The following is a 116,194-nucleotide window of genomic DNA, read 5'->3' on the forward strand; positions in this document are numbered from 1 at the left end:
TGATTCTAGAATAATCTCCTGAAGAAAAGAGAAGTTGGTTATATCAAACTAAAAGTCGGTGTCACTGCTTCCCACTGCTGTGCTGTTGCCATCCTTTATGTACCAGGAGCCACAAGTACCGAGTCCAATGCTGAGCTGTGAGAAACCCACAGAACAATGTGTTCTTTGATCAGAAACAACTTCTACAAAAAGGGAGGTGTCTGTGACCTCTATTTTAAGCTATGCAGAAAAGAAAGTATTTGTTATAGTAGGAAGCTGTAATACACATCAGAGGAAGATTTTTAGTTAATGATTCCTGCTTGATCACATTTTAGTGCTAGAGTGAAAAAATATTAAAATTTATATTTATAATCTGATTTAATCTCATCATCCTAGTATACTGAGAAATATCCAGCTGAAAAGAATACTGTCTGTTATGAACTATTACATTGATGTTACTGTAATTTTGTTAGTAGCCTGTTTTTTTTCAAAAATACTGAAGATAGCACAAAAATTAAGATTAACAATACATATGTTCTGAGGATTGATGCTGAATGTTAACCTTTAAGAATTTTACTGATAACTTGATTTTAGTCATTTAACTTGGAAGATTGCATTTCTTAGCAATGTGGAGAGATGAAAGTCACAAATTCAATTTGCTTCACCAACAACGTTTGTTTTCACTGATCCTGAAATTATGAGTGGAACAGTAGATAGTCAAGGAAGAACTAATTTTTTTATATTGGAATACTTACTTACCTACTTTTTTAAGCAGTTCTAAAAGTGTTTCATCTGCATAATAAAGCCACATATTTGGTTTAAAGCAACTGAAAACAAATTAATTTCTCAGCTTTGCTATGTAATAGTTCTAAAAAAAATGTAAACCAATTTACAACCTGCTCCAATTATCCCATATAATCCTTGCATTTCAGACACATTAACCAACCCAGCTGAAGCAGTTGTAGTTCTATCTGGATTCCTGTGCCTAAACATTTCAATAGATCACTAAACTGTGATAGTGGCAGAGAATTTCTAACTCTCATTTGAATAGATTATGTACTGCTACACATGTGGAACATGTCATGAACCAAGAGAGAATCTCTGGTGTAGTTCCAATCATATGACTATCAGAAGGATAAGTCAAATTTGGAAGTCAGTGAGGAAGAAGGGAATTAAATATTGCAAAAAATATTGCCTAGATGCGTAAGAAATTTTAAAACTAACTAGAAGTTTTAAGGTGATCCAGAAACATTAAATAGGCATGATCTTCAAATATTATCTACATATTTGCAGGATCACATTTCTGAACTGGGTTACACCTATCTATGTAATTACCATCTCTGTAACAGAATTAGCCAAACTCTTTAACAGAAACCTACTTTTCCTCACTGCTGGTGGCAGCAATGACAGTCAGAAGGTGTCTTGTTCTTTCTGCATCTGTTGGTAAAACTGTGTGTATAGCTTCTTTCTACAATCACCCCTGGTGTAGTCATCTGCAGTCAAGTGGAAAATCAATTAAGGAACAGCACACACTACAAAACTGTACTAGAACGTCACCAAGTTTCACTACTTTACTGCTTAACAATGCTGCGAAAAATGATAAAAACAGTTCCTTAAAGCAAGGGGTTTCCCCCCTCACTTTTCATTTTCCCTGAGTATATTTGTTAGACATGTAAAAAATGCTAAGAAACATGGCTGGTTAAACTGGGCTGCAAACTTCTCAGAGTTATTCTACTGAGAGCAGCCCATTAATCTATTCCAACCCACAGAACATTGCTTTTGTAGCATTCTCTCCTGACCTGTCTTCCATTTTGATGCTGGGACTCAAATCTCACTCCAAGGGAAGGCAGTGCAACTAGGAAAAGCCACCAGACTACAGCCAGATACTAGAGACTAACCAGGAACATTTTTCACCTGTGCTATAAAACAGCTTTCATAAATACTTTTAAAGCCATGTTGAAAACATACCCACAATAGACATACACCAATGTAGGAGTCATCAGAAATGAGCTTGCTTGCCTATCTCCAACAGAAGCCACCTTCCAATTTTTTTGGGATCTGCAAAATCTACACACAGCAGACCAAAGGCCAAAAGTACAAGCAGATTTATATAGTTCTATTCAGGCAAAATTTGCATAATGAATCTACATTACTACTTGGCTAAGCCACTATTATTATTAGATACTATTAAATATAAGTTTCTCTCACCTTCATTTAAAGGTATGGTGCATTTTGTAAAGATTTCTACTAGAAAAGGTAAGAATATAAGTTTAGGTATATGTTACCAGAAGTGAATTTTAAAAGCTAGACTAATCCAAAGTGTTAAACAGATAAAATAAGCATATTTAATAGATTTTCACACTACATTTGTTTTGTAAAGAGTGCCATATCAACTAGAAATGATGTACTATTTTTCCTTCACCACTCTTCATTAACAAACTCTAGGGAGATGTGAAAAGGTCAGATTTCCTTCTTTGGGTTTGTCTAAATTACTGAATGCCTTATAACACACTTAGAGCTGCTCAGTCAGTTCCTCCTGACAGTGCTTAAATAAAACCTAAAGTACACGGACATCACAACAGTCACAGCAAAAATTTGCAGCCACAGTGGGACATTTTAATCCAAACTTTCTGCTTACACAAGATGCTTCTAAGGCTTTTGCTACATCCATTTTTCCCTTAAGTAAAGAGGTACTGAAAAGTGTACAGCAGCAAGTGCCTTCATTAAGCATCAGCAGCTAGAAGTGACTTCTGCATTAAGGGAATAGAAATTTAGCAGAAAAAGCACCCCTTTGCATTCCAGCTGCTCCTCAGAGATCAGAGGGGCTGGGTGTGACCAGGCTTGACTTCTGATTAGAATCAATTCAGCACTATAGGTCTGGTTGAATTCGATAAGAACTTCCACGATTACAGGTTCATAAATAGTACAGTTTATTGAAGCCACAGGAAAGCGGGTTCAGGATTGCCAGTTATAGGGGCATTAACAATGGATTTTGTTTTTTAAAGGTACTGATAACCTGAGTACAAATAATTAAATATAAATAATCCATTTAAATTCTGTATTTATCTAGAAACAGTGTTTTTCCTCAGAAGACGATTAACTAAAAATCTCAAGAGAAATTATCTCCCACTTCTCTGGTATAGCAGCAATACTACAGAGAGAAAAGCAAGAGAAGTTTACTTAACAGAGGGATTGCCATGTTATTTCAGGATATGCTCTTCTGGAAGCAAGTACAGGATGGAGCTATGTGAGAAAAAAGCTATAATCAGATTTGTGTGCTTGTGGTTATTTTGTTTGTTTTTCATAAGAAGCACTTATTAGGCTGGGAGGAATCCTTGTTATGCAGAAGTAGTAACAACTTTAACCCTACAAGACAAGCAGACAACTAAATGCAAACAACCCTCACAGCAGCTGCTGTGAATAGGATCTCAGGCTGAACACACAAATGCCCAAAATGATGGCTGGAAACAACAAGAAATACAGCAAGAAATACAGCATATCCTGGCCAGCCAGCAGTGTACATGACTCAGCATGTAAGGTAAGGACTAGAAAATGGAAAAGCTGAACACATATGGTTCAAGACTGAGCAAGAATCCATATCCTATTTTTTAAAAGTGACAAAAAGGTGAACAAGAATCTGATGAGGGAGTTTCTTGTGCTAAGTGTAAGTAAATTTGGCAGAAAATAAATTCCCTTGCATTCCAGCTGGTCCTCAGTTATCAGAGGGCTGGAGGTGGCTGGGCCTAATTTCTGAGTAAAAGCCAATTCAGCACAGTAAATAAATGCAGAGCCAGTTCAGCACTACAAGTTCAGTCACCTTCCAGGAGAACTGTCATGGCCTGATTCACAAATAGTAAGTCATTGAAGCAGCAGAAATGCAGATTCTTATTGGATTGCTGGCAGTGATTTGATTTCTTGCCCTCAGCCCGGAAACTGATGTGCCTCTTGTGTGACAGATGTGTAAAGAAGAACAATAAGCTAAATAAGAGATTAAGTTATCCTGAACAAAAGAAGCCTGTCTTCTGAAGTGTTAGATAGAAAGAATACGACAGTGAAGTTTTACCACACCTGCTGTAAGTATCTAAAATTATACAAAATCTCATTCCAGTTGCAGAAAAATAGCAGAGGAACACAAACTAGCTTTACAGTCTACCAAAATTCAAACCATTTATAGCACCTCAAGACATAACTTTTCATGTTGAATGTGGCAGAACAAGTTTCATACTACACTTCTAAGAAGTGAAAATCAATCTTCTATTGCATCAAGCTACACACACAAAATCCATATTTCTACACTATACTTACATTGTGTAGAGGTGATCCTCTGGACTTCGTTCAGATGTCTAACAAAAAGGCATTCTCTTTCCTACAGAATATGCATCTATTTGATGAAGCTCATCTTCTAGGATAAACTTCAAAATATTTTCTATAAGCCTGCTACAAAAAAAAAAAAAAAAAAAGTAATGGATGGAGTTTTCTGATCAGATTTTTTTTGTTGTTGTCTATACCAAGAAGTCCTGAGTATGGATCTTCTTACAGAAAACCCCAAGAGTCTCTTGATGAGATTTAATCTGTAATCTTCCAAAATCAACTCAAAAAATGAATATAAAGAATGTAAACACTATCATTGTATCACTAAATGCAAGTTAGGATTATATTTGTCAAACTTACTACAGTAAACAGATTTATAAAAATACAGGATTAATAAATGCAAAAAGACTGAATATGTAACAGTCTTAAACATTACCACAGAATCTCTGAAGTAACATATTGCCTCAAGAGGGAGGGATTGTTCAGAGGAAAATGAGTATGAGAAAGGATATGTAAACTAAAAAATGCAGACGGCTGGAAAAGCAAACTAAGAAACAAGTGACCCATCCTAATTATCTCTGATAGCAGATGCTGCCAACAGATGCTCTCACATCATGCTCCAAGTACAGCTGTGAGAATCAGAAATAGATACCAAAGATGCTAAACTCAGAAAGATGCATTCCTTGCACCTTGAGAAGAGATACTTGAGACAGCACTCTAAACTGACAAAGCATGATTCTTCCAACCACCTCTGCCTTGTGAAGCAATCCAAGTGTACACCCAGTCCTTTTGCTTAGGCTGTTAATTTTCACGCTTCACACGTGTTGGCAGAAAAAGATATCAAGGGTTACTAACAGATGCACTAACCCTAAGAAACTGTTTATTTAAGTCATAGTTGTAGTGCAGTGACAGTTGCATTGTCTTGCCTCATTTATCTTGGCTAGTCAACAGAGTTGTACAGTAGACAGTAAAAGCTATTTGGGGAAAAAATCCCAAACATTTTTAACAGTCCAAGAAGTTTTACATTAGAAACAATAAAGGAATTATAATTTACTTAAGTATCTCAAGAGTTACAGATCTTGGATTTTTTTTCCTGATGTAGGTTCAGCCTCTAAGTGTCACAAATCATTGAAGTTTGAATAAAAACTAGCTTTATGATATCTGTATCTGTTCAGATATAAACCTAATAGCTGGAGCAACGTAAAAGACCAGAGGGGATCTGTACATCAGCAAGCTCACATAAATATAAATAGTTTAATGCAAATAATAACTTTCTGATCCTTTCAGGATGCTAGAAATCCCCAAGGGCTATGCAGAGAACTCACTTTTTCAGAGCAGCATCCCGTTTCCTGGGGTCTGATTAATTTAAGGTTCTACAAACTGCAAGAGTACAGTTGTATAAAGGAAGAAAACATCTACTTCCCATACTTCAGTCTTTGATTCAGTGAAACTCCAATGCTAATATCTGCTATAGTCTTCGTCAAGAGCCAGAACACCACTGAGGTGTTCTGCCTTCCCACATGGAAGACATAATTCCAACCACCACTAGTATTGTGTTTCTTCTGGTTTTTACACTGGCAAAACTGGTATAAACTAACTAGGCAAAACTATAACAAGCTGGACTCATACACTCTTAAGAAAATAAGAGGCCACCATTTACATTCAGCGAGCCATACCAAAGCAAAAGTAATGTATGAATTTCTAGAATACACATTTTTTTGTAATTCTGCTTAAACCAATGAGAGCAAAATTACTATAAATCATATTTTCATGATTTTCTAGGTTCCTTTTAAGAAACAGAGGGAGAGAAATTAGACCTGATCTCAACCCTGAGAGCACTGCAGCGCCTCTGCTTTAAGCAACACAAAATTCTTACTGGACTACAAAATACAATCCAGGCTCCAGTACCAGTTAGCTGAAAACAGATGGCAGCGCAGAGAGCCCGGGTCCCTGGAGAGCTCGCTAATCGAGTCACTCAGTAACTCAGAAAGCTTTCATTTAGCAAACACACCAGTTCAGTTACCTCTGTAGCCCAGCTGGGCTAGCAGCAGGCAGGGCTGTGGGATCACGATGGCTCATCCCTGCATGTCCCATGGGACACTTACAACCGGCGAAGAAACCCAACCTTTCAGCGCTACTTTTGGCTGGCCATTATTTCGGCTGTTGCCATCCAGTACGCGATTGCTACCGCTGCAGCACAGCCGGGCCTGGGCTGGCAGCACAGCCGGGCCACCACCACTGCTGCTGTCCCTGTTACAAACGCCGTCCCTCGGGTGCCACACCGCTCCTGCAGCAACAAGCCCGAGGGATGGAGGGTAAGGGGTGATGTGTGGAAACACCTCACACCCCTTCTAACAGAGATACTGGCCCCACACCCAGAGACAGATGGTCTTCGTGCCCCGGTGCCAGCCTCCTGCACAGAAACCCTGATGAATTGAATTGCCTGTGTAGGATATTCAGCCTACTGCTCGTGCCTGTAGCTTGCAAGAGCTTTGCCTGGCCCTGCTGGGGAGATCCCAGGTCAGTCTTGCTGGACCTGTTTTCAAAAGCAGCCTTTAAATCTGTGCAATGGCTCTCGCAAGCGCCTGGGCGAGCAGCCTGGCCGCGCTGGAGCGCTGCTGGTGACTGCGAGTGGGAGGGTGTAGAAAAGCCCCCGAATGAACAAGTGTAGAGGTTGATCCTGGGCTGTCTTGAAGGAAGAATATTGTATCTTCTCTTCTAGCTTTTCTTTTCTGCCGAGACACGTATATTGAACAGCTGTCTCAAGTGTTGTGAAGATGTTAGGAGGCGTAAAAAGGGAAAAAACGCGACGCTGCTGTTTAATAAATAAAGTTCAACACAGCTGCTCGACAACACGCCCAGAGCCGGCCGGGCCGCGCCCCTTCCCTGCCGGTAGCCAATGCGAGGCGCGCTTGCTGCGGGCGGCGCGGCGGGCGAGTAGCGCGGGGCGTTGTTGCGGGGCCGGGCCGGCGGGGCGGTGCGCGGGGCCGCGGGGAACGGCCCGTGCTCGGTGCTCCGCCCGGTGCGCGCCGCTCCGCCCGCCCGCCCGCCCGCCATGAACTCCCTGGACCAGGCTGAGGGTGAGTGCGGCCGCTCGGAGCGAGCCCGGAGCTGCTTCTTCGGCGCGCCGGGAGCTGCCGGCTCTGCGCCCGGGCTGCCCGAGCGCGCTGCCCCGTCCCTGCGGAGCGGGACGAAGCGGCCGCGGGAGGCCTCGGCTCCCTCTGCACCGCGCTCCCGGCGCTGCTCCTCGGCCCAGACAGGCGAGCTAGGGCGGGGTTCCGGGGCCTCCTCGCTCGGGGCGGGCTGTGCTGCTCCGCGGGCGGCCCGGAGAGCAGCGCCCGCGGGAGGGCCTGTGCTGAGGGCTGCTGCCTGCCCTGGGAGCAGGGAGTGCCCGCGGCTCCCTTTGGGTGCCGCTGCTCGGCTGTAGCTGATGAAAATCCTCTCGTGCTCTGGGAGCTCCTTGCCGCTCACGGCTTTTTGCGTGAGACGCGTTTCTTACGGCTCTTGAGCCCCACTAGGCGTTACACTGAGCCGGGGCTCCGTTTGCATTTGAAGAACGCGACCTCAAGTAGCCCCTTCTTGTCTGGGAACGCTTGATGGTTTGGGTTACAAGTTCTTTGAAGTTACAGCTTACAGAATGTCAAAACCCCGAAAGGAGTTTTTAGTGTCCAAAGACTGGTAGAGATTTTTAAAATGGACCAGTGTTTCGGAATTAGCAGGTAGCTGGCAAAAGTAGGCAGTGTCGACGGAAACCGATAGTCCTGCGTTGTCAGGGCTTTGTTGCTATGCTTGTGCAATCTGAGGGTTCCCAGAAGCGTGTCCTGCTAGTCACAGCTGCCAAAAGGATCAACTCAGAGAAGGTTCTTAGAGCGTGCATAGTTGAAAATAAGTTAAAGCTTCCGTTTTCTTTTTTCTGAAAAAGTTTTTTTTTTTTTCATATTTTATTTCAGCGATGTCTGTATTATGTGAGTGTTTTCTTGAGAGCTTTGTTGTCAATAGCCTGTTTTTGTCCCTTCAGGGTGCTGTTTCTCAAATAGCAGGTTTTCCTGTGGTGCCTTGTGTTCCCCCTCTCGCTTCAGTGACTAGTTGGAGGGGTTTGTGCTAGTCAGGGAACAGTTAATTAGCTGTAATTGCCGGCGGTGGCTTAACTTCCCCAGAAGGGATGTGGAGGACAGGCCATTAACTACCCTGTTCTTAGCAGTAATTAAGACTAGTTAGCTGTTCTGTGGCTGAAGTCAAGATACTGTAATCTTCCCCCATAAATTCACCTGCAAACCACTTAGGAATAAATTCACAGTGTAGAAAACTGCTTTCATAGTGATCATAATAGATTTATTTATTCCAAGCTTATTCTTCAATTCCTTTATTGAGATAACTAATATAGCAATAATTGAAAGTTGAAGTTCCACATTGATGCTGGCAGAGACTTTAGCTGAAAGTTAAGTTGATCCTAATTAAAACTTTACTTCAGGTAGAGTTCTAGCTTCAACTGGAATGTTATCAAATATTGACCTTGTTGAAAGGAAGTGTAAATCTAAAGTGAAACAGCTCCTTGGAGACAATTATGAGTATCAACTTGAAATGGATTTAACAGCAATTTCAGTGGAAAGACCATGGGAGAACAATGGCAATAAAAAAAAGATCTGTTTTAAAAAATAAAGATTGGAATAAGATTATTGGAGTAGTGTCTGCTGTGGGATTTTTTGCATATGTTTGTGTATATATCATGACACTCAAAGTTTCTATAAAACAAAGTCATCAAAGCCACACTGCTACAATAACTCCTTGAACAGTTGGCAAATGGCCAACTTTTTTTTAATTGCCATTATATTGGTAATAGAATGTAATGGTTTTCTGATATACTTAGTACTTCAAAATGTCATATTTTTTTGTTTTGTTTTGAGAGGCAATTTAAGTTACTATAACTCTAAGTCACTATTTCTAAAGATGTCTGAAATAGTGTGATTTCTCAACGGTATTGATTTTTCTTTTTGTAAGTGGGAATGTTTTTTTGCTTTTAGATTCACTCCACCACTTATTTCTTACCTGAAGTTGAGTAAAGCTACTATGGCTGGACTTCTGCTGCATCTAAAGGATCATTGCATTGGTTTTCTCTGCCAGTTTAAGAGCTGGGTGTGCATGGGGGGATTCTTATTATCTTCTACTTTAAAATATGACTAAATAGTTGATCTAATTATGCTTGATACACATCTTCCCCAGATCTCAAAGCTTTTGAAAGAAGACTTACTGAATACATTGCATGTTTGCAACCCGCTACAGGACGTTGGAGAAGTAAGTTTGATGTTCCAAGGAATAATAGTCTGTCTTTCAAGCTTGTTAGATTTACCAGTGTGTATCCTTTATTTAAATTAGCCCAAAGAAAAATTTGTATTTAGACTTGCTTTAAAATTTGTGGCATACATTCAAACACTCTTCAACGAGTTCATATAGGATAATAAACTAATATTTTAGCCAGAGTTATAAAAATTAGGTAAAGATTGAATTGGCTCAAGGCTGAATTATTCTGGAAATACCTGAAACAATGAGTTGTGTTTGTTTCTGTTTTATTTGGCTTTTATTATGTTACTGAAGTTTTTTTTCTTCAAGACTCAGACTTCCAGTCTGTTGCTGTAGTTATTTAAACTAAATATGGTTATGTGAGGTAGTTCCTCTAAAATTGAAGGTGAAAAAGTTACAGCAGTGTGCCATAAAGGCAGCTTTGTTATGACAAGAAGGTTTGAAGGAGGGGGGAAGGCAAAAAATTCCACAGATATGCTGCCAGCTTTGGGATCAGTGGTCTGTGGTGGAACTTTGTTCTGTTTTGTTTTTGAGACTCTGCTGAAGTTTTCTAACTCAAAGGATACAGACTTTTTTTTAGAACACATAAAATAGTATGTTTTCTCCTGAGAGGTCAGTTTTGAATGAAGGAACTGAAGGAATGACTAGTTAGAAAGCAAAACCAAACACCACTACCACCACCTCAAACCCCCTTGTTCCAGAGCAATCAGATACTTACGTGTAGGTCTGCTGAGTTTGTGCACACCTACTTTAGGAATGCATTTGGCTTCCAAAATTTCTGTTTTCTGTCAGTTGTAATTAAAAAAAAATACTGGAAACTTTTAAGCATATTTAAATGAGGTTTGCATAACTAGTATTGTATTGAGTGGCTCATGTTTTTTTCCCAAATTGCTTGTTTTGTAATTCACATAGAAGACGGACTTTCTATTTTAATTATAATGGGGTGTGTGACCAATGTTAACTTTTCTTCCTATTATCCTAAAAAGAAAGTATTTATATGATATAGAGAAGAAGCTCTATGCTTTTGATAGATCTTTTGCAACCTCGTTTTGGAAAGATAACTTTGGTTCCTTCAAAAAACATCCTTCAGGATGTTTTTACTTGGCAGAATTTAGATTTTCAAATGTACTTGTTCTGTCCAGGAAGTTTGTACAGAATCCTTAGGGTTTCACATATTAGAAGTTTCTTTGCATATTTTAATTTCTGCTTTCCAGTTAGGAGCTTTTCCTCCCTCAGAAGTGAGAAAAGAAATAAATGTTTAAGAGTTGCTGCTGAAAAATAAATATATTTAAATTTGAGTGAGGTATACTGTTTATGACTCTTATTCTTTTCTTCATCAGTGATTTTGATAGTGGTATCAGTCTGCACAGCAACTGGGGCTTGGAACTGGTTAATAGACCCAGAGACACAAAAGGTAAGGTCAGGCTAATGCCAAATGTGCTGTGTTCCATAGCTTGGTGCTGCAATTCAGGTATTGAAATGCTGAACGCATTCTCACATGAAACTGGGAGGTGATTTTTAGTCAAGCTATCAAGCTGTCTGGAATTGTTGTGGAATGTGTCCTGGGACATTGCCTGCCAAAATACTGTACCCTGAATGCTTATCTAAAGAATTGTTCCCAAGTACTTGGAAATGGCTAGGAGCAGTATTTTATTTTTGGTTAAGGGATCTAGGCAGCGACTTTCTGTGTGTTTTAGGAAGTATGCAGTTGGAATAACCTGATTTCTTTCCTAGGTATCTTTTTTCACGTCACTTTGGAATCACCCATTTTTCACAATTAGCTGTATTACCCTAATAGGCTTGTTCTTTGCTGGAATACATAAAAGAGTGGTGGCACCATCAATGTATCCTTTGATAATGTTTGTCACGTTAAAAGTGTAGTTCCTGCAGTTGTTGGAGCCTGTGCTAATACTGCTTTTTTAGTTTTTCCTTACTGTGTGTACAAGTGTTAGTTGTTTTCCTTGACACAATCCACTCAGTATAGCAGCCCGATGCCGAACTGTTTTGGCAGAATATAATATGTCCTGTGATGATGTAAGTGCTTCATTACCTAAACCTTCTTTGTTAAAAGAAAAAAAGGGAATAATTCAAAAATACACATAGTCTGTTTTTCTGAACAGCACTTGTATATATCTCAGCAAATTCTGTGTGTCTGTTAAACTGGACTGTGGAATACTTAGTATCGTTTTGTGTGTTGTTTTAAACTCTCACTGTAACATTGAACATGAAATGTAATTGTTGGATTCAACTTTCAGGGTATAAACTTTATTTATTTTGTTTTCTGTCTTGCAGACTGGAAAATTAATTTTGAAACCTAGGCCTCATGTTCAATAAGGGCTGTCTTCCTTCATTTTTTTTCCACTGCCATGGAAACCAAAAATGACCTTTTTTAAGGTAGTATGACAGCAAAAAAATCAAATGGGACTGGTTGTCACTGCCTGGGAGTAAAAGTCTTAACACAGTTGACAGTGAAAGTGTGCAATATTACTTTCTTGAATATTTATCCAAATTCTTTGTTATCACATTATCAGTGCTTTTGCTACTTCTGATTACCTCTTTTTCAGTATTAGTGTCACTTTTTTACTTCAGCTAGAACAGAACATACAGGTGAAGTATGTTAATCGGCAATGAAGTTGAACTTGAAAATGAAACCTCATTTGTGTTACGTGTCTTTCTAAGCTATTGTAAATAGCAGATTGATGCCAATGTTCAGGAAAAAAGTAATATCTGGTGTATGGATTTTCTTGTTCTCATGAAGAGTATTGAAAGGAACGTTTGTCATTCTCCTGATGTTTTATTAGCACACTTCCTTATTACAGCCGTCCTTGTCTCCTGGTCTCTCTTTTGGAACTGGTTTAAAGGCTCGCAGGAAGACAGACTGTTTGTGCGGAGAAAACTGGTCTTACTGTTTAAGAACTTTGCAAATATATCAAGGATTACATTTGTCAAGTTGTGTATATAGTGCACCAGCCACTTTCCTTGTGGTCATATGTAGTTTCTTGTTTGATCTGGTTCAAAACACTTATTTTAAGATTTTATTTTTTTTTAATTGTCTTAAATATGCTTATATCTTCCCAATTGTAAGTTTGTACTGTATCTAAATCCACCTGACCATTCTGAGTGGATTTTTATGCTCTGATAGTCAGAATATGAAACTGGTATTGCAAATGTATAACTTCAGATTTGGTGAAGAAAATCTAAAGAGTGCCACAATAAAATAACAAAATTTGTTATTCAGAGTGTTAACAACAAGGTGTGGATGATATACACATAAAGTGTAACTTTTGAATAGCTAAAACTGTCAAATTTTAAGAGTTTAATTTGTTCAAGGTGCCTTTTTAAATGTTTTGAACTCTTTAAATTGACTCTAACTGCAAAGCTCTTGCAACTTCAGTAACCCCTACTACAGGGTAGACTGGCTTTTAAAGGCAGCCTATTGATGTAACTGTGTCAATTGAAACTTTAGAATTGTCTTCTGGATTTTTTTTCCAGTAAGTCTTCTTGCCCATCCATTATTTTTAACTGCTGTATATTTTGTAGGTAAATGTGTATAAAATAAAATCTTTGTATAAACAGGTGTTATCTTCTTTTGTACTGTGCAAATACAGATCTCCACTGAACACAGAAGAACTTCAGAAAATTTATAGCTGCACTCTCTAACTTTCATACCGGACCGACATTTCCTGTATTTGATGTGGGTCTTATAATCTAAGATACTGACACCAGAGAGGAAACCCCTTCCAGGTTTCCATCCTCCAGGTCAATCCCGCCTCTGTAAGTGCCCTTAGAGGAAATTGTTTCTATTGATAATTTTCTTGTTTGAGCGCAGTAGGTGCGGTGTCCTCACTCGGTGCGAGGTACGGAGGGTGCCGGGCTTGGCGCGGCGGGGGTCGAGCGCGGATGTCCGGCGGCGGGGCTGCGGCAGGGCGGGGTGTGCGGAGCGGGGCGGGCGCGGCGCCTGCGCGGGGCCGCACACGTGGGCGCGCCGGCGCCGAGCGCAGCCATGGGCAAGAGCCGGGCGCGGCGGTTCCGCAGGGCGCCCCGAGCCCCCGCCGGCCCCGCGCAGCAGCGCGACGGCGAGCGCGGCCCCGAGGAGGAGGCGGCGGCGGAGCTGCTGGAGAAGGTGCGGGCGGAGCCGGGCGGCGGGCGCGGCCGAGCTCGGTGGGGGAGCCCCGCTCCGGACCGGGGGAGCGGCGGGGGCTGCGGGGCCGGGCATGGGGGGGGGTGAGGCCTCGGATTCCCCCGCGGCGGTGCCGGGCTCGGGCTCGGGCGCGGTCCTGCCCCCGGCGGGAAGGAGCCGAGCGGTCGCGCGGGGCCGCCCCTCTCTCCCTCCGCTCCGCTCCCCTCCCCTCCCGGCCGTCGCTCCCGCGGCGTCACGGCCGCGCGGGGCGGCCCCGGCTCCGCCCGCGCTCCCGTGCGCGCTGCGGCGGCGGGGCGGGGCCGCTCCGTGCCCCTCGGCCCCGCGGGGGATGCCGAGCAGTTCTTGCGGGGTTTGCGTGCGGTCTCCCCGGCCGGGGACTTCTGCAGGTGGATAGAGCCAAGTGTTCAAGAGCCACATGTAAGGAATAAGGGAGAGAAAATGCTGAGAAAGACTGGGTTTGGCCACTTGTAGGCCATGGTCCTGGCTTAAGTACTGCAGGTGAAAACTGATGTAAATCTCCTTCTCCGGGTGTGACTTTAGAATCAGAAGCAAAAATCCGTTTTCCTTTAAGTAATTAAATCCCATTTGCTCACTTCACCCAACCTAATTCATTGAACAGATACTGATTGATTATTCTTCTGTACTAACCTGTTTAGGAAAGAGATGGGAAGTTAGAGTAAATAATGGCACATATGAGCATGAGCTGAGACACCTTTTTCAATGGAGGCAGGATCTGGTGTTACCACTCTTCTGTTCTGCTCTTCAGCAGATGTTTATCTGCTAGGTTTTCAACAAACTCCGTGGCCTTCCAGGATATGCACTTCTACTGTGTTACTGTTTTTGCAATTTGTAGTTCTTGCATCTCACCTAAAACTGTTACAGCATGTGTGAACATTGTCTTGGGGAACGTAGGGAACACTTGTTTCTTGCTGTTACGCAGATGCTTTTAATTTAAAGGCTATTTTGTTTTGTTTTTATGTTTTTTCAGCTTTTCTTTATGGTGGCATGTTTTATGTCTGTTATGCTTCAATGATGCTATTTTCCCTCTCACTTCAGTCCTTTTTTTAATACACGGTAATTGAGGTCTCACCAGTGCCAGCTAGTGTCAAATCTGTGTCTGGACTATGGCTATCTTGTCAAATACCTAGAATAGCATTTATCTAGTCATAGAGTTAAAGCACGTAGCCCGGGCAAGGATTTATAAGCTTTCATGGAAGTTAAAAGTTCCTGCTTCCATTCAGGAGCAGTAAAACGGGAGCCACAGTGCTGGCCTTGATCAATTTTTTCACTCAGCAGAACCCTGCAGCTCCCTTTTCCTTCACTGTGACGTGCCCTGTCCGTGTCTCCGCAGCTGCAGCATCCAAGTGCTGAAGTGAGGGAGTATGCCTGTGCCAGTATTTCCAAGCTGCTGCAGCAGAAGCACGTCATCCCAGCCTTCGTGCAGCGGGACGTGGTGCGCTGTTTGGGGCCCTTGCTGATGGATCCCAGTTTAGCTGTGAGGGAGACAGCTGCAGGTGCTCTCCGGTAAGCACTTGGCACTGCCCAGGTGGAATCAGGGCATCCTGGCACAGGGGGAAACTGTGGGGTTGTGCTGGTGACAGCTGTGAACTGCAGTGCCAGCCTCTCTTGCTTTAATTCTGGCCTGAGGAACTATACCTACATCAGCTGAAGTCTGAAGAGAGGGGCTTTTCTTGCTCTGTGAGACTTTTAATGTCAGGAGCAGGCTTTGCACTAGAAATGTATGGCTTTGTGAGGAAATAGAACTTGAGTGCAGTTTGGATGGCATTTTGTGTTGTGATGTTTTAGTACAGATAAACTTTCTAATTACGTTTAATGAATAAATAGAAATAGTTTTTTTAAACTCCAAAGTTATTCTCTTGTGGTAGTGAGGTAGAAGACTAAAGCTACTGTTTAAGCAAATTGAGTTTAAAACAAAAAGTACCATAACCTTTAGAGAAGAATATCAAAGGTTTTTGAATTGTTCTTGGAAGGTATTGTATCTCATCCAAAACATTAATTTTTTGTTTTCCCCAGAAATCTGAGTGCTTGTGGAGGATTTGATGTCTGTGATGACATGGTGACAAACGACGTCATGACACCCCTGGTTGTACTTTTGAAAGAGGTGTGCTTATTTTTATTTTGATTTTAAACCTGATCTAGGCATTGAATTGTAACATGTACAAAAACGTTCTATTTTTGTAGCTGTTATTACAGTAAGGCACTTGAAAGATCTTTTAAAATAATGTTTTGATAGGTTTAGTGATACAAAAGTTATTCTAGAGATGTCTAACCACTACCTTCTGGCTCACCGGCCACCATGGTGAGGTTTGCTGCCTAGGATGATTTTTGAGTGAAAGGTCTGGAGATTTTGGGTCTGTAATGTCAGTTAAGACAAGTTTATTCTGTCAGTGAGAATCAAGGTCCTTCGCTTATGTTGCAGCATTATTCTAGTGATTTTTTGGTGAGCAATTTTGTCTCAAAGGGTATTTGGATGTAAAGCTGGGTAGTTACTGTAGAATAGCCTGTACTGAATTTGTATTCTTTATTTGGTCCAGGTGTTGCATTGCAGTTTGGATATTGCATTGATTTCTCTTACCTGCTGTCTTTGTATGAGCAATCTTGAGCAATATCATCATTTTCTGTATATTTCTTGCCCATTTTAAAATACGAGTAATAGCATTACTATAGAGTGCAGTAAGGTATTAGCTGAGTTAATCTTAGTGGTTAGAAACAACTGTTGCCAACTGCATACAGACTATTAGCAAGAAACAGCACTTCAGATTCTAAAATTCCCAGCTATTTTTTTTTAATTAGAACGTGATTCCAAAGGCTAACTGCAAAGCAAGTACTGTAAGAGTTTTTCTACAAGAGAAAAGCTAGCAATGGTTCAAGTTCTCATAACGAAAGCAAACTAGTCAGGTGTTCTGGTAATAAACACTGCATGAGAGGATCTCTCCACTCAGTGCTGATAATACTTTAAAGTTTTGCTTCTCTTTGTGGCTTGATTGTTTCCCAACCCTGGTTCTTATGTTTGGTTGTAGTGCAGCACTGGACTGGATGCTAACCAGCTCTCTCCAAAGAAATGCAAAGGGATGAACAAAAATTATATTGAAGACATAGCCAATGAGGCTATTAATTTGCTGTGGAATATATGGTAAGTACTGTGTAAACACTGCCATTTTAGCTAAATTAAATAGTTCCTGAAAAGGAGTGTGGTAAGTGAGGCAAAAAAGAAATTATTGTCCTGGCGTGTGAAGATGCATTCATTTGCTGATTCTGATTGTGTTGCTCCTACATGTACCTTGCTTTAATAATGATGAGCCCTCATCTCTTCTGAAATAAAAGTTTATCTTCTAGTATAGATTACTTTTTTTAAGTGAAGTATTCTAAAAGTGCATGAAGTTGGTAACTAGTTTTAGAAGAGTAACAAATTCTTTTTTCTACTGGTTCTTCATCCTGAGTTCTGATCCTGTTTTCTGAACATCTTCTGTCATAGTCTGTTGTTTGGGTTGTGGCTTCTTGCATGTATTTCCTGTAGATCCATATCACAATACAAGAAACAGAGAAAATGAAATTCTGATCAGTGGGTCAGTGCTCTAGGAATATGAGGAGTTTTTATACTACTTCCTTCCTCTGCAGGTCATCCCAAAAATTAATATTAACTGTTTGGGGCAACTATCCCTTAGTTACTGAGACACTGATAAAAATTTACTTAATATATGAGAAAATAATGTAAATTGTTCTATTAGTAGTTTACATTGGAAACACCTGTTGAAGGAAGAGTAATGGCAACACTATTAATACAGAAATTACTGTAAACATTGAAGTGATACAAATCTGTTCCAAAAGTTCTCCTTAGACTTTGTGTTGTTTCTCTTAATTTTTTCTCCCATTATACACTTTGCATACAGGATTTTGTTTAGCGCTGTACAGTGGAACTGCCTCTGTGCCTGTCTGTGTGATATGGCTGCTGGCTTGAGGCCTTATTTCTAAGCTGGGATATTTATTTTTTAGGGATTGGAATCTAGAACAGTAGATAAACTCCGTGTTCAGCATCTTGCACAGAATACATGACCCTTTGTAACTGACTCAGCAATGTTGTGTGTTTGTATCTTTTTTTTTACTTCTTAGTCAGAGCTTGAGAACAGGAAGTATGGTCAATAAGTGTGATGTAAATCACTTCTTATTTTGAACTTTGTGGTAGTGAATGTGAGCTGCTTGTTTCCTTGCTAAGTTTGATACTGATAAAATTAGGGCTGACATTGATGCTGAGATAATATTTTGAAAATAATATTTTCAAAATTAAAATTTTGATGACCCTTGTAGCTAGTTAGCTCCTGTGCTTTTTTTAGTTTGAATTAGTCTTGTATCAATATATCAATTTAAAAGAGAGAGTACCTGTGAGAACTTGAAGATACACAAATCCCACTGTTAGGTAATCAAAGTAAATGCATTTCTGAATGGTAAGAGCATTCATTTTGTGGAGTGAGTACTGCTGTGAGAGGCAGCAGCCTGCTCTGCTGGCACTGGGTTTGTGGGTGAAGTCTCCTGTGGCTGCAGGAAGCCCTGGGCTGGCTTGCAGCCCACAGCTCTGAGCTGCCTTCCACACTCCTGCAGGAGCCTGTAGTTAGGCTCCCTGACAAAGTCTGAACACTGGGTGAGGAAGCAGCTGGCACAAGCCAGCTTTCCTCAAAAGTGTCCAGGATTTTGCAGCTTCTCTTTCACCATTTACATGCTGAAATATTTGCATGACTTGATTGTAACCTCAATAATGAAGGATAGCTCTTTGACTAATGCATAATTCTTAGGCGTCTTTTAAAAATGTGAGTAATAACAAGTACGGGGTGCTTAAGATGTTGCTACAGTAACTTTTTTTTTCCTGGAAAAATGTTTGACTGATCTTTTCCATACATTAGTGAATGCAACAATACTGCCCTATGCATATTCAATAAAGAAGGATGTCTGGAGGCTGTGTTACATTACATGAAGAAATTTGCCACAAATGTGGATCTGGCTATTTCAGTAGGTAAGTGGTAAAAAGAGAAGAGAATGGTTTAAAGTTACTTTTTTTTTTAATTGTATGAATGTAACACTGATATTGCACAATGAACCCGCTTTAGCATTGCTTAACTTGGCACTGAATGTAAGATTTTAAATTCATTTTTGACCAGCACGTAATAAAGAAGCTGACATCTCTTGTGCTTCTTTTCAGTCCAAAAGAGAATGGCTTATTTGTGGTTACATGGGAGGAAAAATTTTGTGGGAAGAGGGCTTTAGATGGAGGCTGTGTTTTTCGTTTTGTTTTCATGTTTTGATAATGGAGGGTTTAATTTGTTGAGCAGAGGAGATAGTCCTTCTAAAAAACCCCAAACAATTCCAATCACTTTCAATCTGGTTTTATCAGTATAATTATTATTATAGTTTCATAATTGTCATACAAGTATGTGTGCTTCCAGCATTTTTTTATGCTGTCCATTGTCAGTTATAATGGATAAATTACAACCAGTTCCATGGCTGATGTAGTTTTGCCCTCACCTATTTTATGTATGGGTTTGCCACAGAATGTCTTTTAATCCAAAACGCAGCTTGTGAAGGACAGTGTCAGAACATTACAACATAATGCTGCATGAATTTTTTTTTCCTGTGTCAGCATTTCATTCCTCCAGCTTTCAGGAAGATAATGCTTTCTCATTAGCAGAGCAAAAGCTACTACTGGGTTTGTTAATTATGTTTGCTCTTGTTGTTTGCTGCAGCAAACTGCTTGCAGGCAGTGACAGAAGATAATCCAGATCTTCTTTCTTCATTTAATGCTTCTGCACAACAAATACTGGAAACAGTGATGCTGAGTCCAGAGAGCAGCATGAAGCACCTCCTTCTGAGAACACTGATAGCAGGTACAGTGCTCAAAGGGTTCATTGCTTGGAGATGGGGAGCATGGCAAGTAAAGGAGGCTGGGAAGGACAGAAGGCTTAATCTTCTCTGCTGTGGTCTGGACATCTGGTTGTAAGGCCTATACAGATGGTTTGTGAGGTTATATCTGCCTTTCAGAACTCCAAGCAGATATTTGCAACTAGTTTTAAAACTGATTCTGAATTCAGCCCCTGCTCAGTGTGGTAGCCCACTTTAACTGCTCACATAGTTTTTAACAGTTAAATGAGTGAAACATAAGTGGTACAGGAGTTGTTTTGATCTTACTGGCTGTAAGTTTTTTTTACCTCAAGATTTTTCTACCTTGAATTCTTGTTGCCTCAAATGTTGATTTTTGATACTGGAGTGTAATAAATTAATTTTGAGGCTCCTTAGAAAATGATTCTTGCATGAGGATTTGTTATCTCAGGTACAGAGTGACACCAAGGTCACATAAATATTCTGTAAGTATTTACATGCTGAAATTTACTTGTGCTTAAGATGTGGGCATAAAAATTATTACAGATGAGTATATGAAATGTTATGCAAAAAAAATAAAATCTGTAGAGAAAAGACTTCAATATTTATAGTGAATATAAGCACTGAGTATTTTAAGTAGTGGAGGCTGTGTCCTTACAAAATGGCTATTACAGAGCTGGGAATTGAGCATTTTAATTTATATAATTTGGTTACGTCATATTTAGGCACTATCTGGAATATAAAGGATACCATTCCACCAGGCAGCCTGGGAAGCACAGTTAATGCAATCCTGAAGATATTTTCAGAATCGTTGGCAATTGACGCTGGTGAAACAATTATTCGTATGAATGAAGCTGAAAAAAACAGGTTAAAACTTGCTGTGGAAGCAGAAACTGAGGAAAACATGAGTGATACTACAGAAAACTGTGTTTTGTGTGAAGATGATAACATGGAAGAAATACCAAAAGGAAAACTCAGAAGAGAAAATGACATTTCAGATTTACTTCCAGTGAGTCTGGCTGACTGGCTTTTGGACAATTTTTGGGCAAATGGCATTCCTTCAGAATAGAATTTACTCTGGAATGTCCAGCAAAAAGATGGTAGATAACACTGATTGGGTTTGTGTTTTGTGGGGTTTTTTTTCAAGTTTGGGCGTAGACTGCGAAGAGGAAATGGCTGGGACTGTATCTTTAACTGACAGCTTGGATACTTTAAATGGCACTTAAATGTTGTTTTCCAAAATCAGATTTGATTCATGTTTTTAATTTTTCAGTCTGATAAGTGGGAACTGAAAGAAGTGACAGCTTTACTGACGGCTCAGCAGACTGCTCTGGAAATCATTGTTAATATGTGCTGCAGCGAAGGTTTGTAGGAGTCTCGTTCATTGCTAGTGTTGTGATTTGTTTTGTTTCTGAATAGGTCACCTTTAGTTTGCTGTTTGGTCATCTGGGTTTCTAAGGGCAAACACCCATGGGCATATTGTTCCTGATATCCTCATCTGGTGGCAAAGTAATCTGCCATTTCTATTACTAATTTAAATGTTTTTTTCTTCTTTTAAGTGACTTATGTTGCTTAATTTTTTTTTTTTTTTTTTTGCATGATACTGTATGTGCCAACATTTAAGAGCAAACAAAAAAGCACTCATGCCAGAGAGATATTTCCTAAAGTGTTGCAGCAAAATCTTTGTTCAGTTAGAGCGAGGTCTGACTGTTCTTCTGATGCAAGATGTGTATGAATTGATTGCAGAATGGGGGCATCAATTTTGTTAAAGCAGATAAATCTCATACCTCTGATTTAGTTTTGATACTACAAGTGTTGTAAAATTAGGAGTAGGGACAGCTTTTGCATGCAACTCTGGCAAGCATGTAGATCTTGGCTTCCAGAGTTCTGCCTTTATAAACCTTGAGGAGGAGGAGAAAGAGAGGCTGTTACTTGGAGGAGAGTAGGATATAGATATTCTCTATATTTTATGAATTCTGAAACTCTTTTTTATAGCTTTTCTTCTAATTATCAGGAAAACAAATGAGAGATTATCAAATTCTATTTCATAAAGCCAACAAACAAACAAAACTAATCCCTTAAACCCTCCAAAACCTGAAAACTTTGACTGCTATTGTAGTTTTAGCCTGATGCAGGAGTAATTGTGTAGAAAGTAACTGAGTATAATGTTCAGGTTCTTATAAAATCCACAATAATACCCAGTTACTCCCAACGGTAACTTTTTCTTTCTCTTACAGCACAAGGAAATTCTGCACCTAGTGTATGAAGCTCATTTCATAACTGCCTTTCTCATCTAATGAGCTATAATTTATAAGCTTTCCCCTTTAATTGGAAAATCTCTTGTGGATAAGCTGCATATTCTGCCATTCACTCAGTGTAAAGTAAGATTGATTGTGTTGTATTTTGCTATGGTAGTTTGCCCATTCATGGGCAGACAGTCTCTAGAAATTAGGAGGAATCCAGAGGCAACTGATAATTTAATTTTCTAATTATTTGAGGACTAAAATAGCTTTAGCCATTCTGCTGAGTTCATAAAAACACTCAGCTTGCAACAGAGCTGAGAGAAATAACCAGGCTGGCGAGAGATGTGTTGTACTGAGCACTGGCCAGTGTTTGGAAGGAGCAGAGTGCTTCCTTTTGATGGGCACCTGGGCAAGAAGCCAAGAGACTCCAGCACTGCTGACCAGTCTGTAGTTCTTGGGTCACCATTGCTAGGTAAGATGGGATTGCTGCTGGAAATGCCTCTGTTTCCCAGAACTTTAGAAGAAACCTGATCATAGCTATGGCCCAGTGTTCTAGATCCCAGTTCCTGCTCTGCCCTGGTCACTCACTGTCAACTTATGACAGCTGCTGTCTTTGTTATTGCTGAATTGCATTGTCAACCTGTATCATTATCAATTAGTTTTCAAGGAATGATTTTTTGCTTTCTTTGTTTTCTAAGATGCAAAAGGAATTTTTTAGAAGAGGCAGGAGACTGAAAAGGGGCTGTCTTACTTTGTTTTCATGTTTCTTGCTGCCATGGTTTGGTAAAGCATGAAAGACAACCATTTTCTCATGCAAAAGTTATTAACACCAGCAAGTTATGGCTGTAGAATTAATTAGATATTATCATAAGATGCCTGTGTGGTCAAGTTGCCACACCTTGATAAGTTACTTTACATCAGATAAACCACAACCATCACCTTCAAATAAATTCTTAAACTTGCACAGTACAAGTGAAATGCATTAATTTGGATCTTTTTTTCTGTAATTTTAGTGAATTTACCTTTCGCCACAGAAGTGCATGGCTGTTCCTGTAGTTACTACAGGACTTGCATCTCATGAGAATCTGTGTTGTCAAACAAAAGTACTTGGGGGTGAATATGATAGGTGGTTTTGGTTTTTTTGGGGTTTTTTTTTGGGTTTTTTTTTGGTTTTTTGTTTTTTTTGTCACAATAATTAAATATCCTGACCTATGTACGCAAAGCTTTCATCTGTTGGAAAGGAGGATCAGTCCAACCTGTAGACTTAGGACTTGGGTAAACACTAGTTAAAATGTAACCAGATTTAAAGAAACTTCAGCTAAATGAGTGTGAACTCTGTGGATGTAGATAGACGAGTTCAAATACAAATGAGGGTGATTTTAGATTGTGCTTGTCAGCCAAAGTCCCCCTTCAGCTGTGGACAGATTATTCACACAGTAGCCTGTTAGTCATAGAACTTCGACTCCTCTCACCAGATCTGCCCTTAAAGATCTGCTAGTAGAAAAAGTCATGTAAGTATGACCCAGTTCAAGTTTCAGATTATAAACCTAGTTTAATTTATGTGATATGTGTTGTTTGAAATTACTATCAGAGATTATTTGGCTTCCTTTGCTGTCATCATTTTGTTTCAACTGACCTTGCTGTGGAGACAGTAACATCTTCATCCAGCCCAGTTACTGCCCAGGCAGAGGACATCTGTCTGTGGCTTCAGTATTGCCAGAGGAAACAATTGCCTTAAGCTGATTGCAATTAGTAAACAAGTTAAGTTAAACTGGTGTATTTGCATGCTTGAATCAACCTCAGAAAATGAAGTGGTACAATCCAAGTTAAAATCTTAGTAAATCTTTATGAAATGTTTCTTCCATATCTTTTTTTGATATTTTTAAACAACACATTGTTAATATCAGAGATTGACATGCCCACATATGATGAACCTCTCTCATAAGAATATTTGTGCCTCCGTGAGTATAAAATATTTTTAATAAAATATTTAGAACTGTGGCTTAATGGCACTTGGTTTGTGAGGAGTTTATTAGAGCCTAAGACCTTAAAGATTCCTAAACAAGAAGTTTGGAGGAGCCAGTTTCAGTTGGGAAGTAGGATACCTGTTGCATGAGGGCTGTTACATTTACAAGTCTGTCTTGTGTTCTCAGATCCCTCCGATGATGAGTGGGAAGAACTCTCCAGCAGTGATGAGAGTGACTTGTTCATGGAAAACTCATACAACGAGGGGAGTGGGCTGCTGCTGTCACCCCTGTGCCTCTCTGATGAAGTTAATTCAGCATTTCTGAACAACCTCATTCCAAAGAAGGTATTGTCTTCTGTATTATTTCCAACACATGTTACAGTCTTTCTCTTGTTCCTGCTTGGTATCCCAAGTTAGGCAAACAAATTATTCCAATCCAGCTGGAGGAAGGGAGTATTTTTTTAAATGAGTTTGGCTTCACTTTTTTGACCTAGAGGTGGTGCATCATTGCATGACCTAAATAATTTCCTCATGTAAGTGAGAATAGAAGGGTCATGTGTTTCAGAAATCTGGTAAGTCTTTCTAAATTCCCCCCCCCTCCAAAATACAAAGATTGTTATTCCTTGATTTGGACATGAAAAAGATTACCCGCAGGAAGAAAGGAAACTTGTCTGAATCGTGACAGTCAGATTTCTGTATTAGCTAAATGAGGTGGAAATAACATGAATGAATGGCAACAGTCAGCACTGAAAAAGTGCAAGTTCCTCTCCCTTTGTTTTATACAAAGTGTCTGAAATACAGTATTTGGCACTGACAGGAAATGAAATGTTTTTGTTTCAGAGTTGTTTTGCTCATTTTTATTTGGGGTTGCAAAGGTGAAGTTTGTTATTTAAATCAGTTATTGTGTTAGCTCAGCAGCATTGTAGAATTCTGAGCTAAGACATCAAGGTGTGAGGTGAAAACTTTGAAGGCTTTTTGAGTTTCATGGCAAGGCCTTCCAAACTTGCAGCTATCTGAAATTCCTGTAACAGAATCTATAAGAAGAAAGAATAGCAGAGACCTAGAAAATCACTTGTTAGAAAATCAACTGTTAGTACAGTTGAATACTTAAAATTCTCTATGCTAAACCCAGTGTATAATTGCACCATTTAAGTGATAGAGGAAAATTCTGGCATTCTTAGCAGGCAAGATATTTGCTATCTGGAAAACTTTGAAATACGTAGTTTGAAGTATCTGTTTGACATTAAGCTAAAATTTCAGTCTTCCCTCTGAATGCACTAAAAAAAAAAAAAAAAAAAAAGGCTTTATTGCTAAACCTTTCTTTCTCCCCTCCTCAGATTCTTGAAAAAACTGCTTTTCCGAACAGTGTTGCTCTAGACATCTGTACGCACAATCCGTCTTGGAAACCATTAATTAAAAAGTAGGCATTTCATTGTCTCTCTTGTCTCTTACTATTTTTCATGTATGTTCAGTTGTTTTAGAACTCTTAGAAGGATTGTCCATCTTTGGGCTGCTCTTAAGATCTGGAAACTGGCAGATCTGATACATGATTTTGAAAGAAGAGTTACAAATGTTTTTGTGAACTGCATACTGGATCACAGCCTTATTACAGCCTTATTATATTCAAGATTCCTCTTTATATTCAACAGGTGTTTTCAAAAATACCTGCTCAGTGTGTTTTTTGTTTGTTTCAGACTGAATGCAGTGCAGTGTCGAGCTTTAACGTGTCTTCAGAGCATTTTGTTGGTGTCAGATGTGGATTGTCTTGGGGGAGCTTCAGCACTTCAGTCCCTTGCACAGCATCTCTCACAGCTGATCTTTTCTAAAACAGGTAAAGGGGATTTGCTGACCCCCTTTGCTGATCACCTAGATATCCTTCAAGATGAGGATAGTGAATGTTGGCAATGTACTGACATGACAGTGTATCCTGTTAAGATGTGTTTATCCAAACTGCACCTTGAGCAAGTCTGCTCATAGTGCAAGAATCTGCTTCACGTTTGGGTCTACACAGAAACTCTCTGAGTGGATGAGCACTGCCTTGTTGGGAGACCAGAACTGTTTGCTTAAATGTATTTGTGGTAATAAGTTTTTCAGCAATCAGACAAGCATGAAGAAGATGGGACATTTTCTTTTTAAATGCCCTAACTAGCCTAAGGAGATGTGAAAACTGTCTAGCACAGCCTTTCAAATCATTTTTTCCTAGTAATCTTACCAAATTACGGCAGAAGCAATTGGTGCAAAAATCTCAAGAATGTCCATGTTTATTACAGTAGGAAAGAGAGCAGCCACCTTGTCCCCAGGATGTGCTTTGTGCTTATGACAGTGTAGCATTATTGGAATTATATTTCTAGTAAGAAAGTGTGCAAAGGTATTACAACTAAGTCTTAAAGCTGTTCAGCTTCCTGTTCTGGTTGTGGTTCCATTTCAACAGAGAAGGTAATAAATTTAACTATTCTAAAATTATTACTTTAGAAATATATATATATATATAAAATATCTGTATTTAGACAGTGAAGTGAGCTGCCCAGGGAGACTGTGGAGTCACCATCCATGGAGATGTTTAAGGAGAGACTGGACACAGCACTCAGTGCTAGGGTCTGGTTGGCACAGCAGTGATCAGTCAGATTGGACTGATCTCAGAGGTATTTTCCAGCCTCACAGATTCTGTGATACATCCTGAGAAACACTAGAATGTCTTCACTGTAGTTCCTTCAGGATGCATTATTTCATAGACATACTGTAAAGGTCTCCCCATACACCTGCTAGTACAATGTTATTGGATCATCTCTACAGCAGGTAGCATTTCCAGCTGCTTTCTGTGATCCTATACATGAGAGCAGCATCATTTCCATAATCCTGTTGGATTGTTTATGCTATGACCTCTCTGTTACTGACATGGGAGAAGCTGAACCAATATTGAAAAAAAACAATGGTTTAAGAAAACCCTACCTGTTTCCAAACTGAGGATGTGGGTCCCTGACAGGCTGTTTCCTTCAGATATTCTGATAATCTTTGTTTTAAGGTCGGTGGTGATGGGTTTTCAAAAAAATGAGAGAGATTCTTAGAGCCTAGAAAAGATGCCAATTCTCCAAACTGTCAGAAAACATTTTCACTAAGACAGTTCTGTTGAAGCCTGGCATATGTGTGGCTTTGTCATTTCTCATTTCTCAGAAGCTCAAGAAGCTTAGTTTCCTTCCCTTCCTTCAAGTGTCTCCATTTGTAGCCATAGATGTAGCTTATGTAGTGCTCTACTGTGGTGTATAAAATGATACTGCATTCGTGCTTGAAAATGCATCTGCCTGCAAAACACACTTTTTTCTCAGTGTCTTTAAAGACATGTGATTAGTCTATGGGAACATTATTACTGAGTGCAGTGTGTGGAAAACTAAAATGCAGAAATGAAAATATCTATGAAAATATATCCAAGGAAGTTCACATAAAGTATGTCCCATGCTGGAAGAGAGGACTTCCAGTATTTTGGGTCTACATGTTATGCTTTGTAATAGAAAGCTCTCAGATGAAGCTGGAGAAGTTGCTATCTGAAGACAGCTAAGGATGCTGAAATTAATTAATTGGCACAGGCTCATTTTTTCATGTTTAAATGCTGTGTAATGAAAACTGCTAGATAGAGCTGATAAAATACCAACATGTGGTTAGAAAGAATTCTGTGGTTTACAGAGTTAAAGAGAGGCAAAGAGATCTGATTGTTTACATGAGAAGGGAGGAGATGCACATAAATCAAGAAGTTCTGCATCTGGACTGGTCCAGCAAATACCCCCATTAGAGGAAAATGAAAAGCCTCAAGAAATGCAGAACACAGATTGAAGGCTGCTACTGATGAGTTTGTAGTTAAACAAGAATAATGCAGTGTTTGAGTCATACATTCCTGGAATGTTATTAAACCACCGGAAAACATGCTCTTTATATGAATTGGAAAGAGTCCAGTGTTCTGCGTGTCTGAAAAGCTTGCTTAAGAAGGCAGAAGAAAGGAGGTGAAGTATGCAGTCAGCTTCTGCAGTTTTCTCAGTTCCTGTGTTATGGCCTCCATGTGATGCCAGTTTTCAGCTGCTGTTCTGGTGACAGTGGCTGGCACTGTCCATTAGGTCACACAAGTGTCTCAACCAGGGATGTGCCTGAAAAAGAGGCCCAGCTGTGTTCTAACCTCCAGATGCAGTCAATGCTGAATTCAAACAAATCACTATGGTTACAACCTACAGAGACCAGTCTCTGAAAATCTAGCTTTTCCTCTTGTAGTACCTGGAGGAACAATTAAGGAATTAAGGAATTTGTATTTCTTTGCTTCCTATGCCCCTCCCTATGCCCCTGTTTAACTTCTGGCTCTGGGTTCTGTTCTTTGACAGAACTCCCTACAGACACAGAATTCCTGGAAGCTATAACCAGTGCTTTGAGGGCTCTCCTGCAAACAATGGCATCAAAGAACATCTCCCAGGTAAAAGCTTTCAAACTCAAATGCTCTGGTAGGTTCAAATTCCTTTGAGATTGGGCTGGAAAGTTCTTGAAACAAAGCAATATAAATTTAGTTCAAAATTTTAGTAGTTGTGAATGCTGAAACAGATTAATAGCATTAACTGTGTTTTTCATGGACCTTATGGGAATATTTTTTTATATATCTCCTCCTCAACATGTAAACAGAAGAAAGCTATTTCAAAACCAGAATAGCAATAAGCCACAGGTATCTTTAGAAGATAGTTGTAATGACAAATATTTAGAAAATTAACACCTAGAAATGTGGCTTGTTTATTTCTGGATGTCACCTAGCTGGTGGTCCTTGAATCTTGGTTGGATATGAGTTAGTGAGTTGAATACAGGAATGAAGCATAATGATTTGTTATACAAGACACAATACTAGATAGTCTGCTAGTTCTTTCTGGCCTAAACTGAAAACTGAGCTTTTATACTGTAAGTTGTAATGAGTTGGAAGCAGGTATTGAGCTATTGATGTGAAAATCTCAGAACTTCAACTTTATGTCAGTCTTGGATATGTTCTGGAAGAAACAAGTTGAAAGGAATTGAAATTCCTTGGTAATTGCATTTTCATAATTCTTAAGTTTTCATAATCTAGGACTCTGTGAAGAATTTGCCTGTGTTCTGTAAAAGTACACTGTCTAAATGTCATATTTCAAAATTTTCATGAAAATGTAACTGCGCATGTCTTCCTTCTTTCCCTCCTTTCCCCTTGCTGACCAGTGTATGACTCCTGAGCAGCTCCTGGCTTTATGTGAGGCTGGTATTCAAAGCAACAATGCCAGTGTTAGAGTGAACGTGGTGAGCATCCTTGGAATTTCTGGCAGTGTCCTGGCAAAAGGACAAGATACAGCTGAAACACTGAAGGTGAAAAAGCCAACTTTGCATTGCAAGCTTAAATGAATTTTGATGTTTCTTTCAATTTTCTTCAGCATTGCTAGAAAAATCAATTTTTCTTTCTTATTACAGATGATTGGAAAATTTCTTCTTGAGGTTGCTATGAAGGAGTCTTCTCTTGTGGTAGCAGGGGAAGCCTTGGATGCACTTTTTGATGTATTTGCAGATGGTGAAGAAGCAGAAAGGGCAGCATTACAGATCAAGTTGCTTCCAACACTGAAGGAATTTCAGCCAGTGTTCAGAATGCGGGTAGGCATCGAGGGCAGCCAGCTCAGGGTCTCAGCACACAATGTGGGTTAAAGGTTGAGTTTTGGGCTCCTAGAAGAGATAATTAATTTATAAGATGACAGAAAAAAAGTGTTTCATTTTCTGATAATGCACTTTAGAGGAAAGCAAATACCTTAAAATTCATGGATGTGTCAAGGTAACAGTGCAGCACCTGCATTGCAACATCTGCATTACACCATCAGTATTACTGATGTCCAAATCACTGTATTGTTCTGAAACAGTTGTACAAAAAAATCCTGCAGATGTCTCTGGAGGTGGGAGAGAAGTCCTTTCTGAAGTTACATTGACATCTTTGGTTTTTAACTTGCAGTAGCAGTTGGATGTTTTTGTTCCATTCTTGGTTAATTAAAGCAGTTCATGTATCCTGTATTTTCAAGAATAACAAGGCTGGCATTCTAAACTGTAATTTTAGGTACATCCTGGACTTAAACAGAGAATGACCTTCCACATGTTGTTTCTTTGGTCAGATGCAGCCTGAGGAGTGACTTCCATAGTCTAAAAGCTGAGCACTGTACACACAAAGTACATACCTGATGGTGCTTTAGTTGTTAGGTTAAATGTGCAAGGTTTTCCATATAAAAAGCCACAGAAAAGAAGTGTATGTCTCAGATTTTTGGATGAAATAATGTGCCATTAGTCTAGTTTTAGGCAGTAGTGCATTATAGTAAATTGACTTGCAGAAATAATTGCTAAGCTTCACATGTGCACAAGGGAGCACCTTGGAGTTCTCACAGAACACCTGTATACAGAATTACAGTAAATTTGAGGTGATCTGATAGGAGAAGCTTCTCCAATAGTAAACCATGTGTTCTTTTGGTTTTACAGATGCGAAAAGAAGGCAAAGGACAATATAGTACAGATCAACTGTGTGTTCTTGACAATGTGAAAATGAATTTGAGAAGATTCATTGCATATCAGGAGACACTAGGGAAAACCCCAACTTGAAACACCGAGGAACTTTTAAGGTTTTCCTTATTGAGTAATGTTTTCAAAAAATATAACTGTTTTGAACTTCCAAACTTTACTGAGCAGAGCAGTTTTGCTTTGATGTTAATGCTACATTTTATAACATTCAGTATTTTTATACTTTTGGGTTGATGCAATATGAAGGACATATCAGCATAAAAAGCCCCATAGCATACCCTGAGATTGTTGGAGTGGTAAGAAGGTGCTCTTCAGGTCCTGAGCTCTGTACATAGCACCACGGTCATTGCCTGGATATCTTCATGTACCCTGGCAGGAAACCACACTTGTGTGAGAAAGTAATTCCAAAAATATTCTTGGTTATGTGACAGATTGAAGAAAAAAAAAAAAAAAAAAAAAAAAAAAGCTCAAGGTCTGTTTCAGGGAATGGAGCACTGGGAGAATGTTCATATTTGCTGTTTGCTCTTACCTGTTCCTAGAATTGCACAGGCACTTACGGCAGACTTCCCAAAAGAACTATGTGACAAATGTGTAGATTCCAGTCGGCACTTGGATTTGTTATTTCATGAGGAGAAAGTTTTCAGATTCATTTATGATAAATTCAATATGATAGCTTTTTGCTGTGAAAATCAGTGTAAGCAGGTCCTACACTTAGACACAGCGCCTTGTCTTTATTTTGATTGGTATTTCTGAAAATTAAGTCTCCTATTTTACAGTCTTCCTTGTAATTCTACATCAGCACGAGTTTGAATTCAGGGAAGTAGTAAACCTAACAGAAAGTATTTTTTATACTGAGGTATTACATGAAGTAAATTTATATTTGCTTAAAATACCTTTTGCAAATATTTGTGGTGGAGATTTTTAAGCTGTAAAATACAGAAAATATTTTTTAAAACTACCATTGATTCATGCAAATTGTATTATATATTCCATATATCAAAAGCTTTGGTTTTGTTTCTGTGAATGAGGTCCTCTCATACACATTTTTCAAGAAAAAACCCCACAACTAAACACAAAAGCATTTTGTTTTGCTGGTTTTTGAAATGGGAGCATTTTTTCCCTCGCTCTCAATGTTCTGCCTTCGCTCAGGCATCCAGTTTTTGGCAAAATTTTTCCCGTGTTAAAAGCATGGAACTTAAAAAGACCAAATTTGCTTGGTTTGTTAGATTTCAGTCTCTAAGATTGGAAAGTAGACTTGAGAACTGACTGGTAACTTGCAAATTACTGACTTTCTGAAATCCTGACAAAGGATTTCATCGGTTGCCAGGGGAAGGAAAGATGAGTTTAAGCAGCTGTACTGCCTGGAAGTGCTGTTACTGCTGTTTCACAGATGAAATGTGTGATATGATGCCTGCCACTCAAAGGAGTGAGAGGGTGGGATAGGGAGGGCTCAAGGGCCATTGAGGCCAGACTAGAGAAAACCAGAAGTCAGGAGCATGGGGCAGTTGAGAGGTTATTCAGGGATTTGGCAAGGCAGGCAGTGAAGAGGTTTGGAGTGTAACAGCTGAGGAAAGGTGGATTATGGCATAATAGCCTACAGTGTGTGGATTTTAATCCTGGTGTTAGTTATACTTGCTGTACACTGAGGATAGTGTACTGTTAGCCTGATGAAAGGTATTAGTATCTGTTTGGAGCACTTAAAGGACTTCCACGTGGAAAGTTCTCCTCTCATTTTCTGGGTGCTACATTGAATTGCAGATGTTCTAGATTGGAAGGGGTCTCTGGAGGTCTCTTAGTCTAAGTCCTCTGATCAAAGCAGGGCTGAGTTGGGAGACAGGCTGTGCTAGGCCTTGAACATCTCCCAGAATGGAGATTCTACAAATCTGGACAGCCTTTTCCAGGGCTTGACTGCTCTCACTGGAAACATGTTTTTTTTCCCTTTTCCCCTTGTGCCTTGTAGGACTTTCCCCTGCTGCAAAATGTGCCTCTTGTCCTTTGACTGCACACGACCAAGAAGAGCCTGGCTCCATCTCCTAACCCCCACTTGGCAGCTGAAAACACCAATTGTATTTCCCTCTTCTCCAAGCCAAATAAACCCAGCTCTCTCAGCTGTTCCTTATATGCCCTCTCACCCTCCAGCCATCTTAGTGGCCTTCTGCTTGACCTGCTCTACTGTGTCTTGTACTGAGGGCCCAAAACTGGACACACTGCTCCACATGTGATCTCTTAGGTGCTGAATAGAGGCAAGTAATTGGTTTTCTTGTCCTGCTGGCCATGCTCCTGCCAGCACAGCCTGTTATTTATTAGCTGTTGTCACTGCAAGGGTGCCCTGCTGCCTTCAACTTACTGTCCACCAGGACCCTTTGGTTGTTCTTTCCAAAGCTGTCCTTTGGTCATTCAGTCAAGAGCACTGTCCCAAATGTAGGATTTTGCATTTTACAAGTGTAGCAGCCAGAATCTGTTTCCTGGGACCATTAGAAAACCAAAGTATGTTATTTTTTGTTTTGGGTTTTTCTTCTAGGTTGATAATTACAAGAAACATTTAATCTACAAATACAAATCTGGAAGTTGCAGATAAATATACAGAAGATAGGACATCCACTAGAAAAATGGTTTTCTTAATTTAATCAATTAGACCCTATTTTTTTTCCTTCAACTGAAAAAACAGACTGACATTAAGAACTTAAACTATTCTGGCAATAGGAAGGCACAGATTTTTTTTTTTTTTTTTTTTTTTTGCTGTGCACTGATCAGCTGAATGTCTTGAAAAAATATTTTTACAATGAGATTGGTGCATAGTACAAACCATATCACTTAAAGAGGAATATTAATACATCTATGGAAGACAAAGCAAGTTATGAGTAATTTAAAGAAGCATCAAATCAGGGACTAAAACCAGATGAGATGCGCAGGCACAGAAGAGCTAAGCTACAAGATTGATGCTACAAAAGTTGTTCTGACACAACTAAGGAAAATCAAGTCAGCAGCAGAAGTGATGATAATGTGCAAATGAAATGTTTTGGGGCCTCTCTGAACACTGGTTTATTTAATAGGTGTAGGGTAAGCTTCAGACAAAGACAAGATCCTTTACAGCCTACAGAGGGGAAGACTGATCTTGATGGCAGAAATTGGACTGATGTAGACAGTGTGTAGCATAAGTAAATAGATACTAAATATATGTAAGTGATCTTTGTCAATTCATCTAATCACACAGATAAGACTGGTATCAAAATAGGTATCTGAATTGGGTTGCTTATTCTGGTCCTTAAGGCATCATCTGTCTGCTTCAGTTAGCCACAGTCCTTGGAAAGTATGGATTGCTGCTGTACTTGTGTCCCTGCCTGATGCTGAGCACAACAGACTGGCTCTGAGCTGAGCTGTAATACCAAAACAGGTGCTAGGTTTACCTTGCTGTGGTACCAAGTAGAGTCTGAAGGAGGCTGTGGGTCCCTGCCCTGTCCAGAAGCAGCAAGACCACTGACATTTTCTGCTTCCTGCAAAATGTTGAATTCCCAGCTGTGGAAATAAGGAATTACCACTTGTGTGTGGTTTTGTTCTTGCTCTCTATGAAAAGAAACAAGTAGCAGGATTTAAATGTGTATTTGTAGTTTATTGGCTACCCTGGACCGAGTCCCTCCTGCAGGGTAACCCTCAGTTGGCTGTCAATGGGTGCCTGGATAGCGTAATTAAAATCCCCACCAGGAAGACGGAAGGACTCTTGAGCTGCTGGAATCCGAGCGGGTTTATTGAGGACTGATCGAAGGAGTAGGGAGGCAGAAATAGGAGCAGGGAGACAACCACCGAGGCAGACTTGGAAAAGCCCCGGAGATGGAGGGGCCAGAGTCTATAACTGGGGGGGAAAGGAGCAACTAGGGTACAAATGACCCAATGGGAAGAGGGTGTAAGGGATGGGGTAACACACACTGGGCCAATGAGGGAAAAGGGAAGGAGTGGTTTACAGAGGGAACCCTTAGAAACAACGAGAACGGGGAACTTTCCAGAACTTGGGGAGATGACAACCATAAACTGACAGGTGATGGGCATGTGCTTATTTGCATTGGGGGGCAGAGGACTCTGGGGAAATGCCTTATGCTAAATGACTGTAGCTTCCCATGGCATTCCCACACTGTCCTCCCCATGGGCTCATCCCACATGTTTATGCATCATGCCTTGACATTCAGAAGCAGAAGGTGGCTGTATACCACTGTTAGTCAATAGTTTAACTTTTTGGGGGTTATGGTGTGTGTTGAAGGTAATTTTTTGCACAGTATGGACTTTTTTTTTTTTTTTTTTTGAAGATTGTCTTCCGAAAGGAACAGGAGTAACTTCAACCAGTAGTACTTGGCTTGGTTTGATGTTTGCATTTTGAGAGACAAATATGAAAAAAAAAATGAAAGCACAGTAAAATTACAAAATGAGAACTGCATGGGAAAGCTAATAAAATTAGTTTGTAGTTTGAGTATTATAAATTAAATTAATACCTTGTGGAATATTAACATAAAACAACCAACCAAAAATGCCCATAAACTCAAGTTCTGTTTCCTCAGTGAGGGATTTTCAATAAAAACATTCCTGAGGATTGGATGGAATAGTCTAGCCTTACATTTACTGTTGCAAATTCCAATTCAGGCAATGGTAGTGGTAATTGAAAATAATGTAATTGTTCCTTTCTGGCACAAGTGACTTGAGCAAACTGTCTATATATTGTTTGTTCTGGACAAGCTGTTAAGATATATAATTTTAGGATAATTGGCAAAATCTGAGGTCTCTGATAGACAGCAGATTAAGGAACTTGAAGTTTTTCCACCACGGCTGACACATGGTGAGCCTTTCTGTTTGAAGAAGCTTTTATTTGAGTGGTGGCAGTTTTTTCGGTCTAATTTTCAGATAATTTGAAACTGTTAATTTTTGTACGTTCTAGGAAAAAAATTGAAGGCATTTAAGTAAATTCACTTAAATTTCATTTTGTTTCTGTATAATTATTGTAAGTTTCTTCTGTCAGAGGCATTTTGTCAAACATACAGACATAATTCGGTGACCACATAAAGCCTAGTTTGAGGCTTGCACACATGAGGATATAGGAACATGCTTTTTTCTTTTGAATCTGGGTGTCAGGAGCTCCTGGCATTACTGTTACATGATGGGTTTTAATCAAACTATTTGGGAGCTGAAGTAAGGTCCCACAGTAATAATCTGTATGCTGTTGGCTGTGTGTTCTCAGCACAGTGAGGGTCCTGATGCAGCCCTGGCATTGCAAGGTGCTCACCTAAATCCCTGCACCATGCTGAAAGATGCGTTGGGCTTTCAGTAAAGCTTCTTCTGGTTTTGTGTTCCTGCTATGATAAAAATCCCATTTAGAATTGTTTTCTTTCTCCACTGACGTGTGAATTTTTTTTCAACTTTTAAGGAATATTGCATTAGTCTGTTCCCTCCTCTCTGCCCCTTCAAATGGAGAGTGAAAAGCACTTCCAGAACTTCATGGAAGAATGGCTGATTCAGCTAGTGAATGCATGATGTTTCCAGATAACCTTTCCTGGGAAGTTCCATTTTTAGTAAATAAAAGAGTTAAAATTCAAAGCAGTGATAAAAAAAAAAAAAACCCAATTTGACCATATTAAAGTGTGGGTTTTGTTTTTTATGCCCTTCATGGCATACTTGCTAATCTAAAGTGTTTGTGTTATTACACCACCTGTATTGCGTCTTGGCTATATTTGCTTGGGACTAGGGTTGCTACTGAGGAATCCTGTAAACTAATAAACCTCAGACCTATAACAAAACTTGTTGACATTTATCTGCTATGGGTGTAAACTAAATCATGGGTTTTTGCAGAATTAGCTTTATTTAAAAAGAAAAGGAAACAAATCAGTTATTTTTCCTGTTGCTGTTACCTTCTTAAGGGTAATGTAAAATCTTTTATTTGACTTACACTTTTCTTTGTTGCATTTTTTAAAAAGTTTGTTAATTGAAACTTTTTTATTTGAATTTTTTATGTGCAGGGAATATCGTTTAGACTCTTCTTGTTACCTTTTCCCGCTACGCTTATAATTCTCAGAATAACTGAAGAATGTGGGGTTTGGAAGATAGGGTTATTCATAGTGGTTATTTTCCAATTCCAAGACGTGTTCAAGTCCCACCAGTTTCCATTTGGCTCTCACTAGTAGTTTTAGGTGCAGGTCCTAATTTTCAAAGCAATTAAGTTTGTCAACACTACCCCCAACTTTAAGTCTCTTGCTGTGGTTCATTTAATCTTGGGCAATGCAGATCAGACACACTGTGACATAACAGAGTGCTGAGGACAGTATGTTCTGCTCTGGGATGGTGGGGAGAAGCCAGAACTTCAGTCTTTGATTGTCACCAGGAAATGGTGCTAAGTCTTTGCAAACTGTTCCCTTCACAGAACGCTTGAAGTTGGAATGTGACTTTTTAATTCTAAACCCTCCACCTCCAGCTTCCTAAAGAGAAATCATCTCCCATGCAATTCTGCAAGTGAGGGAAGCACCAGGCCCTTCGTGCAAAACACTGGAAACTTTGTAGCTGATATTAAAGATGTTTTAAGGCTGTAGTATGAAAACACTAAAAATAAAACCGAGTCTGACAAGAACTGGTACTACTCACTGTTGCTGTTTGGGGTATTGTGTATGTGAGTGTATTTTTCCATCTACAAAAAAGGCTGGACCTAGGCTGCCTTTGACCCTCTTCTGGTGCGGAGTGAAAGGCAAGAAGACCCTGAACTAACCCTACGCGTCCTCACAAGAGTTTGGGGGGGGGGAGGGGGGCAGCTGTCGGTGTGCCGGCAGAGCACCGCTGCTCCGGGTCTGCCCGCACCTCTCCGTGTGCCCGAACCGCAGCCCGGCGCGCTGGCAGCGGCGGGGCCGGAGCCTCGGGCGCCCGCGGGGCCGGAACGAGCGCTCGGCCCTCGGAGCGCGGCTGTTGCCCCGTGCGGCGCGGGGCCGCTGCGCGCCGGCGGCGGCTGTGCCGGGACAGGAGCCGCCGGGACAGGAGCCGCCGGCCCCGCGCCCCGGCCGGGCCCGGGGGCAGCGCGGGGGTGCCGGGGGAGCGGCCGGGGCGCCGCCGCCCCCAGTGCTGCGCGCGGCCCGCGTGCCGGCGGCTCTCCCGGCCCGGCCCCGCCTCGCCGCGCTCGCCAGGAGGGGCGGGGGCTGTGGAGCGACGGCGGCAGCAGCGAGCAGGCAGGCGCGGAGCTGCCCTTCCATAGGAGCCGCCATTAGCGCTGGGACCCGCTGACAGGGTCTCGGCGGCGGCGGCCGGCGCGGCGCGGGGAGCGGATCAGCCGGGGTGGGTCCCCGTTTGATGGATCCCCGGATAGCCTGGTTCCAGCCAGAGCAGCTCGGCCCCTCGAACCGCCTGTGGATGCAGATCTGGGAGACCACGCAGGGGGTCCGCAACCTCTACTTCCAGCAGCAGCAGCAGCAGCAGGAGCAGCAGCAGCAACAGCAGCAGCAGCAGCAGCAGCAGCAGCAGCAGAGCGCCCCCGCCGCGGTCGGCCCGGCCTCCCCGCCCGGCATGTACCGCGCCCCCCGCGCCGACCCCCCGCCCGACTTCCTGCCGCTCGAGAGCGCCAACAACCCGCACAGCCGCGGCCACCGCCAGGCCTCGCCGCCCCCGGGGGCCGCCGCCTGGGCCCGGCCCGCGCGGGGGGCGCCGCCCGCCGCCGCCGCCGCCGCCAGCAACAAGAGGAAGCGCGACAACAAGGCCAGCACCTTCGGGCTCAACTACAGCCTGCTGCTGGGCCGCGCCCCCGCCCCGGCCGACGAGCCGGCCGCCCGCGCCCAGCCCGGCCTGGCCGAGCCGCTCTACACCGGCACCCCCTGGAAGAAGAGGAACTACAGCCAGGGAGTCGTGGGGTGAGCGTCCGCGGGGCGGGCGAGGGGGGCGCCGGACCCGGCCGCGCTCGGCCTTCGCAGAGGAGGAGGAGGACGAGGCGGGGGCCGAGGTCCTTCCCCGCCCCGGGGCCGCACGCCGGGGCCGGGCAGCGGCCGCCGAGGGGCCGCTGGGCCGCAGCACCTGGGGCGCGGCGCGGGCCCGGCGGGTGGCGCAGGGAGTCGGGCCGGGTCCGCGGGGTTGGGCAGGGGCGGCGGGCGGTGGGTGCCGGGCCGGCGCCGCCCGGCCGTGGTGACAGCTACGCCCCGCCGGTGCTCGAGCGGCCTGTGCGGGGCAGCCCCTGCGCCGAGCGTCCCGCCCGCCGGGGCGGTGGCTCCGCGGGGCCGGGGCCACACGCGTGCGGCGGCGGTGCCCGTGTGCATGCTGATGGGCGGGCACGCCTATCCGCAGGGACCGGAGCCCCGCCGGCCCTCCGCTGTCACCGCCCGTGCACTTGTTCCACGCTGCCGGCCGGTGCCGCCGGGCTCCTCGGACACGGCGTTCTGCTGTCAGCGGCGCTTCGCGCCGTGCCCGGTGTCGCTGCTGTAGCGCCGGGTGCTGCCCTCGCTGCTCACGCACAAGCGGCGCGGCCGGGGCAGGCACAGGGTCGGGGACAGGCACAGGGCTGGGGCAGGCACAGGGCCGGGGCAGGCACTGGGTCGGGGACAGGCGCAGGGCCGGGGTAGGCACAGGGTCGGGGACAGGCGCAGGGCCGGGGTAGGCACAGGGTCGGGGGTAGGCACAGGGTCGGGGCAGGCACAGGGCCGGGGACAGGCACGGAGCCGGGGACAGGCGCAGGGCCGGGGCAGGCACAGGGCCGGGGCAGGCACTGGGTCGGGGACAGGCGCAGGGCCGGGGTAGGCACAGGGTCGGGGACAGGCACAGGGCTGGGGTAGGCACGGAGCCGGGGACAGGCGCAGGGCCGGGGTAGGCACGGAGCCGGGGACAGGCACAGGGCTGGGGTAGGCACGGAGCCGGGGACAGGCACAGGGCCGGGGTAGGCACGGAGCCGGGGCGGGCACAGGGCCGGCACGCCTGCCCTCCGCAGCGCTGTCAAGCTCACCTCGAACGCTTTGTATTGCCTGCGGAACAAATGCGTGGTAGGGACTAGAACTTAAAAAAACAATAATCGTCTGCTGGTGTCAAAAAAAAAGCGCACAGACTAGGTAATTTCCCGGAGAGTGTGTTTTCTGAGACCTGACTGAGAAGGCATGCATGCAGGCAGGCACCTGCTCTCAGAAATAAACTTCCATACATGTGTAGTGTGCAGTGGTTTTTACTGTGGGGTTATTAATGGTTGTCATGGATCTCTGACTACAGAATGCGTATGCTGATCTGAATATTTTGTCAATAGTGTTTTTGTGTTAGCTTAGGTCTCATCAGTTGACATTGCACGAGCCCGTGGAGACAGAGGGCAGGCAGTCACCTATCTTGTTTACCTGAAAACTGGTTTGAGCCCTCCCCTTTTTTTTGAACACAGTGGTGGCTTTTGATATGGGTGATGCCCTGGATAAAGGCCATTTGTCAACGTCTGTGGATTTTCATTTTTTTTGTAAAGTTCATGCTTTTCAAAACATAACCTTTGCCTTGAACCCTTCATGATCTAGATGATGGAGGTGTATGGTAAGAGCTGAAGGCCTGGCAGAGCTCATTTTAGAAATCAGTAGTGATTTAGTTGCATGAGTTTTTGTGTGCTCAGCTTGTACCTAAGGGTCCTTCAGTCCCCTTACACAGGAAAGCATTGGCCTCTTTGCCTTCTGAAATTGCTGTTCTGTGAGATTTGTCAAAATGACTATTCAAATTTGCTGATAGTTTTGGAAGAGTAGTTCTTACCACCTCTGGCTACCTGTTTCTTTACCAGCTCCTGTGTTACCTTTACTGCTGGGGTGATAATAATTCATAAAATGACACTGCAGAAGTATACCATTTTAAGTGTTTTAGTCACTGTACATGGGAACTTTTGCAACTTTCTTCACACAACTTAAAAGCAATGTGTGTAGAACATACTAAGTACTGAATTTTTGTAAGTTATTTTTGGTTGTATTCTGCCTTGTCACTTATTTACTTGGAGGCTGAGGAACATTTTTAGAAGTGCTTTGCGCTCTGTCTTGTAAATTTGTAAATTTTTTTTCTGTATTGAAGATACAGGGTGGAAAAGGGTAAGTTTCAACAAGACAGTAATAGTAATAATAATGGGGTGAAAAAAGAGTGAGCTTCAGAAAGAGATTAATCACAATAATAACAACAACTTTGCCAAAGTATTCAGAGTGTTGCTAGAGTTAAATTTTGGTGGAATCAGTTTCAAACTCCAAGTGGTAGGCCCTTGTGGAGTTTTTTTTTTTTTTACAGCATCAAGACATACTCCGATATCTCAGTCTGTATGTGTATTGACTGTCTAGTTTGTGGCATATATTTACATGATGCTGAGCTTCTGTTTTAGCTATTTCCTTTATTCAAAGCAGGGCAAAGTAGAGTGTCTCTCAAATACACCCCTACATTGCTTTTCCTAAGTTACTGAAGTTTCCTTTTTAAAAAGCTATAAAAAGTTTTAGAGACTGTTGGCTAACAACCTTGAATGAAAAACTGGAAATAATTTCTAGAAGGAGCTGAAGTTTCCCAGGAAATCCTAGACAATGTCCTGTGAAGGCTGCAGTGTGACTGACTGGCAAGGCTGGGTGAAGCCTCCTGGACCTGTGGTATGGCCTGAGGTGCTGCCTTCTCTCCCCACTGCAAGCTGCTCTTTAACAACTGTCTGTTCTAAGGCATCTGTCTGCACCTTGAGACACTGGGCAGTAAGCATGGATAGAGAGGTTTGTAACCTAGCAAATGAGGTTGTTGCCAAAGTAAATATTTTAAATTTGTTGTTTCCAATGTAAATTTCCAAAATTGTGTTCTAGTAGTTAGTGGGAAAAAAAAAGATATCAGCATTGCTATTATATCATTGCTTGTGTGTTAACAGGTATCTTTTTCTTCCCTGATTGTTACGATGCAAATTGTGAGAAAGTCGTAATGGCTCTCAGTGCTTTTCCATATATACCTCCTGTAATCTTGTTAAATTGGTAACTTTAAACTTCGACTCCTTGGAATAAAACAGTCCCACCGTCATGAAGATGAGACCAGATTTACTGGCAAACACAGTTGAAAGCTGACATGTGGCATTAATATTTCCAGTGCAAGGATGTCACTTGTGTGGATGGCTATGCAAAATCAGCTCTGAATATGCAATTTTATTGATCAACTGTCTGGAAAACCAGTCCAGTAATTTTTAGCAAGTTGAACAGATTATGTAAACACATAACAGTGTGCAACTAGCAACTAGTCTTAAGATTTAGGTACGGTAAACATGTTGAAATAGAGATTTTGGTTAGAAGCTAAGTAGCTGTTCAGTCAAATCTTGATTTTTTTTTCCGCCAAGTTTTTTTAAATTATTATTGAGAAATATACTCTCTTAGTTAAGGCTATGTGCACATATAAAGAGATAGTAAAATAATTTAAAAATAACCCACAACAGTATTGGGTTTGGTTTGAAGATAGATTTTTTTTTCTGAAGTATGCACAATATTCCTAACATTTTCCTGTGCTGAAATACATTCAACACAAGGGAGTTTTTGCTCTCTTGGAGTTAATGGTGCTGTTGTGTACATTGTATTCTGGCTTATCTTTAATATTTTTCCTTAGTCTAAGTTCTCAGACTTGCAGTTCTGTTAATAATGCAGATGTTTGCATGACAGGTACTCTACTTTGTTGTGGCACTCTTAATGTGGTGATTTGTGAAATATCACTGTAAATCAATTGTGTAGTGCTGCCTGCAAGTTGCTTTGCACCAGTCAGAGTTAGCTTCCATGTCTTCTATGCTCTAGGGACTGTCATCAGACAATAGTTCTGAAAAGAACAGATAATGCAGAATATGAATGAAAAGTTTCACAGCATGAGAATGATGTTACTGTTGACTTAATACATACCTTTAAAGAGTTAAATTTGATTTGCCTTGGCAGGGCAGTTAGTAGCAAAACTCAAGGATGTAGGAGGATGCGTGGGTTGGGGGTTTTGGACGGGATTCTCTGTGTATGTGTGTCCCAAGGGCAGCAGTGAATAATGTTAGTAGTGTCACAATTAGAAAGGAAGAACAAGTATTTGGGATACTGAAATGGCTATTTTACAGCTTTCACCATGTTTAGATTGAGCCTGGCTAAAATGTGAGAAAAGAACTGCTGAAACGAGAAGCGTTAAGTGCAACAAAACCCAAAAATAAAGACTTGCACTTAAGTTTGGCTTACTTATTGTAGGTTCTGTTATTCTTGTGCCAAATGAAAGAGCCCAGTGCTACACAGTTCCCAGGAAGGAGATGTGGATTTGAGACTCTGTAGGGAGCTGTTTTCACAGTAATCTGCAGCTGAAGGCCAGAACCCAGTTAAAATGTGAGTTTAAGGAGGTAAATTTGTGGTGTGTACTGCTGAGAAGGAACGTGGATTAGATAGAAAACTGCATTTTGAAATACTGAATGCACGTTTTGAAGTACTGATGGAAACTTTGCCATGAGAGGGAGAGAATCCTGTGACCCCCACAGGAGGGGGTTGCCCACAGACATGCACACAACTCCCATGCTGCTGAACTGGCTGGCACAGACTTCTGCTTGTTTAATATAAGGGTTCTCAGCATGTTGCCTAGTATTGCAGAGGGTACCATGAAATAAAACCATAATTACTTTAGGGAAGAAAATAGTTTAAAGCTATAAGTCTTTGCTACAGAAATTCCATTATGAGTTTTTCGTGTGAAGTTTGTCAGCTTCTCAGATCTTTCAGTCTCATTTTTGAAAGAAGCAAAGTGCATTAAGGCAGACACAAACCCATTGTCCCAGGTGTGAGCTGACCAGAAGACATGGAGCTACATTAAGGCAGCTGTCTGACTGGGATAACTTACTCTGCATGTTTCTAGCTCTGTTTGCTCAGGCCCTTGCATGGTATCAGCCAAGGGAGCACGGTTTCGTGTGGGCTGGAGGAGCACAGACAGAAAGGTGATGTGAACAGAACAAGTCTGTGAACTTCCAGCAAAATGTAAAATCAGCTGGAATGCCTGACTTGGGGAAATCTGATAAAATCTTAATCATTTGTGTTGGTTATCATCATATACTCTTAAGTGCTTAAATCAAATGCAGGGTTGTTGCCTGATTTACTGTTACATTACTTGACACAAAAACTTCATGTAGGTGAAACAGACTTCTGACTTCTGGTGAAACAAGGTGTGTGCATGCACCCTCTGTTAGAATAGTTGCATGTGTTTTGGATTTGGTGAACTCACGTACATTAAAACATAGACTGCAGGTGAATTCACTGTGAACATCACATGTAAAAAGGAGTTATTTGGAAAAATCCATAGGCACAAATCTGCTTGCTTCCTGAAAGAGCCTCCTAGAGCAGTACTCTGTGCTCCATAGCTGCGTGTGCCGGCTGTGAGGTGGAAGTGCAGGGATGTGACTGGAGTGCAGATCCTTTCTTGTACCCATCTGATGAGAGCCACTGTCACTCTCTGTCTCGTCCTGAGTCATGCCACAGCACTGTCCTGGCAGTACCCTTGTGACAGCTTGTGCAGCTCTTGGAGGCACTCAGCTGTGTTTTATGGAAGTGAAACCGGATATTTCCCCACAGCCTCCTGTAGTAAGAAATGACTTCTTTTGGAAGGGCTGGGAGAGAGAAATAGGTTTACTAGCGATGAAGATGCGGACTAAAGGCAGTTTGATGAAACCTTTTGAGAAATATATGGTGAATATTATATAACAGTATTACTTGAGGTTGCAGGATTTTGGAATAGGCCAACATTTCAGCGTGTTTTGTTTAAACAGTTTAAGGAGGACTTCAGAGGCTGCTGATTTCTGCGTGTGCAAGGGAACAGCATGTGGATGTATTCTTGTGAACTGTTCTGTTTTCTCCAATTCATATCTTGTGTTTGGGACTTGGATACCTATTTACCTTGGAGTGGCTATATAAGGAACACAAGTTTGGCAGACTTTTTTTTTTGGTAGATGGAGATGTCTATATTAAGTAATAGGAAGAGTGTGTCATTCCCTCTTGTGTGCTTGCTGATTCCCAAGAGCTGCTGTGTGTTTTATGCAGCAGTATGCATTGAAGAAGGAGGATCTGTTCACCCTGAGTCTTTATTAGTGTTATATTAAACCGTGTTGGGGTTATAGCTCTTAGTTTTTAATTGTCAAACTGTTAGCATAAGGTCAGTTTTTGGAAGCCTGGTGTCATATTGTCAGTTCTGGGAAACATGGATAGATGGAGACCTGTATCAGGAGAGCACATTATTACTTTTTTCTCCCCTTCAAATTTTTTTCTGCTATCTCCATATTATACTTTGTTCCTGTTTGTTTCTAATCACTTATTTAAAATTAGAATGTAAAGTCTGTTTTTCACTTTGGGAATTCACTTTGGAAAATTTAAATGTGGTTTTCAGAAGCTGTGTGCATAACTTTGCTATTAAAATTATAGAATAGGCAAAAATAGGAATATTTAATATTTCTTTTTTATTGATCTCATCACGTGGCAGTTCTGAAAACGTCTTTCAATATGGTGTATGTGCTCCCAAATTTGTGCATACACCAAAGTTTCAGAGATGACTGTTGCTTCAAAGCTTTTTGTTTATGTTGTATGTGATGTAAAACAGTGGTTCCTGTGCTCTCCTTGCTGAATGTTGGAACTGGCAGCAGGAGCAGAATGCGACCTAGAGCCAGCTTAGGTGTTGTGTTGAGGGAGGGAGTTGTGCTGGTAGTGACAGAGCAACCAGTGAAAATCTTACATAATACATAAGATTTGTATATAAGCAAATAAATGATATTGCTGTTCTTGGTGGGCAGTTGGAAGGTTAATTTATTATTTGAACATGCTGGGAATTCTTAAATTATGAGTGTTTCTCTTTTTGAATTGTCTTTTTGGATGAACTGTGAAAGAGTGCTCAAAATGTCATGAGTATTTGAGTATTATTTCTGTGCCTTTGCCTAGAAATGGGGGCTAAAGAAAATATTTCTATAAGCAAGCAAAAGGGAGGAAAACTGCTGAAGTCGATATGAGCTTCACATGTTTTTCCTAGGCTGCAAATATCTATAGCAGGAGCAATTTGAACTTTAATCATTTTGTAACTTTAAGCAATAGATAACAGGAGGAATTTTTTTCCAGCAATCCGGTGAACTTAGGATATCAAAACAGGAGACAGACATGAATCAAGGGAGCAGAACTCTTGTTTATAGGTTTGTACAAAACTCTCTCCTACACCTCACTAGAGCTGGTATAGATCTTCCCAGTAACTTTGTATTGGTGATACTGGTGTGTTCTAGCATAGTCGTGCAGTCAGAGTGTCAGTATTGCTGCATTCATTACAGGTCTTCTGATCCTGCCTGTCCCTGATGGTTGTCTTCCTGACCCTTAAAGCTGTGTCACAAAATCTGTGTGACACTGAGTCACACTGATTGTGTCCCTTGGGACTGCCAAGCTCTCAGGGTGGCTCATGGGTGGGAGGGCAGCTCTAGCACAGCAGCTCAGAGTGAGGGTGAACTGGCTGCCTGGCTGAGGCTGGGGTTGTCTTGTGCTGGAATGCAACAGCATTCATTAATTTTCTTCCTCCCATGCCAACAATTAAGATTATTTGGCTGCCCTCATTCCAGATCAGCCTCTCTGACGGTCTCATTTCCATGGTATGACATCTACCTCCGAGTTACTCAAAAGTGATGTTCAGTGAAACAGTGTTGCTACAATTGCTTGAGAAGGCTTTATGGTGTGGTATTTTGCATCACCATACTGTATTGTGTACATTGTGCAATTTTTTTGTTTTCCATTGCATTTTGTAGTGTTTTTACTGGACAGCAATGGTAGCAGAGACATAAAATCAAAGTCAGTGTGCACCTCCACTTTACTGTCTTGTCAGTGTGATCTCTTACTGGAGAAGTAGCCAACACTATTGAAGATGTTAAGACAGAGTGGAGGAAATAGTATTGTGATTCTACAAGTAATATAATATAACAAGGGACAAACTCAAATATTAAAATCCTCTAGAACTTCAAATCAGGGAAATGAGGGTAATATTCTATGATAAGTGAGAGGTGTATAGATGAGTAGCAACATTGGCTCATCACCTTCACTGAGTTAGATTTATTTTTGGTTACATTTAAGTACACCTATTGAAAGTATCATGTGATTTCTTACAATTACTTTGTTTATGGATGCAGCAATACCTGAAAGAACTTGCATTAACCTGTCACAAATATTAAGTATAGATAAACCTTTCTTTAAATGTCTTCTAAAATACAGCATGTGGCAATACTGTGCTGTAGTTTGAGTGATGACTGAGGTGATGATCTTTCTGTTGAGTTAGTGTGTATAGTCTGAAGACAGGGAGTCCTTAACCAAAGCTTGTTGACCCTGCCTGACCTCTTGATGCTGTGTTTAAGCTAGACTGAGGAAGTGTCATAACTTACTTTCTTAAGCTTTCTTAATTCTCACTGTTAATTTTAGAGCTGTTCACTTCCTATGTTACTTCAGGAACAGCTATATTTTCCTGTGTGCTACAAAAAGCAAGTGGTTTTTGTTCTGGTTTTGAGGGATTTTTTTTTTTGTTTGTTTCATTTCAACAAGGTTGTTATAAAAAGTATACACCTTTTTATGCATTTGCATTCCTCCCCCTTATCCCTCAGTAAGATTTTTGATTTATTCTGAAGTATGCATATCGTTTCTGAAAGTGGTGTGAAGGACTTGTGCCTTGCATCTGGCTTTATCTCTTATGTATTCAGAGGCACTCCTGGTTGGCAAGCTTTCCAGTTGCCAGTTAAAGTATTGAGTTAAAGATAGTGTGGTGAAGGAACTGTCTTGATCTGAATGATGGTCATGATTGCAGATCACAGTCTTAGGTCACAGTACTGAGTCTGGCTGAAAAATTAGGTCCTGAGGTTAATTTTATTTAATTTTTGCTTTGTTCTGTCACACTCTCCAGTTGGGTGATTCAACTCATATGCTTGAAGATCTTCTATATACTCAGCTTCTGGTTGTGCTTCAGACTCGGTATCTTACCCTCATTCATCTGTGGGGAATGACTAGTGTAGTAGTCATACTTGGCAGGTACTCACATGAGAAAATTTTCATGTTAATTTTTGCCTTGAAGAACTAGTTTGTTATTGAGGTAAGCAGCTTCTTTACCTGTACCTCTGCTTCCAACATCAGGTGGAAAAGAAGTTTGCCTCATCAAGCTGTTAGATTGCTTCTTATGGGATAGTTTTTGAGATGAGGCAGAAAGGACAGTACAGTCCTGCTTCTTTTTGCTCTCTTGTAATTATTTTGTACATAATGTGCATTGTTTTCTATCTAAATTTGAACTAACCAGTGATCATCTGAAACTGCTCTTGTTACAGCCTGGACAAATGTGACAGGGCATAATGCAGTTGGTAAAATATAAAGTTTCAGTGGCAGTAAGTAACAGTGTCAGCTCCTGGCATAGAAGTACCTAGGAGTAAAGAAGAGAATAACTGTATTAACAGACTTCCTCCCTTGTTTTTTGTGCAGTGTGGTATTTGCCTGAAGGCAGCAAGTCACTGAACATTGTATGCTGGAATAGTTCACTTCAGCCTTTGCTCCTCTGAAGCAAACCTGCTTCAGGCGTGCTGAAATGTGCTCTTTCAGTTGCTATTGATTCTGCACTTTGTGGAGCTCACAGCGACCCTCTTATACCTCTCTTACAACTGGTCACTGCTGCATCTTCTACTCTTTTTTTGGGTACGCAGCACACTTCTTCATAATCTTCAAGTTATTTTTAGAGACTGTTTCCAGCAAGTGACTTGGATGAATCTTGAGGATGTTTCTGAGAGCTCTGCACAGCCTTTCACTCTACATGTGCTACTTCTTTTGGAAGACTGTGCACAGATGTGTCAATGCACATGTGGATGGTGTGAGCAGGTGTGCCAAGCGAGGGATGCCCCATCCTGGAGTGGGTTCCACTAGCCACCTTTGTGGTACTAGGTCTGAGTCAGGCCATTTAAAGTCCCCCTTTTTCCATCATGTGCTGATTTTTCTGTCTTCATGTCCAAGCAAAACCCAGCAATTGAGGTAATTGTGTGAAATCTTTACCAAGTCATCTTTCAGTATGGATTGTTCTTTTAACATTTTGGACTCATAGGAAGTATTTCAGTGCAGTATTTTCTAGTATTTTCTCATTTTTATATCAGTCGTTTTCTGACAGATATACTAGCTGAAGCTTTAGGGGAAATAAAGAAGATAAAATCCCATGATTTGATCCACAGGGTTAGTCAGAGACCAATTTCACCAGGTACTTGGAAGGATGAGATCTGTCACCTATGTTAGGAGAAGAAGCATTTTTTGCAGTTCATGACATGGAAGCTCTTATCACTGTGCTGATAGAGGTGACCACAAGAAACATTTTTCTGTGATCTGCTTAGGTAGTGTCCTTTTTTGATTGTAATTTTTTTAGCTTTCTATCCTGTGATGATAACCAGAGCAAATGGAGGCTGTTGACTCCAAAATACTTTGCAGTGTTACTGCTCCCAGCCCATGGTGTTTCTGGTTCCTGTGCATCCTGCCTTGCAAGACAGAGTATCTGAGGATAAGAGAACAAATCAGAATATAAGCAAATAGTTTCTAATATATTAATATTGCTTATTAATATAATTAAGGGAGCATAATACTATATCATGAGTCCCAAAACGAATACTGCATTGTTTAATCTGAACATAGTTCACTGTGCACACCCCTACTGTAAAGATAGCAATTAATCAAAATAAAAAGTTACCTGAAATCTTCCTTGCACCTTTGCAGTAGTGGATGTGATTGTTCCTCCTCTTTCAAAGTGCACCTACTGCAGTTGCTTTTAAGCATTTGGAAGTGAGAGGGGGAGCTACGTCTGTGATACTATGACAGCAGGGCATCTAACCTTGTATTAGTCCTGTAGCAGAGTGTCACCAAAGTAACCAGTAATAAACGGGTGATAAACTTGTTTCAAAACAGGTAACTTGGGGTCATTCTTCATTTTGCTCAGGGAATAGAAATTTAACCTACAAACTCAACCTTATGGTTTTAATTGTAATTGTAATAATAGCTTTAGATATTTTCATAAGAAGTTTTGAACGCTTCTGATATAGGAAATGTAGCAAAGTAACTTGGGGCTCAGTTTTGTATTCCTTGAATGTTCCAAAATGCTGTGCAAAAATCCCTCCTATTAAAAAACAAAAAACCAAACCTAAAAAAACCCCACCATCCAAAAGACTGTGAATATAAGGAGATGCTGGAAAGGCTTAGGAATCTGCATTAACTTTCCAGATGGCATACTGGCACTTCAGATTTAGTTTGAAAATGTTCTTATTCTGGAGCTCAAAAGTTATTAACTAACTGCAACTGTGGCTAGTTACTGGACTTAATATTTCTATATTAAATTATTTTCAGTTTGATCCCATGTTCCTCAAGGAGAGGTGTTGAGAGTTTTATTCTGTTCTTGGTTCCCCTGCCTACTGAGCAGCTACAAAGCAGGTTTGCTGCACAGATGGACGTGCAGAGGGTTTCTGGAGCGAGCACAGCGCGCGTGGGGTGCATAACTGATCTGTGCGGCCAAGTGTGGCTGCAGCACCGCCGCTGGGAGCCCCGACCTCAAACTGCTTTTTGTCTTGCCTTCGAGGTGAGCAGGTTAATAGTGTCCCTTCCTTCTTAGGGACTGCTGTGGGCTTGTTTGAGAGTGTACATCTACATTTGAGAGTGTACATCTACTCTGATGGAAGGAAGCAGGAGTTAATAATTACATTGCTCTCCATTCTTTCATTTAACTAATCTTTAAAGTCAAATAATTTATCAAGTCATAAACAAGAATATTTGCCAGGCAGAACCCACTGTGTGTGTGGAGGTAGAATTTTCTCCACTCTGTTCTGTGTGAGAAAACCCTCTGCAAGGCTTGCCAGGCTTCCTTTTAGGTGACCTGCTGCTGTGCACGTGGTGGCAGAGGTCTGTGCTGCAGGTTTTTTGCTCTCATCAGAATTTTCAGGTGGAGGTTTTTTCCCAAGCCTGTTATCCTCCAGCAGTACTCATCAGTCTGTTGGGAGTGTGTTCGTCTCACCTCTGCCCAGATAGCATGTGGTGCCAGTTATCAGAAGGTCACAGATTGTTTGTTTATGTGATAATATTTACTACACTAACAAAATAGAAGCAATATACTAGAGCTGTATAAAGATCTGTGCTGCCTGGCTTTATGGAGACTGACAGAAAGGCAGATTACCTGACCTGCTGTTTCCTTCTGGTTTGGTTTAATGGTAAGAGCACTGGTGTGATTTGCAGAACTGATGTAATAGACCTTTATTTGTTTCAAAACTCCCTGCTCATACCTGTTGTGCTGGTTCAGAGGGGGTCAGAGCTGTTTGTGTGTTACGGTAATTTAGTAGCTGTAGCTTTTGTTACAGCTCTAACACAAACCCGAATGTTGCTGTTTTACTGGGAAAGTTTTGCTGATTAATGTTAATTGAACTACTGTTGATACTGATAGTTACTTGTTGGGCTTTTGTTTTAAAGCAAGCTTAAAAACTGTTGTTTGGTCTTTCTGAGTGCTTTCTTAAGCAAAAGGATTTGGCAGGCTGAAGAAATCCTAATTCCTCACTGTAGGAAAAAGATACCTTCAACTTCTCTGTGGTTTTAAATATTTGGAAATTTACCTGAAGCTGTAATTCCAGAACGTACAAAGTGCATGCTAATAGTTGCACTTCAAGGCTCTGAAAAAATATATATCTGTATTTTAAATGATGCTTTTGCAAACTGCATAGTCTGTATGTGCAACTGTTCCAGCAGACTAACACTGTTTTGCAAGTGAGCTAAAGAAAAACAGTGTGGCTGTATTTTATAGGAGATGTTAGAATTGCTGGTGTGTTTCAAGATAATTAGATATTACTAGAGTTGAACTCTTTGTCTTTATGAAATAAATCAGCTTCTTCCCATTGCTGCTCTTCCCATTTTTTTTTCCCCACACAAAACCTTTTTCTCCTGCTTCATCTTTTTGTTTTGTAAGTACTTTTTCTTTCAGATCAGTTGAGGTAACAGTTCCTCTCTTTTCACTCTTCTGTTAGCAAAATGCATCTTCCATCACCTGAGGGAAGAGAAGCAGCAGACTCTCACAGCACTTACAGAGATGGGAAGGAGGGATGATATGTAGATGCTTTCCAGGGAAGAAATAGAAGGTTATTCCCACACATGCAGTGATTCAGCTAGATTGTTTTTATGTACAGTGTGATTAAAAAAAAAAAGGCAGTGGGAAGTAAGGGTATTTCTCAAAACAGTCTTTCCAGTTGGCATTTGGTGTTTTTGCTGGAAATGCTGGAAAAATAAAGAGCAAGACTGAGAATGCATATGACATGGATTTAAAAGCCAGTAGATTAGTTGCTGAGTTACACTTCAAATCAATTAGTGGTAGGACTAATTCAAGCATCTGATTTATAATTAAAGTTCAGTAGGATTTTTCTCCCTCTTGAAAGACAAACTTCTGTAGGAAGAATTCTAGTACATCCAAGTGTACTTTAGGAAGGCAAAGCACACAGTGAAATTTATTAACAGACAAAAAAATGCTCACTTTTACCTTGGTAGGAAAAGAGGTACATTACTTCTTGACTAAAGAATATGCTTGGGAATTTTAGTTAGAAGTAGCTTAAATCAGTTTAAAGAAGAGAGCGCTCATGCTGATTGAAACAAAGGGTCTAAAAAATAACTAAAAAACTGGAAAGACAGAGATACCAGTTTAAATAATTAAAAAGAACTGTCTGCATTTCTTCTTTGTCCAGTGTTTTAATGTCTGTACGACACTATGCTGTTTCCATAAAGCAGTGCTATTTTAGTGTCTTTTATGATGCAGTTAAACCCACAAGTTAATGTAAAATACAGAACATAGGTAAAAAAACAACATTAATTTTTGGATTAATGGGATTTTGGGGCAGTGGGAGTTGATTGGGAGGAAGAAATAGGCTTTCAAGTATTTGCACAGGATAGAAAGTGTAGGTTTGTAGTGTAAATTTAGTGGCTTTTTTTTTTTCCCCACAGCATTTGAAGACACATGCATAATCAGTCCACCACAATTAGTGGAAGTGGACAAACTATCTCCATGTTTTCAAAACTCAGTATCAGCATGATCAGATTAATTCCAAAAGACTTTAGTCCTGAAAACAAGATCTGGGTTCCTAAATAATTTACATATTTGTGGAGATTTTGCTCTCCCTTGGTCCTAAAAGGCAGTTCTGTGAATTTCTCAGCAGACAGCAAATGTTAGTTAGAAAGGGCAAGCTGTTCTTGGGTGAACCCTGAAAGCTACCAGAGGTGTTTTTTTGGGTATAGCTGTGCCTTTTGAAGTTCTGCTTCCATCTTTTCACCCTTTGCCATCCTGGGGGGCTCAGGGGGTGAGGGCTCCTCCTTGGGCTCCCCACAGCTCAGAGAAGTGGCTGCTTTACCTGAACTGATAAAGGTGGTGGGATTGAGCTTGGCTAAGTTTGCCTGCATGGATTAGGTTGCTTTGTGTAATCCTGTTATGACAGACCCTGTGTCTGGGAGGCCAGGCAGTGGTGACAAACACCTGGGCTAAAATTGGAGGGACAGATACAAACCTCATTTGCCTACCTGTCTGCAAAGGGAAATTCTCCATTTGCACCTTAAGAAACTGCTTTTACAGTGGATATCCTGATTTTTAGTGATATTTAGCAACCTTATGCAGCGGAATACCTGTTTTTTTCCTGCACGTCTGTTTTTAGGTAAACTGTGAATAGATGGTCTGTGAAGCTGTAATTCAAATGGGAGAACTTAAGAAAAAAAGTGTGATATCAAAAACTCAGCTCCTGAAGCTTTCCTGGTTTTGTCAAGTTACTATTATGGACATGTTTTGGGATGTTTGATTTTAAAGCTCCCATAGGGCATATGTGTCTCAAAATATGGTTACTATGTGACCTATAATATATTGATATGCTTCAGTAACTAAGGATATAAAAATTGATAGTCAAAGTCTCTGAGGCTTTTGAAAATTGTTTCCTTTATTATACATAATTTTATTTTCTTATGAGGACTGATGTGTCAGTCACAATGAAACTTAAGTGCCTATTAAATCACCTGCAAATGCAGTTAAGTGGGTTTTTTTGTAGCTTAAGCCAGCAAATATTAAAAGGATTTGTCTGCTATGGAGGCCCAGGTGGTAGGGAAAGGATCTCAGCAGATGCCTCATATTTACAGTTCCCTTCAGGACTCCAGTGTTTGGTTTTGCCTGAGTTTGTAGGTGGGAAAATAATTTGTGATCTTTACTGTGTCTGCTGTTGTTCCTACTTCATTATTCAACACATGTAGATGATAATAGTAATCTAGAAAATATTTTATTAAGCTTGTGGAAGATCAGTGTTAAAATTGAAGGTTAATTTAGGAAGGTGTTGAATTCCCTAATAGAGTTGTGAGGGGGAGAGTGAGGACTGGGCTTTCTGTGTCTTTGCCTTAGTACAATTGTTGTTCAAAACTATTTCAGAACCAAGTAGGTCATGAATAGTGGGGTAAAGCTTTGTTTAATTCATGAAACTTAAAAAGTTTAGACAGAATTTACCAGTACCATCTTTTTCGTAGTAAAATACCTTTGGTGGCTTCAAACTGAAGTTATCCTCTCTCCTGTGCAATGCTGACTTTCCTTTTTGGAGTGAAGGGATGGATGCAGTTTGGATTCTTAAGTATTGATGCTTTCAGTGGCTAAAATGCCTCAGGTTCCTCCTTCACATTCCTCTCCAAAGACAGTTATAATTCTGAAATTCTACAGTATTTCTCCTTGTTTCCTTCAATTTTATTTTTTTTTTAGTCCAGATGAGACTATAAATGATAGGGGCAATTAAACACTGTTCTTTAGGAATTATTTATCCAAAGAAAACTCAGATACAAAAGACTCATTTAATGCTGCAGGACTATGTTGCAAATATCCCTTAAACTCTTAAAGTCTAAAGCATAGAGTTTGGGAAGATGAAAGTCACCTGTATGTTCATTGTTTGCTTCAGCCCACCATCCACAGTTTCTAAATAATTTAGATTTTCATCATTCTGCAAATGAAACTTCCTTCAGAAATCCTGCCAAAACCAAACTATAGTGCATGAGCACTAGATGATTTTTTTGAGTATAGTTGATATCCAGTGTTTTAAATTATCTTCAGTGACGTTGCAAATAGCCTTTGTGTGGAAAGGAATATATAAGCCCAAGGCAGAGAAACTCTTTGAGATGGATGAGCAGAATTTTGAACAGTTGGAGCAGAAGCCGTGGGTAACGCCCTGATGAGAGAAATTAGAACATGCATGCCTGAGTAATTTCTCCTGTGAAATTAAGAATAAAGAGGAGCCAGAGGAGAGTGGAAGTATAGCCCAGAATTCCAGAATGACCAAAGCAGGAATTTTAAAAAATAAAACAAATTATTCTGGTTAGTATAATATGGTATGTTAACACACAAAGCAACACTTAACTACTATCCTATGATTAAGCAAAATGGGTCAGAACGATTTTGAGCTCGCTGGCTGCTCTGCTTTAGCAGGACTGGGCTCTCCTTTTAGCAGGGCTGGCCTCTGCTTTAGCAGGACTAGGATCTGCTTTAGCAGGACTGGGCTCTGCTGCTCAGCTGCTTGGGACAGTGGGGTTGAGGGAATGGTCCCACTCAGCCACTGGTGTGGCTGTCAAGCCCTGGGCACTGGTTCAGTCAGTCTGGCTTCCTCCAAGCTGCCAAAATCTGTGAGGACAGTGGGCTGCTCATTTACTTTGCATCCAGATCTGAGTGCAGAGAAGTGACACTTGTAGTATCTCCAGTTGTGTTTCATAGTGTCACATCCCTCCCAGTGTCACTGTTGGTTCCAGTTCTGGACTTGCAGCAGGAGAGACTTGTGCTGGTTTAGGTGTCAGGTAGCTGAAGCGCACACATCAAGTATGTGTGCTAGGCCACATTATCTGTGTGCTCTGCATATCAAACAAATGACATTTTTGTTCGTACATGATTATTTTTTAATTGATTGCCAGACTTGCAGCAAGATTCATACTCCAGAGCAATGTCTTATGTAAAGGAGCTTGAGATTCCTGAGTTTTACATTTAGAGCCCACAAGTTATGCTACAAAATAAAGTAAGTTGTAAACTTACTTTAAGTAAGTTACTTTAAACTAAGAAAGTAATGTAATGCACTATGTTCCATAGTACTTGCTCCTACTTTTTACCTAAGAGACTTGAGTCTCACAGTCTTGTGTTCCTCGTGGGGCTATTCAGTGATGCTGCCATGGGAAGTCATTCTTGTGATTACAAATTTTGCAGCCATAGTTTATTTTTTAATGATGCATCACTGTCCCTCTCAGTGGGGCATGAAATTAAATGGAGTGGCTTCTCTTTAATTCTGTTCTCACTGTGAAATTCTGATGGAATCAGCTTACCAGACTTGAAAACAGGTGTGATGCAGGTAGAACTTTGTTTTAAAACCTGTTTAGAGAAAGTGTAAGAAAGCTTTTTATTTTACTTTCTCCTGTGTGTTAAGATTTCCTGAAGTACAGTTCAAAGATCCACTTGTTTACTCCTGTTTGCTGTAACAAAAATGGTAAACTAATGCTCTTATGCATGGCAGAGAATTCTCTCCATGCATCCTAAGTATGCTTTGGGTATGCTTCAGTATGACTATAAAGCCAAATGAAATATATTTCAATCATGAAATCAGGTTTATTACAGTGTAATTTCCTTCTATAAACAAGTCTCCTTTAAGGACTTTTATCTGAAATTACTGATGAATGTAATGGTATTAAATAATTAAATAATAAAATACTGTTGTGGTGCCAAAAAGAACATCTCGGTCTCTTTGATCTTCATTTTGGCTAAATATAGAAAATTTCACTAGAGACTTTTGTAAACAGACTCCATTAATCCTAACAAATTATTTTGAAAAACAGCAACTATAATAGATGTTGATTAAGACAGTGAATAACCTTGAGTTTTAATTTTCAATACAGCATAAGTTAACTCCACATTAATTGGAGTCACACCTCTAAGTCATGTTGTACTGCTCTGAAATCCACGTGTGCCTACTTCTGTTTGTCTTGGCTTTAATTAATCATTCCCTTATTTCTTGGCAGCAGCCTGTTATTGGGAAGGGAAATATGGATCCAGGTGTAGTCTTGAGCCCCTGTAGCTTCTGCCTGCCTTCTGCACACCACGGCTCTGTGCAGCACAGGAGGTCCTGGCAGCAGGAGTCTTGCAGCAGATGAAACACAGATATGTCTGTACTATTTCCAACTCTATTGCTGATGAGAACTCTCTCGAGTAGTCTTTAAGCCTTTCTTCTGTCATTGAAAAAGTTCAGATTTCATTCTTTTCTACATGTGCAGTGTTTACAAACATTCTGTGCATGAGTAATGTAGGTTTGTGTGTTTGCAGGTAGCTTAATTTTTTGTTTTGCCCCAAAGCTTTTCATGACTACCTCAGAATAAGAAGGATCCCATTCAAAGAAATGCAGACATCTGTTATTTATGTTTAGAAAAAGAAATACATCTGGTTCTGACAAGACATCATTATTTTATGTGCTTCTAAAGAATGCAGCAATTGATACAATTATCTGGATTCAGAGTGTCAGTGGAGTTAATAAAGAGCAGTGCCCTGAGAACTGCAGTGTGTGTATGGCTTGGCTCTCTGTGCACTTTAGGGACCTCTTTTCTGATTGCCTTGTTCTTTCAAAGTTCCCTGATGGGATGGGGCAACAATTAACTCCCATAAAGCACGAGCCCAGGAGCAGCTGGGCCCACTAATGGTGGACAGTATGGATTTGTGCTGTGCCATGCATGAATTTCTCCCCAGGGATACTCCCTTAGTATCATCCCAGCGTGTCTCATTCCATTCAGTGCCCTCAGACAGCATGGTGTTGCTCCTTGTGGCTTGCAGTGCATGTGGGCATTCAGTCCTTGCTGAAAACGCTGCCCCAGAGCAGTGTTTCATGTGCCTTGTGGATGTAGCCAGTCTGCTCCAGCTAGTCCAGAGGAGCAGAGGCAGAAATGGGGCTGTGTTTCTTCATCAGTTTCCCACTGTGAAGCTCCTAAAGACGGACCTGACTCCCCAGGTCTTCCTGTAAGCTGGTTCACCAAATTACAGTTGAAAAATAATTTATATTTTCAGGAGTTTAATTATTGAGGGTTTGCCCATTTTCCTTGTTGCTTCTGGTTTTGAAAGCTAGATTAATGGTCAAGCATGTGGAAACGAAATTAGTGATTCAGTACACGTGACTGGCAGCGAGGACACAGTGAGCTTGGTCACTGGAGTGCTCAACTTGTCCTTTATCACCTATTTCTCACCTGAATCCCGAACTTGCACTGGGAATATAACTGTGAGAAAGTTTAAATGCCAACACATGGAATAGCAGTGAAGAATAGAGAAGCTGAAGAAGCTGGCTGAGAAGCTGAAGGCAGAATAGTCAGTGTGGTGTAAGTTGTAAGTGGTGATTTGGAAAGTGCACATTAACTCCAGGATGTAAGCTTCCAAGGAAAAGCAAGAAAGCAGCTGTAGGAGGAGGTAAGAGATGTCCTCTGTCAGGGGAGTTTTTCTCTTAGCCTTACCTATATAGAGAGTAATGGCAATGGCCACCCCAAGCTGCCAGGCTTTTGTGACTGTTCCCCTAACTTGGGGGTGGAGGGAGAGAAGCTTGTGTTGTTCAGAACACTGCAATATTGGAAGAACTTAGCACAGGTGGTTCGAGTTCTTTTCCTGCTCTGACTCTGTTAAACACAGCTGTTGGATAGTTTAATCAGTTTTGTTGACACCTGTATACAGCTTCCAGTTATTAACATTTGATTTATTTAAGTGTGTGTGCAGTAGGGAAGTATTAGATTCCCCATCTCAGCTAAGGACCTGGTCTTAATAAATTGCTCTCTTCTGTTGGTCCCTCAGAGCTTTAATGAAAGATGCAGTTGTACTTGGTAACTAGAAACAATACATTCTTAAAAGATAACTAGCTAATACTATAATGGTCATTGTAGGAAACAAATGAAATTAATTTAGTTACTCTGTGGCTGGAATTACATTATTAGTCAAGTTGATGATGTGTTTCTGGTACTACAGAAGCACAGAAATTTGTAGCACTGTATGAAGACATTCTTATTTCAGCTCTCATTACAGGCAAGCTAAACATAACTTACTGACAATGAAAAGCACATGTAATATGGTAAATTATATATGGGTTAACTGTCTGTCAGTCACTTATTCTCTGAGCAACTGCTGCTGCATGCGTACTACATATTTTCTGGGGTTATGGAGGGAGAGAACATTTTTAGTTTATGTGACTTCTATAAGCAGTAAAAGAAGCAGTTTTTCTAGCTCTAGTACTGGCACAATTACTGTCAACTTTTGCAAGTGTGGTATTGAATACAGACTGCTGCCTGAAACTCCCTGCCTGGTGCCAAGGGGCTGACTAGGAAGTGTTTTTGTGAAGTGTGTACTCAGAGCTACAGCTGCGTTCATAGTTGAAGACTGAACCATTTCTGTGTTATACTGGCATTAAAATAGAGTGTGACTTTGAATGTGAATTGAAGGTACTTGGATTTAGATTTATTTCCATGCTTTTAGCAAGTCAAGTGCAATATTGACCTTTTGGCATAAGAAGGTAATGTGGAAATAAATGCTACAAAGTGTTGTGAATGTGGATTTTTTTTTTTTAATTGCATGTTGCTCTAAAATTGTCCCTTAATGAAATTGGGAACTAGGAGCTTAAAATATTTTTGGTTAGAACAGTGATCTTTCATTTGCATGTGGGGTTTTTCTGACTCTTTGTTCTTTCTTTTTTTATTTCTTTCTTAGTCTTCATGAAGAAATCATTGACTTTTATAAGTATATGTCTCCCAGACCTGAAGAAGAGAGAATGCGGATGGAAGTGGTGACCAGAATAGAAAATGTTATCAAAGAGCTCTGGCCTAATGCAGATGTGAGTAGGACACTGTTTTACTTGTTAATATGTAAAAGCAACATTTAATGCCTATTTACTTTATGGAGTATTGAATATTGAAAATGCCGTTTATTTTTCCATGTTAAACATAAAAAGACTTCTGGTGAAATGAGAGGGGTCATCTTTCTTACTCAAATAATACATGGTAAAGTTTTCTATCACACACAGCATCAAAGACAAGTTAGTCTTGCTGTAGTCAGTGAAAAGGCATAAGATGTGGCAATGTTCAGTCTCATGAATATTGATTTGATAAGATGAATGGGAACATATCATACATGTATGCATGTGTTGTGTTTAAAAAAAATCTTCTGAAACTCCTGTCTTTAGTAGTAGGGCTTTTATTCCAAAGACCCTGATCTTGAATAAATCTGTTAAGGTGGTGTACCAGCAATGTCACATCACATAGACCATGGTATTTTTAATGGGCAGTTATACTAAACTGATATATTTTACAAATTAAAAAAAACTCAGGAGTCTGTGTTTAGGAAGAAACAATTCTGTAGATCTGTGTGCTGAGCTGTGTAATGCCTCTTTTCACTGAAGATGGGATTTTGCTAGTACACACTCAGTCAAAACAAGAGTTTCTCCTATGCAGAGCTGTGGGGTTTTTTGATAAAGGTTAGATTAAAAAGAAGACAGAGAAGTTGCATTCATAAGTCAGTATGGTTTTTTGGGGACACAGTTGGGTTTCTGGCATAATTAAATCTAGTTTAATTATATTCTTCTACTAATATTGTGTTCATTTCCAGAATGCAAATTTCTAGTTGTAGTCATCTATTTGTAGATAACAGTAGCTGAAAATAAGGGCTTGTTAGCCAGAATAGCAAATCAGATTCAGACAGCAGAATCTCTAGTATAAGGCATGCTCTTTGATCCTGCCCCAGTAAAAGACAGTGTTTTGACATGAGTGACTTAAATCCACTGTTCATTTCAAATCTTCTTAACCTGTTTTTTGGAATGTCTTTTTAGAAATCGGCAGAATATGACAGAATATGAATTCTGTATAAGCCCTGTGTATGTGATGTGTGGGTTTGTGTGTAAAATATACTCGCATTTTCCAAGTGGTTATTGTTATGGACTATGTATCAGAGAGCATCATATGGAAGGAGCACTCTCACTCGGTGATTGCTGCCTTTGCACAGCTGGAGGGAGGTGTTTGAGTCATTACGCCACTTATCTGGCCATTTTCTCTCTGAGCAAACACAGTAACCTTTCCATGGGAACTGTGTAAGAGAGCAGCATGTGCCACAGGTGTTGCACAGCTCTCCTCTAACCCAGTGAAACAATCAGGTGAACCCTAATCAAGAGCAGGAGTAGTGGTCTGACAGGCAATAGGGTAGGGAGCAGTGTGGGTACCACACCCTGCCAGTGCCTCGGAGGAGAGGATTTCACCAAAACCACTGATGGCTTCAGCCTAGAGATGTTGCAATTTCCTAGACAAGTTTGTGTGCTGCAAACTTAACTAGTCTAATGGGGTGAATGGATTTATTACCAGGGGATCTCTCTTTGTTACTGCTAGCACTATGAATGGGGCACAAGAGCATACTGCTTCCAGAGGTACTCTGAGGGACAGGCTTGATCTGTGAAAGTCTTTTATATTAAAAGTAACTTTTTACATACATACATAGCATTCATATATGTGTGTGTGTGTGTGTGTGTGTGTATAACTTTGCATCCTTGAGAACATAGTCTTTCTTTAAGCTGCTGAAAGTTTTCTGTAGCCACCAGGTATTTAAGGAGGGGAAGCAAATTACAAGTCCTACCACAAGTGACAGCTGACCACTGGGCTTAGCTATAACGTGACTGAGAGGAAGCACACACTGTGTAGTTGAAAAACCAAAGTTCACTTTTCAATTAGTGCCAGTTAAATCTGCCAGGACTGTCTTTTTCCGCTGTGCTTGAAAATGTTGGAGAGCGAGAGCGTGCCAGTTCCTTTTTCTCAAGTCAGTAACTGTTCTTCAAAGTCCAGCTGCATTTTGTCTGCAGTTGTTACGTTGAGGAAGAATTCTCCTTTCTGTATGTCCTTCCGTTTTCTGGAGGCTAGAAGGGAATTGAATGGTGACACAGCATTACTGTGGTGTTACTTTTCTGAAACTTATTTTGCCAGATCAGCTTGGGAACTGAACTGCTGAACTCAAAAGTGTTCGACTTGGACAGTCTCTTGTAATTTTTCAGTCATTTGAGTTAATCACTAACCTTTTGACAATCTGTATTGGTTTAGCTACTTCTAAGATTCAGGTTTTGAGTACATGCTCTGAGAAGGTGGAGTGTTATCTGGTCCAATGTCCTAAGCTCTAGCTGTAGTGTAAAGTGTTGAGTTAATGTTTAAGCTATTCATTTTGAGTCGTTGATACAGCCAAACAAGCTTAAATAAACTTGGAAGTTAAACATACACATTTAGCTTGTTATTTCTCACTAAACACATAGGTAAGACATAAAAAACATATAACTACATAAAAAATAGATACTAAGAAAAGAAAAGTAAGGCTTCATGAATTTAAATGTACAGAGAATGTATATGTGGAATGTTCCTGAGCGCATCCTTTTTTTTCTCCCTCCCCTGTTCCACTTAGGAAAAGGCTGAAAAAGCAGATTGGGGGGGTAAAACTAGGTATCCTAAACTGTTACTTTATTTATAGAAGTTAGCAATTGTGTCATTTGCTCTCTTACTCAGGGGAATGTGCTTAGAAGGAAACATTCCTAGTAAGTGAGAACGGTTCTTGGCATCAGCAGGGCTCTGACCATAAGAAACACTTTAATTATGCTGAAACCAAACAACCCAAAACATTTAAATGAAAACTTTTAAGACAAAGATTTTTGACCAGTTTAGTAGGAAAATTTGGCTACTAAACAAATAAGTACTTACGCAGTCTAATTTAGGATACATTTGTCATGATATTCTCAGCTTCATGTCCATGTGACCACATAGATCTGAAAGAAGGGAATGTTGTATACTTCACACACTTCAGTTATGAAAATACTATGATTGGGAATGAAGGTAGAAAGATGAACTCTATTTAGTTCGATAAACTTCAGAAAATTCTACTGAAAGATGTAGAAGAAAGGGAAATTAAATTGGCTGTGGATGGATTTTTTGTTGTTTTGACAGAGGGATTTTGGTACCAGAAATTTACCATGCATTTGTGGGTTTCCAAGTTCTGTTGTGCTTAGTGAGCATGTATTTGGACACATACTGTAATTAAAACTCCTTCAGGAACTCTGGAATTTAATATGAAGTTCACAGAAATGTGGGATAAACAGTAACAATAACATGGAGGAGTAGGAGTCATTACACTACTGTGAAGACTGAAGTTATCTTATGAGTGCAAATACAGATCTCTGTCCACAAGCAATAAAAACATGATCAGCAGCATTGGCACACCACAAAAACTAATGCTCGTGTCTCAAGCCATAATAGTGTTCTGGTTTGGGATGCATTCAATGCATGCATGGATACAGAGCTTCAACAATTTAAATTCCAAATTGATAATAAATCAAAATCCTTTAAAATTTGTGTTCTGATTTCTCCACTCTTCCTCTTTTGTCTTTCCAGTTTTTGTGCGAGAGTGGTTGAAGTGTGGGTGTGGGTTTCTTTTTTAATAGTTCAGTGTTTCTCATATCCAAATTATTCTACAAGAGCAGATGTTGTCTCATTCCTTTTGGTAAAGGTCATATATGTTGTATCAGTAAGTTTATGAATACTTTCAGGGTTGTTTATTCAGTAAAGGCTCTCTTTGCTGTTCAGCTGAACACACTATTTTGTTTGATAATGTGAAAGCACGTTTAGTTTTTTTCCGAACCCATCAGTGGCTGTTTCATTGTGCAAAAGCACTTTTCTGGTGGTTTTGATGCCCAAATGAATCCTGGTTTGGCTGAACCCAGTTTCATAGAGGATACTTTTATTACTACCCTGGATAAACATAGTGATAATTATTATTATTACTACATTCTTAGCTTTGTGATGCCTTTATGCTTTTGTACAATACTGAAGTTTGTGCTGTGGCACCTCTCACAGTCTTTGGCAGTTTGAGAAGCTGTGAACTTTCAATATTAAATTGTGCATGTACTTTTTATTGGGGTGTGGGGTGAGGGGCCAAGAGGAATGAAGTGATAAAAAATAATCAGGATGAAGCACTCAAACTGCTTCTTAGTCTACTAAAGTATTAAGGCACTTGCAAAACATCATCTTTTCCTGTCTCCCCCTTTTTCTTATCCTAAAGGGGAAAAACATAAAAAGTGGGTCACTGGACATACAAATAGGTGGCAGTCAAGCTGGTGTATGAGACTCATTAAAGCAGAATACTCAAGTCAGTATAAGGTGGCTCCAGGAAACACATCAGAAGAATGGCTGAAAATTAGCCCAAATGTGTAGATATTTTTTACTTTGAAGTCTCCCCAACCTCCCTTTGAGACTCAGCACATGAGTCTGACCTCCCTGCAAGGCTTGGCTAAGTAATTGGAGTGTGGTTTTGGACAGCTTACAGGGGAAACCTGATTATTAACACCTCCAGTGCTAGTAAAAATCCAGCATAATAAAGTAATTCTGTGGGATGCGAAGCTTTATGCAACTTTCATTTGTTGTTTAAGCAGAAATAGACAGAGGTGTGCTACTTGCTTTGTAATGCAGAAAAAAAAATGGGGCATGATAGAATTGATTTTTTTTTAAGTATGCAAAGCAATGGAAATATGTTAAACCTCGAAAATGTTTAAATACTGAGAGGTATACTTTGAGATGTGGAAAAAAAAAGCAAACTAAACTGATACTGTTTTTCTTAAATGTTCTGTCATTAAACAGTTTAAAATCTTGGGTTCTGGGTTTTTGACAAGTTTGGTCATGGGAACAATTTTTACATTGCAAAGCAATGTTTATTATAGAAGTCAAAGTTATTAGTGTTATTAGTGTTTCATGAGTAAAAACAGTCAGGATCAGCTGTTTGTAGCACATTGAAATGCATTGTAGTACATTAACAGAAGTGTTCAGTGCCTGTTAGCAATACCAAAATCTACCAATGGAGGGTAGCAATAGCCAGCCTTTATAAGCAACTTAATAAACTTTGTCTTCTGAAGCCCGAAAAATTTCTTAATTCGTCCTATATGTTTTCTTATATATCCTTTTCTTGTGTTTCAGGTGCAGATATTTGGAAGTTTTAAAACTGGTTTATATTTACCTACAAGGTTAGTAATTTTTCAGTGTAAATGCTACACAAAAGAAAAGTAACTTGTTGAACCTGTAACCCTGGGGTTATTTATCTGCTCTCCCAGGATCTGTGGTACTTATGTCAATACTTGTTATGCTAAGAAAGTGTTAAGCTATTGGTTCTCTGGAAAGTGTACAGAAATGCAATAAATAAGACTATTGACTGTAACACGTGTCTGTATAGATCTTGCATTTATCAGTAGAAGGTTCTGAATTACTATGTGGTCAGAAAAGGCTTATGCTGGGATTTGGCTTCATTAATACAAAAAGAAGATGTTGGCCCTAAAAGAAAAGCTAAATTTTATCTCCACAGATGACTAAATTGAAACCTTTAACATAATGTTGTTAATATTAGCACTGAAGAGAAAATGTTACATACAGAATTGTTTTTCTTTCAGTCTTTTGTGAAATCTGTACAAAGTCAACATCTATCTTTTCCAAATTTATTGCTAGTTTTCATAAGGAGTCTTTAATCAGTGACACTGTATCTTCTGTGTAGAAATTGTGAGTATTTATGACAACTAAATAGAGTGAGAGGCTTAAATGGCTGTAGGGGATAAACACATTTAAATAGCATAAATCTGAGGATAACTTTTGAACTGACTTCCATACTTTTGGAACAGGAGGACATCTAGTACTGACTGCAGATGAGGGATATCATGGTTTCATCTCTATTTGTAAAAGAAAGAACCTGACAGATGCTTTAGTACCTGCTTTAGTTTCAGGAGTTGTAAGGAAGTCTGATTTCTCAGTTTTTGTTTGTAAAGCGAGACGTGAGATGTACAAATACTCATTGTTTTCACATTTGGCCTAATTCCTGGCCTTTTTAAAATTTATTTTTAATCAGGTTAATTAAGTTTGATTTGATGTTAATAATGCTAGAGCAATACTCCTGGCCAGTTGATGGATACTTTACTATATTTGCTTGATTGTTTTGAAACAGATATAACAAAAATGCTTTTCTGTTGTCATATATTGCCTTTCTTGCGTATTTGTTTCAGGTGAGGTTTTGGGGGAGAAGAAATGCAGATACTTCAAATACAGTAGATAAATCCACAAAAAAACCTTCCTGTGGAAGTGCTTGCCACACTTTCAAAATGGTCATCATTTGTGTTGGTCATTAATTCACTGTTGCCTTCTATCAAAGCTTCCCTTTGCCCTAGGTTTTCCCTGCCTCACAGTAATAGTTTGTTTAGATTTCAGGCTCTGGGATTCAGAAAGGCCTGAAGTTTGTTTTTAATGCTGTATCTTTGTTGGGATTTGTTCTATATCCATTAACTTAAGCTGCTGTTGAAGGTTTGGACACACAGTGGCTTTGCTGCTGGATCTCTGTGTCCATTTGCGGGCAGTATCTATGCTCAAGGTGGCAACAGAGCTGCTTTTTCTCTCTTGGTGTGCATCAGGAAAATGTTTCCTCTTTTTAACTGTCAGCAATGGGTTTAACACTAATTTAGTTCAGAAGAGACATGTCCAGCAGCATTTCCTGCTCTTCAAGCCAGTTTTGAACACATTTCTGAAAGTGGCTGGGTGCTGCCTGTCCTTGTCAGCCCAGGGGTCTGTGGCTGAACTGCTGCTTGGCAGGAGAGAGCTCATCTAATGCAGATGTAGTTTCTTTGGGATTGTTAAAGCAGTGCTGTTTGTCAGTCAGCAGTTCTATAGAATCTGTTGCAAGGGGAAGTATTTCTAAACTTTTTTGTCTTTTCTGTTACACAATTTTCCATATCACTGAAGCAACCTGCTAGCATAACTATAAGGTTACATGCTCACCTCCTTAAGTGTTCCTGGCCAAGCAGGGGAATCCAAGGACTTGGGGAGCAAAGAGGGAGAAGCTCAGGATCTCACAATAGCCCTCACTGGCTTCAGATGTGACACCAGCCACCTTTGAATTTGAGTTCAGGGATTGGATTAGGGTGTCAGCTTCCTGGGTAATGAAATGATTTTGTGTGTGCATAGGGAGGAAGTGTAGGAAGATGGAGACACCACTTCAAGGAGCTGAGTTAATGAGTGAAGTTAATTAGTGGCTTGATCTTATTTAATAGCTTGTTGCTTCTTGAAGCCCAATTTGCCATGTTTTCTTCTCCCTTTCCTTGCTCCCTGTTCTTGGTACTACAGGCCAGCAGCTTACCCTGTACCCTCTGGTGCTCTGATCATCCAGAAAACCAACTTAGAGATGCAAAGAGACAGGAAATTACCCCAGAATGTTCTGTGGGTCCTTTAAAGGGGGAGTGAAGGAGGTTTCTGCCAGACCCATTAATAGGTTGAACTGATTTGCTGTGCATTAGGCAAACACCAGACCTGGAGCAAAGGAAGAGACAGGGTCATGCATCTGGGGGTAGAGCATGGGAAACAGGACTTTTCCTTTCTGTGTCAGGCTGTTAAATGGACATTCCTGATGAACACAGCCCAAAGTTGGTGATTCACAATAAGTTCATTCCTTGCTCTGAATCATTCCAAAGAAGCTGATCCCTCTCTGCTCACAGTGTGGCCTGAGGAGACTAATTTTAGGTTTTACAGCCTAATTGATTTATGTTTATCTGTCCCCTCCTCTAGGTAAACTGAAATGGTCTGTATTTCCCCAAGTGTAACATCTCCAACCATTTCCTTGGAAAAATCAGAATTAATTAGTTGGTTCAGCTATGTTCTGTCAGCTTTATTCAAGTTATGTATAGATGTCAGTTGTTTGTATTTTAAGTGCATTGGTATTTTAATTTTGAATAAATATTTTTTTTTCCATTTCAGTGATATTGATTTAGTTGTGTTTGGAAAATGGGAGACATTACCTCTTTGGACCCTGGAAGAAGCTCTTAGAAAGCACAATGTAGCAGATGAAAACTCAGTGAAGGTTTTAGATAAAGCAACTGTAAGTTTGGGGGAAGAGGGTATTCCCTTGTTTTAAGCTAAATTTCTAATCAAATAAAGAAGTTGGTTAAAATAATGAATTTTTATAAGCAGAAACTATTTTGTATATTAAATTTGAAAAAGAACACAAAGAACTTTTTTATTTGGTATGACTTTTATTACTGACAAAATAATTGATAGTGCAATAACAAAAGCATTTTTTCTGTTCTGGAAATTGTCTGATATTTCATTTGCACGACAAGTTGCTTTTAAGAGAGATTGGACTAGTCAGTGTTGTACATTGATTTTTTTAAACTGTGCATTTCTGGACTGAGTTTTTACATAAGTAAATAATTTCTTTTTTCTTTTTGCAAGTAAGCAGGTATAATCAGTTTTCACAAAGATGTACTAAGTACAGCCTTGTCTAAATAGGTAGTGATATGTCTTGCAAAAAAATAGATTAATTCCATTATAATTTCCTACCTTTCCTACCTGTAAGAGTTGTAAGAATACTGGGGTATCTAAGTCATAGCTATTATTATTTGAGAGAGGTAATTTGGCAATCACTCAGGTGGAGACATATCAGAGTACTCTCCATATCTTGTACATCTTGGTTGAAGTTCATTTTGGTGAGGAAGTGATGATCCCAGTGACATGAGTTGTGTCATTTCTGATGTCTCCAGGACCATTTCTCTGTGTTTCTCCAGTGTTTGTCTCCCTCTGGTGTCTGTGGTCTCCACCAGAGCTGAGCTGCTGCAACAGCAACTCACCCAAACCAATCCAAAATAAATCACCTGGAAGGTGAAGCATTAAGTTCTGTTAAGCAGGACAGTGAATTGAAAATAGTGTTTATGAGTTAGAAAAGCAAAGTTTATGTAAGCAGATTGGCAAGGCGAGTGAGTTCATAAATAGGAGTCTTCATTTCACTGCCTACGTCCTCTCTATAAATTCAGAAAAAACTTCAGGTTTGCTGCTGCATATAAGTTATAAATGAAACCAAGTGTGTCTTGGAAATCTGTATTGACTTATTGTATCTTTCTTTTGCAGGTACCTATTATTAAACTGACAGATTCCTTCACTGAAGTAAAAGTTGATATAAGCTTTAATGTACAGAATGGGGTTAAAGCAGCCCAGCTCATCAAAGATTTTATCAAGGTTAGGCAACACTCATGGAACTACATGCTGAGTATTTGATAACTTAATTTTATTTTCTGTTTTCCTTTGACTGCATCCTTACTAGAGATACACTTTTACGCTGTTGGTTTTTGTTGTCTGATAATGCTGAGGAATGTTCTTAAGTTGTAGATACATTGCCTTAAAAGGCATGAAGATACTAAAATACAAGAATGAAATGTGGAGTAGTTTTAATGGTACAATGATTAAGAGAAATGCACTAATCCCTGTTTTAAGTGTTCTGGTCTTTTAACTGTAATTCATTGAGCTACACACTTCTGAATTTCAAGATGGGAGATAGTCTTCTCATGAAAGCCTGAGGGCATTTTTGTGTGTGAAAGCACAGAAAATCAAGTTGCTGGGTTACTTGTGCCCCTTTGGCCTTGGGTCAGGGGGTGAGAGGGGTCTGTGCCCCTGGGGATGGGGCAGGAGCTGTGCGTGGCAGCAGGGACAAGACTGCAGCCCCGTGCTACCCCCAGCCCGAAGAGCAGAGCAGGTCTGGTGCCAGTAGCTGGGCTCAGCTCCCAGAGTGGCCTGTGCCTGGCAGAGAAGTGGCCAGTAAGGATGTCCAGGCTGTGGGTAGGGTCAGGATTAGGGTCAGGATCAGCACCAGTGCGGGGCAGCATGGATCAGGCTGACAGTGCAGGGAAGCCGCTCTCGAGCAGAGTGGAGGCACTCCCAGCAAGGCTTCCCACATGGTGCTTTCCCACAGGGCTGTTTTCCCAGCAGCTGAGCCAAGGCTGTGCAGCTGTGCCACACCACAGCTGGCCTTGAGCACGGGCAGCTGAGGACGAGGTGGCACAGTTGGCTGTGCTGCTGTGGAGGGTCCTTTGTTTGACTTGGAGAAAACGTGGCATGTTCTTGCCAAGTGACTTCGTTGGTGTTCTTGAGGCACTCTCGATATAACACTTGCAGGGCATTCTCTTGCGTCTTATTTTGTCCCACATAACTTCAGTACCTAATTGAGATATCATATTTGGCATTATGCTTGGAAATGCCTCTTTCTCTTCATCCAGGTTAGTTAGGAAATCTGAGGCAGTTGGAGGCTTTATCAGGGGTACACAGTTTTCCGAGAAAAATGCCATCTTTACGTTTTGGCATATACTGACATTCAGCACTTCAGCTTGTGACTGGAAGTTCTTAATAGTTCAAAATCTGCAGTTAGATAGTTAGGGATCTTCAGTTGAACAGGGCTCCCAATACTCACCGTAAGGCTCGTGCAGAGAAGTTCTTGGCAAAATTCTTTCCCCTTAATCTTTTTGCAGTCACAGACATCATAATCCATATTTCATCTGTGACACTAAGGAACTTTTTGGCTCTGTGTTGATAAAAGCAGTGATCTTATTGAGCCTCTTTTGCCCCTCCCCTGTGACGGGTGTACAGAGTGCAGGTGTAGCTCAGCCTCCACTGCTGTCCCAAAGGTCTGTGTTCACCACACCTCTTAGGGGAATTCATGCAGATAAGCCCTTTAAAGGACCAGTTACCCAAAGGTATTTTGCTTGTCTGAAAATGTTGCCTGGGTGTAGTAATTTTGAAGGGCTTTCTTTAACTCTGGGCATCCGAAGTACTTGCAGGACAGAAATCTCAGGGCACTTTGAACTACCTCTCAATTGTAGCAAGAAGGTTTTGTTACAGATGTTGGTACCTCCACAGTTCCTTTGCTATACTTTCACTTGTGTGAGAAAAGTGTGTGTGTGTGTGTATTCAACCCAAATACTTCTGATTTTATGATGTAATAACTTTTTTCTGTTGTTAATATCTGCCACCAGAGTTAAACAGGTAAAATACCTGTGGTGATCACAGGCAGGGCATTGGCTCTTCTCTGCTGTTACTAAAAAGGATAGGTTAGATTTATAGTTAGCTTATAGACAAAATATAATTGATAGTTTCAGTATGCTTTCCACTGTATGCATGCATCACAGTATTGTAACAGTTTTGTTTTTCTCTTTCAGAAATATCCTGTGTTACCATTTCTAGTTTTAGTATTGAAACAGTTCCTGTTGCAGAGGGACCTTAATGAAGTATTTACAGGTGGAATTGGTTCTTATAGTCTCTTTTTAATGGCTGTCAGTTTCCTTCAGGTAAGTTCAATGGAGTCTATCAATGCCACTGGTGCCTAAGGACATCACCTTAAGAAAGAATTTGATCAACCCTCAAATTTTATCATTTAAGCTGTCATTTTTTGGAGGTTGCACCCCCTTTTCATTTAAAGTTAGATATGTCCCATCTGTCTTCTGTTCCTTCTCTGATGCTGATACTTTTGGTACGAAAGGTGTTTGGAACATCTGTTGGTGTACCAATGCCAGGCACTGATACATATGATTTTGATACACATGATATGATGTGTCATTCATAGTAAAATAACTTGAATATTGTATAACTTGCTTGGAATGAGTTCCATAAGGTTGGTGTTAGCTGCAGCTGTCCTTTATAACACTTGGTTTCCAGGTCCTGTATGTGCTTTCACAAATGCAGTGTAATTTTGATTCTCTAGGTTTCTAAGCTGATATCAAACAAACATGTTTTACAACTTTCTCTTAAATCTAATAGAACAGAATGCATGAGCTAAATCTATATTGTTGTGCCTGGGAGAGGGAAATACTGGACAATTATAAAGTAGCTGATTTCTGGCTGTGTCAGCCCTGTTCTTTCTCCTGAACTAAATGTTATGTATAACTGAGTTTGCAAGTGTATGTCTACTTTTCTAGACTGCAATTACTCTAAAACCTGAGCCTGGAACTGGAGCTCAGTGTTTGCTGAGTGCCTTTGCAGTTCCCTGCTGAGCACAAAAGAAATAAGGGCAACATGCATATAGTTTAAAACTAAAATATCTCCTAATCTATTTTTTTCTTATGTTGAGTAACAGCACTTCCATTTACTCATTGAAAAAATAATTTTTAAAAAAACGTTAAGTTTTATATCTGTTACAGCTCTGAGCTGGTTTTGTTCACTCAGGCTCCTTACTTAACAGTAGAGGGGATCCTGTATATAGCTGTGCACGTGAGAAGTCTGTATTTGTATTGCAGACCCAGGTTTGTGAGGTGGAAATACCTGCTTTTTCACAAGAACCCTACCATTAGTGCTGGAAGTTCACTTATTGGACTGAAAGTTCAAATGCAAAAAGATTAATGCTTGACAGCCTTGTTTTGAAGAGGTAATTATTTTATAAAAGCTGTCACAGCATCTTATTTTAAAGATGCAAAACTACTTTATCAAGGGAAAATACTTTATTTAGACATATCTATTTTTATGACTGTATTTAGACATGTATTCTGTGAAAAAGAGAAGAACTTGAAATCTTAAAAGAATGATTTTTTTTTTCTTTCTTCTTAATAGCTGCATCCCAGGGAAGATGCCTGTATGCCCAATGCCAACTATGGTGTTCTTTTAATAGAGTTTTTTGAATTATATGGACGTCACTTCAATTATCTGAAGACTGGAATCCGAATAAAGGATGGTGGCTCTTATGTTGCCAAGGATGAAGTGCAGAAGAGCATGTTGGATGGCTACAGACCATCAATGCTGTACATCGAGGATCCATTACAGCCAGGTATCCTCAGAAACCAAAATGGAACAACAGTACTATTAAATGTTTAATAGATGCACTGCAGGATTTTTTTTCCCTTCATATATTGTACTTGTACCCAGAGAATTGCTGATTTGGAGTTCTATCTACATAAAAACATACATAATCTACAAAATATCTACAATACAAAAAATATATACAGGATACATTAAAAAAAAATCTACATATCTACACAAAAGATCTACATCTAAATCCCTGTAGGTCTTTTAAGCTGTTTATAATAAAGAAATGTATTTATATATATATATATATATATATATAAATATGTAGCATAAAGCATAAGTATTTATACTTTATGCTAATCCTGTGGCTGCAGTTAGTTGGGACTTAAAGGCAATTTTTAAAACAGATTACTGTCTCCAACCTGAAAGGTGATAAGAGCAGTTTCAATCTTACTCATTTATTTATATTCTTATTTTAAGGTAATGATGTTGGGAGGAGTTCCTATGGTGCCATGCAAGTGAAGCAGGCTTTTGATTATGCCTATGTTGTTCTGAGCCATGCAGTTTCCCCAATAGCTAAATATTATCCTAACAACGAAACAGAAAGGTAAAGTCTCCAAGTCTAAATCTCAGACATTCATTGCTTATATTTTTCTATGTCTAAAAATTAATTGTGGTCATGGTTTTGGTTTTTTTTTCCTGGTTTGCAGTATATTAGGGAGAATAATTAGAGTAACACAAGAAGTGGCCACATACAGAGACTGGATATCCAAGCAGTGGGGAATGCAAAGCAGAACTGAATCTTCATGTAATGGTGAGTTTTGACTCGGCATGGCTGAGGAGGGAAACTTCCTGCACATTGTGGTTGTATAGATTTTGTTGTTGCTTTTGCCTCACATAAGTCAGTGTGTGCATCTTAATAGCAGTTTCTTTTTTTTTTTTAGTATTCCTGTCTTTTCATCCAGAAAACTTAGATTTGTACAAGAGTAAAATGTCCCCATCTTTATTGTACTACAATAGATTTGGTTAGTAGAGAGGTCTGTAAAGAGTGCTGCCTTCCAAGAAGAGACTTTGGATTCCAAATTTCCAATTTAAATTACCACATTGTCAGTGTCACGCTTCCTTTGTCCTTTAAATGTGGACAAGGTTTTAACAAGAATTACTGGGCATGCTAGTTTAAATCTGAATCCTTAAATTCTACATTTTTAATATTCATTTTAAAGTCTAACATATTATATGTGTAAGGAAGCAATACTTAAGCCAGAATTCACTATGTAAGTGGAACAAGTCTTTTAATCAGAAAAGTCCTGAAATATCAATCATGATCTTGTTTTTAACAAATGGAAACACACAAAATCTAACCAGAGAACTTGGCAATGCCCTTTGGAATCACCTTCAATCCATTGCCCATCTTCTGACTTCAGCAGCCAGTTGCCACCCTCTTTTGGTGCAGGTGTTTCTGCTGTCTGGAAGTTTTCAAACTAGAATTAATTTTCATACTCTCCAGTTAATTTTAGAATGTTTCCTGTCAGAAGTGTTCTCTTGTTAGCGATTAATCAGAGAAGGTGTTTCAAGGACCCGATCTTTTGGCTAGGCTGGGATTTTTTATTACTTGTTTTTAGAACTTGTGTGAGTGATTTGTCAGCTGGATGTGCTTTGTGCCATTGGAGCTGTCAGCCTGCAGGCCCTGGTGGCCCTGCTGTCCCCAGGAGTGGCAGACAGCCAGTGCTTGGTCCCAGGAGCTCCCATCACCTCCCTTCTAGCTGCCTATGTGCATGGACATTGTGTAAATCTCTACCTCCTAAGTGTCTTATTTCAGATAAAAAGGCAATCAAAAAAAGAAAAATAACCCTGTATTAAGGAAGTAATGGTGACAGTAACAGTGATTGTCTTGTTGATTTAGTTCAGATTTAAGTTCTAATTCTTTTTTTTTAAAGGCAGAGCATAGTGAGATATGAGAGTTCTGTATCTTGAATTTTCAATGTAAGAAATCCTACAAAGCAATGAGGCTTATTTGGAGTTTTTCAGATCCTAGCAGCTCCAGCAGAAGAAAAATTTGAGTTGCTGAGTATTGGGCATATAGGAACAGAATTTAAATCTATGTATTTGAGTGCTGTTGAAGCATAGCATGAAACAATCTACAGCAGCACATCTGAACTTTGTTACTGCCTTCTTTCACATCTTCTGTCCCTAATTTCCATCTCAAACCCTGGGCAATGCTCAGTGCATTAATGTTAATGTCCATGTGTTACTGGGGATGTAACATATATTTTATATCTTAGGGGCTATATTAAAAAACCCCAAGGCAACATATTTTTCCATTTAAATGTGTGGTGAAGCTTCCATTTTGTTTTTACTAGGTAATGGAGTAACCTTGATAGTAGATACTCAGCAGCTGGACAAATGCAACAATAATCTTGCTGAAGAGAATGAAGCACTGGGAAAACCTAGAAATAAAACTTCAGAAACACTTAGTAAACATTCTTCAAATTCTTCATCAGGTCCTTTATCATCATCATCATCCACACTGTCCAGCTCTAGTGATGTAGTAAGTACTGGAGGTTTTCTCACTTTGCTTTTTAAAATTTCTTTGGGTTTTTTTCTCTCTGATTTATATTGTCACAAAATACATTTTGGGAGCTCACAATCCTAGTCAATTAATTCTTCCAGAATCCTAACTTGCATAAGATGTTAACTCTTATGCAATTTCTACACATACAAGTTGCAGTGTGTTTTTGACACAATACATGTAGAAAGTGAATATATAGACACAAAGTTCCACAGCCCTCTTTTCTCTGGGAAAACTGTATTTCAAAAGTAAAACAGACTGGTAGTCCTAAGCCACATGCTTTAAAAAACAAACAGGCCAAAAGCTTTGAAAAAGATCTGTTTGGAAATTTTATTTAAAAAATAAAAGGCAAATCTCAAAACCAGAATCACACATCAATACATCTTTAAATCTGTTTTACTCGATAAGAATTCTGGATTGAAAGAATTTTAATATCTAGTAAAATAAACAAGTTTTCAGTTTTGTCCACTGTTGACTTTATTTTTAAAGGAAAATTCATTTTTAGAAATACTCACTCTTAAGAAAAGCTCACTAATCCTTTACATTTTCCTGAAGGATTCTGATGGAACACCTTGCAAAACCTCTAAACAGTTGAGTTGTCGTCAGTCTACCACAAACAGAGTGGGGTCACAAGAAGTGTCACTGGAATCCTCCCAGTCAAGTGGGAAAACACAAAATAGCCAAACAGCCAATACATCCAGCAACACGAACAAATCTCAGGTTTGTGAAATGTTTGAAAACAACAACTGTGTAGATTATTTGAATATTACACATATCCCCCCATGGAAGGGTCACTTGTTCTGGAAAGGGAACACTGCATTTTTCACCTCCCTTTTGCCCCATTAAAAGGCTTCCAGCACTGATTGTATCTAAAGCCACCTATTTCTCTGTTAAGCTTGCACAGATGAATTTGCAACTGTGGCTTTCCCAGCTTTAAAACAGATGAAGCTGGTTTGACTTGTACACCTAATTTGCCAGAGGTATACAGCTGTGTTGCACCCATTTCCTCCTTTGCAAAAAGCACATCAATCCAATTTTGACTGCAAAATTTGAGAAATGAGGCGTTCCTACACTCTGTGAAAGCAGTTAGCAAAAGTGTGTGTTTAAAACTCTGACTGGCTGCTGTTTTAGCTGTTGATACTTGTTGATCTGTCTTCCATTAAGGGAGGTGAAGATTCTTTGTGATACATGAAGTTCCCCCTCGTTTTCCCCTATGGCCAAACCTCCTATCAGATGACACCTATCAGAGCTTATGCGTTTAGGAGATTTCCCACACCGAGGAGTGCTTCTATGGCAGCTCAGTATTCTGGAAATATTCTGTGCCTCTATATACAATATGCCCTGGATACATGCAGTTTAAATTCTTACACTTTTTCAGAAATTAGACCTTTTATGTTTGAAACATAGTCCAGAACCTTCTAGAATACTTTCCTTGAAAATTATTCTCAAGTCATGCCTCTTATTTGCTGATGATCTGTCTTCTAACAAGACAATTCACACACCTGGCCTTGGCTATGCTATGAGCGTGTGTTTGTGTTATTGGGCAGAACTAATTCCAGGCTGGAATGTGCATGTCCATGACATACCCCATCTCTGAAAAGATGTGGCATGAGTCCTGGATCAGATTTGAGTAATCTTCCTGTGTTGTCTTGGATTATGGACATTTCTGTAAAATACCTTTATACTTTCCAAAATTCCAAGTGCTCTGCTCCTCTCTCTGGACCTGTTTGGGGCTAGAGATGAACATTTTTTTGCAACCACCCAAGTGGGAGATTGGCACTGCTGTCTCAGCAATGGCCAGGTTTCTTCTGCCATAGCAAGTTTTCCAAGTGTGTTCTCAGGAGTCACCATGCTGGTTCTGCAGAGGCAGGGATGTGTGATTGCTATTGCTTTATTCCCTCTGGCAGGGATTTACCATGTTCTCTTTCCTCCACAGCATGGATCTGCACGGTTGTTTCGCTCTTCTAACAAAGGCTTCCAAGGTCCAACAAACTCAAGCCATGGTACCTCAGTCACAAACAAACAGCACCAAGGCAGCAAATCACACCATCAGTTTTTCCACGGCAAAAAGAGGAAACACAAGAGGGATGCAGCCCTGTCAGACCTTTGTAGATAGTTGCCTACTTTATGACTGTTCTTCTGTGTGCAATGATCTCATGCTACAGGATAGTTTGATAGTGACTCCTTGGATCTCTTTGGGAGCTTCAGACTGTTCAAACATAGATTAGCAACTGCATTTTTTTTTCCCAGCTCGCCACGGAACGGAACATGAAGATTGATCACTGCAAAAAAAAAAAAAAAAAAAAAAAAGAAAAAAAAAGAAAAAAACGGAAAAAAAAAAGAAAAAAATTAATTTTTTAAAATGAGGAAAAAGGCTGCTCATTTGATAAGTCATATGCTACAACAGGGTCATTTAGGATATAAAAGCTTGAATGTAAAATAAATGTATTTCCCATCAGCTCATGCTGACCTGTAGAGATAGTACTCAGTGTGTCTAGGGGGTGGTAACAAACAAATAAAACACAAAAAATAGGAAAAAAAAGGCAAAAAATTGTATTTTGAGGGAAACCCAGCCTTTAAAGGTGAAAGTAATTTGTGCATGATTTTTAAATTATTTTTGCATATACTTACCATTTTATTGTGTATATATAGATGACCATATAGGAAAACTGACATTTGTAATAGTGGATTTGTTAATACTTTTTACATAACATTACTGTTTAAATTGTAAACATAAATTTTTCTCAGGATTAGTTTGGAAAATAATATGAATTGTCATCTTAACATCCATATAAAGAGACATTACTAGTCATATTGCTCAGAATTTCTTTTCTTGGCATTTGGAAGATCTCATAGAACTTTTGATCTGCAAAAGCTGTTCCTCTGAAAGAAAGGTTTATGGTGGCAAATGAAGATTTTCATTTGTATAAAGTGTACATGTACTTTGTGTAGACACTGAGCTTGTCATCTCTGAGAAGTAACCTTCACCTTGTTTTCTAGAGTGCCATCATTTCAGGCAATGGGGTTTTATAGTTGCATCCTTCTCTTCCTCCTCTTAGTGGTCTCTTCTTGACCCTTCCTTCTTTTTTTTTTAAGAAACAACAAAAGGCCACTTGGGGTTTGTTTTTGTGGGTTGTTTTTGTTTTTGTTTGATTGATGGTGGCGATTTTTTTTTTTTAAACAAAACAACAAAACTCAGTTTGTTACAGACGTTTGCATTCCTGGGCTGCTTTAATCCCATGCCTCCTTGTTTGTGCCTTTCCTCCCCCTTCCAGGTCTGGGTTTTTTTGTCTTTTATATTTTTGCTAACTCCTGAAGGAGATGATAACTGTTGAAGCTTTAAGTAAATTTTACAATTAAAGTATTTTTTTTCTCACTCCCCTCTTAGGCATTTTTATATATACACTTCATTATTAAAAACAAAACAATTTCAAATAATGATATATACTTTATATTGCCTTAAAGACCCAAACCTTTCATATGTCGTGATATTTCTTCATTGACCTAGTTCTCATTTCATTGAAACTCCACGTGTGTGTGGTTCAGTCACATCACAAGTCTAGGTTGCAGTACCTTTGATGCCATGAATGCGAATTAAATGGAAAATTGCACTCACAGGCATAGTTTGGAACAGGAGTTGGGACACTTCAGTAGTAGAGAGTTAAGTGGCATTTACTTTCACATATTTCTGTAAAGAGGAGAGTCTGTACTTGGCGTACCTGGCTGTATTAAATGCAGCAGTTCTGAGATGATGCTTTTATAAAAAGTACTGTTAGCTTTGAGAAACTCTTTTTATATACATTTACAGAATACTACAGACCAACCTGACCTTTATGGGCACTAATGAGTGCAATGATTTTTAAAGTAAAATGAGACCAGAACCAATGTCATCACTTAAATTAATAAACATTTTCAATGTGTTAAAGTGTTTTACTTCAAAAAGGAAAAAATACATATATATATTCCAAAAATACAGCAAGTCATAACATTTACTCCAACACTAAGCTTAAGTGATGTTAATTTGACAATTTTTTTAATTTTTAGAGTTATATTTTAATTTGATCAGATAATTTTATCAAGATGTTCAGCTTTTCTTCATAGAAACTAGTGAAAGTTGTACCACATTATGCATAGTCACTATTTATTTTGTTTTAGATTATTGTGAATGTGTAGACTTATGTTCACCGCTTAGGGAACAATTATTTATAAATTATATTAATCCAGTATTGTTAGCTGCTATTAGCAAAACTGTTCCAAAACTTAATACTTGCAAAGATCTGTAGCGCATTTACCACACTGAAGTGTTTAAAAGAATCACCCTCATTGTTGAAAGCAAATGTACTCCTAGGGTGCAGATATTAGTGTTCCAATAAGCATGTGATAATTTTAAGGTGGTGGTAGCGGGAAGATAATCTTGATTCCATTGGGAATCTTAGGTTTGCCTCAATTTATGGTTTTCATAAATTTAATGGAAAAAAAGCTTTTCCTGGACTGCTCAAGTTTCTTTTTGGTAAACAGTATCTTTCTAAAAGAAAAAAAAAGAAAAAAAAAAAAAAAAAAAAAAAAAAAAAAAAAGCATGAAGGAAAAATTGAGGTATTTTACATTGCCTCAAATGACCAGCATTGTATTCATAAAATACTGTATATCTTGCAAAACTTTATTTAAACGGAACAGTTGAACTGTTCGTTTTTCAATCTGAAGTAAAATACTTTCAAGACCTTTTAGTTTGCCTGCTCATTTGTCTTGTACATTTCATCTCTGTATTTGACTCAAGTCTAATTCCTTTTTGAGTTTCAATACTTTTGTGAAGATTTTGTGAATATATGAAAAAAATAAATGTTTAATCTAACTACTGCAGTTTATCACCATTCTTGACACCCTGTCTTCCCCTTCACAGCACTGTGGAAAGAGTTACTCGCGTAACATTTTTTGTAGGATCAGGGTCCTTCCCCAGCTGAGTCCTGGGCCCCTCTGCCTGGAGTTTGGAAGCTGATTTTGTTCAGGTGGCCCTGGTCTGCTGGTTTTCCTTTCAGGAAAGCTGGAGCAGAGTCTGTAAGCCTGAGAATAAATGGGAGATAATACATGTGTAAAGATTTCTTAATGTATGATTTTTGTCTAATTTTCATCCTCAAATACATAGGAAACTTATGGAAGGTTCCATTTGCTTTGACTGCTGAAATTGGCTGTGGGGTTGTGTTGCAGCTGCAGGGCAGCAGCTGCTCAAAGCTGCCCTGCTGAGCGGGGGTTGTGTAGAACTATGCAAGAGTTAATTGGATTTACTTCCAGCTAAAATCCGTGTTCAGCAGTTCCTGAAGCACAGCTGATGTTACTGAAGTGTGTTCTTCTTCTTGTCCTTCCCTGGGAGACTGCACATACTGCAGGTTCTGGTAGTTTTCCTTCTGGGAGTCCACCACAGACCATTGGAAATAATAAAGCAGCTGAAATGTTTGTATTTTTTCCTGTTTGGCATTAAATTGATTTGTTGAGACTCTTAATTGAAAAGAAAATTGATCAAATGGTGTTTACAGTTACAAATCTATGTATTTGTTAATTGACAGTCTTCTCCCTTGTGGCAAAAAAGAAGCTGAAATGTAGGTAAATCTTCCTGTTTATGAGACATAACTTGACTTCTGTTTTGTCGGAATTTACAGCTCAGGTTTTTAAATACTAAAACCAAACTTGTTTTCCTAGAACTAAATCTTTAGAAAATAATTGTAGTCCAGTGGCTGGTGACAACTTTTTAAATGTACTTTCAAAATGGACCTTTTCCATTTTATGTCTGGAATCATCATGAATGTGTCCTAAATATAATGTGAGCAGCTGGTTAGAAAATAGTCTTACCTGGAAAATGTATTGTAAATAAATGCAGCCAGCCATTTGACATCTTGGTGGATGTTAAAACTCATGATAGATCTTAAAACAGAATGTTTGACTCTTAACTTCATTTCCTAAAGAGTAAAAGCCATAGGAGATAAAGTGTATAATTACTCAAGAAGGGAGTATATTTACCTATTTAGAGGTTGTAACAAAAAAAATTAATTAATTATTCCAGCTACTGTTAAAGGGCAAAAAGTAATTATTCTCCTGATTCCTAAAACTTGATTTTTTGCTTAACAATGCAAAATAATTTTCTAAGAATCAAGTTTAGTATGTCTTAAAACTGTTGGTCTTGAAAGTGCAGATTTTGAGAGCTTTATATTCTACCTAGTCTGTAGTGGTTTCAAAAGTTTTTCTCAAAAATGTTTTCTGGGTGCAGTGACCTAAATGTGTGTCTTGACTGTATTTCCACAAGTTATTTACTAGCAGTTCTGACAGATACATTATTCATGATTTCATCTACAGGTCGAAAACAGCTTTGCTGTTCTCATAGTGCTTAATTTCTTCATGGTTGCAGATTTTCCTGTGCTAAAGTACTCTTAGGCCCTTCCCCACAGTAATTTGCTCTGAAGCCTAATGAACTAACCTTCAAAGGATGAAGGTTTGAGATGATCCCAGGGAAAGAAATAATCCAACACCAAGAATCCTTTGCAAGTTACTTTAATGTCCTGAGTAACATGGGAATTAAAATTGAAATGGCTTTATTGAGTCTTTACAAGCCCAAAGTTTCTGTCAAATACCTGCTTGAAAAGAAAATAGAAAGGAAAGAGGCAGAAGGTGGCTGTTAGTTGGGCATGGTAGTGCTAGATCAAATTAATGTGTATTTCAGGTAACTCTAAAATTTAGACCAGTTATTTTTGAAAAGCTTTAATTCTTTGTGTACTTAGTGGTTGGCCCACCATGATCATTTTATTAATCTGTGAACTGCAAAAACTTGTAAAAGAGAAGTGTGGTGCCTTTGTTGGGCATCTTGGCCGTGCTGTTCAATGGGCCTTTCTCTTGGCAATAGCCAGCTCAGAGGTGGCCTGTTCCCATTTGCCCCTTCCTGTAGCAGCACAGATATGGATGAAACTGGGCAAGAAAAAGAATGAGAATTTTATTTTGCAGTGAGTTAATTGTTGAAAGCTGATGGGTTCCTGAAAATCATTTAAATACTCCTGTAAGTAGGGGAAGTTGAAGAATCTCTGGTATCCTCTGCATAAAAGCCATTTGGAGGAATGCCATCTTTCTGCTTCCCAGATGTATGGAAGTGAGGTGCTGTGGGGATTCTGGTGGGTCCCTTTGCTCAGGCATTGCCTGGGGGATGCCAGATGACCTCAGCAGTGAACCTCTTGAAGGTGTCTGCTCTGTAGCAGGTCTAAAGAGCTCTTGGCATTTGAAACTTGCTGCACTGAGTTTCCTAATCCTTCTTCAACTCTGAGCCCACCCTTTGTTTTTTGGTGCTAAATGTGACATTTATCAAATGCTGTCCAACAGGTTATTGTGAAGCACAAATGGGATGCAGATCTTAGTGCTTTAAGAAGGGTATTTCCTGCTGCTACACCAGCTCTTTAAAGGAAAATAGACCAAAAACCCTTTGATTGAGCAGGCTGAAGTACGAATATGTCCCCTTAGCCCTCACATATCGCTATTTAAAGCTAGTTTCTGTGTAAATTATTTGACAATCTAATGTTGGGATGTGAGCCTGATTTTTTTAGTCTTTCTGTATAATGAAGTCCTACTTTCCCATAGTGCAAAACTCTGCCAGAAAAAAACACTTGACTGTATGCAAGAGCTGACTTGTAAAGAATGCATTTCTATGGTGGTAGAGAAATCTGAGGAACCATGAGTGCAGATTTGGTGAGTGCTTTGCTTGTTTAAAATAAATAAAATGCTCTTGTGCGGGTATATAAAAAGACCTTTGCTTCTGTATGAAGCAATGTTTGACTCTTGAGCTTAAAGATCATTAAGCAATCAAATGCTTCTGAATAGCTTTTAGTGAAACTAACCTGCACTCTTGGCTGCATTTTCCCAGGTCTAAAGTTCATTTGTTGTGCTGGATTTGGTGACAGCGAAATCTGAAAATAATCCTGGTTCAAATTGCTCGTTCATGCTGCCTGGCAATGTAGCACAAAAATATCTGTACTGAACTTAAAGCTCCCATCTTAAAAAAAAAAAAATAAAATCCCCAAACAAATACATCTTGCTGATCTGTACACAACATATTATTGCACCAGGAGTGTGAAGAAATATTTTTCTTAAAAAATAACATGATGTGGTGGTTTAGGTGAAATGTGCATTAATGGTTGCTGTTTGCATTTCCCTCCTCCTGTGACCTATTTCCAAACAGGACTGTTGTTCATTCTTAAAATAAATAGGAGTCTGATTAAGGCTGGGTTGGGGTTTTGTCACTCTTCACTAAAGTGGATCTTGAATCAAGCTCCTTTGTGGTTGCCTGGTAATCAGTAACTATGAAATGACATTCTCAGTCAGAAAAATCAATGGCTAACCCAACAGCAGGTAGAAATCTTTGATATTGTCTTCCTTCAATGCATGTTTGCTTTTCCTTTATAAAATTTTTCATGGTGCATGGGAGGAATAACTTATAAAATAATGTACTTATTTCTATAAGATTCTTTTCATCCCAAGTGTCATATTAACCCGATGTTATGATATCAACTTGTATCCATCAAGATAATGTCATAAAGCATGATTGCTGACAATTTCAAGTATGTCTGGCCTGCAGTGTGTGCCACCTACTGAATCACTACTGTGTGGTGTTTAAGCCACCAACTTCAGCTACAAAAGGTAGTTTGAAGGCTTTGGCTTTATAGTGCTTTTTGAATGCAGACAGTAACATCTTCGGGTAGTGATAACTACCCACAGAATCCCACTAATCTAAGGGTAGAACTGAGAAAACTGAAATTTGTTGCAAAAAAATAGTGGCACAATGTTAGTAGGGTGGAAAGCCAAGGGGTTAAAGAGCAACACTGGCTCCAAGGAAGAGGCTGCCCTGGCCTTTTCTGTCGTGCACAGGGGCAGAAGCCACACTGCCCTGGACCTGCTCTGCTACACCAAGTGCTGTGTAACAAGTCAGCTCTTCTGAGCTCTTCAGAACAAAGTCACACGATGGTCTGTCAGAAGCAGAACAAATTTCTTTGAGAGTACAGGCAAATACAGACATTGGGATTCTGCAAGCTGAGGCATTAATGTGAAAAAGAATAAATCCAACCTTTGCGATTACAGAGAGCACTGGTTTGGTAATTTTGCCTAGCATGGAAAGTCTGATATTTAAAAAACAAACCAAAACAACACCTAAATCTTCAAATGCATCACTGCACTTTATTTCTATTGAATAAAGTGATATTTTATGTTACAATTTTAGAGGAGTATTTTTAAAGTAAAAGCTATAGAAAACAATAACAAGTCATGAAATAATGCAGTTCTGTAGTTTCTGTATTATGTAATTATTTTGCTAATTATCACACTTAGACATAAAAACCTGTCCACAAAAACCCAGTAGTTGAGCTATAATTACTGTCTTTGTACATTGGTGAAAGTCTTAATATTCTGGTGCTGTTTAGTGAGGGAAAACTATGATAGACAATTGTGTTGAGCTGGTGAAACATTAAAAGGACATAAATTAGGACTGATGTTTATTTCTCAGATGTCATTATTGGAAAGTTATTTATTTTCATTTATTTTTTAGCATCTTCATCAGTGTCTCAGTTTTTACAGGCTGTTCCTACTGTTGTGCCTCATCTGGTCTGCACAGCACATCACATCACAGCTGTCCTGCATCCCAAACTGGCTGCTGGCCTCGCTTGAGATTAACTTTTATGAGCTGCATGGATCCTTTTTAAATAACAAAGAGTATCCATTTTGGATACAGTCCTGTTAGAAGCTAGCCAGGTTTTTTCCCACTTCAGTGGGGAAAAAATTCATTGTAATGCCAGTACAACCAACTATCATGTGGACATGCTAAAGTACCAGGCAATCTTTACCTCATGAAATTAATCACTGCCCAGCTGATTTCAGTTAATAATGTGTTGTACTGAAAACAAATGTAGTGAAGATGCATTATAAACATTATCTTAATGTTACTATATCAATAAATTCTAAGATCTTATTGCAGAGCAGAGAAACCATTGCTGTTGGAAATTTGAGGTTACTCTTCTGCCTTACTCGAAGAATTACCACACCCTGGTTTTGTTGAATTTAGAGGGAGTTCTTCCACTGATTTCACTGATAGCAAGCAGGACTCTGTGATTTCAAGACAGTAAGGAAATAAAGTATTTTCCACTTTAGTTCCTCTCAGGTTTGGGGCAGTTATTATATTGGTTTGTTTGAAAATACCAACTGCTTGGAGGAAAATATGCTCTGTTTCTCAGCATAGAGGAAAATAAAGGGAGGGTTATGATTTTGCTTTGTATTCTCTCTTTTGAAATCCCCATTGTGATCTAAATAAACTAATCTTCAAGAAGTAAGCTACTTCTTAAAGCTCAGTGAGATAATATGAAAGGCTACATTCTCAGGTAATAGAAATAATTTTTACTTCATTGGTTTCACTATGATAAGGCTACATTGATTTAATCAGATAAAATTTGTCCACACAGTTTTAAAATTGATTTGTAACAGTGTTGGATGGGTTTTGGTTTGTTGGTGTTGTTTCTTTTTTGTAAATCCATGTTTCCTAGTGGATTCTTTTAGAACTTTGTGTTCTACAATTGTATTCCAATTTACGTAAGAGCATTTTCTACTAATAATATGCATGGTCCATTTGTTCCTTACTGATTTTTCCAAAGTATTTTGCTTTTCTTTCCAGTATAGAAGTTATAGTAATGCAGCTTACTAATGCAAGGTACTGAAAGTGCAAATTGAAAACAGTTAGCTAAATAGTTTTATCATCTACTGTGAACATAAAATGATCTGTTCTTTTCTGTGTTCTTTCAATCAATAGCATCTTCCATTTTGTGACAAGCTCCACCTGCAGCATTAGGGCCCCTAATAGGGTAATGGCCTTCTTTTCATTTATTTTCCTTTCTTGTGTGACTTACCAATTAATAAAAATAGTGACTCCTCAATAAAGACCATCTAACAGTTTTCTAGGAAGCCACAGATCAGGTCCTCTGTCATTGTTGAGAGTAATTAAATTTCTAGAAGAAAAAGTTCCATTTTATTACAGGTCAGCTGGAGTTTACAGAAAAATTTAAAGCCCAGGCTGATCTATAGCCTTTGGTTCAGTACAAATCACACCTGCAAGTCAGGTAAAAAGCAATTAACCAGGCACTGATTTTTCAAGGAATAATCCATTTTCTTGTTCTGGAGATAGAATCTTAAGCATGGACAGGAGAGGAGACGCAGGTGGTTTTTTGGTTGTTAACTCAAGAATTCAAACAAAACTTCTTAGCCCAGGTTCTGGAGCTGCAAGTGGTGGGATTTGTATTCCTAAGTCCTTCAGTTCCTCTAGGAAAGTATGCATAAGCTCCTCAGTCACACACTTTTTTGCACTCTTGGTATCTTCTCTAATTATAATTTCCCAATGCTGTGAGCTTGCAGTTTTCTTTGGAGAAATTTTTGTTGTCCCACTAACTTTAATGAAGGCTGGAGTGCTAGAAAGCATGATTGTCTTTCCAAGTCAGCCAAGAGTCTTTGACAACTTTAAAACAAAAACACAAGAGACCTGAATAGCTTTTCATGTCCCCAAACAAATATGTATGACATCTATTGCTCTGTTTAGAGAAAGCAGCAAATTATTCCCCAAAGTTTGGTCAATTGATCCAAAAGCCAAAAACACAAACCATGTAACAGCAGTGAAACTCTGCCTTCTCTTTGGCCAGGCTGACGCAGTGAGATGCTCGTGCATTTAGCAGCATAAACCTAAGGGTCTTCAGCAATTAATTCTAATATTGCCCTGAAAATAAGGGTGACAGCAACGTAGCAGCTCAAAATAATGTCTTACTACGTCCTTCCTAAGCATGTCGTGTCAAGCAGGTTGGGATTGTTCTATTATTAGATATCTTTACAGGAAATAGCAAATAATTTACTCAAGCTGTTTGTCTCATTCTCTAAATTGATCAGTGGCCAAAGAGTGTGTGCGGATGCACACTGGTAAATACATGCTAAATCTCATCCAAAACAAACAAACAAACAAACAATATTCTAATAAATACTTCCTACTGTAGAGTTCATTAAAAACATTTCATTTCTGTCTTTCTGAATCAGAATCATGAAACTAGTGACGAAAAGCAGAAATTACTGTTGTCTTGGTCAGTGTTTCTGGGTATTTGAGGAACTACAAAAAGGCAGAATGGTAAAGCATGCTACCCTACCCATCCTGTATTGTTGTAGGACCTCAAAGGAATATTTAAAAGGAGTGAATATATTAAAAGTCTACTTGCTTTTACAAGTACAGCTCCACACATTGTGATACTTATATAATGTTTAACCCACAAAAAAAAGTCTGCTCTATATTTTCAATTTTTTTCCTAAAGGTTTAAAAGAATATTTTCTGAGGTTGTATTTCTGATTTGCTTTTGTCACATATTTATATGTCAACAACCACTCTTTGAGTCCTAACTGACTCATTTATGGGAACCACTGAAAATCTGAGTGTTGAAACATTTTGAAAATAAAATTATTTAGAACCAAATGCTGTCATCCTCTTTACTACTATGAATAGTACAAGCACACACAAGCTGAAGGCAGGTTCAGCCCACGGTGACTTACTAAAAGAAAAATGTAAACCCCTCACATGAGAATTATACTTGAAGTTTACTATGTTTTTCTATCTCTGCTTATTTTTAAAGTAGTGATCTTTCTCTGTTTCATAATGACTCATGGCCCTGGGTACTGTAGCAATTTACATTGAAGCACACTTCTGAATTGTACAAAACAGGCTTCTGTAATGTTATATAACTCACTTTGCAGCTACATTTGCTTTAAACATCCTATCTACAAATAACTTACACAGAAGACTAAAAATTTTATTAGATTTTTATCAGCAAATGTGTTGCATTTTAACAAATCTCTAATAAAACTATTTATGATATTGTCACCCAGTTCAATCTTGAGGAAGATTAGATTTGTGTGTTTAATACTCTGACTTTATATACTCAATATGTACATATCATTGTAGAACTGTTGGATATTTTTCTAAGCAAGAGCTTGAAAATAATAATGGTTGCTTGTCTGTGAGGAAAACTTTCACAAAAGCAAATACAACACTAGGGATTGCTGTATTCAAATTTGGACATTTCAGAAGGACCTCCAATGAAGGGCTAAATATCCACAGTATCTGACATTTACAGCTACCACATATGCATAGGAAATTTATTTTGGATTCATTTACAAGGGCAAAAAGATAAGCCACTAAAAGCACAGAGGAGCTGTCACTTTGCTCACCCAGGACAGAACCTTGTGCTTGGGTGGTGGCGTTAGCAGGCTCCCAGCAGTGCCAGCTGCTCTCCAGTAAGGGGTGGTAGCATCTGCTCGTGAGAGCCAGCCCTGGCTGTGCTTCGGCTGCCGGCGCTGAGAGAAACCTCAGCAGCACAAAAGAGAACGGAGGAAATCTGTATGTAACACATGCAGGAGACAGTGAACTGGATATTCATTTCCATATTTTGGTTTTTTTTTTTTCCTTTTACATATTTTTTTTTGGCTAAAATTATGTTACAGTAACTGCAGATAGTTTAAGAGTAATCTGTACAACAGTGTACATAAAGTGCTTGGAGCTGCTGCCATTAAAAAACCCCTACAACGTCAGTCGTGTTGAATCATGCAGGAATTTTAGATCTTACTCTGGGATAGCAAATACTTTTTGTGGGTATATGTTAAGCAATCTGTGTACTCAGAAGGTCCACAAAATTCTGATGAAGTGATAAATTGAGTCCATCTGTTCTGAAACAACTCCATTTATGATCTCAGCAGAACAATGTATTTTCCATTTCCTGCAGTTTTTAAAAATCTTATTATCTAATCCAACTTCCAGTGAAGACAATTCTTTTTAACAATAATTTAACTGGAAGATCCTTCTCCTTTCCACTAAGAAATGGTCTGAACAGCCTGTGCACTGCTTCCATTTGAATGCTCCTCTAATTTCCGAGTGCTTTTGGACAATAGGTCCAAAATAGGAATGGGAAGACCAAGGTATGATTAGGTACCTTGCCCAAGACTGCACACAGAAGTGTTGCAGGGCAGGGTTCAGAGGAGCAGAGTCCAGCTCTCTTGCTGCACAGTCCTGTGCCTCAGGTACGTAACCACTTCTCCAGCTGTATTCCTTATCTATTGTCTCACATAGCTGAAACTGGATTTAAATTCCTTCCCAAAATTCAGCCTGAAATCATCCTAATAGCTGGGCAGTCTCAGACAACACAGCCTTTCCTATTTATGCAGCAATATTGGAACAGGAGCTTAGAGAGTCACAGAAAGCTGTCGTGTTTGTGATGTGTGCACTGAGCTGCTGCTCCCTCCACGAGTCAAACGCAGCGCATCACTCGGGCCTGCAGAGAGGGGAAAGCACCAGCTGGCTGGCAGGGCACAAATACAAACTGTATTTAGTTACTCAGGTATTATTGCAGTCATGGTACGTCCATGGATGACTAACACGTGGCTGTAGCTGCAGGTAGCCAGGCACACACCTGCCTGCCATGGGCTGTGTGCGGTTGCCAGTGACTAACAGCTCACCAGATAAGCTTAATCCAAAAATCCATGGAAATCAGCCTTCCTTTCTGCTGCCTCCAGTGAGCTTTGCTTTGGACTTGACGTGTGGTAGAGCCAGGCTCCGTCTGAATTAGTGGCCATATGTTCGAGGCTTGATGCTCTGAGGAATCACTGGCAGCCCGGTGAGACTCCCAGGGAACAATCTGGGGGACCCAATGGAGCAGCGGGAGCCCGGTGCTGTGGGACGGCACGGACAGGTCCCTCAGGCGCAGCCTGGTCCCCGGGTGCAGCCTGCCTGGGACGGGGTGGGGAGCCCTGCCAGAACCACCACAGCAGTGGCCAGATGTAAAATACTGGCTGTAAACTTTTGTATTTTTCAGAGTCCCGGGCAGAATTTTGTTTCCACCGTTGTACATCGTGAACGCTTATGGGGGGACACACGGCCCCCACGAGCCGTGCGGGACGGGGTGCTGCAGACCCGGAGCGGGCAGAGCTGAGGGGGGAGCCCCTGGCGATGGGAGGGAGCCCCTCGGGCCATCCCCCGGCGGTGCCGGCGGCGCTCCCGGCGCGGGAGGAGAGGCAGAGGCAGGAGGGGCGATGCCGCCGCGGTCCCGCCCTCGCCGCGCCGGGGAGGCTCCGCGGGCCCCAGAGACACCTCGGGCGGCGGCAACAGCAGGAGGAGGAGGAGGAGGAGGAGGAGGAGGAGGAGGAAGAGCAGAGCCCGGTCCCAGCCCCAGCCCCAGCCCCAGCCCCGACCCGCTGCCTGCTGCTCTTCCGCCGGCCGCAGGTGAGACCGCGCCGGGAGTGAGGGCTCGGGGGTCGCTGCGCGGACCGCGGCAGGAGGAGTCGGAGGCTCGATAGGTTTCCCGTATAATGGTTATTTACTACCTCGTATGACACCACTGGAGACACTTGGGAACAGCGAACAAATGTTGAGATCCATAAACGTTTTTTTCCAAGTTTTTTTTTCGCTCAGAAAAGGCGGATTTGGTAAAGCTGAGAGGCCTGAGTATTGGCACATGAATGGAGAAGTTAGAGGGTTGTCTTTTGCGCTCAAAAGCCAAAAGCTGGCTTGTTTTTAGTAGAGGGTATTTCAGATCCTTTTTGGACTGCATTTATTTAACACAATAGGGCTTTAAACTACTGAAGGAGGTACTTAAATACCTCTGCTTGAAATATCAGCAGAAGTTTGGTTTGTGTCTTGTTTTCCTGCTCAATAGGTAAGTTATTTCTAATCTCCATGGGATGCGTTATGGCATTTTTATAACACTTGTTAATAAAGGAGTTAAAACACTTTAAAACATGTAGTACAGCGTTGGATCACTGTTGCTGGGATGTGATGTTGGCCAGCGGCAGGTGAAGGATATCCTGGGACAGGGACATGTCATCACCAGTGACCCAGGACTGTACTCAAGTCTGTTAAGCCTGAGACCTCTGTCATAAGCACTAAGGATATGGTCAGCACAAGTGCTGAGAACTGGGCAGAGACACTTTGAAACCCTTTTTGGACACGCAAAGTAAATATGCAGTGTAATGTTTGAATTTGGTTCAACACAGAAGTCTGTTTTTCTCCTGTCAGATGTGTTATATTCTGTTTGTATTACTGAGAGCCTGACACGCTTGGTTGTGGCCCAAAACCATGCTGTGATAAGTGCTATGCAAATATAAGGTGGGGAAAATCCACACAAATGTACCTAAAAACTTTGGATTTGATTCTCATAATTCTCATAAATTATGAGATTTATTATAGGAAATAAAGCATCTAGGCACTACAATATGTACATTTCTTCATAGTGGGAAATAGGCTATAAATGTACCTGCATTAGTGACCTTACTGTTTTTGGCCGAAATACATGATGGAGGAGTTCGAGGGGTGGTGATTTTTTTTGTTTGTTTTTGTGTTGTTTTTTTTTTTTTTTTTTTTAATAAAAAAAGAGTGACCTGGAAACTTCTAAAAGGAACTCATCTAAAAAAACAAACAAATAAACAAAAAAACAAACAAACAAACAAAAAACAAAAAAAACAAAAACAAAAGAAAACACAGGTGAACTTGTTCACTTGATGTCTTTATGTCTAAAAAGGAAAATTACTATAAAGAAATTCTGTAGCAATTACAGATTTTGAAGACAAATAACAACAATTTCCAATACTATTTTTAAGTGTGCAGGATTCCAGGAGAGCAAGAGAAAAACTCCAGGAGGGTTTAATGCTTGTGTCTAGGTCAAAAGTAAATAATTTTTTTGTTTGTTTAGGTATCCTGATCTTTCAAATGCTTAAGTCCTGAAGGAAATCTGAAAGGATTTTTATGGTCCCCCGTAGGTGGAAAAAGAATGTGTTGAGGTGTATTTGCCAAAGTCACCACACCTTGACAGCTTCCCCTCTCCAGAAGTGTGGGACAGAAACTGAGGGGTGTGTGGAATACCTCTCCCAAAACAGTAAGCCAATACGGATTTCTAAGGGCCATTATGGCATGTTAGTTTTGCTTCCAGAAACCATTAGTAACAGCAGTTAGGGTCATTGGGGGTTCTTGTAAAGCAGCCATTAAACTTCTTAAATTTTTCTTAATGAAGCTAATGTCAATGCCGTTAAGAGTAAACAAGGGAGAGACTTCATTCCCTAATGTATGTGGGCATTTATGTCCTCACGGCTTGTGCTGAGCGAAAGAGCAGGTGCTGGTGCTGAGCTAATTAATTTGAGGTGTAAGCCTAGAGATGATGATCACTGTTTCATGTCAAGATGAGTGTTTCTGTAATTGCCAGTTAGATTAAAAAATAGAAAAAGGCAATATTCCCCATGGAATTATAACAAAATCTCTAAATTGGAATCTTAGACTTATTCTTGTGTTACACCTTTGACATGGGTTTAACGTTACAGAATTTATCAAAATTACTTGTTCTGAATTTAACTTATTATGAAGTCTGTAAAATATAGAGTGAAATACTTCACCCAGTTATTGTTCCCTCAGTCTTACAGTTTGTGCTGAAGCTACATTTTATCTCTCTGAGAAAGGATCCAGACTACTTGGACTTGTTCCAGATTAATACAATGCACTCAGCATCTGCAAAGCTTCTGTATTGCAAGTGCCATTTGGGATTTTTCTATATAGAAATACCTACCCTTTTTGTGTAAATCGGGGAGTGTTTTACTGTCCTCGGAAGCCCGGCTGGGGGCTGAGGTGCGCAGAGCAGCAGTGGGTGTGCGGTGGTGGCCCAGGGGAGCCGCTGCCCCTCGCTCTCCGCCACAAACAGCTGAGCTCACAAGCAGCTCCAAAGGCTTGGGCACCGCCAAAGCGTTACAGACCTTCCTTAAACCACCAAGGCTCTTCAGGGGAAAGCCGGGACCCGCTTGAGCCGAAGAGCTCTTTCTCCTTCCCTAGTAAAACCCGGTCGATATTCAAATTGTGAAGTGCAGGGTCTAAAATGCCATTTGAGGAGTTAACCGGTTCTTTCAAAGGCTGAACACCTTGTATAAAGAGGGAGATAATCTGTTAAACTAGCATCTGCAAAGTTTCAAGATGATTGTCTTCTAAACTGACAGGATGTTACAGTGTGAAATAGTTTGTAAGCATTGTGCACTCAGATCATCTTGTATTACAATAAGGAAGTGCAACTTCTTCCTCAGGCCGTTACAGCAGACTTCACGAAGAGTCCGTCTTGTGTTTGAGAAAAAAAAAAAAAAAAAAAACAAAAAAAATGAGTTTTATAGTTTTTTTATAGTTTTATAGTTTTACATTTTGGAATGGTAACGACATCGATCTTGGATTTCCTCCTACTCTTACAAAACCAGAACATTTTCATCTGGAAAAAAATGCTGCCTTAAAAAAATTAGAAGTTTTGCAACACTCTTATCTCATAATAAAAATCATTATCATTGTTATCACCAGAGACTTGGAAATCGCTTTTAATAACTGTTGTTTGTCTCTCATCTCTAACACCATCCTGTCTTCCTGAGGCTCCTCAAATAGGATCCAGGCTGTGTCTTGTGGTGCTGAGCAGCCGGGTAGTCCATATATGCAGGCAGGGGGACAAGCCGTACATTTCCTTTGGAAGTGTTTTTCTTTGCTTAATAATAATACATGATAGCATAAATATGCTGTAATGATATTTCCTGCACACCATGTGTAGGTCGCTACTGCTGAACGTTACCTCTTCAGTTAATAAGATTTAGGGTGTCAAAGGTGGAATGATTCTGTCTAGGTTACTCAAAGATAAACAGCAGAATTTAAGTAGAACTCTGACTACTGTTCCTTTTCCAGCCAAAGCTTTGCTTTACCTCAGTACCTTGGAATTATGACATGTGTCAAAATGTGCCCTTCAAACAGCTTTGTTTTGTGTAGTCTCTTTTCAGTAGCACTTTTATAAAAAATAAACAAACCTTCCCCTCTGTAGCAGCCAAACTGCTGGTTTGGTTTCTCCAGCACAGGCCCTGCAGTTCAGAGGCTTCAGGTCTGTTGGTGCTTTTAAGAAGAAACAAAGTCAAAGCTGGCTCTCCTGTGACAGCAGGGCTGTATGCACAGCTTTTCCTAAGAGCTTCCTTCACAGCTAATGGCCAAAACGTTCCTCTCTTAACAGCTGTTCTCTAATCCTCTTTTCAGCATTAAAAGTGGCTTCTGGTCTGTAATTAGAGGGAAGGAACCAACAGGGTGTGTTTAACTTCTGTCTCTGGGCACGAAACTAAAGTGAATAAGCAATGATTCTAGCTAAAAACGAAGCAACAAAGATTACCAAGGCTGCAACTGGTGTAAGTCAGAGAAAGAGGACAAGTTTTTTTGAGCAGAGCTGGCTGTTTCTGGCAGCTTCTCCCTCAGGTGCTCGTGTGTGCTGTGTTCACGCAGTGTCTGTGTGTTTGCTCTGCTCATGTTGCTGCTGGCGCCTTCAGGCAGAGTGAAGTGCAGGAGGTAAATTTCAGGCTCATTCTCCAGTGTCCTGCGTCGCTGAAGGGCAGTGATGGGGCTTTGTCCACCTTTGTTCTGTGGGATGCACAGACAAGTACTGTTTGTCATGCAAGTTGTCATTCAGCCCACAACAAAAGGGGTGTATCTTTTTGAGGTGTTCAGCAAGAATAGCAGTAAATTCTTTTTTTTTTTTTTTTTTTTTTTTAAATGCTGCCTTGTAAATGGCTTGTTATAAAGCCACAAGCTGAGTCTCAGAATCAATACAAAAATGCCTTAAAGGGTTTTAATAAAGTTGTCAGGTCTTGAGACTGCATGCTTTATTTCAAGGAAAGAGACAACATAGTAAGTGTTTTATAGGTAGACAAATGTAGAAGTAGTTTGCCTGTGACTGTATAATTTTGGGTTTAGGTTGTTACTTTTCACTCCATGAATTTTTGTTATGACTAATAATGATAAATTAGCATTTCAGTGAGTTGAATAAAATATTGTAGTAAGATGCTCTTCATTTATAATATACCCTGGGTTTCAATATTTACTTATTTAATTAATGTCCAGTCTGGGACATTTTCTGCTTTATTTATATAAAAATATATATTCATTCTGGGGGTTCTTTGAAATAACTAGTCGATGATCAAACCACCTAGCAGTGACTAATTACTTGAATACTGTTTTCCATCCAAGTAACCAAAACGGTGAGGGAACAAGTGTTCCAGGAGGATGACAGAGCCCATGGAAGGGCTGGGCAAGGAGTGCAGCTGAGAAGGAGCTCACAAAGGTGGATTGGGACAGACTGAGCTCGCTGAGGTTTACTCAAACTCAGCTGAATGTAATGGAAATGGGTGATAAAGCCCTGATCATTAAATGCCAGATATTCTTAGCATCTGGCTCAGGCTGACCTGAGCCCATCTGCTGCGGTATTTCAGGCAGGACCTGCTTGCTCAAACAAGTTCAGACGTAGGCTGTGGGGAAAAGCCCAGATTGGGTCAAGTCGGGAGAGGATGAACTTTGTGCTGGAGCTTTTCTGTGTGTCCTTCTCTTTTTCCCTGTTATAGCTACTGAGCACATGTGGGAATAAATCAAAAAAATAAGTTGCAGTAGCAGAATAGAATTTTGGTTTCAATCTTCTCATTTGAAAGGAAGCTGAGGTACTGCTATCAGAACTTCCTGACACTCTTTGCCTGACCTGCTGCTCCTCCTTTGCTGGCAGTTTCAGCTGTGAAGATGACAAGTATGTAAATGCCAAGGAAACAAACATTTATGTATTTGTGAGAAACATGCTTGTTGCAATAAACAAATATAACAGAAAATGTGTTAAATATATGTTTGCATTACTAATCAATTTTAATCAGGAACTGGGTTTTGAGGTTAAAATGTATCTTCCTCTAGATTTGACATAACTACCAGTCACTTTGTATTCTTGTGAGCAGATTGAGTTTTGAGGTTTTTGGGCCCAATTTTGCTCTGTTATGAAGCATCCACCTATCCACCTTGTTAATGATTTTTTTTTTTTTCTTTCCAGCAAGGTTTTGTGTATATACAGGAGAGCATGGCCTATTTTGTGAACGTCCTGGGAACTTTAAATTACTTTCTGCTCATTTGTTATGTAGCAATGACTAATGATGCTTGGGTAAAAAAAGTGGTTTTTTCCTAGAAATATGACTTTGAATATGAACACAGAAGTAAGCACACTGAAGGCTGTGATTCTGTGGTGCAGCTAAGCTGGCTCAAGGAGCAGCTGTCACTAAAAGCCAGCAGCTCTGTTCACTTTCTGCCCCTGTGTTTCCACCCCGCCCTGAGGTCGGCACTGGTGCTCATCTGACCTGCTGCAGAGATGATTCATGAAGCTAAATGGACAAAACGCAGGTTTTTTTCATAAGATAAGCATTTTTAAAGTCTGATTTTTTTTTTTTTCCTCTGTAGGAACAGAACAACCAGGCTAGAGGAAGTGGCCAGAACATATTGTTGAACTTCTAGAGAGACAGGCAGGGACAATTCCTTCCTCGTCAGTGGTGGCTGTACTGCACAATTGGGCTCCTGCTTATCCAAGTAGCAAGTTATACTTCTGAAACATGCTGGAAAAGTGAGCTGGACTCTGTTTTGGTCAAAGGTATTGCCAGCTAAATTATCTCAATTTCAGTATTTCTTAAAAGTGAGCTCTGTTCCTCTGTTTTACTTGTACAGCAGGAAATGAACATAAAAGTATTTCACTGTAGTACTTTTTAAAAATCATCTGTTTTTTTTTTTTTTTTTTTTTTTTTTGTCAAGTTCCTGAGGAGTATCCTGTCTTGAATTTAGTAGTTTTTACTTTTTATTTTTAGATTGCTAATTGTAACAGTTACAAGCCCCCCACTCCCTCCTCCCTCAGGATGCTGCACTTTTAAAATAAGGCAGAAGATGCTTTGCAGTGCTACAGCAACTGCTGAGTTGATGTATATTGTGGTTTGCTTGAGACTGTGCAGTCTTGTTGCACATTAGATAATAACACAAAATTCATATTGGAAGGTACTCAAAGCTAGGAGTTGCTCTGAGAAAGTGAGAATTTGATTTGGTAACAGTATGAACACCATGATCAGCTTTCAAAGAAATAGGAAGACCCCAGTGTAGTTACTTGTAGTTTGATGCAGTTTTTACAGTGCCACAAAAGGCAAAATTCCACACAGGCTGTTTTATTTTCCCCAGCGAGCTGATGTGTTGATTGCTTGCATGTTCAGAGCTCACTTGTGGAGGTGTAGAACATGATTCAGTGACACAGGTTGTCAGTCTGAGCAGAGCTGCGTGTGGGTGTTAATTGCTTCTGGTCAGGTGCAGACCAATTATTTAACGATCTTGCTAGAGAAAGGAGATTAAATTGCAATTCATGAATAGTATATTGGGAGTATAATGGGGGAAGTTTTGATTTTCAAAATTCTGGACAAATTTAAGCAATAAATGAGAGTTGCTCCTTTCTTATATTAATTCTGTAACCATTTGTCAAGCATGTTTACACAGTGAATTTGGGTGTAGTTGCAGCTGAACTGGTTTATAAGAGTAGCATTAAACACTTGTTTTACATGTTGAACTAATTTCTAGCCTACTTTTGTGCAGGCAGCTGTACTTGGAAATAGATTCCCCTGTACTTGTTTTAAACTGCATTGTTCATGGTTAGGCTTTTCCTGGAGCTCTCTGCTGCCAATAAAAATGTATATATGCAAAGATGCATAAACATCTATTGGTATAAATAAAGAAAATTAAAGCATCAGTTCTGAAGGCCACAGAATCCAAAATATTGTGCTTGTTTCTTTTTATCTTTCTGAATGGCAGCTGCATCATATTCTGTGTATCAGTATCCCAGGCATCATTCTTTGGGCTTGTGCATTTACAAACAGCCACTTTCTTAAGAAGCAGTGGCCAAAAAACCACCTGAACAACGAAACTTACTACTTGCTGGTAATTCTGAGGAGTATTGGTTGTAGAAAGTATGGGAACTCTGGGAACTGGAAAGCCATGAATCACATGTTGCAGTTTTTACATGCTATAAAAATGTTCTCATTAGAAACAGAAGGATCTTCAAGAGGCGAAAAAGTGAGACTGGGAGGAGAAGGAAGGGTTTCTTTAACTGTGCACTGCCCTCACACAATTGGGATGGGTTGCAGGCAAAGGAGACCTAATTATATTGTATTATTATTGCATGATGATACTACAGTGGACTTGGGAAGAACTTGGTGTGATCCAGAGTCAGGTTTGGGTTAGTGCCCTTGATGGGAAGGGACTCTGGAGATACCAGAAGGGAGACAGGAGTGTATGTCTTCTGAAACCTGGTGTATTTTAAAAGCACTTCTGAAGGCAGCTGCCTGACACGTTGGAAATCAGGTTATCCAGAAATACTTTTGAATTGCTGTAACCTGAACTGTGCTGTCAGAGCAGTGGCCTGGCAGTGGGCAAGGGGAAGTGTGCCAGTTCTGAGCGGGGAACAACTCCACCGCTCTTTCCAGCCTTGTGGTGGAATTTTAATAAGTTCTCTTTTTGTATGCAGCTTAGTGATGGTATCACCCTGATTTGTGCCTTCTTTGCAAGACACCAGCCAGCTGTATCTGTATCCACCCCATGTGCAAGTGCTTTTTACCACCTCAGGGTTCTGGGTGCTGCCTCTCTGCACCCACTTACTGAGCTTGGACCTTGGGAACAAATGCCCTGGACATTAAAACCAGTTCTAACTCTGTCTTTTTAAAGTAAAGAAACTTTTCTGGAGTCTCATGAGCTAGAAATACTTAACTCTTGAAGGCATGAGATAGCTGACAGTCACGAAGACATAGACCTAGTAGTAAGGGGAATTTTTAAAGAAGTTTTCCAGGTGATGCTAGTGATTGGCTGTCAGCGCAGAACAAACCATACAGCATGCTGTTTGCCAAATCTTCCTTCTTTGAAGTGTTCTTTAGGATTTGGTCTGCTTCCCAGGGTTCCCATATCCCTGTTCCTATGCTGACACCCCCAGCATGGGCTTTTCTTTGCTCTGTGAGAAGGATCCAAGCAGCCTTTGATTCCTGTTCCCTGTGCTGCTGTGTGACCCTCTGGCCAGTCACAGACCCTGGGGTGGTCTGTTGCATGGTTACCATACAATTTAAGTTCAGACCTGAAAAACTGGTTTTAAAATGCACTAACCACCTGCTCTGCTAGGGAACAGCAGGACCAGGTGATTGTGGATGATCTTTGTTGGAGTGTTATTCAGCAGAGGAGGCTGAGTGCTGCTCCTTCCTCATGGCAGTGCCAACCAGCCAGCCCTTCCCGTGCCCCCTTGTCACATGAAGGGCTGTTGGTTTGAAGAGCTTTAGTAATGTCCAGGCAAACTTCAGATATGTGTCAGCTCCTGTGACAGCCAGGAGGAATTTGTGATTACAGAGCAGAGCTGCTTATGATGGCAGAGCTTCCTCACCTCCCAGCAGTGCACACAGGCTGCACAAATATCTTCTAGCATAAATGTCTATTCTTACACCAGGGAAGCAACATGGTAATTGTGGCCACACTCGTTTTTGGACAATAACCTGAGAGGGTGGCTGCACAAAATGTTGTCAGGGGGCAAGTTAAAATGCCCAAGTTATTACCTGTGTATACTGTTATCCAACAAAAAATAAATATGAGACAAGTTATTCTGCTTTTCTTTACAGAAGACTGTGAGTTTGTACATTGGCAGTTACTATGGGAAATTTTACATGCTATTAATCCTCATGTTTTAATTGATCTGCTGATAATTTGTTTGTGTAACTAGGTAGGCAGTTTTCTTTGCCATGGTAGCCTTTTAAAAAGTCTTTGATAATTTGGATAGATCATTTGTAGCACACAAACCATATTGTGTCCCTTTTTATTGGAAGTAAAACTTGAATCAGAATGATCTCAAGATGTAGTTTTTTCTAGTTCTGACATGCTTGGGATGATTGCTTGTGTTCCTATTCATTAACTATTCATTAATTGTTTATTCCTTTCTATGTTGCTATATAGCTAACAACATGGAACATGGGCAACAGTGAATTTTTAATAACATGATGGTAACCTGAGGGGACCCTGCACCTTCCTTGTAGTATTGCCAAACATAGCTTTTGGTTGTGAATTGTTTACAAAAAGAAAGCCTTTCAGAACTGTATGCTCATTTCTCACTGCTTTTAGGAATTTTTATCACCTTTTGGCCTAAGGTGAGTTCTTCTCTACAGTCAAATGCGAAAAACTTTGTTTAAAGCACAATTTTGTGATTCAGGATCCACTAAAAAGTCTGCTAACATTAATATTCTGACAAAACACTAATGCTGTGTCAGTGGGCTTAAACATTCTTATAACGTCCTTCCTGTCTTAATGGTGAAGTCAGCAAACTTTTAAACACTTTCTTAGGAACTTTAGTTTTTTACATCTATTTCCCAGTAATTTCAAGCATACTAATTGAAGAAATATGTGGTGAAGATTACATGCTCTGTTTCTGGACTGTGCCACAGGGTTTTGTGTTGATGCAGTTACCTTGGGTTTGTACTGTAGCTTGCTTGTGCAAGAGACTAATTTCAGGCCAGAACTAGACATACTGCCTGCTCAGAGTTAGAGTACTGACACAAAAATCTGCCTTTATTGATGAACTTCCTGGCTGTTCTTTTGTTTGACTTCTGCCAGAACGAGAATCTGCCTTTTCTTCTTTGGGATTTCTTGACGCGCAGTCTGAGTTCCTTGATGTGTCATTCACTGAATCATCCCTGTTCCGCAGACTGACCTCCTCTTGATCCTTTCTGGAGGGTCATAAAACCAGGGCAAACTGGGAGAATCACTCAAGAGCTCAGAGGAAGAGCCAAGTGCTGCTCCCTGGCTGCAAGGGGGGAGCCCCACTCGGGTCTGGTCTGGCTCTGGGGAGGTCACTCACGCTCGGCCCTGTCAGTGTCCCCTGGGAAACACAGTTTGTGCTAGTGTCCAATTTCATCTCAGCCAAAGGAGGAAACGTTAAAGGAAATTGATAAAATCTAACACCACTTAGAAAAATTGATGTGTTACTTACTATATTTGCTGCCATGAATATATTTTTCTGCAAAATCTTAAGTTTTGTTTATTGTGGCTGATTTGAGTCCTTGCTTTATGTTCACAGCACAGATTTGTTTCCAGTCACAATGTTGATAAAGTGGACATCTAGTATTCATTGTACGTGTAAAATCTCTCTTATGTGTAGTTTGTTTGATGTGCAGCTTTGATTTCACTTTATTTTACTTCTTTTGTTTCTCATCCTGTCTAGGAAATCAGGATTTCATAAGTCAGTGGTGTGGGTGGAAAGTTCAGTGAATGTTGGTTTCCATGTTCATCATATTTAGACACTAGCTAGTGTCTAAATATAAAATTTTTGTCTTAATGCTTTCTTAATTTGTGCTTGATGTCTGCAACTGACAGTGTGCACTATGTTTCCCAATGGGACACCTTGTCCTTGTACCCCACTGGTTTTCTTTGAACGTCACTTGAACTTCTGCACATTTCTTGCAGATCTGCTGTTTCCCACACACTGTTTTTTGAACTCCACCTAAAGCTGGGAGCTTGTGTGAAAGACATTGAAAGCCTTTTTCTATGCTTGTCACTGAACACCTTCAATGTCTTTTTGTAAAAGAGACTTTATGTAAAAATGCTGTGGAGCAATTGGTGTTTTGAGACTTAAGTTTTGACTGTTTCCTTATAATTAATTCCAACTTACTTTATCATCTGGGGTTTCTTTGTGCTTATATGTGCTTATATATGCATATAGGTATATTTAGCAAATAGACAGCAATGAAATTATTGGTATAGTTCAATGTATACGTGCCTGAATAGAGTAATTGCTAACAGTCATTTTAAGGAGTGGATTTAAACAAAAATACCTACCAGACATTTTACTTACATTTTATTCCTTCCTTTCCTTGTTCTAGGTCTGTATACTTAGCCTCAGCATGGTGATAAAGTAGTAGAAGTTGGGTGTAAACCATTGTTTTATGATGTAAATGAATGTTACAGCATTTTTATGTCTGTGTGTAATACATAGAGTACCTAGAAATGTAGATTTGCCTGTTTTATGCACAGGTAAGGTCACTGAAGGGTTGCATATGGCTTATGATTTTCCTTGGATGTTAGTTCCTGGATGAAGTGGGCTGACTCAGTGATAAATATGAATATGGGGTATGTCATATCATGCATTATATTGTATTTCAGTGGTTTCTGCTTCATTTGTTGAAATTAATTTAAAACCAACAAAAATGAATGAACTGTTAGAGTATGGGGTTTGCATTTGTAAATATTTGTGGATTGTGCTACATCAGAAACACTAAAAATGTAAATGTTAGTCTTTTTCTTTCTCACTGTGAACTCATATGTCTTTTGAGGCTGGTAATCAAATGCAAAAAATACTTGGTTTAGAGATTAGCCTTTGGAAGGTGTGCAAGTTAAAAAACATTAGAAGCTGCAAATTGGTCACAAATATTTTTTCCGTTTGTGTGCTTAACTCCCTTCTGTCTAAAAGGGTGAGCTAAACTTCTCAAATAGTTCTTTTTATCTGCAAAGTCCCTGAATTCTTCCTCCCCTATTTCCTGCTCTTGAAGACAGATCCTTTTGATGTATATCTTGCCATGTAAAAATTGTAAGTTGGAAGGGAAGAGCATCTTTTATTTTCTCTGTGTGAAATGACTGGATTTTTAGGTAGCAAACTTGAAGTGTGTTTATTGGGGGAAGCATAAACCTGGCAGTCAAAATATGTGAGTGGTGCTCACAGGGTGATTCTAGCAAGTCTGATTTATTTCTGGCTTTTTCATTCTGTGAAATGTTGATAGAAATAAGAGTACATGAGGTCTTATTTACTCATCCTGGAAGCTCCCAGACAAAAGTGGAAAATGTTCTGGACATTAACAGTAATTCAGCTGCTGGAAGTTGCCCAAAGTACTGGCAGTGTGTTCTTGCTCTTACTGAAAAATAAAGTAGCAGCTCTTCTTTCTTTCATAAGCGTATTTGTGTTTGGATCCGGCTCAGCAGCCTGTTGTGAAAGTCATCACTTCTAATAGCACCGTGCCCCAGGGACCCCAGCAGGGCATTGACGGGCTCAGGACTGACTCAGAGCTGAAATTATTGACGCTGCTCATCTAGAAAAATGATGCAATTACAACTCTCCTCCCCGCTCTGGGAAAGCATCTTGGATCTCCTCATTCAGTTTTCAGAGGTGGGGTGAGCCAATCTGACTCGAGTGAGTCTTCCCTGCTTGCACATATTTATCCATCCCTGTTTTTACAGTGTTGAATATTTCCTGCAGGTCACAGACTGTGCATAACTGAGCTGTTAATGGCTTTTGTCATGTGTTAAAATAGAGAATTTCAGACCACCCTGACTACTTGCCTGGTGCTAAAGGCATTGAGAGGTCTGTTTTCCCCTGAGGAGCTGATCTCTTCTGTTCCTGGCTCTTGCCTAGCATCTGTCTGGGCTGTTCCTCACCTTGGGGCACATGTGGGAGCACAGTTCCTCCCTCTGATGGCTGCAACAGCATTTTTAGGTTAAGGAGCACATCCCTGCTGTCACCTCGTTTTTCTGCCTCTGCTCTGCAGCCAACTGCTCTCAGCTGTGCTGGCTGAGCTGCCCTCGAAGCTGCTGCACACCACCACTGATCCTGTCTGCCTCTTGGGCAGAAAGGAACAAAACCTAGGAGAGACAAATGGTTATTTTTGTGTTGATCTGTAGTCCTAGAAACAGTGACATGCACATACTGAAAGAATGAATGATGTGGCAACAAGATAGGAATAAGTGGTGGGGAGGAGGAGACACTTGTTGAACAAATATTACTGTAGACACCCCTTTTGTGGAGCCAGAGCCAGGATCTGTGGTTTGTTTCTTTAAAATGAACAGCAAAGCTTCCTGTTTCTGTTCATTAAACTGACCTAAACTCTGCGTGTAGAAAGCATGGTGATTTATGAGCAAGCTGCTGAAGGTGTTTGCAGCTGAGCACATCGCAGACACCTCCCGTTCCACACGTGGCGTCAGGTTTGCTGCTCGGGCAGGTACGGAGCTGTACCTCGGCAGTGAGGCAGCGGTGGCAGCTTCGGCTGTACCTCAGAAACAGTGCTGGTGTTTCAGCCACGTGAAAGGAATGAAAGGAACCTCGTGATTCCATCCCCTGTTCTGTCACACCATTGCTCAGAGGCGCTGATTCCATTTGCTACTGAAAAACTGGCGTTAAAAGATCCCCCCGAGTTTCTGTAAGTGCATTTACAGCGCTGGTTGCTGTGTTGTTTTTGTAACCACCATGTCTGTCAGGGGGAGCTGAAGCACGGGCATTATGCTATCCTTAACATTATGCATTCTTATCTAATTATATATTTATTTTTGAAAATATAATGCTATTACACAATAACTTAATTATTATTTTATGTGATATTTAAAGCCTAGTATTGTGCTTCCTGCCACAACTGAACAGACATTCTCCTCCAGGAATTATATGTTTCTGGAAGTATGAGAATAAAGTCCAGCAAGTATTTAAGTGCCAGCAAAGATGTTTGCTGTAATAAATTGTTATAGTCCAAAATTATCTGCAACTTACAAGCTTGGAACTGATGTATTCCTAAAATGCATTGTGAATATTAATTTATTTTGTTTGCATCTTTTGTGGGTGGATATTGGTAATAGGTCAGTTCATTTAGGAGAGAAGAGGATACCACACACTTGGAGTCTGTCAGCAGAAAATCCATAGGAGGGAGGAAAGAAATGAATTTGAGTTCTTTCCTTTAAACACATTAGTTGTCCTTATCACACAGGGGCTAAGGGCTTCAGAAGTTTTTGAGAATTTGTATGTTCACAAGATGGAATATGGGATTACAAAAGAGAAAAATAGCTCTGGAATTTATTGTGTTTTAACTACAGGATGTGGTTATTGAAATAATGTTCTTGTGCTTTTGGCAATAGTTGACTCTCAGGCCTGCTCTTAAATTGTGCTGAACAACTTCAGTGAGAGTTAGAAGTAATCAGAATTTTGAACAGCTGACACTAATTAAATGGGTGATTTGTGCTTCTACAGGAACTCTGTGATCTACCAGGGGAATAACTGACCTGTGAACTCTCAGCTTTGGTTGCTCTTCCCAGATCTGCTCCTGAGCTGCTTCGTAGCACGGGTTTTGGTTGAGCACTTTCCTTGTGTGTAACTGCTGGCTTTCTCCTTGGGGTTCTGTGCAGAATGTGAGCTCTTTGAATCATGGTTGTCTTTAATGAACTGTCAGCAGGTTGGATCTTCAGGCTATGGCTTATGTCTATTAGTAGTTTGTAATTTGTTGGGGCATAGTATTCAGGAAAATTTGTATTTTCCTTCCTCAACGTCTGAAGATAAACTCGGGATGGTTGAATTGTGTAGTGCTATTACATTTTCATTGAAAGATACTGCTTTTTCTTAGTTTTGAATGGCTACTTCCTAGATTGCAATTTCTCAATTCTTGGCACTTTAAAAAAAATCTCATTATGCCATTTGATCTGATGGTGAATAGTTGATGTTGCATTATTATTTTGGTACATTTTCTGTCTCCTTTGGTTGATTTAAGTCTCCCTAACACTAATCAAGGACTGTACTTGTTACATACACAACTGTTGTGTACTTCTCTGTGCTGTAATACTCCAAACTTCAAACAAAGGAAATATCTGGAAAATAATAGGGGTGTTATTAAGTAACTAAATTACCTTATTTTAATACTGTAAGGTTTTGGGTTTTTTTTTTTTTTTCACTTTTGACCAGTTTTAGCTTGATAAAGTTCAGATAGTTAAAAAAACAAAAAAAACCCAAACGACCAAAACATGGTAAAGCAAATCTTTGCTGCAGGTGCAGCATTGATCCAGCAGCTCAATGCCACACAAATAACAATTTGGTAGGTGTGAAAAGCAACTGCTGCTGTAGCAGCAAGGTGCAGGGCTCATAATGTAACTGGTTAAATGTTCTTCAGTCAAAATGAAAGCACCCCACAAGCTGTTGCTAGGGAAATAGGTGCCTGTGGTGAGTGTTGAATGCAGAGAGGCTTGTCTGTCTTGCAGATCAAAAATTGGCTCCAAGTACTTTGTGTATCACTTTACAGCCGGAAACTTGCTGCTTATCAGCAGACTGGTCTCTGTGCCTCTGAGGAACTTCAGTTACAAATACAGAGAGAACCTTTTTCTTTTTTAACTCTCTTCCCTTTACATTTTGATGTGAAGTATTTCTCTTGTGCATTATCTTTGTTTATAATGTCTGTGTAGGACAGGAATATCCCCAGGACCTGATCATGAGGACACTTCTAGGGAGCAGCACCTTCATCCCTCTGTAACTAAAAGGAATCTTGCATACAACTGTTTATCAAGGACTCTGGACAAAATCATGTTTTTAGGCATAGCTTTAAAAAACAAAAGCCAGTGAAACTTTGTCAGCTTTGTATAGCTATTACATTAATTCTCTAAATTGCATTGTAATTCTCTAAGATGTGTCATAATTTATGAATTACAACTAAGCACCTTCACAAACATGGGGTGATTTTTAAAAACTGTCACAGTTTATTCTTCTAAAAGGCACTGTGATATTTCTGGAATGTTCTAACTATTCAGCATCCTCCCCATGTGCTGCTCTCCAGATGACACTGGTCCATTTCAGAGGAACATGAGGCATTTCTTGTGATTATCAGACACTCACCCTTAATACTGGATACGTGACACAGTGAAAGTAAAGCAGCAGTTTATTTAGGCATTCCAAATTGCACGTGTAACAGGTTTAACAAAGTCTTATTTTTATCTGCTTTTACACATGCACAGACACAGCAGATTCGTATCTGCCTTTTCAGATGAACTCTCTGAGATATCTTGTGGCTTTTCTTCTCATCTTTCTCCAAGCCTTTGTCAGGGTTTTGACCTTTTACATAAGAATCTTTTCCATCTTTCACCCAACTTTTATGAATGCTGATGCATGTAGGTCTTGGCTAGGTACAACTTACTCCTGGCCAAAATCTAATGGAAGTGGCCACAGCTGTCCCAGGACTTAGGGATGAGCTGGACATTTAACCCACTGTGACAGAGTGGAGTGCCTTTTTTGAGTGGTGGTTCAAATGGTTTGTATATTTTAGCAAAAAATTAACAGAAAATGGCAGTAGATTTACTTCAATTCTTGTTGTGATAAAATACTTTGCATCCACTCTGATTTTGTGCCAGGTTATTTGGCAGTTTCCTTTGCCTTCTGCTTTCCAGAGTGGGTCCCTGAGGACAGAGCTTTGGGGTGAGCAGTGAAGTAGATGCTGATACTGTCTCTTCCCAGCACAGCTATTTAACTTGAATCAGGCTCCTCAGTGCCATCTTAATTCTGATTTCCTGCTCTGGGCCTCTCTTTGGGTCATTGTTTCAACATTTCTGTGTAACCATTTACTCCTGTTCTTGGTTCGTGCCCCTGGTGAGTGTGCACTGGATTCCAACAAGGACCAGTGAGGAGCCAGGGCTCCTGCCAGTGCCTGGTACTGTGCTGAGGTGTTGAACTTTCTTGGCATCCTCTCACATCTGAAGAGCTGTTCCCAGAATGTGTATGAAGAGAGTAAAGCAGGAAGAGAGTGAGACAAAGCCAGGAGCTGTAATGTGTGATATGAATTCCCCCACAAGATACCTGGTGCACTGGGTTCAAGGATGATACCTAACCATGTCTTATCATCTGCCTAACTGGAGACACAATTTTCTGTTCACAGCATCCTAGGAGTATGCACTTCTGCCCTTTGGTACTCCAAGACAAACAAACTTAGAGTCAGAATCTTTTCATTTCCACACTAGCAGAAGACAAGTCTTTATCCAGAGTTACAAGGTCCAGGGAAGAAATATTTTGTTTGTGTGCTTTTGGTTTTTTTTTTTCCAGCTGTTTTTTTCCTGCCATATTGTCATATTTGCTGATCTGAAATATTTTGTTTTGAATTATATAGTTTTTAATTTAAGTTACCCTTCATGGAGTGTTTTTTTTCATTGCTGATATTTGGTCTTATGTGTAACAAAACATACTGAAAAAGACTTTCATTATCTATGGTGCTGTGGAAGTTAGTAAAACATTCTTATCCTATTTTTAGCAGAGTTCCCTTTGCTGTCATGCAGGCCTTGCTTGAAAAATGTTGGGATCAGTTAGCATAAAGACAATGCCTCTCATCAGTCTTGAGCCTTCTTCTCAGACATTTCCAGCTATGATTGTTTCTATCCGATTATATTCATGCTGCAGCGTGTCACAATACAGTTAAATACTATTTCTTCTACTGATTGTCTGAGTAAAGGTTCATAGAATGTATGATGGAGATTGAGTAGATTTTTCTTCCTTGAACTATGAGGGGAAGAAATAAAGCATTGTTAATGCCTACAGTGGTTGTGAAGTAAAGATTCCATCTTGGTGCAGGTTCCCGTGTCAAAATCAAAAGATTTAGTGTCAAGGATTTAACCTGAGTGGGTTGCACTCACTCTCCTGTAGGAATTTCAAAATGATGGAACAGACCACGGTGGAGTGGAGAAATATGGATTTTGTCAATGAATCCTGTGACCTGTAATGGTAAGCAAACAACAAGCATGTGTTTCTTATCAGTGGTCCCAGTAAATAAAAGCCTGGAGTAATCTGCTGTGCACAGCTCAGCACTGCCATCCAGGTGAAAATGCTTTCTCAGTGCTGCTGTGGTGGGTGAGCACCCAGCCCTGGGGGCTGGCTGAGCACTGAGCAGTGCAACCTTCACTGGTGTTAGTGATGCCTCAGTTTGGAAGGTTCTTCTGTAAACCTCGTGTAGCTGTGAGGCAGTAACTGCAAGCTGTTTTGAGAAGTGACTTTTGCCACATCCTGAAGATTTGCTTTGTCTGTGGTATTATTTCAGAATTAACTAGTTCTGCTTTAATACTTATTACCTGGCTTTAGTATCAGCAAATCCAAAGGATAAAGCTGCTTCAGGAGAACTTATTTTAAAAGTGTCTGTTTTTTTAGCTGTGCCAGGTGAGATAGCCCCATTTCCCCATGTGAGTCAGTGCTTTGCATGGTGCAAGCTTCCAGTGGCCTGTTGGCATTGGGAATGGTTTGGCAGGGCTGGCTGTCAAACAAAGCTTTGGAAATGGTAAGATGGAAGATAGATGAAACAAGAAGAGTGATACTGATTAGATCTGTGTTCAGACACTTTAGTATCTTAGTAGACAATCAAAACTTAGTGTGGAAACAAAAATTCCACGAGGCATGGATTGTTGGTTGTCACTGGAAAGCTCTCACTGCTTCTGCATGGTTCCCTCTTTGTGATCCCAAGCAGCTTACCTAGGCCCTTGTGGATGTGTGGCTCCTGTGTTGTATACAACTCCTAACAATTTTTTACTGTGTTGCAATAAAGTGAGACTGAAAAGAGAAGATTTCTGAGGTTTTCAGTCCTTTATCATTGTTTTATTTCAGAATGACTCCACAAAGGACCTTTCCGAAACCTGGTATTGCATTTTGGAAAACTTCTAAAAAAGAATTGTGGGTGTTTGACAGCTTTGTGTCCTGAGGTAGGGTATGACTCTAGAAACAATGCTTCCATCAGAAATGTCTGTGTCTTTGATGGTATTTTCACTATTTAACCTCCAAGGGAGGGAACTTCCTTATTACAAGTGTTACTTTTAGTTTTTTTGGCTGTGAAGTACGGATGTGATGGTGTAACAAATGTTGCATGGTTAGTTTGGGGAACATTAAAATTCCCCTGTAATGAATGGTATAGAGAAATAAGATTTTTTAAGCAGGTATTTGATAGGATTTAGTCTTGAAGTACTAGTCATTAAATAAAGGGGGATTGGATTTAATGTCTCCTTACCTTCCCCCTTCTTCCTTAAACAGTATGAAGACTTTGCTTTAGTAAAGGGTATTTCATACATTAACAAAAATATTTGTGCTGCAGTACCACCCTGCAGTGCACTGCTCCAGGTACTGAGGCACAGTCACTTTCTTTGTGTGTCCCTCTCTTGGCCTTGGGCTGAGTTTTGCTTCCAAAGTAAGATTGCCTAGGGAAGAGGTGAGTAAGCAGAAATTCAGCTAGAAACAACCATGCTTGACAAAAATGCTTTAAAAAATACTTGGCTCTGTAAAAATTAGATACTGGGACCAAAAAAAAAATCAAGGAAACTGAAGTTGTTGTTGATATCAGTGTTTGAATTTCAGATGTCAGTTTGTATTTTTATTCACTTCAGTGGGGTGGAAATATTGTAGGTAGGAGAGAGAGGAGCCTCCTTCTCTGTTTTACTGGTTTTAGATGGACCCAACTGAAATGGGAAGTGATTTCTTATCTTACTCAGGGCAGGTGTTATCTTTTTCCTGCCTTGTCCCTGCCATATTGTGATTGCACCTGCTCTGTGCAAATATACTATTTACCCTAGACGTCGGCAAGACTCATTTCTGTATTGAATTGTACATTCCCCTTAAATAACTTTGAGGGACAGGAAAAAAATGAGAGCAATGTGTGATGCCCATTACACTCTTGTTTGCAGTGATTTTTAATTTTTTTTGTAATTTTTTACTTTTTGCACAGCTGTTATATCTAGTGATAGAAGATCCCAGTTACACCCTGGTAGTCTGACTCTGTCACATCTCTGTTTCTTGACTGCTTTATTGAAATAGATTATCTGAGCCATAGTCAAAATATTACAATACAGATGAGAGAATTCATTCTAGGTGTAATTATTTATCTTGAGCTTAGAAATCTTGTCAGCCTGAGCTTTTTGTTTGCTATTTATTGCAATTCTGTGATTTAAATGAGATAATGCCGGAAAAAAAAAAAAAAAAAGACTGTTCAAACACACCTTTCCTGAATTTTTGTTTTATTGCTGATTTCAGCAAAGGCTCAGTATTACCTAGCGTGATGCCTTTTTTTTTTTTTTTTTTTTTTTTTTAACAGATCCTGTAAAAATGTCAGGAGTTACTTTCTGTGAAAATCAGGGATAATCTCGTAGAAATTACTGGGGCTTAGACACACAGAGATTCTGTCCCTGTTCCTGTCTTAGCTGAAAATACTTTTCTGCATGGTGTTGAAGTTTAATGTTCTGTGTTTCAGGGTTTTTTTCTGCAGTTTATATAGCTCAGTATTACAGGTTTCAGTACTTTCAGTAATGGCACAAGCACTCTGCTTTTGATATAACTAAACTGAAATTACTCAGTGAAAAGCTATTCTGGCTTCTGAGGACACTGTGTTCAAAGACATGAATTTTAAATAGGTCTGAAAACTGAAAGTGTAAGGGGAATATTGACTTTTGCAGTGGTAAGTTCAATTTTAGATCAGCTAAAGTCAAAAACTCTATCTGTAAGATGTGACAGGGGGTCGGGAAGTCAAGAAATAATCACACACCTTGGTTTTGAAAGATGCAAAGCACAGCTCAATTCCCTTCTGGTGTGATGTATCTTTTTACACCCTGGAGTTTGCTGCTTATGAAAACCAGTATTATAAAAGGACTGCTTCCTCCTCCACCCTGCTGAGCCAGACCCAGCACTTAATTATAAGGCTTAATAGATTTGTTGGTTGAACCATTATGTATTTTCACAATAAAAAGTACCTTAAAACAGTAGTAAACTCTCCTGTGTAGTTCAGTTGCAGCAGTCTGGTTATATGGGCTCTTTTTTCTTTTTTACTGACTTTGTGAGCTTGTCTTAAATTACCAATTGGTTTTCTGAACCATACTCTGTCACCATTTTCTGTCCTACCTGGATCAGTAGCACAGAGATTTCTTTCTGTGACTGTAATCTTTTTCTTCAAAGCACATTCTGTAATAATAATGGCATTTAAAAATGAGCAACAAGCACCCTCACCCTGCCCCCAGCTTTAGCAGTGGTATTCTTCATATTCTTTTCCTTGGGCTGTGGACATGTGAGAAGTGATGAGTCAGTTAAGGAGCTCACTGCTGTGCTTGCTTTCCTACTTGTGGTTTACTTTTCCTTTCCAAACCCTGGGCCAGCTGTGGAGCTCATCTGTACCTCTGCTACCTGCTGCACTCCCCCACCCTGACAGGGAAGTGACCTGCCAAAACTGGCTTTCTGTGCTGTATTTGGTGAGTGGGCTCTGCAGAGAGCCCAGCAGGAGCTTGGTGCAGGTGCCTGGTACAGGATGGGGGCTCTGAGTGGGTGAGACCTCCTCCTTGGCTGGCCAGAGCTGGCTGTTGGTGCTTATGAAACCACAGCCTCTGTTATTTCACATCTTCCACTTGTACAAGACACTGAAAAACTGTTTCCAAATTAAACAGCTCGTTACTTATTCCTACTTTAAATAGCATTGGAGAACAAACATTATGAGAAGAAGCAATCTACTGAAATAAGAATGTGGATTAAAAAGTTCAATTTCAATGCTTTCTTTGCAGCACATTTAGCACTATCATTGCTGTGGCTTTCAACGTTCAAGGGCAAACCCTAAGTGATGTAGTGTCACTGATTGCTCTGATATGTCATGGTATTTTTTTATATGACAGACTACTTTTTGCATTGATTTGGTGTTTTAATGTAAATATAGTTCTGAGTGCTGATGTGTTGAAGTGGATATGCTCACTTTTTGTGAGAAAACAGAAGGTGAATACAAGTAAGATTTTTTTTCTGTATTGCAGAAGAAGTCCTTCAACAATTAAATGTAACTAAGGATGGTGAAATTTCACATGAAAAACTTGAAAATACGTATAAAAAAGGTTTGCCTTTGTAAAGCAACTTACTGCTAGCAGACAGATCATTAAAAACACACCTGTTCTCCACTCAGTACTTTTGTATGTGTAGAAGAAGCTAAGGTGGCTGCAGGCTAGCATTGGAAAGCAAAGTCTAAAAGGAAGAAGTGTTGTCTTTAACATGAATGGTATTTCCTGTGATGTATGTTTGGATTGATAAAGTTCACTTCCTACACTGAACTAGTGTAGAGTCCACTAGATTGGAGATTATTTTTGCTTGAGATTCATAATTCATCCACTAATCTCCTTCAATTATTCTGTTGCATGTTTATAGAGTCCTGATTCCCTTTTAGTATCTGCTAATGGGTAATTGCAGTCAGCAATCATTCTTGTCATGGAAATTGCTAAGGTAATTTCAGAAACACTGTTGTTATTGTGTGAAACAAAAGATTGAATGGAAATCAAAACTGTGCTGTCTGGTGCTGTAATAGTTAAAGATAAAAAAAAAAAAGGTTCTGCTTGCTTTTATACAGAAGTTATTGAGAGGAATAAGGCAATTTATATTGATTCATTTGGTTCCTGCTATTAGGGTTTGTTTTAAAATTTCAGACACTGCTTTTTGGTAACCAGGCAGCTCTGGGTGATCAAGTCTTGAGTTCTTGGTAAATTAACAACTAAGAGAAAAAATACTTTATAAATTATCTAGGTGGTTACTGTGGCTGTGTTTGCTTGTGAATATATCAGGAGCTTTGAAATTAAAAACAGAACTGCAACATACTTGGATTCTGTTTGGAAAGGCTTTAACTTGGTCAGGAAATGCTGTGAATAATTGTCCCAAGAGAGGAGGAATAGGATGTGGTCACTGGCTGTCTGTCCATCCTGGTGTGTGAGTGAGAGGGTGGGCAGGAGGGTGCAGAGTGAAAGAAGCCATCCCAAGAGCTGTTCTGTTGTTATCAGTGTGACTTCTGTATCTGGTAGCACATCATTCTTTCTGTTGTTCCACCATGCAATGCTGAGGGGAGACTGCTCTTTGTGCCAGAGCTCCAGAGAGCTCCCTGGGATGTGACTTTGTGCTCTGCTCTCTCCATGTCTTGGATGCTCTCCCCATTTTCCCTCCCCCATCTGCCCTCACACTGCTCCATGCAGACAATTTCTGGGGAGGAAGGGGCTGAAATTACCCCATGCATCAACACTGGCTGTGTGTTTCTTTAAAACACTTGGGCTCTAGAGGCTCTGTGCAGGCCATAGCTCTTCTGTAGCTGTTGAGTGTGTCTTCAGCCAGGTCTTCAGAAAATGTGGTGGATTGACACAAAGCCTGGTGGACAGTTTTAACTAGCTTAGGAGAACAAAAGAGCTTCAGTCCAAGCCTGGTAGGCTAATGAAATAATAATTGCTTTTGTATTTTTTTGTGACAAAATTCTATTGATGTGTCAGTAGGAGACTGGAGAGTTTAGCAATGCTTGGAAATTCCCATCTCTGGGGAGGAAAGCATAGAGCAATACTCGGATTTGTGGGAGATAGAAATGTTGTCTTTTTTGCCTGCAGGTGAAAGGTGGCTCTGCTTTTGTCAGGTCTTGCCCAGTACTTACCTAGAAGAGGTTCTGGTGCTGAATCTGAGCACATCCTTGTTCCCACTGAAACACCATAGATTTGGAAGGTAATAGGTGTTTTGGTTCACTTGGATTAATCACAAGGCATTCTGTTGTACAGTTTTTTTAATACCTCTCACATGTCCAGTGTTCTTACATATTCACTGGGCAAAAATTCTTCATGTTAATTGGCTTGCAGGTGGCTATGAAGCTCACACAGATTTGACTAAATCATATTAGTGTGTTTGGTGGCTGCTCCCGTAGGCTCTCAGTGCAGTTTCTAACCCACACTGCCAGGGTTGCTTGTTATATCCTGACCTGGGTGACAATTCCTTCTCTTTTTCATCCAAACTCAATGAAGGCTTCTAAAGAAATTAGGTTTTTTCTTGATAAGCTGCTGATCAGAGCAGCTGATGGCTTCATGGCAGCAGCCCAGATCCAGTCCCCATTTGGCTCAGTGTGTTTGCCACTGGTGCTTCTGGGAGTGTCCTTTGGTTTTTGTGGCTTGTTGCTGTTTCAGGGTTACACCTCTCTTGGTGTGTCATAACAACAAATCTTCAAGGAACAATGACCAAAAATAGTAAAAGTGATGCTGTGGTGCACAGTGCTCACATGATCCTTAAACATATCAACAGGAGCATGTTGAGTTGATTCTTGTTCCAGTGTGTGATACCACCCATGACAGAATCTTTTTCTCCCTCTCAAATCTACCTTCTACAATACCAGAAGGTTGTTGGAAAAAATTCAAAGGAGGAAAGACAAAAAAAGTGGGGACTTTTAAAAAGGGAGGTGATAGTGGCAGTGGGACATGGATGTAAATTGAAACTAATTTGGAGTTGAATTATTCACCTCAAAGCAGCATTTATGTGGTGCATTATGCATTCTTGGTAAATCAATAAAGTACTGTTGGGGAGTTTCTTTGCCTAGTAGAGTTCTGAGAAGAAAATTGTAGAGTTCTGAGAAGAAAATTGTATGACCCAGGGGTCATTCATAATTACTTGCAGTGCATATCTGTGAAGATCAGCCAGGAAGAAACAAATCAATGAGATATCAATCTCTTTTTAATTAAAATGGGTTAGGCTATTGAAAAGACATGTCTCTTCAATCTAATGGCCTGTAAAACTCCTCCATAATATTCAGAGATAGTTCCAAGATGACACTGCACCCGTTTTTCATTTTTTGAGCAGCAGATAACTGAACCACAGCCACACAGAATATACATAGTAGAATATACATAGTTCTTGGTACTGTTTTTTCATTGACATAGTCAGGAGAAGTGACAGAAAGCAAGCTGTGAAGTAATTTTTACTGGATTTTAATATTAAGTAGCCCAAGACAGGATAATTTGTTCCACATAATTGTGAATGAATTGCTTCTTGGTAATTAATAGTTATTTTTTGAAAATGGATTCTGCTAATTGAAAAAATAAAGTTCCCTCTCAAAATACATCTATATCATAAAAATTACCATCAAAATAATATTTCTGCAAGTATATTAAAGAAGATCTTAACTGGTTTTGTTCTGAAATACACTTTTTAGAAGTAACTGGGACAGCAAACCTGTCATCTCTCTCACGCAGTCGTTCACATCAAGCAGAGTGAGCTCCTGCACCCCCAGCCCCATGGTAAAGGAATTCCTCAGAATGTTTCAAGAGCTGTCTGCCTCTCTGGTGCATCAGAGGCCAAACCTTCCCACTGTCTGGAGTGTGTTGTCTTTGTTACTGAAAGACAAATTCAGATTGAAATACTTGCACCTTTGCACATCTTCTGAGTTTCTTCTTCAGGAAAAAAGTGACTTATACCCAAGTGAAGTAATCATGCAGTTACCTTTGACTTGGAAAATGCAGTAAAACGTTATGCAAATGTTTCAATTTCTTCTTCATCTCTCCTTTAAATGTCAGTGGTTTCTGAGATTCACACTTCTTTCCAAGAGCATTATTATGCACATGCAAATGGTATGAGTACCAAAAGAATTTAAGTGAAAAACGGGAGGACTTTAATTATGATGAAAAGCTTAGTAATAACCAGTAAAGGTGAGACATTAGGTATACCATTAACTATAAATGGGAAAGATTCCATTTTATTTGCTTATTAGACATATATACATATTAATATATTAATATATATGTCAGTTTATTCTGGATATTACTGAATAAAAGTGATACAATATGGAGGTTTTTTTTTTTGTGATTAATCCAAGTTTGTGGGGTACTCTGGAAAGAAGTTCTAGTTTCTCATTTTGCAAACGTAGAAGTTTTTTTTGGTCCAGTCTCACTGTTGATATATCTGGTCATTAATAATTGGATAGGATGTCAGTGTTTGGCTCTATTTACCAGAGGCAGAATTGCTCACTATGGTTTCTGAAACTTTTTCCTGCTTTTAGTGTGAAAGCAGTCTGAATGTGTGTGTGTGCAGTTAAGCATTTGGTTTTTGAAAGCTACTGGCTGGGATTTGGCTTTTTTTTGGGGAAAAAAAAAAAAAACAGTGGGTTTTAGTGGGTTCATTCTCCCTGGAGCAGTGGCCTTGGGCACCATGGTGACGGCAGTCAAGTGGCAAAGAAGCTGTGGTCCTGTTATCAAGTTTTAATAAGAC

General features: G+C 40.0%; 3 protein-coding genes and 1 long non-coding RNA gene across 8 annotated transcripts in view; 3 read left to right on the forward strand and 1 right to left on the reverse strand.

Moving 5' to 3' along the window:
* LOC128793832 (uncharacterized) overlaps positions 1-4,410 on the reverse strand; it is a 9,471-nt gene extending 5,061 nt beyond the window's left edge. Inside the window, exon 1 of the long non-coding RNA XR_008432898.1 lies at positions 4,285-4,410. This is a non-coding gene — a long non-coding RNA (uncharacterized LOC128793832). The remainder of the gene's footprint in view (positions 1-4,284) is intronic.
* A 2,883-nt stretch (positions 4,411-7,293) lies between these two features.
* Positions 7,294-13,275, forward strand: CNEP1R1 (CTD nuclear envelope phosphatase 1 regulatory subunit 1). Of its 3 annotated transcripts, none has more exons than XR_008432807.1 (7): positions 7,294-7,370; positions 9,511-9,582; positions 10,929-11,002; positions 11,323-11,432; positions 11,568-11,622; positions 11,881-11,982; positions 13,197-13,275. XR_008432807.1 is itself a non-coding variant. In XM_053952589.1 (6 exons), the coding sequence occupies exons 1-6, from the start codon at positions 7,346-7,348 to the stop codon at positions 11,920-11,922; spliced, it is 378 nt and encodes a 125-aa protein (XP_053808564.1). In that variant the 5' UTR covers positions 7,294-7,345; the 3' UTR covers positions 11,923-13,161. The 3 variants fall into 3 exon arrangements, 1 of the variants encoding a protein (XP_053808564.1); XR_008432806.1 differs by lacking the exon at positions 13,197-13,275 and adding an exon at positions 12,408-13,161; XM_053952589.1 differs by lacking the exon at positions 13,197-13,275 and having other exon boundaries at positions 11,881-13,161.
* Positions 13,276-15,156: 1,881 nt separating this feature from the next.
* On the forward strand, positions 15,157-36,959 carry HEATR3 (HEAT repeat containing 3). Of its 3 annotated transcripts, none has more exons than XM_053952586.1 (15): positions 15,157-15,253; positions 15,764-15,851; positions 16,771-16,883; positions 18,646-18,755; positions 19,483-19,623; positions 20,341-20,624; positions 20,889-20,979; positions 24,012-24,169; positions 25,162-25,244; positions 25,519-25,655; positions 28,186-28,274; positions 29,033-29,176; positions 29,279-29,455; positions 30,320-30,459; positions 32,319-36,959. In XM_053952586.1, the coding sequence occupies exons 1-14, from the start codon at positions 15,207-15,209 to the stop codon at positions 30,437-30,439; spliced, it is 1,782 nt and encodes a 593-aa protein (XP_053808561.1). In that variant the 5' UTR covers positions 15,157-15,206; the 3' UTR covers positions 30,440-30,459; positions 32,319-36,959. The 3 variants fall into 3 exon arrangements, with proteins under 3 accessions (XP_053808561.1, XP_053808562.1, XP_053808563.1); XM_053952587.1 differs by having other exon boundaries at positions 35,766-36,959; XM_053952588.1 differs by having other exon boundaries at positions 36,756-36,959.
* Positions 36,960-37,530: 571 nt separating this feature from the next.
* TENT4B (terminal nucleotidyltransferase 4B) lies at positions 37,531-79,362 on the forward strand. Its single transcript, XM_053953028.1, has 12 exons — positions 37,531-38,220; positions 59,063-59,186; positions 64,336-64,382; positions 67,144-67,264; positions 68,290-68,397; positions 70,368-70,496; positions 71,752-71,965; positions 72,424-72,550; positions 72,654-72,757; positions 74,304-74,491; positions 75,068-75,232; positions 76,449-79,362. Exons 1-12 carry the CDS (start codon positions 37,667-37,669, stop codon positions 76,626-76,628), a joined length of 2,061 nt encoding a protein of 686 aa, XP_053809003.1. The 5' UTR covers positions 37,531-37,666; the 3' UTR covers positions 76,629-79,362.
* The last annotated feature ends 36,832 nt before the right edge of the window (positions 79,363-116,194 follow it).

Source organism: Vidua chalybeata, chromosome 11 (genome assembly GCF_026979565.1).
Source record: "Vidua chalybeata isolate OUT-0048 chromosome 11, bVidCha1 merged haplotype, whole genome shotgun sequence".
Classification (NCBI taxonomy): Eukaryota; Metazoa; Chordata; class Aves; order Passeriformes; family Viduidae; genus Vidua; species Vidua chalybeata.

Excerpts from the sequence above, each read along its gene's own strand:
- CNEP1R1 (XM_053952589.1), top strand. The coding sequence starts at position 7,346 with ATGAACTCCCTGGACCAGGCTGAGG. Across the intron at positions 9,583-10,928 it reads CGCTACAGGACGTTGGAGAA|TGATTTTGATAGTGGTATCA; the intron begins GTAAGTTTGATG and ends TTTCTTCATCAG. Across the intron at positions 11,003-11,322 it reads TAGACCCAGAGACACAAAAG|GTATCTTTTTTCACGTCACT; the intron begins GTAAGGTCAGGC and ends TTTCTTTCCTAG.
- HEATR3 (XM_053952586.1), top strand. The coding sequence starts at position 15,207 with ATGGATCCCAGTTTAGCTGTGAGGGAGACAGCTGCAGGTGCTCTCCG. Across the intron at positions 25,245-25,518 it reads TGGAAACCATTAATTAAAAA|ACTGAATGCAGTGCAGTGTC; the intron begins GTAGGCATTTCA and ends TGTTTGTTTCAG. Across the intron at positions 29,177-29,278 it reads ATACAGCTGAAACACTGAAG|ATGATTGGAAAATTTCTTCT; the intron begins GTGAAAAAGCCA and ends TTCTTATTACAG.
- TENT4B (XM_053953028.1), top strand. The coding sequence starts at position 37,667 with ATGGATCCCCGGATAGCCTGGTTCCAGCCAGAGCAGCTCGGCCCCTCG. Across the intron at positions 38,221-59,062 it reads TACAGCCAGGGAGTCGTGGG|TCTTCATGAAGAAATCATTG; the intron begins GTGAGCGTCCGC and ends TTTCTTTCTTAG. Across the intron at positions 71,966-72,423 it reads CGAGGATCCATTACAGCCAG|GTAATGATGTTGGGAGGAGT; the intron begins GTATCCTCAGAA and ends TCTTATTTTAAG.